The 121505-nt window shown below is 44.7% G+C and overlaps 2 protein-coding genes across 10 annotated transcripts; one reads left to right on the forward strand and one right to left on the reverse strand.

Moving 5' to 3' along the window:
- Positions 1-3079: 3079 nt before the first annotated feature.
- On the forward strand, positions 3080-23770 carry sp2 (sp2 transcription factor). Its single transcript, XM_078529465.1, has 6 exons — positions 3080-3144; positions 10220-10299; positions 11661-12975; positions 16281-16491; positions 20310-20503; positions 22105-23770. Exons 1-6 carry the CDS (start codon positions 3138-3140, stop codon positions 22206-22208), a joined length of 1911 nt encoding a protein of 636 aa, XP_078385591.1. The 5' UTR covers positions 3080-3137; the 3' UTR covers positions 22209-23770.
- A 6467-nt stretch (positions 23771-30237) lies between these two features.
- odad4 (outer dynein arm docking complex subunit 4) lies at positions 30238-120387 on the reverse strand. Of its 9 annotated transcripts, XM_078529479.1 has the most exons (22): positions 120091-120387; positions 115076-115207; positions 109151-109304; positions 107501-107562; positions 106780-106948; positions 101047-101271; positions 100530-100737; positions 99427-99513; positions 95746-95942; positions 94747-94847; positions 91942-92041; positions 88702-88752; positions 87821-87889; positions 86268-86318; positions 83898-83972; positions 81992-82069; positions 77727-77789; positions 76009-76083; positions 70141-70218; positions 66561-66620; positions 41741-41803; positions 30238-30729 (listed from the first exon to the last, which is right to left on the reverse strand). In XM_078529479.1, the coding sequence occupies exons 1-22, from the start codon at positions 120211-120213 to the stop codon at positions 30413-30415; spliced, it is 2538 nt and encodes an 845-aa protein (XP_078385605.1). In that variant the 5' UTR covers positions 120214-120387; the 3' UTR covers positions 30238-30412. The 9 variants fall into 9 exon arrangements, with proteins under 9 accessions (XP_078385605.1, XP_078385608.1, XP_078385606.1 ...); XM_078529482.1 differs by lacking the exon at positions 81992-82069; XM_078529480.1 differs by lacking the exon at positions 66561-66620.
- Positions 120388-121505: the final 1118 nt, after the last annotated feature.

The following is a 121505-nucleotide window of genomic DNA, read 5'->3' on the forward strand; positions in this document are numbered from 1 at the left end:
ATCCCAACCAGGGCTCCCACTGCTGATCACTGTCCAATGGAAAGCTCAGGTGCATGGACACGGGAGTGAGGATAGGGTCATGGTTGGCTGATGGTGGAATAGCCTGCTGCTCACATGGATATCAGGGACTTGAGTGAAGACTTTGAGTGACTTTGCAGACAGTGCAGGGGAAGCAGCAGGACTGGACCGCCGTGTGAGAAAACTGGAATAATGATGTGTTAAACTAGGAACCTTTGGCTTTGAAAAGAGAAGCTGTTATCGAGGTAAATATTAACAAGATGCAGCAGGACATCAGGGCAATGGTTACAGATGTGAAGGGATAGTTCACAACAGATATTGGCAAGTATTTCATTACACAGGGTGTGTTTAACAGCTGGACCAGATTTGCAAAGGACACTGGGCACTGATTTAACAAAGAACACTGGGTGGTGCAATGGGGAAACAAAGGACTGATATTCTGGGGGGATGAGATCAGACTGAATGGCAACTCTTTCACCTGAACTGATCTTGCAAAGTGTTGGAAGGTGACTGGTGCCTGAGGACAGGAGCAGTGCCTCAGGTGAAAGTCAGAGGTGATGGGTGGAGTGGGGCTGGGTTTGGGGTGTAGAAGTGGGAGTACAATATGAGGCAGCATAGTGACGGTGGAAAAATAATATGGCTGGTGGAAGATGGGGGTGCTCTTGAAATATTTGCAGGGAGGGGCTTGGAGAACAGGTGCAATCTTTAGATAACTTAGATTATTTTTCAGAGCCCTCAACTCCCAGTGACCCTGCTCACTCCCACACTCTCTGATTTACTGCTCTATTTCTGATCCCTTGGCTTAATGCCAAAATGCTATCACTAGTATGGACTCCTTTTGTGCTACAATTTATATAACCCTTGCTCCAGAGTCAGTTGGTTGGCAATTCGAGTCCCATTTGAAAAACAGTGGGAGTCTTCCCAGTATCTTTGCCAGAACCTCTCTTTCACCTCCCACCATCCAAAACATTTTTTAGATGCATTTCCTTGGGTTATGGGCAAGACTGCCTTTCCCTAGTTATTTCAAAGGCCATAAGACCATAAACATAAGACATAGGAGCAAAAGTAGACCATTCGGCTCATCGTGTCTGCTCTGTCATTCAATGAGATCATGGCTGATCTGGTAATCCTCAACTCCACTTTCCTGCCTTTTCACTATAACCCTTGATTCCCTTACTGATTAAAAATCTGTCTATCTCAGCCTTGAACATACTTAACGACCCAGCCTCTACAGCCCCTTGTGGTAAAGAATTCCACAGATACACTACCCACTGAGAGAAGAAATTCCTCCTCTTCTCTGTCTTAAATGGGTGACCCCTTACTCTGAGATTATGCCCTCTGGTCCTAGACTCTCCCATAAGGGGAACTAACCTCTCAGCATCTACCCGGTCAAGTCCCCTAAGAATCTTATATGTTTCAATAAGGTTGCCTTTCACTCTTCTAAGCTCCAATAAGTACAGTCCAAACCTACTCAACCTCTCCTCATAAGAAAATCTCCCCATACCTGGGATCAACCTAATGAACTTTCCCTGTACTCCTCCAAAGCCAGCATATCTTTCCTTGGATAAGGCGACCAAAACTGTTCACAGTATTCTAGGTGTGGTCTAACTAGTGCTTTGTATAGTTTTAGCAAGACTTCCCTATTTTTATACTCCATTCCCGTTGAAATAAAGGCCAACATTCCATTTGCCTTCCCTATTACCTGCTGAACTTGTATGTTAGCTTTTTTGTGATTCATGCACGAGGTACCCCAAATCCCTCTGAGCTGCAGCTTTCTGCAGGCATGGAGAGTCAACCACATATTGTGATAAGGGAGTCACATGTAGGACACACAGACTACATCATCACCTTCTCAAGGGAACCTAGCTGTGGGCTTAGATGCTGATCTTGATTGTGCTGCCCCATCCCAATAATGAATTTGAAGAAAGCACCAGGTTGGGCAGGGGTAGTCGGTTCCAGTGAATCCGTTGGATTTTAAAACTAATCCAGTGGCTTTAATGGTCTTTTTTTCAGGTACAAACTCACTACTAGATTTATTGAATTAAATTTCATATCTGGCTACTTGAATGTATGCCCTCTGCATTTTTAGTCCATTATCACATTTCAGAGACCTAAAATATCCATACTAAGGGAATGCTGCACTTTTGGTGGTTAAACCTGCTCTCTCAGGGGTTGAAAAAGATCCCAATGAACTACTTGAATGAGAGCAGGGGAGCATTTATCCTCAAAACAACAACCTAAAAAAGATTACCTGGTTATTTATATCATTGCTATTTGCAGGACCTTACATTTCCAAACTGGCTTTTACACTTATATAGCTCCAGTTCACTAATTTGCAGGTCTGTGTGTTCCTGGGTATAATTTAATTATGCTGCACAGGTAATAAAGTGGTGCTGGTTAATGCCCATTGTAAGGGAAAAGCCCCAAACTTTTATTTTAAAATTTTAAAACTTTTTCCACTCATAAAGCAGGTAGTTTGCCACAGGATATGTTTTTTTCAGTTATGCATCCTCTTTTTCCAGGCTGCAATTGGATTTGCAAAGTCGGAAACATCTTAAATTAGAAGTGTCTTTTAATTGGGTGTTCTTGCATTGTGCTCAGGGCGGGTCCTGCTTTGCAGCCACTTAAAATTCGCTTTCCCAGCCTGAACATGGCTGCCTGTTCGCCTCTTGTTATTTTGCAGCTACGCAGCCAATCCTCAGATCCGCCTGTCAATCATCCCAGGACTAACCACGTCAACGAAACATCCTGGCCAATCAGTGTCAAAGACCTTGGCAACGCCCCATTCCAATTTGGATTTCTATTGGCTGTTGGAGCCGCCTGTCACAATTCGGGCCACTCAGAAGAAGCGCCCTGCCTCTTACTGCCCGCCTTCCTTTGTCGAGACGGACACCCCCGATCTGTCAATCAATACTCGGCTCCGGAGAGCGCCTACCAATCGAGACGCGGGAAGGGGGAAAATCCACCTTCTGCGCCAAGGCGTCAGACGCTGATGCCCTGATCCGGCGTTGGATTGGTCGGACTGGATGCCAGTCAGGGGGCGGGGGGGCGGGATGGGGGAGCCGATTGGCCGTCGGCGGCGCGCTCCACTTTGACCCTCTTAAAGTGAATAAAACATCATGAGCGGTAGGTCGCTTTTTTTTTCAAAAAAATAAATAATTTGGATTTAAATTAGTATTTGGGGAATGGCGGCGCGGGGCTGCGGGCGGTGAGGGATGTCTGGGTGGAGCGGGTGCGGGCGGGCTGACAGGCGGCGGCGGCGACGGGCGGGCCGGGGTGGGGGATGGGGCTGCGCCGGGGCCGGGCCGCTCGCTCCGGGCGCTGCCGCCAGTTTTTTTTCCCTCCGACACTTAAAGGCGCACGGGGCGGGCGGGGGGGCTGGTGCAAAATATAATTAATCAAATTTATCTTAATGAAGAATATTTTATTGCAAGATTCGCATTGCAAACTCTTGCATCTGTTGCATTGCAAATAATTTTAGTAAATTGTATAATTTTTAAAAATGTTCTTATTTTTTTCTTGAGCCAACATTGTTTTGCACTGGCAATGTCATGATGTCCATTGGTTGGCAGTTGACGGTGACAGTTGGCAACAACCCCCCTGCACTGCCTCCCCCCCCCCCCCCCCCCCTTGATGGTTGTCGGACAGAGATTGGTGAATGCGGGGAGGGTGGGGAGGGATATGCGTCTCCAGAGAGGGTCTTGCAGCGTTAATGCAGCAACCTCAGGGCTCGATAGTTGCCTCTCCGCCTTGCCCCGGTCTTTGTCGTAAGGAGCTCATGCTCAGGCACCTCATGACTCTTGCGAAGGTCTGGTGTTGGAAGGCAACCATCACAGAATTGCTACAGGGCAGAAGGAGGAGGCCATTCGGCCCATCGCGTCCTATGGCTTGACTGTTGTGCACTTTATGAGTGGGCAGTTGTGTGATGTAAATAGTGTGTTTCTCGGAGCACAGGTTGGCATTGTGGACCACTAAACACACTGTCCAACATCGCACAACACTTTGGTGCCATAGAAACCATAGAAAAGTTATGGCGCAGAAAGAGACTATTCAGCCCATCGTGTCTGCGCCGGCTAAAATAATATAGCCGTGCATTCTAATCCCATCTTCCAGCCTCTGGCCCATAGTCTTGCAGGTTACAGCACTTCAGGTGCAGATGCAGTTATCTTTTAAATGAGTTGAGGGATTTCTGCCTCAACCACCAATTTAAGCAGTGAATTCCAGACAACTACCAACCTCTGGATGAAAAGGTTTTTCCTAATATCCCCTCTAATCCTTCTACCAATCACCATAAATCTGTGCCTCCTGATAACTGGCCTCTCCGCTAGGGGAAATAAGTCTTCCCTGTCTACTCTATCTAGGCTCCTCATAATTTTGTACACCTCAATCAAGTCACCTCTCAGCCTCCTCTGCTCCAAGGAAAACAACCCCAGCCTACCCAATCTTCAATTTTCAAGCCCTGGCAACATTTATGTAAATCTCCTCTCTACTCTCTCCAGAGCATTTATGTCCTTCCCATAATGTTACCAGAACTGTATGCAAAACTCCCAGCTGTGACCTAACCAATCGTTTATACAGTTCCAGCATTACATCCCTGCATTATTATATACTTTGTGCAATAAAGGAAAGCATTCCATATGCCTTCTTTACCACCTTATTTACCTATTCTGCTACCTTCAGGGACCTGTGGACATGCACTCCAAGGTCTTCCTCAACCCTCCTCAATATCGTCCTGTTTACTGAGTACTCTTTTGCTTTGTTTGCCCTCCCAAAATGCATAATCTCACACTTCTCCAGATTGAATTCCATTTGCCACTTTTCTGCCCACTCAGCCAAACCATAAATCATTCTGGAGTCCACAGTTATCCTCTTCACTATAGTGATCACAGTCCTTCAACACCAATCACCATGTACAATACTGCAAACTTAAACTGTAAACCTAAAGCTTAATACTGTAAAAGCCAGGAGGAGTATAGAAACTGCAGGGGTGAATTAGAAAAGGAAATTAGGAAAGCAAAGAGAGGATATGAAAAAATATTGGCAGGTAAAATCGAAGAAAACCCAAAGATGTTTTATCAGTACATTATGAGCAAGAAAATAACTAAGGAAAAGGTAGGGCGTATCAGAGATGTACATGGTAACTTGTGTGCACTGATGCTGGAGATGTAGACAGGGTTCTCAGTGAGTACTTTGTCTCTGTCTTCACTAAAGAGGGAGATGATGCAGACAATATAGATACAATAAACATAATGAGAGAGGAAGTACTAGAGGAACTGACATCCTTGAAGGTGAATAAATCACCAGGGCTGAATGGATTGTATCTCAGGCTGTTAAAGGAAGCCAGGGAGGAAATCGCAGATGCCCTGAGGATCATTTTCCAATCCTCACTAGATACATGTGAGGTACCAGAGGATTGGAGGTCTACGAACGTTGTACCAATATTTAAAAAGGGTGGAAGGAATAGGCCAGAAAATTACAGGCCGGTCAGTCTGACTTCGGTGGCGGACAAATTATTAGAATCAATTCTGAGAAACAGGATAAACTGTTACTTAGAAAGGCACGGATTGATCAGGGATAGTTAGCATGGTTTTGTTAGGGGAAGATCACGTCCTCCTAACTTAATAGGATTTTTTGCGGAAGTAACAAGGATGATTGATGAGGGTAGTACAGTGGATGTTGTCTGCATGGATTTTAGTAAGGTATTTTACAAGGTCCCACATGGCAGAATGGTCAGAAAAGTGAGATCCCATGGGATACAGGGGAAGGTGGTGAGTTAGATCCAAAATTGGCTCAGTGACAGGAAACAAAGGGTAATGGCCAGTTTAAGTTTTTGAGAATGGAAAGTGGTTTCCAGTGTCATTCCACAGGGCTCAATGTTTTGTTTGACAGGACTCGGTGTTGGGGCACTTGCTGTTTGTTGTATATATTAATGATTTTGACTTAAATGGAGGAGGCGTGATTGGGAAATTTGCAGATGACACAAAAATTGGCTGTGTAGTTGATAGTGTAGAGGATAGCTGCGGATCCTAGAATGATGTCAGTGGTTTGGTTGAGTGGGCAGAAAAGTGGCAAATGGAATTCAATCCAGAAAAGTTTGAGGTAATGCATTTGTGGAGGGCAAATGCTGGGTGTTAATATAGCACATCCACTGCTGGGTGCTCATACACTGTATCCAGCACTGAGTGTAATATACTCTTATTTAGTGCTGGGCATTAATATAATGTATCCAGGTGTACCTAAAAATGAGATGTCAACCTGGTGAAGCTACAACGCAGGACTGCTTGCATGTCAAACAGCAGAAACAGCATGTGATAGACAGAGCTAAGTGACCCAACAACTCACGGACCAAATCTAAGCTCTGCAGTCCTGCTACGTCCAGTCGTGAATGGCGTTGGACAATTAAACAACTAACTGGAGGAGGAGGCTTCACAAATATCCCCACCCTCAATGATGGAGGAGCCCAGCACAGCAGTGCAAAAGACAAGGCTGATGCATTTGCTACAATCTTCAGCCAGAAGTGCGAGTGGACGATCCATCTCAGCCTCCTCCTCCGAAGGTCCCCAGCATCACAGATGCCAGGCTTTAGCCAATTTGATTTACTCCACATTATATCAAGAAACGACTGAAGGCACTGGATACTGCAAAGGCTATGGGCCCTGACAATATTCTGGCAATTGTACTAAAGACTTGTGCTCCAGAACTGGCTGCACCCCTAGCCAAACTGATCTAGTACAGCTACAATGCTGGCATCTACCCAGCATTGTGGCTAATTTTAAAAATTATTCGTTCATGGGTTGTGGGCTTCGCTGGCTGGGCCAGCATTTATTGCCCATCCCTAGTTGCTCTTGAGAAGGTGGTGGTGAGCTGCCTTCTCGAACTGCTGCAGTCCAAGGTATGCCCTGTCCACAAAAAGCAGATGAATCCAACCCAGTCAGTTCCCGCCCCATCAGTCTACTCTTGATCATCAGCACAGTGATGGAAGATGTTGTTGACAGTGCTATCAAGCGGCTCCTGTATGTCAATATCCTGCTCACTGATGCTCAGCTTGAGTTCTGCCAGGGCCACTCAGCTCCTGACCTCATTACAGCCTTTGTCCAAAACAGCTGAACTCCCAAGGTGAGGTGAGAGCGACTGCCCTTGACATCAAATCAGCATTTGATTGCATGTGGCATCAAGGAGCTCGAGCAAAACTGAAGACAATGGGAATCGGGGGGAAAGCTCTCCTCTGATTGGAGCCATACCTAGCACAAAGGAAGCTGATTGTGGTTATTGGAGGTCAATCATCTCAATCCCAGGACATCATTACAGGCATTCCTCAGAGTAGTGTCCTAGTCCCAACCATCTTCAGCTATTTCATCAATGACCTTCCCTCCATCGTAAGGTCAGAAGTGGGGATGTTCGCTGATGATTGCACAATGTTCAGCACCATTTGCGACTCCTCAGATACTGAAGCAGTCCATGTCCAAATGCAGCAAGACCTGGACAATAACCACGCTTGGGCTGACAAGTGGCAAGTAACATTCATGCCACACAAGTATCAGACAATGACCCTCTCCAACAAGAGATAGTCTAACCATCACCCCTTGACATTCAATGGCATTATCATCACCGTATCCCCACTATTAACATCCTGGGAGTTACCATTGACCAGAAAATGAACTGGTCTAGCCATATAAATACTGTACAAGAGCAGGTCAGAGGTTCAGCATTCTGAGGCGAGTAACTCACCTGACTCCCCAAAGCCTGTCCACCATCTACAAGGCATGAATTAGAAGTGTGATGGCATACTCTCCACTTGCTTGTATGCACAGCTCCAAAAACACTCAAGCTTGTCACCATCCAGGACAAAATAGCTAAGTTGATTGGCACCTTATCCACCACTGACACACAGTGGCAGCAGTGTGTGCCATCTACAAGATGCAATGCAACAACTCACCAAGGCTCCTTCAACAGCAGCTTCTAAACCTGCGATCTCTACCACCTAGAAAGACTAGGGCAGCAGATGCATGGGAACACCACCATCTGCAAGTCCCCCTCCAAGCCACTCAATGAGAACTAACCCTGAAAGATATCTGGTCGCGGTAAAACCGGAGGCAAAGGGCGCACCAAGGCCAGAGCCTGCCTCCAGCTCCCTGTTGGCCACATCCACCGGCCACTGTGCAAGGGTCACTGTGCCGAGCGTGTTGGGGCCGGAGCCCCCGTCTATTTGGCCGCCATCCTCGAATACCTGACGGCTGAGATTCTTGAGCTGGGTGACAACATGGCCTGGGACGACAAGATGGCTCGCATCATCTCCTGCCACCTGCAGCTCGTCCTCTGCAACAACGAAGAGCTCAACAAGCAGCTGGGAGGGGCCACCATAGCCCAGGGTGGGGTCCTACCCACACATCCAGGCTGTGCTGCTGTCCATGCAAACCGGACACCCTAGCAAGGTTTATGCCTGAAGGGGGCGAGATCAGAAAAAGATCCAAGCCACTCACCATCCTGACTTGGAAATATACCACCATTCCGTGCTGGGTGTAATATACTCCGTCTAGCACTGGGTGTAAAGTACAGTATCCCAGCACTGGGTGTAATATACTGCGGTCATGGTGCTGGCTGTTGTAATTAACTATCTGATTTTTATGATCTGGGTATTATAATGTTGCAGCACTTTGTATGTAAATATTCTGGTCTCACCATGCTGAGGTGAACAAAAATGAAAATTCTGTTGGACCTGGAATCTGAAACAAAACCAGAAAATGCCTAAACATTCTGCAGAGAGAAAAGACAAGTTAACATATTGTCAGATCTGGGTAGTAAAGTTGGCTGCTTTTTCAATTCCCATGAAATGTGACTTATGGTTGAATGGGGTGGGGGGGTGTTGGGTTTGGGGTGGCTGTGGTCAGTGTCGAGTGTCTGTGACTCTGTGTCGAGTGTCTGTGGCTCTGTGTCGAGTTGTTCCTGTGGAAGCACTTAGGATCTGAGATGTCTACAATTATCTGAGTTGTTTGCTTGCTCACCCTTGTTGACTTCTACTTTCTGATATAAACAATTAATAACTTGTTGATTTCCTCTGGTGTTGGAAACAGGAAGTGATGATCAGGTTTATGTTTTAAGTGAAGCAGGGCTAGTGGAACTTGTTTTGTGGATCAATTCATCCTCATGTCATTCAGTCCTCATTTTCAAATCATGTTTTCTGTCCTTATTAATCAATTCCCATTATAAAGTCATGTGCCCATATTTTTAATGGGATGTGCCTATGTAAACTTGCCACACTTTGTGTCAGAGATGGTGCTGTCACCTAGCTAGATCCAGCATAGACTTTTAACTTCAGTCTTGAGTGACTCCAGAGTTCATGTGTCCACTCCCTTAACTGGTGACAATTCCAGGTATTAATCACCTGTATACTAAGGAGCTTCCAGACACCAGTCCTATATTTGCCTTTTCCTATTGTGTGCCTTTGTCCTGGAGTCATGATTTAATCTGAAATAGTATAGAAAAGAATTGCATTTCTATGAAAGAAGAGCCTTTCACATGAATTGTAGTCACTGTTGTATGCACTTTGGGACATTTTATTATGTAAAAGTTGTTCTGATGTAGGAAGCAGCCAATTTGCACAGAGCATGCTCCCACAACAGTAATGTGATAGTGATCAGATAATCTGTTTTTGTGATGTTGATTGAAGAATAAATATTGGCCAGGACACTGGGGAGGATTCCCCCACTGTCCTTTAAATAGTATCATGAAGCCTCTTACATCCATCTAAGAGGGCAGAGGGGCCCTGTCTCATACAAAAGATGGCACTTCTGATAGTGCAGCATTCCCTTTGTCCTGCATTAGAATGTCAGCCTAGATGGTGTGTTTGAGTTTTTGAAGTTGGACTTGAACCCACCACTTGTTAACTTGAGAGAAATGTGCAGGTATGTCAGATGAGAACAGGTTTGGGCTCAGTCTTCTCATTGCAGCTGAACAACTTGTGTAATCACTTTTAAAGCTCTGGCAGGTGAGGTGGTTGAGAGCAGCTGGGAACTGCTAAATCCAAACCCTACTGTGGATCTGCATCTTCAGAAGAGGAGGGCAGTAAAGTTGGGGGAGGGAGTGAAGGAATGCAAAGAGTGAGCAAACATTGAGACATGCTGATAGGTGAGCTGCTTAGGGCTCATGAAGGGGATTTCTTTCCATGTGCCCTTTATAAGTAATACTGTGTTTTCTCTTTCAGATCAGCAGGACACTATGGCTGCCACCACCACTATTAGTCCCTGTGAATATCTCCAACCAGCAGCATCAACAATGATAGAGGTAAGGGAGACATTTCTCTGGTGTATCACCTCCCATCAACCAAAAATCATAGTTCCAGGAGCCATAACACCATTTGGTAATTGGAACCAAATCATCCACATCCCACACTTTAGGGGTCACTGGACAATGATCAGAACCTGAGTCTAATTGGTTCTCCTGTTGCCTGGCAAACTGAGTCCAGTTTGAGGGACCCAAGTGTCATCTCAATAGGGGATCGGGGATTGAACTGGAGTCGTGCCTGGTTTGTTAGTTCAATTCTATGTGGGGCTGTGGATTTCCCTCCTGAGTCATCACTTACTTCGACTTAAAAGCTTCCCATATGTATTAACACATGAGCTTATGTCTGTTTCCATAGCTAGTTTCTCCTGGAACAGGTTGCCAGCCTGTTGCCAGAGGCTTTGGCTTGAAGGGCGTCACAATGCATCAAGCATGGCTGACCAGGAGACTCCCGCTCTTGCTGCCTGCCATAGGTGAATTGGAAGGACTTACAGTTGATAATCAACCTGTCTGGTCAAATTATGAGCCCACCTTCCATCACCATCAAGTCCTGGAGTGGGACTTGAACGTGGAGATTCTGGCTCAGAGCAGGGTCGCTACCCACTGCCCCACAAGATCATCATCTAAGTCATCAGAGGGTGCCCTGAAATTAAATTACATTCCTTATGTACATAGAAACATTCAGGGCAGTTTGACAAATCAGCACTAACGATGAGAGGTCTCAAATGCCATCAGCATGTACTGATGAATTGTGGAAACGATGCCAGGTGATTTCCTGATGATATGTGCAAACACTGGCTGAGCCCCCACACCCTCCAAGAACATATCTATGTCATTTGTCTAAATATTGTCAGGAACCACATTGGCAAATATTCTGAGACAAGATGTGAGGCATGGCTTAATGGGTAGCATTTTCGTCTGAGTCAGAAAAGTCAGGGGTTCAAACTCTGCTCTAGAGACTTGAGCACATAATCCACGCTGACACTTCCCAGTGCAATACTGAGGGAGTGTTGCAATATCAGTGGTGCTGTCTTGGATGAGTCAGTAAACCGAGGCACCATCTGCCCCATCAGGTGGACATAAAAGATCCCATAGCACAATTTGAAACAAGCAAAGGAGTTCTGTCCCTCCCCCATCCTAGCCAATGCTTATTCTTCAACCAAGACCACTAAAACAGATTATCTAATTTGTGTTTGTGGGAGCTTTCTGTGTACAATTTGGCTGCCATGTTTCCTGCATTACTATAGTGGCCATACTTGGCTTTAAAGTGCTTTGGCACCTCTTGAGGATGGGAAAGGCACTATGCAAGACTTTCTAATGTTTCATATTTCTTTCCCTTTTTTCTTCTCTGGATGTTGCTACAGGATTCACAGCCATCTCCTCTGGCCCTCCTGGCAGCGACATGCAGCAAGATTGGCCCTCCGGCTGTGGAATCCAGCTCCTCGCCCACCCCAGTGGCTGTACAGATGGTCACCAAGAAGCTGCCACTGTTGAAGCCGGCACCAGCACCTAATGGGCAAAATGGTGGCAATTTCAGCTTAATTGGAGCTAATGGGAAAGTTTTTCAAATCCAGGGGTCACAGGTCACCGGCCAGGCCATTAGCCCTTCCATCTCTGGACAGTTAGTACTGGCTATTCAGAACCAAGCGATGGTCAGCAAAGGCTCACGGCAGAACATTCAGTATCAGGTGATCCCCCAAGTACAGACCCTGGGGGGACAGACCCTTCAGATTGCCAACGTCCAGCAAAACATGGCGGGTCAGATTCAAATCATTCCAGGGACCAACCAGGCCTTCGTCACCACTGCGGTAGCTTCCAATGCACAGAAGATCTCCCCTCAGACGATGCACATGAAGCCCGCTGTGTCACTCCCTGTCCAAGTACAGAAGATCGGGGGCACAACTGTACAAGCCCATGGCAACATCATCAAACTGGCAAGCGGTGGAAACATGGCATTGTCTGTGCCCGTTAGTAATTTGGTTGGTGCTGGCGATGGAACCGCCATTCAGTTGACTGGCGATGCCATATGTGGAGGAGGTGGCTCGACGAAGCTCAGCAAGAGGTCGAGAAGGAAATCGGCGAATCCAGCAGCGGTGACAGAAACAGTGACGCTTGTGGAGGCTTCATCGGGAAATGTCATTCAGCCGGGAACCAACGTGCTCTTGGTGCAGAGCCCTGGTTCCAACGTTATGCAGCAAGTGCAGGTGGTGCAGCAGAAACAGGAGCAGGAGGTGCAGACCATCCCCCAGCAGGCCATCCGCGTGGTGCAGGCAGCCTCCATGAGCGGCCACAACCTTCCCACCGTCCCCCAGAAATCCCCACAGAACCTGCAGGTCCAGACCAGCGAGCACAACTCCACACCGGTCATCATCAGAACCCAATCTGTCTCCTCCTCGGGACAGGTGAATTGGCACGCCTTGCAGGTGAAGAACTCCTCGGCACTTCAGCAAGGCTGTAGCCCCTCTGGCAGCTTTCCCCGGATTGCCCCAGCCGCAAGCGGGAAGAGATCCTCTGCCAGCTCTTTGATCCGGAAGGGGACTGCCCTGCCGAGGATTGCGCCAGCAGGGGGTGCCATTAACCTGAACACTGCACAGTTCACCACTGGCCAGGCAATTCAGACCATCAGCATCAACGGCTTACAGGTGCCAGGAGTTCCAGTAACTGTCACCAATGCTGCAGGTGAGAGGCAGTTTACCCAAGAAGTTTCGTAGCACCAGATTTAACACACCGAGTTCTTGTGATCTGGATTGTACTGACTGGAAGGGCAGTGGAGACAGATTCAAAAGTGACTTTCAAAAGGGAATTGGATAAATATTTGAAGGGGAAAAATTCACAGGGCTGTGGGGAAAGAACAGGGGAGTGTGGGACTAATTGGATAGCTCTTTCAAAGAGCTGGCACAGGAATGATGGGCTGAATGCCCTCCTTTGCCATGTCTATGATTCTTGGGCTATGTGCAAGCGTAAATAATTTATTGCAACAAGTGAAATAATTGAGAGAAACAGAGCGGCCATTGAGCCCTTTGAACCTGTTCCATCATTCCGTTAGATTGTGGCTGATCATAGAATGACACACAGCACAGCGAGGCCATTCAGCCCATCATGCCTTTGCTGGCCCTTTGAAAGAGCTATCCAATTAGTTCCACTGCCCTGCTCTTTCCCCTTAGCCCTGTAAATTTTTTCCCCTTCCAAGTATTTATCCAATTCTATTTTGGAAGTTACAATTGTGTCTCTTCCATCGCCCTTTCAGGCAGCACATTCCAGATAATAAACACTCACGGCCTAAAACAATTTCATCCTGTCCTCCGGTTCTTTTGCCAGTTATCTTAAACCTGTGTTCTCTGTTAACCAACCCACCTACCATTGGAAACAGTTTCTTTTCTTAATTCTAATATTTTATTTGATAGCGTAGGTCAGGAGAAACTTTACCTCAACTCCTATTTCCTCTGTTTGCTCATTATTCCTTGATACCTGTACCCAACAATAATCTATCAATGCAATACTTTGGCTGCACTGAGGGTTAAACGGTGCAGTGGTTTAATTGCTATCTTTGACATATGTCTGTTCTCACATGTTGGCAGTAAGGGTTAAAGTGTTATCTTTTGCCAGTGAGCTGGAGGACTCTGGGTTCAAGTTCCACTCTAGAGGCTCGAGTATAAAAATTCAGGCTGACACTTCTGTGCAGTACTGAGGGAACTCTACATGCTTGGAGGAGCAGTACTGAGGGAGTGCTGCACTGTCGGAGGGGTAGTACTGAGGGAGAGCTACGCTGTTGGAGGAGCAGTACTGAGGGAGCGTTGCAGTCAGGATACGAAGGGAGTAATTAATTGGAAGAGTTTAAGGGCAGGGCTGTGAAATGAATGTGGAATTTTGGTTTATTGCTTCATATTTGCATAGTTCCCCCTCCCCTTCCCCTCCAAACAATGAGTTCCTGATCCTAAGCCCCAGATATTCTAGGTCAATAACCAGAGGCCGTAGAGTATAGACATAAAATCATTGGCAGGAGATTTAGAGGGGAGATGAGGAAAAATGTTTTTTGACGGGATCTGGAACAGATAGCCTGAAAAGCTGATGGCATACGTAATTTTAAAAGAGCTTTGGACAGATGCCTGAGGATGAGGAAGTTACAGGATTACAGACAAAAAAACAGGGATGTGGGACTAACTGCTCTTTGAAAGAACCAGCACAGGCACTATAGGCCAATTGGCCTTCCGAGCTGTAAGTTTCTATAATTCTATGAAGGTTCCCAGTGGAGGAGTGATGCTTTTCCAGTGAGAGCGGAGAGCTGATTGGCAGGCATTTGATCTGTCCCAGTCTCATGCACTTGCTGGGACATGGTGTTGGAGCTTGTTGAGGGATGCCGCAGAGTTCAGGGAGGCTGAAGATGCGATTAGAAAATAAAGGGGAAGGGTAACCAAATCCAGCTCAGACGAGATAATGAGAGAGAAATGAACATGAACAGGCCATTCAGCCCAAATGGCTGAATCCTGAAAGATCCAAGTGCAGCTTCATCACAGCATCTTAGACAATTCCACCATTTCCACCTTGCCACCTAATCTAGAAGTTCATTCCGTATGCCAGTCACTCTTTGTGAAGAAGAGACAGGCCCTAAATTTGCCTATTACAAAGTTTCCTTTATCTTTTATTATATTTCTGGACTTCTAATTTTCAGCACTAAAGACCACTCACATTAAAGAGCCATCTTCATCTTCATTCGTGAGTAGGCTGTAAGGTTCAAGAATATTGAAGAGCAAGGGGTCAAGGAGTGCGGCGGGGGGTGGGGGTGGGATGTGGAGGGATGGGGGTGTGGGGGTGGGTTGTGGGGAGGTGGGGGGGAGTGGGGGAGAGAATATTGGAGAAGTGGGTTGGAGTGAGGGTTTTGTAGGGATTTGAAGACAAGCAGTTGACCTGACAGGTGACAGATTCAGTGGAAGTCAGTGAGGTGAATGTGCTGAAAGGCAATAGGAATCCTGTAAATTTGAAATTGAAGATTATGGGATTCAATTCCTGTTTGATGAAAAAACTGTATTTTTGAATAGCATGTCCATTGGTGCATTGCTTTGTAGAGGGATATCAAGGCCATGGAGCAGGGGAAGAAGAGCATCATTAAGACAATACCAGGGATAAGAGGCTTTAGTTTGACAGAGTGACAGAAGAAAGAAAGAAAGGAAAAATTGCATTTATATAGCACCTTTCATGATTGTAGGATGTTTCAAAGTGTTTTACGGCCAATGAAGAACTTTTGAAATGTGGTCACTGTAGCGATGTAGGAAGTTGTGATCACTTCCATTAGAACACAAAAAGGTTGAGGAGAGCTGATAGAAGTTTCCAAATTATAAGGAATTTTGAAAAATTAAATCAGAAAAATAACTTTTATCGGTAGTGGCTGGGGAATCTAGAAAATGGAGTCACAGTCTTAGAATAAGGGGTTGACCATTCAGGACTGAGATGAGAAGAAATTTCTTCAAAGGTTTGTGAATCTTTGTAATTCTCTCTCCCAGAAACCTGTGGATGCTCAGTCTTTGAGGTTATTCAAGACAGTGGTCAATGGATTTTAGGTATTAAGGGATATGGGGTTAGTGCAGGAGAGTGGAGTTGAGGTAGAAGATAAGTTATGATCTTGTCGAATGGAGAGCAGGTTCAAAAAGCCAAATTGCCTACTCACATTTGTATTTATGTTCTCATTGAGGCAGTAAGGCAACAGTGTAAGTTTAACATCATTAAAAAAAAACTGACTCCATTTTACAAAGGGTTGCTAGGACATGCAGGACCCAATGAGAAATAGTGGTGAAAGCACTATGGCTTTTAAAAGGTAAGTAAATAATTTCTTAAAATAGAAAAATTAAATCAGTATAGGAGAGGAATGGGCAGCAGAAAAAATGTGTAGCTCTTTCAGAGAACCAGCAAAGACCTGACAGGCTGAGTCATCACTCGTGCTGTATAATTCTATGATTTGCTAATTAAAAATGTTGTTTTAAACCTGACAGGACAGCAACAGTTAAGTGTACAGGCAGGGGTCATGTCTCCAGTCTCTGCGAACAATATCACCATCACTGGACTGAGTCCAAGCCAGCTCAGCCAGCTGCACATGGAACCAGCCTTACCAGCTGATGAGATTGCGGAACAGCAGGTGCAACAGAACAAGAAGATGAAAAGGATGGCCTGCACTTGTCCAAATTGCAAGGATGGCGAGAAAAGGTGTGCCTTGCTTTTCATTCCTGTCTCTTGTTCTACCTTCGGGTGTCCCTTTTCTCCCATTCATTTATGGGATGTGAGCATCGCTGGCAAGACCAGCATTTATTGCCTGATCCCCTATTGTCCCTTGTGAAGGAGGGAATGAGCCAACTCCTTGAACACTGATGAGACGGGTTTTTATTATTTATTAATGGATTTTTAAAATTACTTTATTGGGACTTGGGTTCTACAATTCCATTTGTTTATACTTAGAATCACACGAGCATACTAATTAGAAGCAAGGACAGGCCAGTTGGCCCCATGAGCCTGCTTCGCCATTTGATAAGATCAAGGCTGATCTGATTGTGGCTTCAACTTCACTTTCCTGCCTATTCCTGATAACCTTTGACTCTCTTGTTAGTCAACAATCTATCTATGAGATCATGTAGTGGAAGGTGCTTCCACAGTGCTATTAGGATGGGAGTTCCAGGATTTTGACCCACTGACACCAAAAGGACAAATTTTCTGCCCACTTGTTATCCTGTACAGTAGATTTTTCCTGCTGAAGATCTGGAAAGAGCTCAAGACTTGAATCTGACCCGCCTGCACCCTAAAACAGCACTACATCCCAGTGCAGTTGCTTCCCTATTATTCAACCAATTGGGGTTGGCATCAGACGACGCCAGCTGGGGGTGAATTCCCACCCCCACAGCACTTCTGAGAATTCTGTAACTGGGGGAATAAAACTGAATACAAAACTACTGTTTAAACAAATAGTGGATCTCATTGGAGGGCTTGGGGCTAATGAGGAAGGCAGATATGACAATTTGTATTAAAAATTTGAATCAAAAATGTCCTTGGGTCTGAGTGCAGAGTATACCTGAAATGTAAACCTGTAATGCCTCCCTCAGGTTCAACCCATCTGCTTTGTATATTCACAGCATTTCATTGCTGATACTTAATATAGAGTGAGCAGAAACACTGATGAGACAGTTTCTATTATTTATTAATGGATTTTTAAAATTACTTTGTTGGGACTTGGGTTCTACAATTCCATTTGTTTATACTTAGAATCAAATGAGCCTATGAATTAGAAGCAAGAATAGGCCAATTGGCCCCATGAGCCTGCTCCGCCATTTGATAAGATCAAGGCTGAGCTGATTGTGGCTTCAACTTCACTTTCCTGCCTACCCCTGATAACCTTTGACTCTCTTGTTAGTCAAGAATTTATCTACCTCTGCCTTAAAAATATTCGGTGACCCTGCCTCCAGCACGCTGTGGGGAAGGGAGTTCCACAGACTCTCAACCCTCTGAGAGAAAACAGTTCTCCTCATCTCTGTCTTAAATGGGAGACCCTTTAGTTTTAAACCATGTCCCCTAGTTCTAGTCTTTCCCACAAGGGTAAACATCATTTCAGCATCCACCCTGTCAAGTCCCCTCAGGATCTTAACATGTTTCAATAAGATCGCCTCTCCTCCTTCTAAACTTCAGTGGATACAGGCCCAACCTGTCCAACCTTTCCTCCTAAGATAAACCCCATCCCAGTAATCAGTCAAGTGAACCTTCTCTGAACTGCTTCTAATCTAATTATGTCCTTCCTTAAATAAGGAGACCAAAACTGTGCACAGTACTCTAGATATGGTCTCAGCGACTGTAGCAAAACATCCCTACTTCTAAATTCCATTCCCTTTGCAATAAATGACAACATTCAATTAGCTTTCCTAATTAGTTGCTGTACCTGCATACTAATGTTTTGTGATTCATGTACACCTGGTCCTAGGCACAACCATCTTCAGTTGCTTCATCAATGACCTTCCATCCATCTTAAGGTCAGAAGTGGGGATGTTCGCTGATGATTTCACAATGTTCAGCACCATTCGCGACTCCTCAGACACTAAAACAGTCTGTGCCCATATGCAGCAAGACCTGGACAACAATCAGGCTTGGGCTGATAAGTGACAAGTAACATTTGCACCACACAAATAACCACCTCGAACAAGGGAGAATCCAAACATCTCCCCTGACATTCAATTACACTACCATCGATGAGTCTCCCACTATCAACATTCAACATCGACCAGAAACTGAACTGGACCAGCTGTAAAAATACTGTGGCTACAAGAGCAGGTTAGAGGCTGGGAATCCTACAGAAAGTATTTCACCACCTGACTCTCCTAAGCCTGTCTACCATCTGCAAGGCACAGGTCAGGAGCACGATGGAATACCCTCCACTTGCCTGGATGAGTGCAGCTCCAACAACACTCAAGAAGCTTGGCACCATCCAGAACAAAGCAGCCCGTTTGAATGGCACCCCATCCACCACCTTCAACATTCACTTCCTCCACCACCGACGTACAGTGGCAGTAGTGTGTACCATCTACAAAATGCACTGCAGCAACTCACTGAAGCTCCTTCAACAGCACCTTCCAAACCTGTGACCTCTGCCACCTCAGAGGACAAGGGCAGCAGATGCATGGGAACACCACCACCTGTAAGATCCCCTCCAAGCCACACACCATCCTGACTTGGAACTAAATCACCGTTCCTTCACTGTTGCTAGGTCAAAATCCTGGAACTCCCTTCCTAACAGCACTGTGGGTGTACCTACACCATAAGGACTGCAGTGGTTCCAGAATGTGGCTTGCTATCACCTTCTCAAGGGCAATTAGAGATGGACAGTAAATGTTGGTCTAGCCAGCAATGTCCACATCCTGTGAAAGAATTTAAAAAAACACCCAGATTCCTCTGTACTTCAGAGTTCTGGAGTCTCTCTCTGTTTAAATTTAAATCATGGAATGATACAGTGCAGAAGGAGGCCATTTGGCCTATTGTGCTCTGCTGCTTCTTTGAGAGAACTATCCAAATAAGTCCATTGCCCCTGTTTTTTTACCTATAGCCCCACAAATCATTTTTCCTTCAAGGATGTATCCAATTCCTTTTTGAAAGTTGTTAACTGAAACTGCTTCCACCACCTTTTCAGGTGGGTCATTCCAGATCACAATAACTTGCTGTGTAAAACAATATTTCCTCACTTCACCTCTGGTTATTTTGCCAATCACCTTAAATCAGTGTTCTCTGGTTACCTATCATTCTGCCACTCGAAATAGTACACAAGAATACAACCGCTTATTCACAAAATCTAAACTGTTCGTGATTTTGAACAACTCTTATCAAATTGCCATTTAACCTTCTCTGTTCTAGGGAGAACAAGCCCACCTTCTCCAGCTTCTCTACATAACTGAGGTCCCCCATCCTTGATGCTAGCTAATAAATCTCTTCTGCACCCTATTGAAGGCCTTGACATCCTGCTTAAAGTGTGGTATCCAGAATTTTCAGTTGAGATCCAGCCAATGTTTTATAAAAATTTAACATAACATAACGATTTGGTGTAACTTGCCTGCTTGGCTTCTTAGATCCTGTTTTATTGGACAGAATTATGGAGTTTCTTTCTCCAGTGATTCTGTCCTTTTTTTATCTGTGAAATTTACGTTTCTGGCAAAAATGAGGCTGGAGTGGTTTACTTGATTGACTGGCCAACTCTGCAATTGTTGCTAACCTCATTAAACCATCTGGAATTAACATGAAACAAAAACAGAAAATGCTGGAAAAACTCAGCAGGTCTGACAGCATCTGTGGAGGGAGAAACAGAGTTAACGTTTCAGGTCCATATGAGCTGCCCTGAAGAAGGGTCATATGGTCTCGAAACGTTAACTCCGTTCCACTCTCCACAGATGCTGTCAGACCTGCTGAGCTTTTCCAGCATTTTCTGTTTTTGTTTCAGATTTCCAGCGTCTGCAGCATTTTGCTTTTATGGAATTAACGTGACTTTGCCTTAAATCTAGGAGTGGAGAGGTAGGGAAGAAGAAGCACATTTGCCACATTCCAGGTTGTGAGAAGGTATTCCGGAAAACATCCTTGCTACGAGCCCACGTCCGCTTGCACACAGGGGAGCGCCCGTTTGTCTGTAGTTGGGTCTACTGTGGGAAGAGGTTCACTCGCAGCGATGAGCTACAGAGGCACTCCAGAACTCACACAGGTCAGTGCTGCACAAACAGTAATTTTATTTTTAATGGACAGTAATGATCTTTAACCCAGTGTGTGTGGCACAGGAATTATGCCAAGTTCTGGCAGTATCACAGGAACTTGCAGTTTGGTTTGCCTATTAATTCCAGGTGCCTTCTGTAAAAGTTTCACATGTAGCACTTTATCAAATGTCTTCTGAAATCACATCTACTGAATAGCCCTTCTTCACTGATACTGTTGCATCCTTAAGGATTCCAGTAAATTGGTGCACCATAATGTATTGCTCCTAAAGCTTTGCCGACTAGCCCCTAGGACTTCTAAACTTGAGTATTGCTGTAAAAAGAGACATGTCTAAGCTTTTTGTCTTGCACTCATCAGGACACTCGCAAGAATACCAATATAAGGTGAAGGCAACAATTTATACTGGATGTGAAGAGAGTGCTGATTGGTTGGCAAGTGGCATCGCCATGGAGAATGCACCACTGATCGTGATTGACAGTTAACTGCCAAGCATTGTTTGAAATTTAAACCAGGCAGCTTGACCCTGATTGGCCAAGGCATTGCCCTGAGGAATGCGTCAGCTAAACAAAATAAGTGACAGCCATTTGCTGACTCATTCCTCAGGGCAATTCCTTGACCATCAAGGTTTAAATTTCAAACAATGCTTGGCAGTTAATTGTCAGTCACCATCAGTGGTGCATTCTCCATGGTAACGCCACTTGCCAACCAATCAGCACTCTCTTCACATACAGTATAAAAAATAGTTATTTTCCCCTTTATATTGGTAATCTTGCGAGTGTACTGATGAGTGGAAGGTGAAAAGCTTAGACATCTCTTTTTCAGCAATAGTCAAGTTCTGTACTACCAAACGACCACTTCTAAACTTGTTAATGCATTGATTTTCATGTCTTTACTAAATTTGAGAAAAGGCAGATTAAAGTAAAATGTGTATTTCACAATTTCATGCTCAGATCAAGCTTTTCAAGAAACTTAGAAATGATAGGACATTCAACCGGACGGTGACAGCGTCTCACAAATTAGAACGTGCCAAAGCACCTTACAGCCAACAGAGTACTTTTGATGAGTAGCCACTGCTTTAATGTTGGAAACATGGCAGCCAATTTGTACACAGCAAGATCCCACAAAGAGCAATGCGATAATGATCAAATAATGCTTTTAAGTGATGTTTGTTGAGAGGATAAATGTTGACCAGGATGCTGGGAAGAACTCCCCTGCTCTTCTTTGCAGTAGTGCCATGGCATATTTTAATTTCACGTGAGAGGACAAATGGGGTGTCATTTTAACGTTTCATTTGAAAGACAACATCTCAACAATGCAGTACTCCCTCAGTCTGTGGCAGCCTTCTGTCTCTAAGACAATGGTTTGCACCACGGTGGTCAACTCTGGCTCAGGATCCCCACTCTGGCATGGCAGTCTCTGCTGCATTTGCTGCAGAGGAAGACGGTGGGCTGAGAAGTAACTCCATCGGTACTGCACTTGGAAATGTTAGCCTAGATTATGTATTCAAATCTCTGATGTGGGGCTTTGCAGGAGTAACCTGTAATGTTTATCATTTATGTAAAATTAAACCTCTGCGCTAATTATGTGTTGCAGGTGACAAACGCTTCGAGTGTGGACAGTGCCACAAGCGTTTCATGAGGAGTGACCACCTGACCAAACACTACAAAACACACTTGAACACAAAGAACTTGGTGTAATGACTGCGGGGCACTGGGGAGACAATGATCTCCATGGCAACACAAGTCGAACATTTTAATTTTCTTCTTTGTTTTTGCATTTTTAAAGAAAAGAAATTAACAAAAAATGTTTTCCCAGAGGGAGGGAGGGAGGGGTCATGTTTGGTCTATACTCCCCCCTCCTCCTCCCTATGCTACAAATGCATTTGGACATGTCATTACTGTGGTAACCCGTATTACCAGCGAGACTGCACAGCATGAAGAGCGCAGTGGATTGGGGATGGGTTGGAGGCTACTGGAACAGAGAGAGAGGAACACAGAGAAGCAATTAAGCAAACCTAGTCCCAACCTGGGATATTCTGTCCATTCCTCCCTGTGTAACACAGGTGTAGCTTTGCTGATGTCTTGTTTTCTAATGATATGTTGCCTTAGATTTTGTCACATATGATAATGAGAGCATTGTACTGTGATTGCGTGGAAGCTTTTCAATTAGTCAGTTTGCTATTACTTTTATTTTAAAAAACAATATGTTTTTATTTTCCTAGTGCGATTCTGACACAGGATCATGAGGTGATTTATGTCCAAGTGAACGTCATCGTTGGACACAAGTAGAAGGAAAAAGAAAATAATTCTTTTTTTAAAAAAAGTATTGATTTTTTAAAAATGAAATCCTGGGATTGTAGTATCCTGCAATGTTTAATAGATCAATAAGCATAGTGTTTACTGTTGCTTCAAAGAAATATTGGTTGTATTTTTGAGCTTTGATTGGAAGGAAATCTGACTTTATTTTAGTATATAATTTTCGGATGATATAAGATGACTGATAATAAATTTCTTAATTGGAAGTAAATGCGGTTGGGGAAGGGGAATACAATCAATGCCCACTTTATCCTATAGAACAGCCAGGGACTCCATTTCTGCCCATTACAGTGAATAGGTTGAAAATCCCGGCTGATGTGTCCTATTCCTGTTTTTCCCATTCTCTCAGTATCATGGGTCAAAACAAAACGAGAAGATTTCCTGTGTCGTGAGTTTCCCGCAAGAAACCCTCAGGAAATCTTTCCCAGTTTATATGCAGTAGATCAAAAGAATTAAATACTAAATAGAATGGCTCCATATTCCTAAATTTGGAAGAGTGGGTTATTTTTTCTCAGTTTTCTCCCCTTTGCTCTTTGAAGGTGGTGAATCTTGTGAGGGCAATGGTTCCATGGTTTCCAGCAGTTCCTTTGGTGCATCATCCAAATGCCCATTCTTTATATTTGAGGGAGCAACACAACCAAGGCAAATACTGTGCATGCCCAGCATTCACGTACTCAAGTTTATCTTCCATTCATAACGTTTAGGACTATGAGGCAGTTCAGTTCCTTTTTTTTTTAAGGGTCAGTCCTCATCCTGGTGAGTGGCTGCCAGCCAGTTAAACCACTTTGTGATGCCATGCGGAAGTGATGTCAGAGCACTTTCTGCAACATCACAAGGAAGTTTCTACTGTGGGAAGTGCACTATTTCCTGGCTGTGATGTCATTTCTTGTGTGTTTGTTTTTTTAAAAAAGAACTGAAATAAAATGAATTGTTTTGTGCTTTGGTTTATGTGGAAGGAGACACATGAAGTCATTTGTTTCTGTAAAGGTTTCTCAAATGTAAAGCCATTTACCCAGTGAGGTGACCTGAACTTGGGTGATATGAATTCAGTTCTGTGTTATATCTATTCCAAACTTCTTTCTCAGCTTATGGTGAGGTATTGTGTTTTATCTTTCCACTATGTAGTTTTAGTCGTCTTAACTAAGGAAGGATATAGTTGCCTTGGAGGGAGTGTAACAAAGGTTTGATTAGGTTGATTCTTGGGATGAGGGGATATAAGGAGCAATTGAGTAGACTAAGTTTATATTCCCTGGCATTTAGAGGAATGAGAGGTGATCGTATTGAAAACGTAAAATTCTTAAGGAGTTTGACAGGGTAAATGTCGGGAGGATGTTTCCCCTGGCTGGGGAATTTAGAACTACGAGTCACCGTTTCAGGATAAGGGCCATTTAGGGCTGAGATGAGAAGAAATTTCTTCACTCAAAGGGTTGTGAATCTTTGTACTTCTGTATCCCAGAGGACTTTAGATGCTCAGTCTTACATCGAGTATATTCAAGACAAAGATTTTTGGATACTCAGAGAATCAAGTGATATGGGGATAGTGCAGGAAAATGGAATTGAGATAGAAGGTCAGCCATGAATCCGGCCAGCGAATCAGGGAACCAGCTCAAAGGGTCAAATAGCCTACTCCTGCTCCTATTCTTACATTTCCAGATTACCTTATAGAATCATAGTATAATGCAGCACAGAAGGAAGCAATTCATCCCATCATGTCTGTGTCTGCTATTTGAAAGAGCTATCCAATTTATCCTTCCCTGCTCTTTCCCCATAGCTCTGCAAAATTTTCCGTTGCAAGTATTCATCCAATCTTCTCTTGAAAGTTACTATTGAATCTTCTTCCACCATCCTTTCAGGCAGCACATTCTGGATCCTAACAACTCACCATGTGACGGAATATTTCCTCATGTTGCCTCTAGGTTCTTTTGCCAATCACCTGTGTCCTCTGGTTACTGACCCTCATGCCAGTAGAAACAGCTAACAGCTTATTTAACACCTCTATCAAATCTCCTCTTAACCATCTCTGCTCTAATAAGAACAGTTTCTCTAGTCTAGAAGAAGTTTCTAGTCTAGAAGAAGTTTCTCTAGAAGAAGTTTCTCTAGTCTCTCCATATAACTGAAATCCCTCATTCTAATAAATCTCCTCTACCCTCTCCGAGACCCTTAAGTCTGCTTGCACACTGCATTTAAGTAGAACATTCAGCTCACATTGGGAGCAAAATAAGCATTTCTAATTCCCCACCCCCACAAAGCAATTAAAGTTGATTGTCTAAACCCATTCTGTTTGAGCATGGGGTGGGGTAGGGAGAGGGGAAGAGTTGTGGAACCTGTTCCTCCGCTAATTTATCCAGTCACTATCGGATGTTTCAGTCTGTGCTGAAGGCTGTCTTTCAGATATTAGTAAGTCCAGAACTTTAAAAAATCTGAATTCTATATATTCTTTTGAATTAACCTTCTTTAACAGTATGGATATATTCCACAGATATAAACAATTAGTTTTTTTTATTCATTAATGGGATATGGGCGTCATGGCTAGACAGCATTTATTGCCCATCCCTAATTGCCCTTGCTCAGAGGGCATTTAAGAGTCAACCATATTTGTTGTGGGTCTGGAGTCACATGTAGGCCAGACCAGGTGAGGATGGCAGACTTCCTTCCCTAAAGGGCATTGGTGAACCAGATGACAATGTGGGCATTAACTCTGCAAAGTGTGCTCCCCCAATAGGTATGGTGTGCTAATGAACCCAATCCTCTCCCCAGCCAAGTTTGTTCCCTGGTCTGTGACATAGTTTGGGTCAACTGTTGAGACACTCAAATTGGCCACAGTCGGAGTGGGAGATAATAGGGTGGGGCGGTGGGGTCAAAAGAAAATGGGCCAGGGTTACTGTTTCTGATCGCTGCCTGCTTCAACTGAGCAGAATTGGACTCAACTGTGACACTTTCTTCGATTTCCTAGCACTCAGTGACTGGGTCACATGTGGCAAGTCACTGAGTGAACAAAGTACCAATGACCTACATCTTTTGGAGGGGAAAGGAGAAAAATTTGGGGTTGGGAGGGTAGGAGGTTAACTTCACACAGCAAGGGTGTAACTGATATAGAAGCAAAATACTGCGGATGCTGGAAATCTGAAATAAAAACAAAATGCTGGAAAAACTCAGCAGGTCTGGCAGCATGTGTGGAGAGAGAACCAGAGTTAATGTTTCGAGTCCATATGGCTAAAGTAGAAATGTGATGTGATGGATTTTAAACTGTTTAAGAGTGGGTGGAACAGGTGGAACAAGATAGGTCAGGGACAGGTGAAGAGAGATTGACAGAGATGTCATGGACACAAGACAGAGGGACAATTAATGATAGTGGTAAAGAGTAAAGAAGGTGCTGATAGTGGCATAAAGGTAAAATAACAGAAGGTGTTCATAGCAGAACAGTGGTGTAAGGATGTAACTGAATTGTCCAGTTCAGTATATAAGGTCTCATGGTAACTTACAGATTTGTGAAGATGCTTTACTCTCCCAAAAGCAATTTTTAATAATGAGGAGTGGTGTAAATTATTTGTTTGGAAAAACACTGAATTTTGATCAGATGAGCTATATAATTGGGCCGTAGGTTTCCTTACAACCCATTCTGGAAAATGAGTGATAGTTGTTTTCGGATTTACTGAATTACCATCACCAGACTGTTCAATGTGCCGGTTTAAATTAAGTTCAGAGCTTCCCTGATCCTTGCTCTCAAATTACTGCACTCCCCCCACCCTTTTCTGATAAGACAAGCAGAGCCTCCACTCAAGGGGGGGTTTGTGTGCGATATCCACTTCTGCCTGGCAGCCTGTGCAGTGACGTGCAAGGCTGAGGGTCAATGGGGATGATAGGTGCAATGGGTACTGGTCTGTCCGGTACGCTCGCTGCTGCAACTCCTGTATCGCTGTTTGTTTTTTAAAAGTGCTGTCTTAGCAACTAGCCTTCGTATGATGAATACTGCTTGGATTTATGAGGTGTTGTAAATGTTCTTTGGTATATTATATAAAAAAATAAAGAATGGCAGCCCAGGCTGACAATGGCTTTTAATCTACTGATCTTTGGAGGTAGAGGAGTGTTGGTCTCCTTCTGCCCAACTCCATCCTCTGTTGCCACAAAGCATTGTCCCAGGAGCCAGCCGGCTCCTGAGTCTGAGCAAGGTTAGGTAGAATTTACAGTATAGAAACAGGCCATTTGGCCCATCTGCTCCATGTTTACATTCCACACAAGCCTCCTCCCACTTACCCCAACTCATCCTAGCAGCCAATCTTTATATTAATTTCTCCCTTGTGTGTTTTTTCCAGCTTGCCCCTAAATGTTGCTGTAATTACAGTGAAGGCATTGATACAATCATTGTGTGGTGGGAATGGAGCTGGCTGGAGGCAGCATCAATTGACTGTGTGCACCTCCTGGCTGGAATCCAAAACTGACCCAGTGAGATTCCTTGTTTAGTTCTGCCTCTGGTGACATGGTTGCTGCAAAAATATTCTTTATGTTGCATAGAGGTGACACTGCAGTTTTTTAATTCATTCATGGGATGTGGGTATCGCTGGCTAGGCCCAGCATTTATTGCCCATCCCTAATTGCCCTTGAGAAGGTGGTGGTGAGCCGCCATCTTGAACCGCTGCAGTTCATGTGCTGTAGGTACACCCACAGTGCTGTTAGGAAAGGAGTTCCAGGATTTTGACCAGTTCGCCATGACCTTATCGGAGCCACATTGCAATCTTGCACGTCGATTACCTTGTACTGAACCACTCACACCAGCCAGTGTTATTCTGAGTCTCACTCACACCAGTCAGTGTGGAACAGCGAAGGACCTCGGCTGGTTGTTTTCACCTGTCCTGGAAGTGAGATCCATTGTTGTGTCCCCTTCACTATACCATCTGAGATCCCACTAACTCAACACTTAGAAGAGATTGAAGCTGCAAGCTTGTGCTATGTGTATCCTACTGTTACATTGAGAAATTCCATTGCATTATGTATGTAGGACAACATCCTTTGATGTTGAAGACAATGTTGGAATCTGATAAGATAATGTTGATTAATGTCTTACATTACTGATTGTTACAGCAATGAGGAATCAGGATAGAGACTTGAAACCAGAATCTTCAAGTTTATCACCTGGTATTGTGAATTTGTTGAAATTTTTAATTTAAATGTAGTTTTCTCTAAATTTTTCTACACTAAATATTTTTGATAAGAACATGTAATATACATGTACATGTGTGTGTACAGATACAACTCTAATATGCGCACATGTGTATACTTACAGTGTACAGGCACACCATATAAACGTAGTATACACTAACACAGACACACCCACATACACACAAATTTTATATATGCAATAAAATAAAAGCAAAATACTGTGGATTCTGGAAATCTGAAATGAAAACAGAAAATGTCCAAAAAAACTCATTAGGTCTGGCAGTATTTGTGGAGAGAGAAACAGAATTAACGTTTCGAGTCCAAATGACTCTTCTTCAGAACTGAAGAGAGGTAGAAATGTGATTGTGGTTTTATGCTGTTGAAAAAAAGCAGTGGAGAGGCGGAGCAAAATAAAAGATCAGGGACAGGTTGGGAGCCAGGAGAGATTAAATGACATGTCATGGAATGTGAAGCAAAGGGAGTGGTAATTGTAGCATTAAAGACAAAAGCTTTGGTCCAGAGTAGGTGTTAATTACAGAATAAAGGTCAGCACTGAAAGCAAAATAGCAGTATGTGTTAAAAGCAGAAAAGGGTCAGTGATGTTTGAAAGCAAAACACGAGAACAAGATCCAGACTGGCACTTAGGTGGATGAAAAAAATCAAAATGGAGGACAGAGTTCATAGCCTGAAGTTGCTGAACTCAATGTTGAGCCCAGAAGGCTGTAAAGTGTCTAATCGGAAGAAGAGTTGTTCCTTCAGTTTGCATTGGGCTACACTGGAACATTGTAGCAGACCAAGAACAGAAATGTGAACATGAGAGCAAGATGGTGAATTGAAATGACAAGCAGCAGGAAGGTCATAGACTGAGCGAAGGTGTTGCGCAAAGTGGTCACCCAGTCTGCATTTAATCTCCCCAGTGTAGAGGAGACCACATTGAGCAGCGAGTACAGTAGATTAAATTGAACAAAGTGCAAGTAAATCGCTGCTTCACCTGGAAGGAGTGTTTGGGGCCTTGGATGGTGAAGAGGGAGGAGGTAAATGGGCAGGTGTTACACCTGCAATTGCATGGGAAGGTACTGTGGGAAGGTGATGACGGTGATAGAGGAGTGGACCAGGGTGTCACAGAGGGAGTGATCCCTTCGGAATGCTGACAGTGGAGCGGAGGGGAAGATGTGTTCGGTGGTGGCATTATGCTAGAGTTGATGGAAGTATACATGCTATCTGTTTGTTTTTCAGTTGCTGCATACAAGGAAGTTTTGAGGGAGGGTGAGTTTTTTGTAACAGATATTGAAGACTGAGAAAGTTGGATAAGGAGATAAAACCACTTCATCTTAGTTGCTGTGACTCAGTGACACAAGAACATTGACAATGCTGCATTTATTGCCCACTCCTCATTTCCCTTAGGGGTGGTAATGAATAACTTTCAGAAATGAAGAGTTTGCTAGATCAATTAAAGAAGCATTAAGACTTGATCATGTGTCATGTGTAGAGTTCTGATGAAAAGTTGTTGACCTGGGGCTTAACTATGTTTCTTTCTACACAGTTGCTGCCAGACCTGCTGAGTATTCCCAGCATTTCCTGTTTTTATTTTAGATTTTGCTATTGTTGTAGAGTTTTGTGCCTGTTTACTGATTTTTAATGATTGTATACTTGGACTTTCAAATCTCCGCTTTTCTATAGTTCTTGTTTTTCTAACACAAATCCCTTTTAGGGTTAAGTACCCACTTTTCAAAATAATTACATTCCTTTTATTATTTTCTGCTTATCAAGATATGAATGCCTAAATTTTCCACTTGTCACCATGGGTTTAAAACTAGCAGGGCAGATGAGCCATTCTTGTTTTTCTAACACAAATCCCTTTTAGGGTTAAGTACCCACTTTTCAAAATAATTACATTCCTTTTATTATTTTCTGCTTATCAAGATATGAATGCCTAAATTTTCCACTTGTCACCATGGGTTTAAAACTAGCAGGGCAGATGAGCCATCCATTAAACAAACTGTCTGATGTTCATTTCCATTGATTTGTACTGCGGGTATTAAGAGATGTGGAGCCAAGGCAGGTAGCTGGAGTTCGGAAACAGATCAGCCATGAATTTGTTGAATGGCAGGATAGGTTTGAGAGGCTGAATGGCTTCCTCCTGTTCCTAGCCTTCAGAGTTTTCAAAAAGGAAGAATCAGGTGACACAAAAACAGTTGAGCTCTGGTCTGACTAGAGTATACTGGGAGTGGGATTAAATACAGCAAACAAAGGATTATTTATAATTTGTATTTATAAATTGTCCTCGTGTTTACAAGGGCAGGACTTAAAAATTAACAGCAATATCACTTATTAATAAAAACAAAGAAGTTAGTTACACTGAGATCTGATTCTAGACTTTATCACATCAACAAAAATGAGCTGAGAAGGAGAGTTATTCCTGACATATTTCACTCATTCTTTGGCGCTGCAACTTCTTCCGTTGTTTCTCCTTTTTCTGTTTCAGTGTCTTCTGTTGCCTCTCCTTTTTCCATCACCTCTTCCTCTGTCTCTCCTTTTTCCGTTTCAATGTTATCCGCTGTCTCTCCATTTTCCGTCACTTCTTCCTCTGTCTCTCTTTTTTCTGTCACCTCTTCCGCTGTTTCTCCTTTTTCTGTTTCAATGTCATCCGCTGTCTCTCCTTTTTCAATCACTTCTGCTGTTGTCTCTCCTTTTTCCGTCATAACTTCCGTTATGGATTCTGTGTCACCACTTTGAGTCTTTGTCTCTACGGAGAAAAGTTTGAGATATAAAAGCTGCAATATGAAAATTTTAGGAGCAGGAAGGGGCTTATTTCTTAGTTGTCTTTTTCATTACTATATTCCCTCTCTTTTTCTTGGTCAGCGCACTGACCACTGTTTCATTTAACAAATATCCTTTCTTTCTTGATCCCTCTCTCCCATGTTAACAGTTTTACACTTGCCAACATTGAACTATATCCGCCACCAACCTGCCCTGCTATCTAAAAGTCACATATGCACAAATATACCTACTATTACCATTAATTCATTGAAAAACTCACATTCACCAATCAAACATTAACTTCTGACAGATTTTTACTGGTTGAATGGTTAGGGGATACATAAGTTTTATATCTTGTCACAACACACTAGGAAATGTTTGTGTGTGAAACGTCATCCTTCACTAGACTTAATTATGTGGAATAATAATGTTTCAACTTAGAGTGTAATTTATGCAGAAATAAATCATATGTAATGTACATGTTGCCATTTTAAAGATCTTAGTACTCAAGTCTCACTTTGTTAAAGTCCATGGTCTATTCTGTTGAAAGTTTCAGTCATGTAATTGCTTAATTGCACTGACCAATTATTACTTAACTGACAACTATAACTATAGCAAAAACCTAGAGTTCTGTTGCTCAACAATGCAGGACGGAACAGTGACCAGAGATTAAGGCCCATTTGAAGGAAAGTGCTTAACTGCAGACCTTACTTACTACCACTGATGACTAATTAAATAATTTAAATTCACTAAAGGAAAAGGAAAACTCAGGGACGGTCTTTTTGGAATGGAAACAATTTTCTCTCCAATTGGAAAAAATTCACCTCTTTTACTTTTGAACATCAAAATCGATTATACCTCCCGCCCCGCCCAGAATTCTGCCATTTCTGGTCTCCAGTTGCACCTTAAAACAAACTCTTCATTTATAAACATCAACAAATTCAGGAGCATTCAAACTGAAATACCAGTACCTGCTGTGTCCTGGGCTGGAAATCCCTTTGGGATTTATTGCACAGTTGCTTTCTTGTAGATCCCAACTGACCATCATGGATTCAAGCCTCCTTTTGCGCTAGTTGCATGGGGGCTGAAAAGGCAGCTGAATTCTGGCCTGGCTGAATCTCCCAATAATTCTTAGTGCAGTTCATCTCTTCTCCCGCACACCCATAAGAAAAATATTGCAAAGTTTTGCAAGGAAGTTTTGAAGGTTGTCCCATTAATGCTTATTGTCCGTTAAGATATGTATAATGTTATGTATGTGTAAATTTAAGATATGTATAATGTTATGTATGTGTAAATTTAATGCACGAGTTCCTGGACATTACAAACAAGGACAACTCAAGAAGTAACCTCATTGGTTGTGAAATGCATTGGGTTGCCCTGAGGATGTGAAAGGTGCCATATCAATGTAAGTTCTTTCTATTTATTCAGTGCCTTAACAACATCTCAGCAATGTCCAAAAGCACTGACAATGAATAATGTTTTGTAATTACTGTTATGCGCATAAATATGGAAGCCATTTTCTGCATAGCAAGATCCCACAAACAACAGTGCATGACTAGTTAAACTGTGCCTGGTGGTGTTGGTTAATAGAGGAAAGCTGGTCAGGAAACTGAAGGAACTCCCTTTTTTTCCTTCCAATAATGCCATGGGATCTTTACCAAGTGTGGCTGAGCAGGTAAACAGGGCCTTGTTTTAACATCTTATGTTAAATGAAAAATGGGACGTCAAAGAAAAGATTTTTCTTTACCAAACTCATTATGAACAAGTGATGCTCAATAAGTAAATTTTTCTCCAATGTTATTTGCAGATAAAACACACGCCTTAAAATACTGGATGAAGGAATTTACAGGAATATTTTAGCACAGATTTTGCAGTCAGCAGCAAAGGGACGGCACTCACCCCTGACCTTGAAGAAAGCTGTCGACAAAGATTTAATGTGCACTGCGGCATTGATTTCCCTGTTATGATGTTACTATCATTCTGGTGCCATCTATAGTGGAGTTATCAAACAGGCTTAGCAGCCAATCAGATTGAAGAATCATTACAGACAGCAAACCAGGAAGCAAGAAACAGTGATTATCATTCACTTTTTCATCATTTCATCATAAGCTTGTTATTGTCAAAGAAATAGACAAGTTGCAAAAAAATGTTTTGGATTGGGGCAGAGTGGATTTTAGTAAAATAAGGCAGGATTTGGCCAAGGTAGACTGGGAACAGCTACTTGTGGGGACATCTACAGAAGAGCAGTGGAGGGGGGGGGGGGGGGTGTTCAAAAAGGAAATGGGGAGGGTACAGGCTCAACATGTTCCCTCTCGGGTGATAGGAAGGAGTAACAAGCCCAGAGAACCATGGATGACCAGAGATATTCAGGATACGATGAGAAGGAAAAGGGAGGCTTTTTAGCAGGTACACGGGGAGCAAATCAGCAGAGGCATTAGTAGAGTACAGAAAGTGCAGGGTGGAGCTTAAGAAAGCAATTTGGATAACCAAGGAAAGAATAGGGCCCATTAGGGACCAAGGAGGCACTCTGTGTGGAGCCAGAGGACATCAATAGAGTGTTGAACGAATACTTCACATCCGTCTTCACCCAAGAGAATGAGGATGAAGGTATCGAACTCGGGGAGAGAGACTGCGAGGCTCTTGAGCAAATCGATATAGGGAGTGATAAGGTATTGAAGGTGTTGGCAGGCTTAAAATTGGACAAATCTCCAGGTCCAGATGATTTGTGTCCCAGATTGCTGAGGGAGGCAAGGGAGGAGATTGCATGGGCTCTGACCCAAATTTTTAATTCCTCTCTGGCCACGGGGGAGGTGCCAGAGGACTTGAGAACAGCTAACGTGGTTCTACTATTTAAGAAGGGTTGTAGAGATAAGCCAGGGAACTAGAGACCAGTGAGTCTCACGTCAGTGGTAGAGAAACTATTGGAGAAAATTCTGAAGAAGAGTATCTATCTCCACTTGGAGAGGCAAGGTTTGATCAGGGATAGTCAGCATGGCTTTGTCAGAGGGAGGTCATGCCTAACAAATTTGATTGAATTTTTTGAGGAGATGACCAAGTGTGGAGATGAGGGTAGTGCAGTTGATGTAGTTTATATGGATTTCAGCAAAGCCTTTGACAAGGTCCCACATGGGAGACTTATAAAGAAGGCAAATGCACATGGGATACAGGGTAATTTGATAAGGTGGATTCAAAATTGGCATAGTTGTAGGAGACAGAGGGTGATGACAGAAGGCTGCTTTAGTGACTGGAAGCCAGTGTCCAGTGGCGTACCACAGGGATCTGTGCTGGGTCCCCTATTATTTGTAATTTATATAAATGACATAGATGACTATGTGGGGGGTAGGATTAGTAAGTTTGCGGCTGACACAAAGATTGGCCGGGTGGTTAACAGTGAGGTTGAGTGTCTTGGGCTACAGGAAGATATAGATGGGATGGTCAAAAGGGCAGATAAGTGGCAGATGGAATTTAACCCTGAGAAGTGTGAGGTGATACACTTTGGAAGGAATAATTTGACAAGGAAGTATTCAATGAATAGCATGACACTAGGAAGTTCTGAGGAACAAAGGGACCGTGTGTGTCCATAGATCTCTGAAGGCGGAGGGGTGGTGAAAAAGGCATATGGGACACGTCTTTATCAATCGAGGCATAGATTACAAAAGTAGGGAGGTAATGTTGGAGTTGTATAGAACCTTGGTGAGGCCACAGCTCGAGTACTGTGTGCAGTTCTGGTCACCACATTGTAGGAAAGATGTGATTGCACTGTAGGGGGTGCAGAGGAGATACACCAGGATGTTGCCTGGGATGAAACATTTAAGTTATGAAGAGAGGTTGGATAGACTTGGTTTGTTTTCGTTGGAGCAGAGAAGACTGAGGGGTGACCTGATTGAGGTGTACAAGATTATGAGGGGCATGGACAGGGTGGATAGGGAGCATCTGTTCCCCTTAGTTGAAGGGTCAGTCACGAGGGGACACAAGTTCAAGGTGAGGGGCAGGAGGTTTAGAGGGGATGTGAGGAAAAACTTTTTTACCCAGAGGGTGGTGATGGTGTGGAATGTGCTGCCTTGGAGTGTGGTGGAGGCGGGTTGCCTGACATCCTTTAAAAAGTACCTGGATGAGCACTTGGCACGTCATAACATTCAAGGCAATGGGTCAAGTGCTGGTAAATGGGATTAGGTAGGTCAGGTGTTTCTCACGTGTCGGTGCAGACTCTATGGGCCGAAGGGCCTCTTCTGCACTGTGAGATTCTGTGATTTTATGGAGAGTAAAATAAAGATGTCCATTTTTTTTTGGGCATATGTGGACACCAGAAATTGCTGAGATTTTTTATGCAGTAATATTGGCGAATGAGGATAGTTTGCAAATTCTAAGCCAATAATGAATTAAGATCACTTTGGGCCATTTCATCCCATTGGATGAAGTATATTAAATGAAAAAGACTGGTCTTTCTGTAGCGCCTTTCAGGACCGCAAGTTGGCCCAAAATGCTTTATTGTCAATTAAGTACTTTTGAAGTGTAGTTTTTGTTGCAATGTGGAAAATACAGCAGCCAATTTGCAAGATCCCAGCAAGATTCCACAAATAGTAAAGTGATAATGTTAGATAACCTGTTTCAAGTGATTTAGTTTGAGGAGGAAGCCTTGTGGCCCAGGCGGTAACACCCCTGCCTCTGAGTCAGAATGCACCAGGTTTGAGTCCCAGACCAGGGGCTGGATTTTACGGCCCCCGCTGCTGGGATGGTTTCAGCACTGGGTGGGGGCATGTAAAATATGCTGGGTGGCAAGCCCACCAACTTCTTCCCCACCCCAGAGCTGTCCTTGATAACATGGTAGGTGGGCAGGCGCTGAAATCGGTTGCCTGTCTGGCATTTTTAAATAAATAATTGAAGGTTAATTGAGCTACTCAACACGCCGATTGACCCAGATAATATGCTGCCCACACCGTAAGACGGTTGTCGTGGGCAGGTGGTGGGGAGGAGTGGGCAAGCTGTTTTTTAGACATGAGTGTTTAAAGGTGGGAAGAAAGTCGGGGGGGTTGTTGGGGTCCACCCTTTGGGGGAGGTGCCCTGTGCATATCTGGCAGTTCCCCCCCCCCACCCCCTAAAATTTTACCTCCCTTTGTTCCCTCCTGCCTGGTGTCCAAGAACAGCCGCCTCACCCCCACCATGCTTGTCCCCCTCTGTCGGCTTCCTGGTCTCTCCCAGCACAAAAGACCCAATTTACCTTGCTCCGGCGTCCATCTTCTCTTCATCTTGGGCCTGCTTGCAGTCCCAACAGCACCCACTACTGAGCTCTGGCACTGCCAGGACTGCTGCAAATTGGCTGGCAGCTCTCAAGGGCAACTCTTCCTCTCACTGAGGTGCAATAATCCCACTATTAGCTTGTTTAGTCCACCACTGTCCAGCCCCAGGACTTGTTGGCTAGGGAAGAACCCATCCACTGGCGCAGGGAAACCAGCGTGTACTTGTAACTGTCCCCAGCCTGGATATATGGAGATTGTTAGTGGCAGTAAGGATATCTGGCTGTAAAACTACCCGCTAAATCCAAATATGACGGTTGAAATGAACAGAAACGGAGAAGGGTGATGAAGCAGCATTGTGGCGACCCTATGTAGCATAGGAAAAAGCAGAGAGAGGGAGTGAAGTTGATTGAGGGGTAAATATTGAGCCAGGGAAAGTTCCCCTTCTCTTTCAGTAGGCCATGGGATCTTTTGCTTTCACCTGAGAGAATAGGCCTTGTTTTAACATCCTATCAGAAAGACAACACCTCTGACAGTGCAACACTCTGTCAGAACTGCACTGTGAGTGTCAGCCTAAATGATGGATTTAAGTCTCTGGAGAACTCACAATCTTCTAAGCCAGAGGTGAGAATGCTAGCCATAGCTGCTACAATGTGACTTCCCTCACTTCTCTAGTGCATTTGATCCTGATTGTGATTGGAGAAAGAACTCTGCATAATTCCATTTTTGTTGCTTTAAAATCACATCCATCAAATGTAAACATTAATCCAAGATTCAGGAGAGCCAGGAACTTGGTTCTTTCACCACTGAGACCTGGATCTTAACCCACCCTGGATTAATGGGATGCAGATCTTTCTCTGCTGACTGTCCAGAATCTGTGTGTGCCACCATCCCAATTACACTGCTGGGGCTGGCTCCTTCACATACATTTAATTTATATTTTAGAGGAGAAGGACTAAAATTACAACCATCTTGAAACCTGTGCTGAATTTTATATGGAGGCAGTGGTCAGCCTCCCAGCATAAAATCAGGTTGGGGGGAGCCCACCTCCACTAGGCCAACTCACCCTGTGGCATTTAACAGTCATTGGGCCATTAATTGGCTCAAGGTGGGACTTCCGCTACCAGAAATTGTGGCCACTGCTGAGACTACAGGTAAGCCCCAACAAAGAGATGGCATGGACGTAGACTTAAAGACCTCCCTACAGAGCAGCCAGTCTGGCGATCTGGGCATTTGGCCCTGGCAACCACTGCCCAATTTTACATGTCTCCCCATCTGCCAGCCTGTCCTGGAAGGTGTAAACGTCCAGCCCTGGGGTCTGCTGGGAGCTCAATGTAGCACTAATGGCACCACGGTACATACTGTCCCAATCCACTTAGTTTTCAAACAGCAGGGTCCATGTAGGTAATCTCTCTGAGCAGGGAACAGAATATCAGTGGGACAGTTATAACTGGGAGCGCTCTCAAGCGTCTCTGAACCGATTATGGTCATTGGTGGAATACTCAAAAGAGTACTTCACCACCTGACTTGTTGAAGAGACTTAAAGCTGGAGCCAAGGAGACTGAATAAATGGGTGGGAAGAACTGATAAATATAAGAAGGTAGGTGTGGCAAAGATAAGGGGCATAATAACATGGGGGGGCATGAATGGCACACCTCCTGGAAACAGCCAGCATACAGTTGGCATGCTAGATGCCGACCTGGGCTGCAGGGCAGATTAATGAGGGGTGAGTGAGCCCGCCCTCTGGAGTTGCTGGCCAATCCAATTGGCTGGCAACTCCATCAGTCCTGGCAGCGCCAGGAAGGTTTCAGTGGCCACTGCCAGGACTGCAGAAGAAGAAGACAAAGGCCCATTGAACCCCGGAGCAGGTAAGTCCGGGGTCTTTTGACTGGGAGGGTTTGGGTAGGTTAGGGAGAGGAGTGGAGGGAAGGGGTTGGGTTTAAGGGGGTGAGCAGGAAGGAAGGGGGCTTCGACCTTAGAGGAGACGCTCTGCGATCGGCAAAGGGCAGCCCCCAAAGAACAACACCCTCACTTCCCTATCTTTAAACGTTGAAGTGAAAAAGATCGGACTGCCCAGCTGCCCACGCCAAATGTTTTATGGCATTGGCATCATATTTTGAGGGTCAATGAGCTTGATAACAAGTCTAATGGAGCCTTGACTGTTCATTTAAATATAGCGGATGGCTGACGATTTCAACGCCAGCCCACCCCCTGTATTATATGGGAGAGCTCGGGGGTGGATGGGAAGGTAGTGAGGTGGGCGCCTGCCCTATTTTATGTGCACCCCACCGCAGCAAACAACTCGTCAGGGGCACTTAAATTCAGCCCAAGGTGAGTCTTACTGTTAATCGAGCACAACAGCGCCTGTGCTGTTTTGTAAAATGAACAACGCAACAAAAATTTTCTCCTTATTTTTTTTTCAATCAGTCACAAAATAAGTAACAGGAGGAAATCTGCAGGCAGAGCAAGAGAAGCACTTTTAATGAGGATTTGAGGACAGGACAAAATCGGAATTAAGAGGAGGCAATGTTCTAGCGAAAAGGGTAAATAGGGTGGTCAACAGGACTTTAAACTAGAAAGTGGGGGGCGAGGGAAGGGAAACAAAGCAGCAGGTTAGCATTTGGGAGGTGGGGGGTGGATTCAACTTCATGGAAAATAATGAAAAAACTGAAAAGAAAGGAGAGCCCAGGAGAGGCTATTAAAGTCCCCAGAACACAAAATAGGACAGAGTGTTTGGAAAGGGCTAGGAATCTAACTTCAAGCACAACAGATAAAGGGACGACAATGAGAAAGGGGATGGGAAATACAGGACTGAAGGTGTTGTATCTGAATGCACGCAGTATACGAAATAAGGTAAATGAGCTTGCGGCGCAGATTGAAATTGGCAGGTATGATGTGGTGGGCATCACGGAGACATGGCTGCAAGGGGATCAGGACTGGGAGCTAAATATCCAAGGATATACATCCTATCAAAAAGATAGGCAGGTTGGCAGAGGGGGTGGGGTTGCTTTGTTAGTAAGAAATGAAATTAAACCGATAGCAAGAAATGATGTAGGGTCAGATGATGTAGAATCTGTGTGGGTAGAGTTGAGGAACCGCAAAGGTAAAAAAACCATAATGGGAGATATGTACAGGCCTCCGAACAGTAGTCAGGATGTGGGGCACAAGATACACCAGGAGATAGAAAAGGCGTGTAAGAAAGGCAAGGTTACAGTGATCATGGGGGGATTTCAATATGCAGGTAGACTGGGAAAATCAGGTTGGTAGTGGATCCCAAGAAAAGGAATTTGTAGAATGTCTACGAGATGGCTTTTTGGAGCAGCTTGTGGTGGAGCCCACTAGGGAACAGGCAATTCTAGATTTAGTGATGTGTAATGAGGCAGATTTGGTAAGGGAGCTTAAGGTGAAGGAACCCTTAGGAAGAAGTGAACATAATATGATAGAATTTACCCTGCAATTTGAGAGGAAAAAGCTGGAATCAGATGTAACGGTATTACAGTTGAATAAAGGCAACTACAGAGGCATGAGGGAGGAACTGGCCAGAATTGACTGGGAGATGAGCCTAGCAGGAAAGACAGTGGAACAGCAATGGCAGGAGTTTCTGGGAGTAATTTGGGAGACACAGCAAAAATTCATCCCTAGGAAGAAAAAGCATACTAAAGGGAGGACGAGGCAACCATGGCTGACAAGGGAAGTCAGGGACAGCATAAAAGCTAAAGAGAAAGCATACAATGTGGCGAAGAGCAGTGGGAAACCAGGGGATTGGGAAGCCTACAAAGTCCAACAGAGGACAACTAAAAAAGAAATAAGGAGGGAGAAGATTAAATATGAGGGTAAGCTAGCCAGTAATATAAAAGAAGATTGCAAGAGTTTTTTTAGATATATAAAAGGTAAGAGAGAGGCAAAAGTGGACATTGGGCCGCTGGAAAATGACGCTGGAGAAGTAGTAGTGGGGAACAAAGAAATGGCGGAGGAACTGAATAGGTACTTTGTGTCAGTCTTCACCGTGGAAGACACGAGTAACATCCCCAAAGTTCAAGAGAGTCGGGGGGTAGAGGTGAGTATGGTGGCCATTACCAAGGAGAAGGTGCGAGGAAAACTGAAAGGTCTGAAGGTGGATAAATCACCTGGACCAGATGGATTACACCCCAGAGTTCTGAAGGAGATAGCTGAAGAGATAGTGGAGGCGTTAGTGGTGATCTTTCAGGAATCACTGGAGTCAGGGAGGGTCCCAGAGGACTGGAAAATCGCTAATGTAACCCCCCTGTTTAAGAAGGGAGTGAGGCAAAAGACAGGAAATTACAGGCCGATTAGCCTGACCTCCGTCGTTGGTAAGATTTTAGAGTCCATTATTAAGGATGAGATTTCAGAATACTTGGAAGTGCATGATAAAAAGGGCAAAGTCAGCATGGTTTCATCAAGGGGAGGTCATGCCTGACAAATCTGTTAGAATTCTTTGAGGAGGTAATGAGTAGGTTAGACAAAGGAGAGCCAATGGATGTTATCTACTTGGACTTTCAGAAGGCCTTTGACAAGGTGCCTCACAGGAGGCTGCTCAGTAAGATAAGAGCCCATGATGTTAGAGGCAAGGTACTAGCATGGATAGAAGATTGGCTGTCTGGCAGGAGGCAGAGAGTGGGGATAAGGGGGTCCTTCTCAGGATGGTGGCCGGTGACGAGTGGAGTTCCGCAGGGGTCAGAGTTGGGACCACAACTTTTAACTTTATACATTAATGATCTAGATGAAGGAACTGAGGGCATCCTGGCTAAGTTTGCAGATGATACAAAGATAGGTGGAGAGACAGGTAGTATTGAGGAGGAGGGGAGGCTGCAGAAGGATTTGGACAGGTTAGGAGAATGGGCAAAGAAGTGGCAGATGGAATATAACGTGGGGAAGTGTGAGGTCATGCACTTTGGTAGGAAGAATAGAGGCATGGACTATTTTCTAAATGGGGAGAGAATTCAGAAATCTTGAGTGCAAAGGGACTTGGGAGTCCGAGTCCAGGATTCTCATAAGGTTAACTTGCAGGTTGATGCGGTAGTTAGGAAGGCAAATGCAATGTTGGCATTTATTTCGAGAGGACTAGAATATAAAAGCAGGGATGTGCTGCTCAGGCTTTTTAAGGCTCTGGTCAGACCACATTTAGAATATTGTGAGCAATTTTGGGCCCCATATCTCAGGAAGGATGTGCTGGCCCTGGAGAGGGTCCAGAGGAGGTTCACGAGAATGATCCCAGGAATGAAAGGCTTAACATATGAGGAACGTTTGAGGCCTTTGGGTCTATACTCGATGGAGTTTAGAAGGATGAGGGGGGATCTGATTGGAACTTACAGAATACTGAAAGGCCTGGATAGAGTGGACGTGGGGAAGATGTTTCCATTAGTAGGAGAGACTAGGACCCAAAGGCACAACCGCAGAGTGAAGGGAAGACCTTTTAGAACAGAGATGAGGAGAAACTTCTTTAGCCAGAGAGTGATGAATCTATGGAATTCATTGCCACAGAAGGCTGTGGAGGCCAGGTCATTGAGTGTATTTAAGACCGAGATAGATAGGTTCTTGATTGGTAAGGGGATCAAAGGTTACGGGGAGAAGGCAGGAGAATGGGGTTGAGAAACTTATCAGCCATGATTGAATGGCGGAGCAGACTCAATGGACCGAATGGCCTAATTTCTGCTGCTATGTCTTATGGTCTTATGATCTAAGTGTGTGAGCCGGTATAATGGGTTTAGTGCACACTGGTTACTGGCTACACTGGCAACCTACCCTCAGATATGACTCCTTCATTCTCAATATTTTCAGACAATTGCCCCTCGACCTGGTTGGAATCTATTATAGGAAGATATGGGGTTATGTAAAATATAGTCAACAGGTAGGTTCTAATCATTACTGGAGAAAATTTCCCTTCTTATAAACTGTTTTATCCAATTCAGAAATGTCTCTAAGGACTTAATATACAATTAATTACTTTAAAATACAGTGATTGCTGTTGGTTACATGGTAACCAGTTTTCACACAGCAAGATCCCAAAACAGAATAAGATGAAACAACTGTTTCTGGTGATGATTTATGGTAGAATCTCAGCTATGACACTGTGACAATCCCCCTACTCTTCCCCGAATGGTGGATGGAATCTCTAACATCAACCAGAATAGGCAGATGGGGCTTGAGTTTAATGTCAGCACTTTTGACTATGCAGCACTGTGATGGAGTGCCAGCCTAGATTGAGCTTCTCCCACTCTGCTGCCGCAACGTTGGCAGGAGTTTGGTGGAAACACCATTAATGTGCTCAATGGAGTTCCACCAAAGTTGTCGGGGAACAGGAGAGTCTTTGGGGAAATGTCCCCTCGATGTTCTTAACCATGGGGATGGGGCTTGGACCCACCCAGCCTTCTGTCTAACCAAAAGTTAAGGATTCTGCATAATTACATGTTAAGTGAAATTGTGACTGTTATTTTAGTTTAAAGAGTTCCTATCTGCTAATCCACAAATCAGACCTTGTGCCTTATTGACTAATATCTTGTTTACACCGAGTCCCGGAACCTTCATCAAATCTTGAGTGTGAGGGTGTAGATTGTACCATTTACCCTGCCACACTCTCAGGGCATCTCTCTAATAGAATTTTACAGTGAATTAAGCTGCAATGGAAAGAGCTGTCCAATTAGTACACACACCTTTGCTCTTTCCTAGTAATCTTATAGATTTCTCCTTTTCAAGTATTTATCCAACTCCCTTTGTAATGTTATTATTCACCCCACCCCCCCCAACTCTCAGACAGACCATTCCAGAACATAACAACTTGCTGCACAGAAATAGTTCCCCTCATGTTTCCCCCTGGATTTTGAGTGAATAATGTTAAATCTGTGTCCCCTGGTTCCAGATCCTCATGTTACTGGAAACAGTTTCTCCCTATCTACTCTATCAAAACTTCTTTTAATTTTGAACACCTCTATTCTAGCTTTCTTTAACTCTCTGCTTTAAGGAAAACAAACCCAGATTCTCTTCACTTAACACAAGTCCCTCATCCCTGACATTCTAGTAAATCTCTTTTGTACCCTCCCTCCTTTCTACAGTGTGCTACATAATAGTCCAGCTCAGGTTTAACTAGGGAGTTGAAAGGTTTCCCATAACTCCTTTTCTTCTCCACTCTGTGCCTCTATTTATGAAGCTCAGGATTCCATTCACTTTTTTAACAACCTTATCAACTTTTTATTTATTTTACACAGAATGTGGGCATCACTGACAAACCCAGAATTATTTTTCCCTCCTTAATTACCCTTGAGAAGGTGGTGATGCACTGCCTCCTTGAATACAAAGCTGGATGGCATGCTAGGCTGTTTCTGAGGACAGTTAAGATTCAGCCCCATTATTGTGTGTCTTGAATCACACGTAGGCCAGACTGGGTAAGGATGGCAGATTTCCTTCCGTAAATGACATTAGTGAACCAGATGATGTTTTTTAATGATGATCTTTTAGTTTCATGGTGACCGTTACTGATACCAATAACTTTGGGTTCATGTAATTAATTGAATTTAAATTCCTCAGCTGCTGTGCTGGGATTTGAGCACTTGTCTCTGGATCCTTTGTCCAGGTCTCGAGATTACTAGTCCCAGTAACACAACTAGGATACTACTGTATCCCCTGCCACCTTCAAAGATTTGTGTACATATATCTGCAGGCAAGGTGAGACAAACATTTTTAATCAGGGTTCGATGACAGGGAACAAAATAAACATGAAGAGAAAGTTAAGTTTGTGAGCTGGTATAATTGGTTTAGTGCACACTGGTTACTGGCTACACTGGCAACCTACCCTCAGATATGACTCCTTCATTCTCAATATTTTCTGTCAATTTTTCCCCGACCTGATTGAAATCTATTATGGGAAAATACAAGGTCATGTAAAATAGAGTCAACAGATAAGTTGTAATCATTACCGGAGAAAATCTTCCTTCTTATAAACTGTTTTATCCAATTCAGAAACATCTCTAAGGACTTCATATACAATGAATTACTTTAAAATACAGTGATTGCTGTTGGTTACATGGTAACCAGTTTTCACAGAGCAAGATCCCAAAATAGAATAAGATGAAACAACTGTGTCTGGTGATGATTTATGGTAGAATCTCAGCTATGACACTGTGAAAACCCCCTGCTCCCCCTTGAATGGTGGCATGGAATCTCTAACATCAACCAGAATAGGTAGATGGGGCTTGAGTTTAATGTTAGCACTTCTGACTATGCAGCACTGTGTTGGAGTGCCAGCCTAGATTGAGCTTCTCCCACTCTGCTGCCGCAATGTTGGCAGGAGTTTGGTGGTAACACCATTAATGTGCTCAATGAAGTTCCACCAAAGTTGTTGGGGAACAGGAGAGTCTTTGGGGAAATGTCCCCTCGATGTTCTTAACCATGGGGATGGGGCTTGGACCCACCCAGCCTTCTGTCTAACCAAAAGTTAAGGATTCTGCATAATTACATGTTAAGTGAAATTGTGACTGTTATTTTAGTTTAAAGAGCTCCTATCTGCTAATCTACAAATCAGACCTTGTGCCTTATTAGCTAATATCTTGTTTACACCGTGTCCCGGATCCTTCATCAAATCTTGAGTGTGGGGATGTAGATTGTACCATTTACACTGCCACACTCTCAGGGCATCTCTCTAATAGAGGTTTACAGTGAATTAAGCTGCAATGGAAAGAGCTGTCCAATTAGTACAAACTCCTTCGTTCTTTCCTAGTAATCTTATAGATTTCTCCTTTTCAAGTATTTATCCAACTCCCTTTGTAATGCAGGGATCGTTCCCTCCATCACACCCTACACCTTAACCCCCTCCCACGGCACCTTCCCATTCAACCGCAGAAGGAGCAACACCTGCCCCTTTACTACCCCCCTCCTCACCGTCCAAGGGCCTAAACACTCCTTTCAAGTGAAGCAGCATTTCACTTGCACTACCCTCAATTTAGAATACTGCATTTGCTGCTCGCAATGTGGTTTCCTCTACATTGGAGAGACCAAACGCAGACTGGGTGACTGCTTTGCGGAACACCTTCGGTCTGTCCGCAAGCATGACCCAGATCTTCCTGTTGCTTGCCATTTCAACACACCACCCTGCTCTCATGCCCACATGTCCATCCTTGGCCGGCTGCAATGTTCCAGTGAAACTCAATGCAAACTGGAGGAGCAGCACCTCATCTTCCAACTAAGCACTTTACAGCCTTCCGGACTGAATATTGAGTTCAACAACTTTAAATCATGAACTCTCTCCTCCATCCCCACCCCCTTTCCGATCCCCCTTTTCCAATAATTTATATAGATTTTCCTTTTCCCACCTATTTCCATTATTTTTAAATGTATTTCCATCCATTGTTTTATCTCTACCTTTTAGCCTATTTTGATCCCTTCCCCCCACCCCACCCCCACTAGGGCTATCTGTACCTTGTTTATCCTGCTTTCTACCCTTAATGTCACCTATTAGCACATTTCTTAGCTAATATCACCACCCCGTCAACACCTCTTTGTCCTTTTGTCTATGACATCTTTTGGCAATCGCCACCTATCACTGGCCCTCTATCCAGCTCTACCTGTCCCACCACCCCCCCCCCCTTAAACTAGCTTATATTTCACCTCTTTTCTATTTTTCCTTAGTTCTGATGAAGAGTCATTTGGACTCGAATCATTAACTGTATTCCTCTCCGTAGATGCTGTCAGACCTGCTGAGGTTTTCCAGGTATTTTTGTTTTTGTTTTGCATTTCCAGCATCTGCATTATTTTGCTTTTATCCCTTTGTAATGTTATTATTCACCGCCCCCTCTCCCCCCTACTCTCAGACAGACCATTCCAGAACATAACAACTTGCTGCACAGAAATAGTTCTCCTCATGTTTCCCCCTGGATTTTGAGTCAATGATGTTAAATCTGTGTCCCCTGGTTCCAGATCCTCATGTTACTGGAAACAGTTTCTCCCTATCTACTCTATCAAAACTTCTCTTAATTTTGAACACCTCTATTCCAGATTTCTTTAACTCTCTGCTTTAAGGATTCTCTTCACTTAACACAAGTCCCTCATCCCTGACATCATTCTAGTAAATCTCTTTTGTATCCTCTCTCCTTTCTACAGTGTGCTACATAATAGTCCAGCTCAGGTTTCCCATAACTCCTTTTCTTCTCCACTCTGTGCCTCTATTTATGAAGCTCAGGATTCCACTCACTTTTTTAACAACTTTATCAACTTTTTATCTATTTTACACAGAATGTGGGCATCACTGACAAACCCAGAATTATTTTTCCCTCCTTAATTACCCTTGAGAAGGTGGTGATGCACTGCCTCCTTGAATACAAAGCTGGATGGCATGCTAGGCTGTTTCTGAGGGCAGTTAAGATTCAGCCCCATTATTGTGTGTCTTGAATCACATGTAGGCCAGACTGGGTAAGGATGGCAGATTTCCTTCCGTAAAGGACATTAGTGAACTGGATGATTTTTTTTAATGATGATCTTTTAGTTTCATGGTGACCGTTACTGATACCAATAACTTCGGGTTCATGTAATTAATTGAATTTAAATTCCTCAGCTGCTGTGCTGAGATTTGAACTCTTGTCTCTGGATCATTTGTCCAGGTCTCGAGATTACTAGTCCCAGTAACACAACTAGGATACTGCTGTACCCCCTGCCACCTTCAAAGATTTGTGTACATATATCTGCAGGCAAGGTGAGAGAAACATTTTTAATCAGGGTTCGATGACAGGGAACAAAATAAGCATGAAGAGGAAGTTAAATGTGTGAGCTGGTATAATTGGTTTAGTGCGCACTGGTTACTGGCTACACTGGCAACCTACCCTCAGATATGACTCCTTCATTCTCAGTACTTTCAGGCAATTTTTCCTCGACCTGATTGGAATCTATTACGGGAAAATACAAGGTCAGGTAAAATAGAGTCAACATATAAGTTCTAATCATTACTGGAGGCCATTGACAGGAATAATTAAGTCAATTAAAGGCCCTGCCCATCCAACCTTAAGGTTGGTGGGCAGGCCAGGAGCTCCAGCGGGCTTCTGCAAAAAACATGAAACCTCATCCACAGGCGGGATGAGGTTTCATGTCTGTTTTAAAAAACTTTAATAAACTTTATGTGATATTTATTAACATGTCCCATCTCGTGCGACATTGTCACATGAGGGGGACATGTTAATAATTTTTTTACTTTTCTATTTCTTAAATTTATAAAACTTTCAGCGCTCTCCCTGAGACAGCACTTAGTCTCAGGGAGATGTGCACTCTTTTGTGCGCATGCGCGAAAGAGCGCACTTTGACAGTTGGGGAATCCCTCCCCACCCGCCCATCGAGGGCTAAATTCTGCCCTTAAATTTTGAACACCTCTACTCCAGCTTTACTTAGCTCTCTCTGCTTTATGGAAAACAAACCCAGATTCTCTTCACTTAACACAAGTCCCTCATCCCTGGCATCATTCTTGTAAATCTCTTTTGTACCCTCTCTCCTTTCTACAGTGCTATATAATAGACGAACTCAGGTTTAACTAAGGAGTTGAAAGGTTTCCCATAATTTCTTTCCATCTCCACTCTGTGCCTTTATATTTATAAAGCTCGGGATCCCATTCATTTTTTTAACAACCTTATCAAGAACAGCCCTCTAAATTGTGACGCAGGCCTATAGGACTGTCTCTGCATTCTAGACCCAACTACCTCTTGTGCTCTTGCCCAATATTGTCTGTGCTTTCGGTCCCCAAATGCTTCCCACTCTCCCAGTTATGTGTCTATGTTACCCCCCACCCAGTCAAGCCTTTGCCTTCCAGCCCCTTCCCTTGCCTCTGTCTTGACTCGCAACCACGCCAACCCCCCGAAGTCAAGCCTTTGACCCCAGGCCCTTCCACCACACCATCCCCAACCCCGCCTTACCGCTGGTCTGGAATGGAGATCATTGGCTCTGAACCCCCACTTAGCTCCCGCTGGTCTTGTCTGCGCAGCCTGGCATGGAGTCAGAGCAGCTGCGAGTGGAGCGCAAAGAATGGTAGGCGAACATATCGCAAAGTCACAAATGAAGTGCAGGCCGCCAGGTGCACATCACTTATACCCGGTCATCAATCACGCCAGTCTAATTAGACACTGGCGTGGCCTTTTGATCTAAAGTTGGGGCATGATTCTGGTGAGATGGCTTTTGAATGCATATTCATGACACTTCAATGCCAAATGCGGTTCCCACCATGGCGCAGCGGCCTACCCGACCCGCAGACAATGACGATCTCTTTTCATGCCAGTGGGAAACTGATTTTTGGATGAACACCATATTTTCCCATCCTGCCCACCATGACGCTCACCACTGGCAGGATTGGAAAATCCCAGCCCCAGATTCTCTTCACTTAACCCAAGTGCCTCATCCCTGGTATCATTCCAGTAAGTTTCCTTTTTACCCTCGATTCTTTCTACAATGTGCATGAATCGCAATCACATTCAATGCATGAATCACAAAAGGTTAGTATTCAGGTACAGCAAGTAATTAGCAAAGCTAATAGAATGTTATTGTTTATTGCCAAGGGAATTGAATACAAAGTAGGGAGGTTATGCTTCAATTATACAGGGCACTTGTGAGACCACATCTGGAGTATTGTGTACAGTACTGGTCACCTTATTTAAGGAAGGATGTAAATGCATTGGAAGCAGTTCAGAGAAGGTTTACCAGACTAATACGTGGAATGGGAGGGCTGTCTTATGAGGAAAGTTTGAACAGACTAGGCTTGTATCCACTGGAGTTTAGAAGAATAAGAGGCAACATGATTGGAACCTTTAAGATCCTGAGGGGTCTGGACAGGGTGGATGTGGAAAGTGTGTTTCCTCCTGTGGGGAAATCTAGAACTAGCGGTCACTGTTAAAAATAAGGAGTTGCCCTGTTAAGACAGAGATGAGGGGAAATTTTTTCTCTCAGATGGTTGTGAGTCTTTGGAACTCCCTTCCTCAAAAGGTGGTGGATGCAGAGTCTGAATATTTTTAAGGCAGAGGTAGATAGATCCTTGATAAGCAAGTGAGTGAATAGTTATCGGGGGTAGGCGGGAATGTGGGGTTGTGGTTACAATCAGATCGGCCGTGGTCTTATTGAATGGCGGAGCAGGCTCGAGGGGTGGAGTGGCCTACTCCTGCTGGTAAGTCATATGTTCATATATCCCAATGTACACAATAGACCAGCTCAGGTTTAACTATTGAGTTGACAGGTTTCCCATAACTTTGCTTCTCCACTCTGTGCCTCTATCTATAAAGCCCAGGATCCCATTCACTTTTTTAACAACCTTATCAACTTTTTATTTATTTTGCACAGAATGCGGGCATCACTGACAAGGCCAGAATTATTTTTTCCTTCTTAATTGCCCTTGAGAGGATGGTGGTCCACTGCCTCCTTGAATACAAAGCTGAATAGAGTGCTAGGCCATTTCTGAGGGCATTTAAGAGTCAACCACATTGCTGTGGGTCTTGAGTCAGATATAAGCCAGACTTGATAATGATGGCAGATTTCCTTCCTTAAAGGACATTATTGAACCAGATATTTTTTTTTTGACAATTGGGTAGTTTCATGGTGTCCATTATTGATACCAACTTTTTACTTCAGATTCATGTAATTAACTGAATTAAAATTCCTCAGCTGCTGTTCTGGGATCTGAACTCTTGTCTCTGGATCATTATTCTGGGCCTCAGGATTACTAGTCCCAGTAACACAACCAGGATATTAATGTACCCCCTGCCACCTTCAAAGATTTGAGTACATAAATCTGCAGGCAAGATGAGAGCAACACTTTTAATCGGGGTTCGATGAGAAGGAACAAAATAAGCATGAAGAGGAAGTTAAGTGTGAGCTGGTATAATGGGTTTAGTGCGCACTGGTTACTGGCTACACTGGCAACCTACCCTCAGATATGATTCCTTCATTCTCAGTACTTTCAGGCAATTTTTCCTCGACCTGATTGGAATCTATTATGGGAAAGTACGAAGTTATGTAAAATAGTCAACAGATAAGTTCTAATCATTACTGGAGAAAATCTTCCTTCTTATAATCTGTTTTATCCAGTTTGGAAACATATGGGCTTCATATACAATGAATTAATTTGAAATGCAGTGATTGTTGTTCATTACCTGGTTACCAGTTTTCACACAGTAAGATACCAGAAACAGAACAAGATGAAAGAGCTGTTTTTGGTGATGATTATGGGTGGAATCTCGGACATGACACCGCAACAAAGCCTCTGCTCTTCTCTGAATGGTGGCACAGGGTCTCTAACATCAACCAGGATAGGCTGATGGGACTCGAGTTTAATGTCAGCACTGCTGCCAATGCAGCACTGTGTTGGAATGACAGCCTAGATTTGGGGGTGAATTTTCCCAGGGCTTCTCCCACAATGTTGGCTGGAGTTTGGTGGAAACCCCATGAATGTGCTCAATGGAGTTCCACCAAGGCTATGTTGGGGAACAGGAGAAGCTTTGGGGAAATATCCCCTCTATGTTCTTAACTATGGGGATGGGGCTTGGACCCAATCAGCCTTCTGTCTAACCAAAGGTTAAGGATTCTGCATAACTATATGTAAGTGAAAATTGTGATTGTTATTTTAGTTTAAAGAGCTTTTATCTGTTAATCTACAAATCAGACCTTGTGCCTTATTAGCTAATATCTTGTTTACACCGAGTCCCGGATCCTTCATCAAATCTTGAGTGTGAGGGTGTAGATTGTACCATTTACACTGCCACACTCTCAGGGCATCTCTCTAATAGAAGTTTACAGTGAATTAAGATGCAATGGAAAGAGCTGTCCAATTAGTAGAAACTCTTTTGCCCTATCCAAGTACTCCTGCAAATTTTTCCTTTTCAAATATTTATCCAACTCCCTTTTTAATGTTATTATTCACCGCCACCCCTCAGACAGACCATTCCAGAACATAACAACTTGCTGCATAGAAATAGTTCCCCTCATATTTCCCCTGGAGTTTGAGTCAATGATGTTAAATCTGTGTCCTCTGGTTCCTGACCCTCCTGTTACTGGAAACAGTTTCTCACCATCTACTCTATCAAAACTTCTCAATTTTGAACACCTCTCCCTATTCCAGCTTTCCTTAACTCTCTCTGCTTTAAGGGAAACAAACCCAGATTCTCTTCACTCAACCCAAGTCCCTCATCCCTGGCATCATTCTGGTAGATCTCCTTGGTATCCTCTCTCCTTTGGTGCAAATAATAGTCCAGCTCAGGTTGAACTAGTGAGTTGAAAGGTTTACAATAACTTCTTTGCAATTCACTCCGTGCCTTTATATGTAAAGCCCAGGATCCTATTCACTTTTTTTAAACAACCTTATCAACTTTCGTTTTATTTATTCACAGAATGTGAGCATCACTGACAAGGCCAGAATTGTTTTTCCCTTCTTAATTGCCCTTGAGAAGGTGGAGGTGCACTGCCTCCTTGAGTCAACCCCATTGCTGTGGGTCTGGAGTCACATGTAAGCCAGACTGTTTAAGTATGGCAGATTTCCTTCCTTAAAGGGACATTATTGACCCAGAAAGTTTTTTTTATGACCATCGGGTAGTTTCATGGTGTCCATTACTGATACCAACTTTTTACTTCAGATTCATGTAATTAACTGAATTTAAATTCCTCAGCTGCTGTGCTGGGATCTGAACTCTTGTCTCTAGATCATTAGTCCGGGCCTCAGGACTACTAGTCCCAGTAACACAACCAGGATACTACTGTATCCCCTGCCACCTTCAATGATTTGAGTACATATATCTGCAGGCAAGGTGAGACAAACATTTTTAATCAGGGTTCGATGGCAGGGAACAAAATAAGCATGAAGAGGAAGTTAAGTGTGTGAGCTGGTATAATGGGTTTAGTGCACACTGGTTAATGGCTACACTGGCAACCTACCCTCAGATATGACTCCTTCATTCTCAGTACTTTCAGGCAATTTTTCCTCAACCTGATTGGAATCTATTATGGGAAAATACAAAGTTATGTAAAATATAGTCAACAGATAAGTTCTAATCATTACTGGAGAAAATTTTCCTTCTTATAATCTGTTTTATCCAATTTGGAAACATATGGGCTTTATATACAACCCCATTGCAGTGGGCCTAGAGTCAAATATAGGCTAGACTTGGTAATGATGGCAGATTTCCTTCCTTAAAGGGACATTATTGACCCAGTTAGTTTTATGACAATCGGGTAGTTTCATGGGGCGGGATTACACCGCTGGCGGCGGGGGTGGGGCCCACTCTCTGACACATAAAATGACGTGTGGTGACGTTGGGCGGAACTCCAGACATCATCCCGCCCCATTTAAATTTTCAGGCAGGCGCGGGCGTAGCAAAATCAGCTGTGTGCCCGCTGACCTGTCAATAGTCAATTGAGGCCATTGACATAGTCAATTAAGTAATTGAAGGACCTGCCCGTCTAACCTTAAGGTTGACGGGCAGGCCAGGAGCCCCGGCGGGAATTAGAAAAAGCATGAAACCTCATCCATGGGCGGGATGAGGTTTCATGTAGGTTTTAAAAAATTTTAATAAAGTTTTTGTAAAAATTATGGACATGTCCCAACTCATGTGACAGTGTCACATGAGGGGACATGTTAGGGAAATTTTATTGTGCTATTTTTAGCTTTTTTACGTTTAGAGCCGATCTCCCTGAGGCTAAGTGCAGCCTCAGGGAGATCGACTCTAAATGTAAAAAAGCTAAAAATAGCACAATGAGACGCGTGCGCTCTTTCGTGCGCATGTGCAAAGGAGCGCAATCTCGGATTTGGAATCCCCCCCCCGCCCACCCACCCACCCGCACACGGAGCGCATAGCGCTTCTGTGCAGACATCACGCTGGGCGGGCCTTAATTGGCCCACCCATGTAAAATGGCACCACGCCCCTGATCGGGAATGTCGATCTGAAGTGCGCCTGTGCACGCCCACCCTTCAACTTCGCCCCCGACGGGTGGGGAGTCCTGCCCATGGTGTCCATTACTGAGACCAACTTTTTACTTCAGATCCATGTAATTAACTGAATTTAAATTCCTCAGCAGCTGTGCTGGGATCTGAACTCTTGTCTCTGGATCCTTAGTCTGGGCCTCAGGATTATTACTCCCAGTAACACAACCAGGATACTGCTGTACCCACTGCCACCTTCAAAGATTTGAGTACATAGATCTGCAGGCAAGGTGAGACAAACATTTTTAATCAGGGTTCGATGAGAGGGAATGAAATAAGCATGAAGAGGAAGTTAAATGTGTGAGCCGGTATAATGGGTTTAGTGCGCACTGGTTACTGGCTACACTGGCAACCTACCCTCAGATATGACTCCTTCATCATCAGTACTTTCAGGCAATTTTTCCTCAACCTGATTGGAATCTCTTATGGGAAAATATGAAGTTATGTAAAATATAGTCAACAGATAAGTTCTAATCATTACTGGAAATTTTCCTTCTTAGAATCTGTTTTATCCAATTCCGAAACATATGGGCTTTACATACAACCCCATTGCAGTGGGCCTAGAGTCAAATATAGGCCAGACTTGGTAATGATGACAGAATTCCTTCCTTAAAGGGACATTATTGACCCAGTTAGTTCTTTTATGACAATCGGGTAGTTTCATGGGGCGGGATTTTACCGCCAGCAGCGGGGGTGGGGCCCACTCTCCATCGCGTAAAATGACGTGTGGTGACGTTGGGCGGAACTCCCAACATCATCCCGCCCCATTTAAATTTTCAGGCAGGCAGGGGCGCAGCAAAATCAGCTGTGTGCCCGCTGACCTGTCAATAGTCAATTGAGGCCATTGACAGAGTCAATTAAGTAATTAAAGGACCTGCCCGTCGGTTGGTGGGCAGGCCAGGAGCCCTGGCGGGAATTAGAAAAAACATGAAACCTCATCCATGGGCGGGATGAGGTTTCATGTAGGTTTTAAAAAATTTTAATAAAGTTTTTGTAAAAATTATGGACATGTCCCAACTCATGTGACAGTGTCACATGAGGGGACATGTTAGGGAAATTTTATTGTGCTATTTTTAGCTTTTTTACGTTTAGAGCCGATCTCCCTGAGACTGCACTTAGCCTCAGAGAGATGAGTGCGCTCTTTCGTGCGCATGTGCAAAGAAGCGCACTCTCGATTTTGGAATCCCCCCCACCACCTGCACAGGGAGCGCATAGCGCTTCTGTGCGGACGTCACGCTGGGTGGGCCTTAATTGGCCCGCCCATGTAAAATGGCGCCACGCCCCCGATCGGAGACGCCGATTGGAAGCGCGCCTGTGCGTGCCCACCTTTCAACTTCGCTCCCGACGGGGGGAAAGTCCTGCCCATGGTGTCCATTACTGAGACCAACTTTTTATTTCAGATTCATGTAATAACTGAATTTAAATTCCTCAGCTGCTGTGCTGGGATCTGAACTCTCGTCTCTCGATCATTATTCTGGACCTCAGGATTACTAGTCCCAGTAACACAACCAGGATACTGCTGTATCCCCTGCCACCTTCAAAGAATTGAGTACATAAATCTGCAGGCAAGGTGAGAGAAACATTTTTAATCAGCGTTCGATGAGAGGGAACAAAATAAGCATGAAGAGGAAGTTGAGTGTGTGAGCTGGTATAATGGGTTTAGTACACACTGGTTACTGGCTACACTGGCAACCTACCCTCAGATATGACTCCTTCATTCTCAGTACTTTCGGGCAATTTTTCCTCGACCTGATTGGAATCTATTATGGGAAAATATGAAGTTATGTAAAATATAGTCAACAGATAAGTTCTAATCATTACTGGAGAAAATTTTGCTTCTTATAAACTGTTTTATCCAATTTGGAAACATATGGGCTTTATATACAACCACATTGCAGTGGGCCTAGAGTCAGATATAGGTCAGACTTGGTAATGATGGCAGAATTCCTTCCTTAAAGGGCCATTATTGAACCAGTTAGTTTTTTTATGACAATCGGGTAGTTTCATGGTGTCCATTACTGAAACCAACTTTTTACCTCAGATTCATGTAATTAACTGAATTTAAATTCCTCAGCTGTTGTGCTGGGATCTGAACTCTTGTCTCTGGGTCATTAGTCCGGGCCTCGGGATTACTAGTCCCAGTAACACAACCAGGATACTGCTGTACCCACTACCACCTTCAAAGATTTGTGTACATATATCTGCAGACAAGGTGAGAGAAACATTTTTAATCAGGGTTCGATGAGAGGGAACAAAATAAGCATGAAGAGGAAGTTAAGTGTGTGAGCTGGTATAATGGGTTTAGTGCGCACTGGTTACTGGCTACACTGGCAACCTACCCTCAGATATGACTCCTTCATTCTCAGTACTTTCGGGCAATTTTTCCTCGACTTGATTGGAATCTATTATGGGAAAGTACGAAGTTATGTAAAATATAGTCAATAGATAAGTTCTAATTATTATAGAGAAATATTTCCTTCTTATAAACTGTTTTATCCAATTCAGAAACATCTATAAGGACTTCATGTACAATGAATTACTTTAAAATTCTGTGATTGTTGTTGGTTACTCAGTAACCAGTTTTCACACAACGAGATCCCAGAAGAAACAGAACAAGATGAAAGAACTGTTGCTGGTGTTGAATGGTGGATTCACAGCTATGGCACAACAACAAGCCTTCTGATCCTCTCTGAATACTGGCATGGGATCTCTATCATCAATTCAGAATAGGCTGAAGGGGCTTGACTTTAATGTCAGCACTTCTGACAATGCAGCACTGTGTTGGAATGCCAGCTTAGATTTGGGGGTGAACTTTCCCAGGACTACTCCCACTCAGCTGCCGTATCTGACAGGAGTTTGTTGGAAACCCCATTAATGCGCTCAATGGAGTTCCACCAAAGTTAATTTGGGTAACAGGAGAGGCTTTGGGGAAATGTCCCCTCTATGTTCTTAACCGTGGGGATGGGGCTTGGACCCACCCTGCCTTCTGTCTAACCAAAGGTTTAAGATTCTCCATAACTACATGTAAGTGAAATTGTGACTTTTATTTTAGTTTAAAGAGTTTCTATCTGCTAATCCACAAATCGGACCTTGTGCCTTATTGACTAATATCTTGTTTACACTGAGTCTGACTTCCTTCATCAAAACTTGAGCCTGAGGGTGTGACTGTACCATTTCCACTGCCACACTCTCAGGGCATCTCTCTAAGACAGGGTTGGGGAACCTACAGCCCATGGGCCGGGATGCAGCCCCATTGCTCAATTTCACCCGGCCCGCAGCAAGATTTCTAAAAGTACAGATCTACGACAGTAGCACCTTAAAAGTAGCAGTTATCATCATCGTTACCAATTTGCTTTGGATTAAAGTGTTAGCCCAATTACCAAAGTGATATTTAACAACATAATATTCAAATTCAGCTGCTGCATTAAAATAGCAGGTGAGTTGAACGTTTCTGTATTTTCTCGTAAAAATCAATTTCATTTAGTTTTCTTTAGTATATGTGGCCCGTGACTGATTTTGTCTGTATGTGAATGGCCTGTAATAAGAAAAAGGTCCCCCACCACTGCTCTAAGACAATTTTACAGTGAATTAAGCTGCAATGGAAAGAGCTGTCCAATTCGTACAAACTCCTTTGCTCTTTCTCAGTAATCTTATAGATTTCCCCTTTTCAAATATTTATTCAACTCCTTTTTTAATGTTATTATTCATCTCCCTCTCAGACAGACCATTCCAGATCATCATAACTTGCTGCATAGAAATAGTTCCCCTCATATTTCCCCCTGGAGTTTGAGTCAATGACGTTAAATCTGTGTCTCCTGGTTCCTGACCCTCCTGTTACTGGAAACAGTTTCTCCCTATCTACTTTATCAAAACTTCTCTTAATTTTGAACACCTCTCCCTATTCCAGCTTTCCTTAACTCTCTCTGCTTTAAGGAAATCAATCCCAGGGCATTTCCCACCAGCTGGAATGGTGAGTTTTCATGCCAGATCATCTGCTGTTCAGCTCATTAAATATGCATGAGCAGGAAGCATGTCGGATCTCGTGGCGGGGTGGGCTGGGATTCGTCTGCCCTGCCTGGACCTCATCGGATCACCGTCCCGGGCTCTATATTTAAACTGCACCCACACACATCCTTCACTGCCCACAGCCCAGGACTGGCCGGAGGGAGTGATGGCCCCTAAAGGGAAGAAGGCCAAGTGCCCCCAAGTTCAGAGACAACATGCTGATGTGACATCTGGACATGGTGGAGGCACACCAGGTCGTCCTTTACCCCAGTGATGGGAGAAGGCGGTACACCAACCTCACCACTCTGGCTTGGGAGGAGATGTCCAAAATGGTCAGTGCCAACTCAGCACAGAAGAGGTTCACCATCTTGTGCAGGAAAAGGATGAATGATTTCATCTGCACAGTCAGGGTAAGTCAACCCTCTTGTCATCTAAACTCTCACTCTCACAAGCCCATCAGGCATTCGCAGGGTTACAGTCCACAGGGATCTTACGACCAGCACAAGGGACATCATCACTGATTCTCTCACATACACTTTGATATCTTTATCTCTTCTCACATCCTGTGCAGCTGACATCCTGAGCCCTTTCACAGGTTCACTCAGCACCCACAGAAGGCAGGCATCCTTATCATCTGCCTTGGCATCCATCCTGCTCACAGTCTATCCACCTGTCTTCATGCAGAAGCTCACCCACAACAAAAGGGAGAGATCCCAGACCGAAGTGGGTTGCTTGAGCTCAGGCCCCTCACTCAGTTTGAAGAGCGTGCGGCAGAGCTGACCAGGACCTGCCTGCACCGAGCGTGAGACCAGTGTCTCCCGAGCAAGTGAGGGCCAATCACCTGCTCATCGTTCACCCAACGAAACTGTTACTATGCAGCAAATCACTAATTATCTCTTCTCGCTTTGACAGGCACCAACGGGAAATGGAAGAGGCCCACTGGCAGCCGGCCCACCAGCCCCAGTCCCCAGACCACCTTGGATGGGGATCCTGAGGACCCACTTGATGTAGAGCAATCACAGCCTCCACCAGCACAGAGATACACACCTCAGTGGGACCTAGTTCTAGAGCAGGTTCGAGATCACAATCTGGTGAGCATAGCACAGATTCTAGTCCACAACAGGTGGAGCCAGTTGTCCAAGGTCTTTGACACTTGGAAGACTGCTGGAGACCAGGATTCTGCTGAGTCCGAGTCAGATGATGAGCCTGTGGACTTAGCCCTAACACAGATGCTGGAACTGCAACGACAGACACAGGAATGTCAGACAGGGTTGTCAGATGCGGTCAACAGATTGCAACAGACTATGGAGGAGTCTGTCTGCGTTCAGTCTGAGATCATTGCACCATCATGCCAAAGCACTGAGGTCAACACTGCCAGGATGGCAACTGCCATGGAGACTTTGGTCCAGGACATGGGGCCTGATGTATGTCAGGAGTTGCACTTCATTGCTGTAAGCATTGGTGGGATTCCTCAGTGGTTAAACGAGAGTGGGATGGGCACCTCGACCTCACTCCAGATGCACCTTTTCCTCAAGGAGTCAGCCAGGGGCTCTCGGGCACCCATAGGGATAAGAACCAGCAGCTGGACACCCTGGGGCCATCCACCCAGGTGACTCTGAGCGTGCCCAGTCGAGTTCAAACCCCTTTGCCTGAGACCCCATCAGCTGCAGCTCCATAGGCTGAGGGTGCACCTGCCTCACAGCAGGAGACCCATAGCAAGTCAGGAGGCCCTCCAGGCCTTGGTCCTCCAGAGGATACCTGCCAAGGTCATCACAGACAACAGGGCATTGCAGTCAGCAGGCTGCTCCACCTCTGCTGTGGATGTCAGCGATGTACCAAGTCATAGCAGTAGAGTTGGAAAAATTAAGAAATACTAAGTTTCATGGGTGTTCACAATCTGTATCAGTTTGCACTAATATAAATAGATTTCCACTCATTCCATTTAGCATGTTGTGTAAGCCTCTTCTAACTAATGATATGCTTTGTGGTCATTCAAGTGTCACAGATTTCACCACCACCCCCCCCCCTCCCAAACCACCCCCCACCTGGCAGATCTCCCATCATGTCCCTTAGCTCTATGATATGTAGAACCATCTCATCACAGTCTCTGTCCATTCCCTGCTCAGTACCGACATGAGTGAAGTGTCAGCCTCAAAGAACTTTGTGGTTGGCCAAAGTATCTTGAGAGACCAGCATCAGAGATTCATCTGATATTGAGTCATGAGTGTAGAACCTGGAGGCTGCTTTAGTCCCCCGGTGCTTCTGCATTGTAGAGTGCTCAATGTGTATCCTTGATGATGAAATGTCAACATGCATGGAGACAGGGCAGCTTTCATTGTGCTGTATGTACTTTTCATCATCCTTGAGTGTGCTTCATCAATGAACCCAAACTGAGCTCTTATGCACTCCTGTCTGCCTTCAGTGTTATCTCATGTCCACCACCCCCAAAAATAAGTACCCACCTTCCCACTTCCATGTTTTTGAGCTTTCGACCTCACTGATCCTTGTTGGTCCTTGAGTTTCCTGCCAGATGGTTAAAAGTGTGTGACCTAGGAGTTGTGTGCAGAGGCCCCACATGGTTAACGTGGATATGGGAGGATGCAGCACTGTGCCACAAGGTCTGGCTAACACCTCCTGACACTAACCCTCTGCCAGCTCTCAGTGCTATTCCAGCCTTCAGGATAACCTGAAGCGCACCCACCACCCCAACCCCCACCCACCCCAGCAAACACAACTCCAATGACAGTGCTTTGACACAGGACTGTGGATCTGAAAGAGTTCTGCCAGGTGCTAGAAGCCTCAGGCAGGACACTCTCAAACTTTGGTTTACACAGCAGCCCTGTCTTGCAGTGATGGGGTGAGGGTTTGTTAGGGGTGGGGGCGGGTCCCATATCTGAACCTGCCAGCTGGAAGCTTTCGAGGTCTTATGGCCTTTAGGCTTCTGAATTTTGTCCCGTGGCCTCTTTCCTATTGGTTCCTCTTGATACTTGGGATTTCCCACGGCCGGGACAAAGGGTCTTTGCAAGGCAGTTGTACAATGGCCCCAATCAGAATTATACTCTCACATGAAGGTGCCATAAGAGTTAAGGTCCCAAATTCCCTAAATTGGCACCTGACTTCCTAACGTGTCTCAGCTGTGCCTTCCTCTCCATTAGGAAAATCGGAATTTAGTCGGGTGCCCTTTCAACCGGCCCACAAGTGCAGTGGTCGACTCCTCCCACAAGCCCCGAGAGCCCAGCAAACTTTTCGCACTTTCTTTTTTGATTGTGACACTGATTCAGCTTGGAAAATGGTGGCTCTGAGGTTCTACTCCCAGACCAGCTTTGACCCTCCCCTTATGACTGTGCAAATCCCTCCCATTGTGCTGCAGGAGCATCACACAATGAAGAGTGCAGGAGGACATGCTAGGAGCAGCACCAAGCATACCTAAAAATGAGGTGTCAACCTGGTGAAGCGATAACACAGGACTACTTGCGTACCAAACAGCAGAAGCAGCAAATGATAGACAGAGCTAAGCGATCCTACAACCAACAGATCAGATCTAAGCTCTGCTGTCCTGCCACACCCAGTCGTGAATGGTGGTGGACAATTAAACAACTCACTGGAGAAGGAGGCTCCACAAACATCCCCATCCTCAATGTTGGGAGAGCCCAGCACATCAGTGCAAAAGATAAGGTTGATGCATTTACTACCATCTTCAGCTAGTAGTGCCGAGTGGATGATCCATCTTGGCCTCCTCCGGAGGTCCCCAGCATCACAGATGCCAGTCTTCAGCCAATTCGATTCACTCCACGTGATATCAATAAGTGGCCGAAGGCACTGGGTACTGCAGAGGCTCTGGGCCCCTGACAATATTCTGGCAATAGTACTGAAGACTTGTGCTCCAGAACTTGCTGGGCCCCTAGCCAAGCTGTTCCAGTGCAGCTACAACACTGGCATCTACCCGGCTATGTGGAAAATTGCTCAGGTATGTCCTGTACACAAAAAGCAGGACAAATCCAACCCAGCTAATTACTGCCCTATCCGTCTACTTTTGATCATCAATAAAGTAATGGAAGGAGTCATCAACAGTGCTATCAAGCGGCTTAGCAATAACCTGCTCACTGGTGCCCAGTTTGGGTTCCGCCAGGGCCACTCAGCTCCTGACCTCATTACAGCCTAGGTTCAAACATGGGCAAAAGAGCTGAACTCCCGAGGTGAGGTGAGAGTGACTGCCCTTGACATCAAGGCCGCATTTGACTGAATGTGGCATCAAGGAGCCCGAGTAAAACTGGAATCAATGGGAATCAGGGGGAAAACTCTCCGCTGGTTGGAGTCATACCTAGCACAAAGGAAGATGGTTGTGGCTATTGGAGGTCAGTCATCTCAACTCCAGGACATCACTGCAGGAGTTCCTCAGGGTAGTGTCCTTGGCCCAACCATCTTCAGCTGCTTTATCAATGACCTTCCTTCCATAAGGCCAGAAGTGGGGATGTTCACTGATGATTGTACAATGTTCGTCACCATTCACAACTTCTCAGGTACTGAAGCAGTCCACGTCCAAATGCAGCAAGACCTGGACAATATCTGAGCTGACAAGTGGCAAGTAACATTCATGCCACACAAGTGCCAGGCAATGATCATCCAACAAGAGAGAATCTAAGCATTGCCCCTTGACATTCAATGACATTACCATCACTGAATCCCCCACTATCAACATCCTTGGTGTTACCATTGACTAGAAACTGAACTGGACTAGCCATATAAATACTGTGGCTACAAGAGCAGGTCAGAGGCTAGGAATGCTGCGACGAGTAATTCACCTCCTGACTCCCCAAAGCATGTCCACCACCTACAAGGCACAAGTCAGGAGTGTGATGGAATGCTCCCCACTTGCCTGGATGAGTGCAGCTCCCACAACACTCAAGAAGCTTGACACTGTCCAGGACAAAGCAGCCCGCTTGATTGGCACCATGTCCACAAACATTCACTCTTTACACCACCGATGCACAGTAGCAGCAGTGTGTACCATCTACAAGATGCCTTGCAGAAATTCACCAAGGCTCCTTAGACAGCACCTTCCAAACCCATGACCACTACCATCTAGAAGGACTAGGGCAGCAGATAGGTGGGAACACCTCCACCTGGAAGTTCCCCTCCAAGTCACTCATCATCCTGACTTGGAAATATATTGCCGTTCCTTCACTGTCGCTGGTCAAAATCCTGGAACTCCCTTCCTAACATCACTTATATCCAGTCATCAATCACGCCAGTCTAATTAGACACTGGCGTGGCCTTTTGATCCAAATTGGGGCATGATTCTGGCGAGCTGGCTTTTGAATGCGTATTCGTGACACTTCAATGCCAAATGCGGTTCCCACCATGGCGCAGCTGCCTACCCGACCCGCAGACAATGACGATCTCTTTTCATGCCAGTGGGAAACTGATTTTTGGATGAACACCATATTTTCCCATCCTGCCCACCATGATGCTCGCCACTGGCAGGATTGGAAAATCCCAGCCCCAGATTTCCTTCACTTAACCCAAGTGCCTCATCCCTGGTATCATTCCAGTAAGTTTCCTTTTTACCCTCTATTCTTTCTACAATGTGCATGAATCACAATTACATTCAATGCATGAATCACAAAAGGTTAGTATTCAGGTACAGCAAGTAATTAGCAAAGCTAATAGAATGTTATTGTTTATTGTGAGGGGAATTGAATACAAAGTAGGGAGGTTATGCTTCAGTTATTCAGGGCATTGATGAGACCACATCTGCAGTATTGTGTACAGTACTGGTCACCTTATTTAAGGAAGGATGTAAATGAATTGGAAGCAATTCAGAGAAGGTTTACTAGACTAATAATTGGAATGGGTGGGTTGTCTTATGAGGAAAGGTTGGAATGACTAGGCATGTATCTGCTGGAGTTTAGAAGAGTAAGAGGCAACTTGATTGAAACCTTTAAGATCCTGAGGGTGTCTGAGGGTGTCTGAACAAGGTGGATGTGGAAAGTGTGTTTCCTCCTGTGGGGAAATCTAGAACTAGGGGTCACTGTTTAAAAAATAATGACCAGGATTTTCACCTTGTCGGGCGAGTGCAGCGGGCAGACCCGGGAGTGGTTGCGAAGTCGACTGCTGCCCGCGTTCGGGCCCTGACACCAATTTCACACAGGCTGGCCAATTAATGGCCATCCAGCATGAAAGGCGTGCTGCAGCACTGCCGGGGTGGGGACAGGAGGAGGGCGGGGGCAGAACTGCCTCAGGGAGCTGAAGATTTAAAAAATCAGAAATAAAAAACTTCAGCAATGTTAAAAACATATCCCCTCACGTGACTCTTGTCACATGAGCAGGGACATATAAATTAAATTTAAACATTTTAATTTAATTTTTAGTTGCTCATGCCACCGGTGGATGAGGTTTCCTAAAAAATCCAGGTCGCAATGTTGAGTTGAGGCTACAATCAGATCGGCCGTGGTCTTATTGAATGGCGGAGCAGGCTCGAGAGGTGGAGTGGCCGACTCCTGCTGGTAATTCGTATGTTCATATATCCCAATGTACACAATAGACCAGCTCAGGTTTAACTATTGAATTGAAAGGTTTCCCATAACTTCTTTGCCTCACCACTCTGTGCCTCTATCTATAAAGCCCAGGATCCCATTCACTTTTTTAACAACCTTATCAACTTTATATTTATTCACAGAATGTGGGCATCACTAACAAGGTCAGAATTAATTTCACCTTCTTAATTGCCCTTGAGAAGGCAGTGATGCAGATGCACTGCCTCCTTCAATACAAAGCTGAATGGACCGCTAGGCAATTTCTGAGGGCAGTCAAGAGTCAACCACATTGCTGTGGGCACTGGCAACCTACCCTCAGATATGACTCCTTCATTCTCAGTACTTTCAGGCAATTTATCCTTGACCTGATTGGAAAAATACGAAGTTATGTAAAATATAGTCAACAGATAAGTTCTAATCATTGCTGGAGAAAATTTTCCTTCTTAGAATCTGTTTTATCCAATTTGGAAACATATGGGCTTTATATACAACCCCATTGCAGTGGGCCTAGAGTCAAATATAGGTCAGACTTGGTAATGATGGCAGAATTCCTTCCTTAAAGGGACATTATTGACCCAGATAGTTTTTTTATGACAATCGGGTAGTTTCATGGTGTCCATTACTGATACTTTTTACTTCAGATTTATGTAATTAACTGAATTTAAATTCCTCAGCTGCTGTGCTGGGATCTGAACTCTTGTCTCTGGATCATTAGTCTGGGCCTCGGGATTACTAGTCCCAGTAACACAACCAGGATACTAATGTACCCCCTGCCACCTTCAAAGATTTGAGTACATAAATCTGCAGGCAAGGTGAGAGAAGCATTTTTAATCAGGGTTCGATGACAGAGAACAAAATAAGCATGAAGAGGAGGCTAAGTGTGTGAGCTGGTATAATGGGTTTAGTGCGCACTGGTTACTGGCTACACTGGCAACCTACCCTCAGATATGACTCCTTCATTCTCAATATTTTCAGGCAATTTTTCCTCGACCTGATTGGAATCTATTATGGGAAAATACGAGGTTATGTAAAATATAGTCAACAGATAAGTTCTAATCATTACTGGAGAAAATTTTCCCTCCTTAAAATGTTTTATCCAATTTGGAAACATATGTGCTTCATATATGATGAATTAATTTGAAACGCAGTGATTGTTGTTGGTTACCTGATTACCAGTTTTCACACAATAAGATACCAGAAACAGAACTAGATGAAAGAGCTGTTTTTGGTAATGATTATGGGTGGAATCTCGGACATGACACCGCAACAAAGCCTCTGCTCTTCTCTGAATGGTGGCACAGGGTCTCTAACATCAACCAGGATAGGCTGATGGGACTCAAGTTTAATGTCAGCACTGCTGCCAATGCAGCACTGTGTTGGAATGACAGCCTAGATTTGGGGGTGAATTTTCCCAGGGCTTCTCCCACAATGTTGGCTGGAGTTTGGTGGAAACCCCATGAATGTGCTCAATGGAGTTCCACCAAGGCTATGTTGGGGAACAGGAGAAGCTTTGGGGGAAATATCCCCTCTATGTTCTTAACCATGGGGATGGGGCTTGGACCCAATCAGCCTTCTGTCTAGCCAAAGGTTAAGGATTCTGCATAATTACATGTAAGTGAAATTGTGATTGTTATTTTAGTTTAAAGAGCTTCTATCTGTTAATCTACAAATCAGACCATGTGCCTTATTAGCTAATATCTTGTTTACACCGAGTCCCGGATCCTTCATCAAATCTTGAGTGTGAGGGTGTAGATTGTACCATTTACACTGCCACACTCTCAGGGCATCTCTCTAAGACAGGTTTACAGTGAATTAAGCTGCAATGGAAAGAGCTGTCCAATTAGTACAAAATCCTTTGCTCTTTCCCAGTAATCTTATAGATTTCTCCTTTTCAAGTATTTATCCAACTCCCTTTGTAATGTTATTATTCACCTCCCCCCTCTCGGACAGACCATTCCAGAACATAACTTGCTGCACAGAGATAGTTCCCCTCCTGTTTTCCCCTGGATTTTGAGTCAATGATGTTAAATCTGTGTTCCCTGGTTCCAGATCCTCCTGTTACTGGAAACAGTTTCTCCCTATCTACTCTATCAAAAACTTCTCTTAATTTTGAACACTCCTATTCCAGCTTTCTTTAACTCTCTGTTTTAAGGAAAACAAACCCAGATTCACTTCATTTAACCCAAGTTCCTCATCCCTGGCATCATTCTAGTAAATCTCCTTTGTACCCTGTCTCCTTTCTACAGTGTGCTACATAATAGTCCAGCTCAGGTTTAACTAATGAGTTGAAAGGTTTACCATAACTTCTTTGCTTCTCTATTTTGTGCCTCGATTTATAAAGCTCAGGATCCCATTCACTTTTTGAACAACCTGATCACCTTTTTATTATTTATTCACAGAATGTGGGCCAGTGATTGGCAAGGCTAGAATTATTTTTCCCTCCTTAATTGCCATTGAGAAAGTGATGTTGAGCTGCCTCGTGAATACAAAGTTGAATGGAGCGCTTGGCCGATTCTGAGGGCAGTTAAGATTCCACCCCATTACTGTGGGTTTAGAGTCACGTGTAGGCCAGACTGGGTAAGGATGGCAGATTTCCTTCCATAAAGGACATTAGTGAACCAGTTGGGTTTTTTACGATAATCTGGTAGTTTCATAGTGTCCATTACTGATACCAACATTTTATTTCAGATTCACATAATTAACTGAATTTAAATTCCTCAGCTGCTGTATCTGTGTTCCTGCAATCCCATAAGTTGTACCATTTGGTTTATATTGCCTCTCCTCATTTTACCTTCTATAATGCATTACCTCGCAAATATGTGTTCTTTAGTTTCACAGCAATGTATGTAGCCCATGTGGTGTTGTAACCAGGAGAATTGAAAAATGAACGCACCTCATCACGCATTTCCCAGCCTCTATTGAGAGCTTGTGATTGTACAGGATAAATTACAAAGTAGGAAGCCTAAGGGGAACTGTCTAATGAGGGACTGGGAATGCATTTCAAATTAGAGGTTCATGGGCCAGGCATCTATATAAGGAAGAGCAGTCAAAGATGTGCCCTGATGATGATGGTACTCAGTCATGGCTATACTGAACCTACCTGAAGAATGGGTATGAACGCTGAGTTCCTGTTTTAACTCTTCATCAAACTCTTTGGAGTCTAGTGCATGGAAACAGCAAGTTAAACAAATTCTGCTCAGTCGCACGAGCTTCACCGTGATGGTTTATGAAAAATCTAATTAACCTCAAATACTAAACATCAGAGAGTCTGGGTAACTCGATGAGAATGCATTCTTACTCTTGCTCTTGTTGAAAGTCATTGCAGGTGCTGATTCACTACGAGACGCTGTGTAGTGTGAGCTATGAACTTGCTTGTACTGAGTTCCAGAGGGTGAACTTTAACCCCAAGGACGGATAAATCAGGGCCAGGTGGGAATAAAGAAATTTAAAATCCCCAAACCCACTCCCAAACCATCCACTTCTGGTTTTAATGGAGGCAGACAGGATGTGTGGGATACGCGGAGCGGAGGACCCACTCTTGGGGCGAGATTTCGGTGAAATCACGTCGATTCCGGAGGCCTTTAAAAATGGCAGGCAGGACTTGGAAGTGGAAGTCCCGCCCCCATTTCCAGCAGATCCTATTTTTGCTGGCGGGGGAAGCGGGAAGGGCATAAATCACAAACAGGTAACCCTGAACTCAACAGGGCCATCTGAATTTTGTGTTGAGTTAGGACAGACCTCATTTTCACTGTTGGGAGAGTCTCAACCTGTCCTGTGGGTGTCACGAATTTATGGAGGAGGCATAAAAGCTTTTTAAGGATGGATAAGATTTGTTTAAGTCTCATAATCTGAAGTTATTTAAATCTCAAGCCCTTTGAAAATGAAAAGGATCCTGCTGCCAGAGTAAACAAAAACACTGGCTGTGGGAGTATACTGATTAATAGGCCAAATAGATAGCTTAGTTAAAACCATGACCTTCTGTTCCTGTGGTTTCAATAGACTTCATTGTTGACATTTCCCAAGGGCTGTTATTACAGCTGAGACCATTATGAATACTAGATTGAGGCATGGGGCTGAGTTTACATTTTGTTTGACAGTTTTAAGAGGCTATTAAAGGTTAGATGTCTTTGATGTGCTTACTGATTAGAAGTTTGTTTGTTTTTATAACAGATTGACTGCTTGAGGGAATTTAAAATCTTTGGAAGGGTTTCATGAATGAGAATTTTTTTTTCTCTGTATCAAGCGTGTATGAGTCTCAGATTGTTAGAAGTTTGATTTTTTTTTTCCCATTTCCACATGGCTCCTGGGGTCTGACCATAGTGGACACAAGATGAGGTGACTATAGAGGTGGCGTGGGGGTATGAGGGGGAATTGGGGTGCGTGGGGATGTATGAGGGGGCATGAGGATTTGGTAGGGGAGGTGAGAGCTAGAGGGCCGAGCAGTCTTTATAAAACTGAGCCGAAGTCTCAGAGAACCAAGGCAGGCCTTTTAACAAGCCTCCTGGGCACTTGCCCACTTCTGTGGCTGCCTATGAACTGCCTCTGGAGTCAGCAGACCTGATTTGATCACGCCATTGTCAATTTCTCCCTCAACTCCCCAGCGAAAATTGTATACATAGGAGTCCTTTCCATGGAGACTGGTCTGACCAGGAAATTTCCTGACTCGAGATTCCCACCTCCATGACGAAAATCTGGCCCTCAGTCCACTTTAACTGAATTATTATTTTTAATGAACGGAAGCCAGGATTCCTGGGCCTCAGGAACCCGAGCAGCTAAAAGGAGGCATTAAAGATCTTCTCTTTGAGGTAAATGCCTTTATTGCACTGCCTGTGGGCCAGGAGGAGCAGGAGTGTTTCCCTTGGGCCCAACAAGCTAAGCCCTGCACAATCAGATCCCTGTGATTGGCTGAACCTCCACAATGTTCAATTCGCCTCCCCAAACCCACAGAATGTCTGACTTCACTCCCCCCACCATGTCCAACACTCATCCCCCTCATCCGCCTCTACCCCAGGGCAATGTCAGACCTACCTGGCATCTGTTCCCTGGCTGTTTTCCAATCCAACAGACAAAGAGCCTGTCAAACAGCTGACTGACAGATGGGAAACCTGTTCAAAAACTTTACAAGATGTCCTGCCGCTAAATTTGGTGGGTCATTTGGGAAATTTCCAAGGCCAGGGTTTTATGCCCCTCCCGTCTGGCGGGATATTACAGTCTCGCCGAACTAAATGGAGATTTAAGTGGCTCGCTGTGGCAGGGCTGTAAAATCATGGCCCAAGTTCCACAGCCAACAAATCCTTGGGCCTGGTTTTAACTCTGTACAAGTGGATGGCCCTTAAGTGGCTATCAGGACCCTCCCCTACCCTCTCCCCCTAGAATTCTCCCCTGCTCGTGAGTAAATATTGGAGCCCCAGTCTCTGTAGCTGATTTACAGATGCAGTTATCCTAATGACCCGTGATGATAACAACAATAAAGTCACAAATCATTACCATCCCCTCTTCACTCCCGGACCATCCATTCATTGCACATGATGTTGGCTGCACTAACAATCTACCGCTAGATTGTGATTTGGGCTTATGCTCATCTTGCTACTGATCATCACCCGATTTGGTATCAAATGATGCAGTTTGCAGAAATGTTACTTGATCACGCTGGCTACACATTTCATTTGTTTATAAAAGACTCACCACCCTAATGGAAGATCCTGGGTGACATAAAGAATACCTTGAGCATTATTTTTACTGCTTTTCTTGATATTTAACGATTAATATTGTATTTCTTTCTCGCCTCCTCTGAACACATTGGGCCACGGGAGTTTATGTGTTAGTATAGACAGTGAGCAGGATATTCGACCACAGCAGCATCCCAACTGAGCCAAAACCTGTTCTCACTTGCTGGCAAGGAAGCACAGGAGCCTTGGCTGACTCCCTCGCCCTGCTCCAAGGCCTGTTGACACTCTCTGAGTTTGCATCCAGTGAGGTACTGATTGACCTCCAGCATCCTGAGGATGGTGTTGAGGCGGAGGGGGTGGGTGGCGGGGGGGGGGGAGACGACACTGGAGGAATCTTCTCTCCAAAAGGATGCACTGTGTACACTCCTGGCCACTGGCAGAGGATGGTGCCCCTCAAAAGGCAGGAGATGGTGGCTATGAAGCTGTCTGATGACCTGATCCCGAGGAGAATCTGCAGCAATTTCATTTCCGCACCTCACCCCCACCATGACACCTTCGATGTTGTGACACTGTTTGTGCAAGATCTGAACTGATCTGTGATCAGAAGTAAAAGGAAACGAACTGTTAAATTGGCATTTCTTTCCTCTAAATGTTTTGCAAACTGGTGTGGAGGGGAGTGCATGGTAGACTGTGGGGAGCCCTGATGACAGAAGAAGGGTGAAAATCAAACCTCAGGGACAGGGAGCTAAATAAGAAATAGCAGATAAGGATGTGACATTTCGTAGCCCCAGTTTACAGAAAGAGGCCATTCCACTCAGCAAATTAGGGTCGATTCTTTGGTAAAGGAAACCAAAACTTATTCCTGTGCCCTGCTCTCTCTCTCTCTCTTCACAGGCCTGGAACTACCCCTGCTTCAACTATTTATCTGATTTTCAATTAAAATATGCAGCAGTCTTTGTCTTAACCATCCTCAAACTCTAACAATGCTTTGCGTAAAGAAATTTCCCCTACCCATACGATTGAGGGAGCTCTCCTGGGTCACTTGTAGTTTGTGAATCGCAGCTTCTGTTTCGGAGTGTGTAGTGCGTGCTGTAAGAAAGTGGCAGGTTACTTGGATTCTTCATTTCATTCTTCATCACTCAAGGTAATGAAATGAAAATGGCGTTCTACCTTTTACCTTTGAGTAAGGTGCTGGTATATGCTAATACACTGATGAGATGTGGCTAATCCCTCACTTAATTAAAAGACAGCCTTAGTTCAATGGGAACACTCATTTTTCACTCTCACTTCTAAGTCAGAAGGTTCTGGGTTCAAGCCCCATTCCAGAGATTTGCGCACAAAGCCTAGATCGACACTCCAAGTGCGGTAATGAGGGAACGCGGCCCTGTCAGAGGGGCGGTACTGAGGGAGCGCGGCCCTGCCGGAGGGGCGGTACTGAGGGAACGCAGCCCTGTCAGAGGGGCGGTACTGAGGGAACGCGGCCCTGTCAGAGGGGCGGTACTGAGGGAACGCGGCCCTGTCAGAGGGGCGGTACTGAGGGAGCGCGGCCCTGTCGGAGGGGCGGTACTGAGGGAGCGCGGCCCTGCCGGAGGGGCGGTACTGAGGGAGCGCGGCCCTGCCGGAGGGGCGGTACTGAGGGAGCGCGGCCCTGCCGGAGGGGCGGTACTGAGGGAGCGCGGCCCTGCCGGAGGGGCGGTACTGAGGGAGCGCGGCCCTGCCGGAGGGGCGGTACTGAGGGAGCGCGGCCCTGCCGGAGGGGCGGTACTGAGGGAGCGCGGCCCTGCCGGAGGGGCGGTACTGAGGGAGCGCGGCCCTGTCGGAGGGGCGGTACTGAGGGAGCGCGGCCCTGCCGGAGGGGCGGTACTGAGGGAGCGCGGCCCTGTCGGAGGGGCGGTACTGAGGGAGCGCGGCCCTGTCGGAGGGGCGGTACTGAGGGAGCGCGGCCCTGTCGGAGGGTCGGTACTGAGGGAGCGCGGCCCTGTCGGAGGGTCGGTACTGAGGGAGCGCGGCCCTGTCGGAGGGTCGGTACTGAGGGAGCGCGGCCCTGTCGGAGGGTCGGTACTGAGGGAGCGCGGCCCTGTCGGAGGGTCGGTACTGAGGGAGCGCGGCCCTGTCGGAGGGTCGGTACTGAGGGAGCGCGGCCCTGTCGGAGGGTCGGTACTGAGGGAGCGCGGCCCTGTCGGAGGGGCGGTACTGAGGGAGCGCGGCCCTGTTAGAGGTTCTGTCTTTCTGATGAGATGTTAAATTGAAGCACGGTCTACTCTCTCAGATGGATGGAAAAGATTACTATTTCAAAAGAGAGTAAAGGAGTTCTCCCCAGTTTCCTGGTACATTTATTCCTCAACTAAGAACATAAGAAATGGGAGCAGGAGTAAACAATGTGGCCTGTCGAACCTGTTCTGCCATTCAATACAATTATGGCTGATCTTTGATTTCAACTCAACTTTTCCGCCCCTACTCCCTGATTCCCTGAGGGACCAAAATTCTATCTCAGCTTTAAATATATTCAATGATGGAGCGTCCATAATCTTCTGGGGTAGAGAATTCCAAAGATTTGAGTGCAGAAATTTCTCCCCATCTCAGTCCTAAATGACTGCCCCTTTATTCTGAGAATGTGTCCCCTCCCATCCCAGGGGGAACAACTTCATAGTGTTTACCCTTTCAAGCATCTTCAGAATCTTCTATGTTTCAATGAGATCACCTCTCATTCTTCTAAACTCCAGAGAATATAGACCCAATTTACTCAGCATCTCATCATAGGACAACCTTCTCAGCCCAGGGACCAATTTAGTGAACCTTCGCTGTACCGCTTCCAATGCAAGTATATGCTTCCTTAGATATAGAGGCCAAAACTGCACAAAGTATTCCAGATGTGGTCTCACTAGAGCCCTGTATAACTGTAGCAAGACTTCCTTATCCTTGTACTCCAAGCCCCTTGCAATAAAGGCCAACCTGCCATTTGCCTTCCTAATTGCTTGTAGAACTGATTGCTGAAGTAGATTATCTGATCATTATCTCGCTGCTGGCCAGTAAACAGTCCCTCGCCACATCTCTCAGAAATTTCACCAGCACTTCACATGAATTACTTTTGAAGTGCAGTTACTGCTGTTCCCTGAGCAACATTTTCCCCTCTCAGATTTGAGAATAGCAAGATCCTGCAAACAGCAAAAAGTCAATAAGAAATGAAAACTTGTGGATGAGTGTGATAACAAGGAACAACAGGAAGACTATTTCAAACCAGAACTTGGAGAGAAAACAAAAAAAATGCAGAGAAGAATGTGATGACGGATAGTGCAGTACATGCTGGCTGGACTCTGAACCTACCATGTTCAGTCCAGTTTACATCCACACGACTATTATTGGGCGTGTAAGGAATAGAGCGATCGGAAGGTAATGGGGGGCCTACTGGATAAATACAGCAGGTTACACACAATTTGTTCTGCTGTATTTAATCTGTTCTAATTTTCTCACCTCCTCTCCTGAAGGAGGCTGACTCTTGTTGCGGTGCAAGTCCAAGGTGTTGAGCACCTTCTCATACCCTCCCATCACTCCTCCAAGTGTCTCGCAGGACATTACGAGATTGTACCAGCTGCTACTTTGGGGAAGAGATCTTTGCAATTAAACTTCTGTAACCAGAACCTCAGAAGGAGCCAAGACTGAGCAATATGCCTTGTTCAGCATGAGGTCTTGCTGGGCATTTTTTCCCTAGTGATGATGATGATGATGATGGATTCTCCCATCACTTCAACAGTGCTTATTGACCTGACCAAAGCTTTTGACACAGGGGAGGTCTGCAGAAGGTTCTGTACAAATATAGCTGCCTGAAAAGATGATCAGTGTCATTCACTCGTTTCAGGATGGCATGACGGCCAGCATGATGCAAAGTGGTGCATTATCAGATGCCTTTCCTGTCATCAATGGCACCGAGCAAGACTTTGTATTGGTTCCAGCTCTGTTTGCCATATAGTTCTTGGCCATGCTCCAGTATACACTCAAAGATCTTGACACAGGAATACACATTCAATTCAGGACAGATGACAACCTCTTCAAATTGCAAAGACCTGCACAAAGGTTAGTGAACAGCTACTGAGTGAATTCTTGTTTGCGGTTGACCGTGCTCTCACAGCACACATTTCACAGGATTCAGCTGCTTGTTGGTCGCTTTTCCCTAGACTCAGAACACTTTGTCCTGACAATAAGTCTGAAGAAGATGGAGATCTTGTATCAACCCGCTTCTGGCCACATACTCCAAGATCCCATGGTTACTATCAACAACACACCCCTGTCTTGAGAGTATCCTCTTCAATAACACTATGCTGGATGACAACATTTTCCCCAGCAACCCAGAACAATATCACAAGAACACAAGAATTAGAAGCAGGAGTAGGCCACTTGGGCCCTCGAGCCTGCTCCTCCATTTGATAAGATCATAGCTGATCTGATTGTGGCCTCAACTACACTTTCCCGCCCATTCCTCCATTACCCTTGACTCCCTATCTATCTAACTCAGCCTTGAATATATTCAATGACCCAGCCTCCACTGCTTTTTGGGGAAGAGAACTCTGCAGATTATCGACCCGCAGAGAGAAAAAAATTCTCCTTATCTCAATCTTAAATAGGAGACCCCTAATTTTTAAACTGTGCCCCTAGTTCTAGATTCCCCTCTACAAAGGGAAACATCCTCTCAGCATCCATCTTGTCAAGTCCCCTCAGGATTTTATAAGATCACCTCTCATTGTTCTAAACTCTTATGGGTACAGGCCCAACCTGCTCAACCTTTCCTCATAAGATAACCCCTTCATCCCATGAATCAGTCGAATGAACCTTTTCTGAATTGCAAGTATAACTTTTCTTAAGTAAGGAGACCAAAACTGTACATAATGTGGCATTGTGTGCTGATCTTCATTTGAGCCTCCCACGATCTCCAAGTTGTCTTTTTCTATTGCTCAGCCTAGTTCACTCTCCTTCCTGAAATTGGAGACATATTTCTAAAATGAAAATACAGCAGACACTGAAATTGCAAAGATCTGACCCAGTCAAACAAAGTGTGCATCAAAGTGAGGCACAAGAGAATGGAAAGAGAGAGGAAACTCCACTCTCCAGGTCCAGAGAGAAAATACTGAGAAATGATTACTGTTTGAAGAGAAAAGTCAGGTTAATGTTCTAGGTGGGAGTTCTCCTGAAAGATCCTACCTGACTATTAACCTGCCTTTTCTGTTTCAGATGTCAATACATTTCCACTAATTTCTGCTTTTCCTTTCATCACAATATACAGATCATATTACAGTCTTAGAATAAATAGATAGGAACCATCAAGGAAGAGAAAGGGTCGCTGAATCCATTAAAGTGCATTTTTCCACTATCTTAAAGAACAAAGAAAAGTACAGCACAGGAACAGGCCCTTTGGCCCTCCAAGCCTGCGCTAATCATATTGCCCGTCAACTAAAACATTTTGCACTTCCGGGGTCCGTATCCCTCTATTCCCATCCTATTCATGTATTTGTCAAGCTGCCTCTTAAACACCACTATCGTACCTGCTTCCACCACCTCCTCTGGCAGCAAATTCCAGACACTCACTACCCTCTGTGTAAAAAAAACTTGCCCCGCACATCTCCTTTATAGTTTTCTCCTCTCACCTTAAATCTATGTCCCCTAGTAATTGACTCTTCCACCCTGGGAAAAAGCTTCTGACTATCTACTCTGTCCAGGCCACTCATAATTTTGTAAACTTTAATTAATTCTCAGATAAAACCCAATCCCTTTATTAAACTATTTCATTGAAGCGCATCCCTCATTAATCTAAATACGTCACCAAACTCTTTCCTTTAAGCTTATTGCCTTTGTAGCTGCCATCAGTATTATTCTTCACCCGTGAACCTGAGGACCCAGATTGGAGAAAGTTAGTGCTTCACCTGATACCGCATTCACCTGCAATCCAGGTGTGTGCACGTGTCCAGCTACAGCTTGCCGTGTAGCAATCAGGTGCAAGATCCTTTCTTAATGATGGACAGTGGGTGTTTAAGGTTACAATAAAGTGGACAAGACTGTGAGCCATGCCGGAGAACAGTCCTCAATCTATTAAAACTGTGTTATTTAATTGTTTCCACCTTTGCCTTAGCTCATCTGCTGCTGCAACCCTCAACCATGTCTCTATATCTTCCAGATTCAACTTTTCCAGTGCTGGCTGTCCCACCTTGCACCCTTCATAAACGTGAGCTCATCTAAACTCTCCTGCCCACGTCCTAACTCACACCAAGTCCTGTTCACCCATCATGCCCTGTCCTACATTGTTTCCCATTCCTTGTGCATTCATTGTGAAATTTTCATCTTTGTTTTCAAATCCCTCCATGGCTATCCCTGTAATCTCCCCCAGCTCCAACCCTCTGAGATTGCTGCACTTCTCCAATTCTGGCTCTTGAACATCCCCGATTTTTATCGCTCCACCGTTACTGATGTGACTTCAGCTTTCTGGGTCCTAAACCCCTTAATTCCCTCCCTAAACTTCTACCTCTCTCTCCTTTAAGATGCTTTTCAAAACCTACGTCTTTGGCAAAGCTTTTGGTCACCTGTCTAATATCTCTGTGTGGATGTGTGTCAAATTTTGTTTGATAATGCTTCTTCATAGCACCATGGTACATCTTGCACGTTAAAGGTGCTATATAAATACAAGTGGTTGCTGTTGCCCATAACCACTATTGAAGACAAAGTTAAAAGACTGTTTAATTGGTGGGGAGGCTGAAGGACATTTGATGATATCTCCAGGAACACAAGTAACCTTAGCAAGGAAAATTAAAGAATAAAATTAGAGCAGATGAGGATTCAATACGGTCTAACTGTGGTCCGGTGGTAGCTGCACGTAATGGCAACTAGAGCACTTACCCCGCAAAGAGGAATCAGAAACGTGGCTACTTGGAAACCCACACACAGAATCAGTCGAGGTTGAGCATTGCGAATCTAAATAGAAAATTACACAACATCCTACTGAACTGCACAAACTACTTTCCACCTTTTATACATCTACAATCATCGATCAGGCTCTGAAATTCTGATTCAGTGTAAATGGGATTGGGATGGGATCTAGCAACACAGATTCTGCATCATTGGTGCCCTTAGGAGAAACTCTAGGTGGGGAAGGATGATGGTAGCTGATGGGAGGGGTAGGGTGGAAAGGAAGGTTTGAATCCCCTGCCTGCCACTAAGTTAATGGGATGTATTTAGAGTGGGGTGGGGGCTGGGGCAGGGCGAGTTTATTGACCATACACTCTGGGATAACTTTAGAGAAACTCGCTCGCTGATTACTGTTGTTGTGGCAGTGTGGTCCTGGAGAGGCTCCAAACCTATCCAGATGCTTGATCATCAGGGGAGGATAACTGGGGGTTAATTAATTATAAAAATGCTGCACTATCTCCACTGGATGTTTCAGGTTTAAAATGCACCTCTTGCTGACTCTCCTCTTCATTGGGACAGCATGACGATGCTCTGACTTTGTGGCTGGTGAGTGGGGACTCTTCTGACACAGACTCTGATCTCTGTAGTTTGGGACAGGGTTTGGACCTCCTCACACTTTGCCCCATTTTCACTAGATTGCACAGGGCATTGATCAGAATTTCAGAGCCAGACCTTAAAATTTCTAGGTAACTAAGTGTGTAACTAATATTCTCAGTTGCTAGCATTTGCTAATATACTGGGATCCTGGACAGTGTCGGCTCAAACCTTATACCGAATGCCTGTGCTTTTACCAGCCCTAGAGTTGTGAATGCAGGTTGAAATGAAATCATCCTGTTTACAACATAAAATGGAAAGCAGCACAGTCATTGCACAATATGCAGCAGTGACAGTCATCATGCAACATGAAACTTGAGTGACAGGATCATTCATCATGAAAAAGGTGAGTATTCCTTTGGTAATAAGGAATTCAGCTTCTAAAATAGAACAACTAAAACCTTCCTTTTGAGACCTTGCCTAACATATTTGTATATCTATGTTTGGTTGTTATGGGGGTTGTTTGGAGATTGGGTGTGTGTGTGGATGTTTGCTCCTCCCATATTCCAGCTGTTATCATTCCCCTCCATTTTCCTAACACAAAAAAGGACCCTCTCACTTAAATATCCTCCCTGAAAACATCCAAACTAATTCTCTTAAAAATCCCAGTTTTGCCACAGCTGCCAGTTAAAGCAGTTATAACACAACATAACAAAGTGAGACTTCAGGCGGGCAGTGGTTTAGCTACTAGCTTCCACTTACAGAAATTGGGCATAGATCCAGACCACCCCAATCTGGGCTGGTGTCCGGACAATCCACATTCCTAGAAGGGCCACAGGAGATCAGTTTCTGTCCTGTAAATGTTCCACAACTTCAGAGACTCTCAGTCTGACAATTGCCCCTGGAATTTCCAGTTTCATACCAGTTTATAGAAACCATGAACCCATAGCACATAACTGGACTGCAAATGACACCAAGAGGCACAGCCATATCAACCAGGTTTCAGGAAGTAATCCAAGTGGAGATGAAGGGCTGGAAAGCAAATGAGAAGGTGCAGGCAAAGATTTAATTCCATACATATCCCATACACTATGCGGGCTACACCAGAAACCTACCATCATTTTCAGAAAGATCTTCAGTTTTTTCAGGCTTGCTGCCCTCATCAGCCACTGTAGGGCCTATTGTGGTTTAAAATTAGAGATTTTAAAATTCTATCTAAACAACTTTTACTTCATCTAATCAACCCTATCATCAAGAATCAGGATTATGAGGGAGGACTTTGAAAATCTGACAATCCCATTGTTTATAATGCTCCTGTCTGCAAATCCTCTAATCACATCCTGAACTGTGCTTGCAAATCCCTTGTGTGTACTGAATTTCTCTTCCTTCATCAACACCCAGTCTTTGAGCCCCAAGTGATGTGCCCTATTTATAGTTACAGTTTTCAGGAGGTAGCTCTATGTTCCACACAAGTCTTTTCTCCCTCTACTTCACCTCACCCTATCAACATATCTTTCTAATCCTTTCTCCGTTATATACTGGTGTCTGCATAAATTCATCTATACTATTGATTTCTACCACTCTTGTGTAGCGATTTCCACATTCCCGCCATTCCCGCCATTCCCTGAGTAAAAAACATAAGAACAGGAGGAGGTTACTTAGCCCCTTGAGCCTGCTCCACCATTCAATGAGATCATGGCTGATCTACAACCTAAGTCCATACTTTGCCCCATATCTCTCAATACCTTTGGCTACCAAAATCTATCACTTTCTGCTTATAGGAGAGTCTAGGACTAGGGGGGCATAGTCTATTTTAAAATTAACAATTAATCTGGCGTCGATTGTCATTTGCACAAGAGAATTCCAAACATTTACCACCGTTGTTGTAGAAGTGTTTCCAAATTTCACTCCTGAAAGGTCGGGCACTAATTTTTAGGCTATGCCCCCTAGTCCTCGACTCTCCTACCAGCAGAAATAATAGTTTCTCCCTATCTACCCTAAGAAATTTCTCCTGAATGCCTCATTGGATTTATTAACCACTATCAAATCATGACTCCCTCACAAGTGGAAACATCTTCTTTACATTTTATTCTATTAGAAATTAACACTAGTGTTTTGTTTCCACTTGTTAGGCCTTTTTAACCTGCAATGTTTTTATCTTTTATGAATCTGTCCTCCTAGATCCCTTTAACTCTCTTCCCTATTTAGTTTTAGTTTCCGAGGAATAGTTAGCTACATTATTCATCCTATCAAAATGTACCATCTCACACTTAGTTATATTCAAATTCATTTGGCATTTATACAAATATTCTGCAAATTTGTTAATATCACCTAGTGTTTTGTTACAGTATTCCACAATTTGGTGTCATCTTCAAATTTTGGTAAACTTTCGATTGCTAAGTCTAAATTATTTTATCCTCTATCTGTCTCTAATTTATAAATTTTCTCCTTCCTCTCTATCTTAAATGTTTTGATATTCTTTGAATCTTTCTTCTAATATCATGTATATTATTCAATATTCCTGCCATTTCAGTGTCATTATCTTGTTTATCTTGTGTCCTTAATTGGCCCTATCCCTATCTCAATGTTATTTTATTATTTATGTGTATACGGAATACTTTATAATTTCTTTTTATGTTCTTTAATAATTTCATTCCATAATTCCTTTTTGGCTTCCTAATTATTTTTTGACATCTTTCCGAATCTCTTTGAATTCCCTTTAGTCATCCTCTCCTTTATTGTCCATGTATTTAATGTATACCTCTTTCTTTATTTTCAAGTTTACTCTTATTTCTTTATCCATCCATGATGTCTCATTATTGTCTAGTTTGTTCTTATCCATGGCAGAATATATTCCCCCTGAATACTCTTAATTACTTTTTAAAATATTTCACTGCTGTTTTATCCCTTTGTTATTACTTTTCCCAGTTTATTTTCCTTACTTCCATCCTCATCCTCTCATTATTAGCTTTTTTCCAATCTATTACTTTAGTCCTTATCTTATGTATGTCCCTCTCAATAATTTTCTTTATCTTATCACATTGTGATCACTATTGTCATGTTGCTCCCCTATGTTTACTTTAATGACAAAGGATTTGCTGGTGTCATTTAAACTCTCCTGTATTCAGCTGTACCATAGACTTTTCCTTTTGCTCTTTTTTCTACCCTCTTCCTTTCACTTGCTTAAAGCGTATTACCAATGTTTTCAGTCCTGATGAAAGGTCATTGATCTGAAATGTCAGCTCTGCTTCCCTCTTCATAGATGCTGTCCGACCTGCTGAGTCTTTTCAGCATTTTCTGTTTTTAATTTGGCTTTTCAGCATTCACGGTATTTTGCTTTTGTGTCAGGAGCTAATGAACCCAGCACACTCTTCATGTCCTGAGCCTCATTCCCTTTTGTACCCATTTCCCTATTTGGGACACTCTTGGTGCCTGAGGTGCAGTACAGACCTCATGGCTCCCTGCCTAAATTTCTAACAATGAGTGAATAAGAAGGAATGAAAACTCGTAAATGACTCAAGGACCCGAAACACCAGGAAGCACATTACAAAACCACACATGGACAGAAAACAAAATGACTAAGAGCAGACAGGAATCTCACATAGTAATTGTGTTTCAACACCCATTACAAGTTCATTGTAGTTTTCACCCAGAGGGTGGTGAGAATCTAGAACTCACTGTCTGAAAGGGAGGTAGAGACAGAAACCCTAATCACATTTAGAAAGCACTTGGAAATGCATTTTCAGTGCCGTAACCTACAAGGCTACAAACCTACAGCTGGAAAATAGGATGGCTACCTGTTGGCTGGCACTGACACGATGGGCTGAATGGCATTTTGTTTTGTAAGTTTCTATGATTCTATGCTGGCTGTAATCTAAACCTACCCTGCTCAGCCCCTTCTCCATCTCGAAGTTTAGCACCAAATGGCTGAGAAACTTCTTGATCAGTAGGCTCTTGGGAGCCTATTGTATAAATACAGCAGGTTACACAAAACCTATTCAACAATTTGAGCTATATTTAAATCTTTCTGCTAACTTTCTCGCTTCCTCTTTGAGGTACAGTTCAAGAGCACCTTCTGGTTATCCCCCCTTCAACCTTCACCCTTACTGCCACACATGGCAAATACATTGTTCCTGTTGGATAGTTAGAATGTATTTCACTATTGAATTCATTTAACACTTTAAACAGATCCATCTTCTAAACTCATGGGAATACAAGCCAGGTTTATGCAAGCTTTCCTCAGAATTTAGACTCTAAAGCCTGATGTCATTTTGGTGAATCAGCATTAGACCTGCACCATGGTCAGTATATCCTTGCTGCCCAAAACTGAACACAGTACCTCAGCTGTGGGTGGAATTTAATCCAGGTAATGGGGATCTTGCCTGCCAGCTGCAGAGCCAGTGACAGACCCACGTTCCCTCCTTCAGGGAAGACCTGCTGTATTAAGGGGCCAGTCAGGCACTTAAGCGACCAGCAGCAGGCCTTCCCTGGGAATCCTGTCCCCGAGAGCGGCTGGCGAGCAGTGGTAGCTGCGGGCAATGCACCCACCAGTGGCCCAGCATCAGCAAGGGACCCAGGCCACAGGCAAGGGCAGGATGGGGGAGTCAAGGAAAGGGGGGAAGGGGCGGTCGGAGGAAAGGGCAGGGGAGTGGCTCTCAACAGGCCCTCCCGTTTCCTTCCGTGTCCCTTGATCAGCCACTGAGTGCCTGTGAATGAGGGTCACCCCCTTGAGTTTGCTGTTCAAGCTTCCCATGTGGCAACTGCTCCAATTGCCACTGGTTGAGTACCAGCAGCAGTGGAATGAAGTCCTTAAGTCGACATTAATTGCCCATTGACAAAGCGTGCTGAGCAGTTGCAGCACCTGCTCAGGCATTTCACCCATAGTCTAAGGCAGATGCCTCATTGAGACACAACTCAGGGGCTATTGAGCCCAGCATGCACTCTGCATCCTGACCCCAAGCCCTTTTGCACCCTTTGCTATAATTGGGGCACTCTTGGTATCTCGGGCATCTTGCCAGCTTCTAGGCTTCCTGCCCAATTCTCCAAGGAGCAAGAACCCAATGTGCTTCACTCCCTCAGTCACCTGGCATTGAGTTATCATTCTCTGAAGTAGCACAAAGAAGACTGGCATTTAAACATCAGCTCATCACATCTCAGAAACAATTCCAGCACTTTTGAAATGTAGGCACTGCTAATGCAAACATGGCTCTCCTGTCACACAATGAAAACTTGTGGATGAGTTTGATAACAAGGAAAAACAGGAAGATTATTTCATCGACAGCAACTTGGATAGAAAACAAAATGAGAAACAGCAGATGCGAATCTAATGTCATCATTGTGTTCTGGCAGTCAGTTCACATTGGTAATCCTCTGGACCTACCCTGCTCAATTCTCTTTCCATATGGACGAAGTGCCCTGGACGATCGAGGAACTTTTTGATCAGGAGATATCTGGGATTCTATTGCATAAATACAGCAGGTCACAGAAAATCTATTCAACTATAACAGCTATACTTGATCTTTTTTTCTAAGTTTTTCACTCCTTCACCTAAGGAACCTTACTCTTGCTCAGGTAGGCTTCCAAGCTACCTTCCCGCAATCCGCCCTGGCTCCTTCACATGTGGGTGCAGACAGTAAATGTCAGTTGGCATTTTGATGGTGGAGAAGGTATTGGTGCCATAGGTGGATTGTATAGAAAGTCAAGTTTGTGGAGACAGAAAGGAGGGATCAACATTTCTGGTTGATGTTCCTTCCATCTGTGATGGTAACTCTACCATCCTCTGTTCACAGACACTGTCTGATCCACTGAGTGTTTACCAGCAATTTCTTGTATCACACATTTTCCACATATGCAGCATTCTATTTTTGGAAATACATTCCCCCGATTATTGAATGAAGAGGAAGCAAACAGATCCTCCCTTGATATACTCACTTGCACAGATTCTCCCTCAGTATATATGCATGCAAGCACCCTCCCTTGATAAAATTACAGATCCTTCTTTTTGTAACCCCACATACAGTTCCTTCCTCACTGTATCACACACTCAGCTCCATTGTATTAATCTGCCAAGAAAGAGTTCTCCTGCTTTCCCCATGTCTGTGCCCATCAGTTGGCACCACCCTTAAAGACATGTTGCTCTGTAATAATGCAGAATAGTTGATATGCACAGATTGCAACAGGCAAACCTGGAGGGTGAACACAATGCACCCTTTTTATGTCAATATTTTTCAGACAGCAGAAAGAGCAGTCTGTAATACAAGAGGGTAATTAAATGAAAAGGATGGCAAGGAGCGAGCTGTATAATTTAACGGTGCCAACCTGCCAGCGCTTCACTCATGGGGCAATAATTCACCTGTGAGAATCAGTTATGGAAAATGTGACTTCTTCATCTGATGCCCCATTCACCTGATATCCAGGTGCATCTGTGTGTCTGTTGAGCTACAGCTCACTTTAGAGTAACCAGCAGCATGATTCCTTTCTCTCACTCCACCAGCCCAACAACTGCCCTTTGTGAAATTAGGGACTGCCAGGTAAAATCTCTAGATGTTAATCATTAATCTTCTGGACACTGCTGTGAGCAATCCAGGAGAAAGGTCACAGAGAGGGCATTTTTAAAAATTGTTCTTGAGCATCTTTTTCATTTTTCAATGAAAAGGTATTGGTGACGAGGATTAAAGACTGTCTGGCGAGGTAGTTTGAGGACCTTTGATCATTCCTCTGGGAATGTGTGGCCAGGGCTGACGACATCTCATTACATCAGAACTCAGGAACAGACAAAATCAAGAAGAGCAGATGAGGGTGTGTCCCAGTATAACTATGATCCGACAGTGAATACACACACTGCGCCAACTAGAGAACCTGGTATAACTGCGATCCAGCGGTGAATACACACACTGCGCCAACTAGAGAACCTGATATAACTGCGATCCAGCGGTGAATACACACACTGCGCCAACTAGAGAACCTGATATAACTGCGATCCAGCGGTGAATACACACACTGCGCCAACTAGAGAACCTGGTATAACTGCGATCCAGCGGTGAATACACACACTGCGCCAACTAGAGAACCTGGTATAACTGCGATCCAGCGGTGAATACACACACTGCGCCAACTAGAGAACCTGATATAACTGCGATCCAGCGGTGAATACACACACTGCGCCAACTAGAGAACGTGGTATAACTGCGATCCAGCGGTGAATAAACACACTGCGCCAACTAGAGAACCTGGTATAACTGTGATCCGGCAGTGAATACACACGCTACGCCAACTAGAGAACCTACCCCGCGGAGACAAATCAGAAATGGGACCACTTTCAGACGAATAGAGCCCACAGACAGAATCTGACGAGCTGTAATCTGTTGTTTCAAAATAAGAGATTACACAAACAACTAGTTAATTGTGTTAACTACATTCCATCTGTTTACCAATCTCTAAATAACCTCATAAAGGATGCTATGAAGTTCTGATTGAAGCAAAGCTATAAGTGGGGCTGGGTTGGCCAAAGCATATTCCACTCTGCGTGGGGGTTCCCTTAATGTGGTGGGCATGTTGTGGGGGAAGGGAAATACAAGGGAGTTCAATCTACCAGCAGCCCAACTGCACCACTACATCAATGTGTGTCTGGGTGGGCACTTTGGGGATTCTGAATATTACACCCTGGGCACATTTTAGGGAAACTTGCCCACTGAATGCTGTACCAAGGGGGGGCTGCAAAACTCTTCCAGCTTCTCAGAACTGATCCTGGAGGAGAACTCCGGGGATCAATTTATTCTAAAAATGTTGCACTGAGAGCTGAAGATTCTGGGTAACTAAACATGAATAACATTCTAAAGCTGATATCCATGATGGGAATGTGGGCAAAACTGGCTCAAACCTCACTTACACCGAGTGCCTATACCTTAACCAAGTCCTGAGTGCAGATTGAATGGAGCCATCTCGTTTACCATGTGACATGAACCAGCAATGCAGCTATTAATTAACCCTTGGGCACAGATTTAATACCCACCCTGATAAACTGCTGAACAATTGGGTGCCCAGTGAGCCCAGGTGCCTGTTTGCAGAGGGTGGGACATTATTTTTATTCTTTCACGGGATATGGGTGTCGCTGTCAAGGACAGTGTTTATTGCCCATGCAATCCAAATGTTCCCCCAATTGGTATGAAGATGTCTTGGTTGTCAGTGCACAGCAGGTTATCTACTGGTCCCTGTTGTGGAGACTCAAGCTATATAACCATTGTCCCTCTTTAATGGAGAGAGAAATGCCCATGGTCCTTCATGGACTATAGCCAATTACCTGGTGGCCAAAGCACAGCAGGTTTTCCACTGGTCTTCCCATTGTGGGACTGGGACACTCAGAGTTAGGGAGAAGTGGAGAAAGACCTTTTGCAATGTTGGTACCAAAACAGAACAAAACCCAAAACCTTACCCAATATAGTGGTGGAAACTATGTTTGGTTGTTAAGGGTTACTAGAGTATTTGATTGTGAAGGGAATACGTGTATATACTCCTCCCTTATACCAGCTGCTACCATTTCATTTAATATTCCTAATACAAAGGATTCTTTCCCTCCACCAAGAATACTGAGTTATTCTGCTCCATCAACAATTCTGCTACAACTGCCAGCTAAAACATGTTGCCCCAGTTACAACACAGTGTAGCAAGATGGGACTTCAGGGGAAATGGGTTAACTATTGGCTTCCACTTATAGAAGCTGGATATAATTCCAGCCCAGACCAATGAAAGTCTGTTATTCATCAGCTGTGCGCCCAAGGACAATATCTGTCTTGGAGCACCACTGGGTATTTTTAAAAGGACAGTGTAGAGGGAGCTTTACTCTGTATCTATTCCTTTGCTGAAACTTTCCTGGGAGTATTTGATGGGGACAGTGTAGAGGGAGATTTACTCTGTATCTAACCCCATGCTGTACCTGCCCTGGGAGTGTTTAATGGGGACAGTGTAGAAGGAGATTTACCCTGTATCTAACCCCGTGTTGTACCTGTCCTGGGAGTGTTTAATAGGGACAGTGTAGAGGGAGATTTACTCTGTATCTAACCCCGTGCTGTACCTGTCCTGGAAGTGTTTGATGGGGACAGTGTAGAGGGACCTTTACTCTGTATCTAACCCAATGCTGTACCTGCCCTGGGAGTGTTTGATGCGGACAGTGTGGGGGGAGCTTTACTCTGTATCTAACCCCGTGCTGTACCTGTCCTGGGAGTGTTTGATAGGGACAGTGTAGAGGGAGCTTTACTCTGTATCTAACCCCGTGCTGTACCTGCCCTGGGCGTGTTTGATGGGGACAGAGTAGAAGGAGCTTTACTCTGTATCTAACCCCGTGTTATACCTGTCCTGGAAGTGTTGAACATGTGATGGAAAGTCTGCCATTCCCCAATGACATCCCTAACCTTGATGAACACAATCAGAATTCCAATAAAGAATCTATTTTTATATCCTTTCAGATATTTTGTAGAAAACTATTGAGGGTTTGTGTTTTAATGGGTAAATAATAGATGTGGAAACCCATGGAGAATCCTCTACTGAGGAATTGGGATTTCAAATCAGAACTTAGAAAGAGCAGATGATTCTGTGATTCAGTATAACTGCACCATGGTGTGGTGATGACAGGGCGCAGTGCTGGCTACACGAGAACCTACCCTCGGAGCAGGATTCCTCTGCCTCTAATGCCTCACCAACCTGTTCGGAGTCTAGTGCAGGAAAACAATAGGTTAAATAATTCTGTTCAGTCATGTGAGCTTTAGCTCAATAGTTTATGAAAATTCTAAATTAGTCAGTGGCTCTACTTAGATGCAACATTCTGAATAATGCTTTTGCTTGAGATGCTGGTACTTTCTAATCTATTGATTGGATTCTGTGCAGGGCTGGCTCATTACTTGTGCTTTAATCAGGAGTACCGGGGGTTTGCAGTGGGAGGGGGTGGGGGGGTGGGGGTGAAATTGTCTTCAGCAGTTACATGAATTGACAGTCTGTTTTACACTGCACTGCATTGCCTTTCCCATCCTGGCCTATTCTACACTTGTGAGATTTCACCCCACTCCCCCCCACCCCCAGTCAGTCTATGAGTGCAGATAGAGTGTGGCCATTCCACTTACTTTGTTGGCTCTTGAACAGCTCCTGGCCTGGTTCAACCCAGTGTAGACAGATAGGAAGCTGAAGCACCAAGTCAACCAATGTATTAAAACATGGCCACTGGACAGTGTAACGTTGGGATTGCTACAGTAGAAAAAATAGCCAGGCAGGTCATAATCTGACTGAAAAACCATGACAGCCCCCAAGCTGGAAAGGTAAAGGTTACTTGTGTGAATAACAATTGAGAGAGTGAGTAGGAGTGGGTGGGATGCTGTCCTGTAGCTCAACAGGCCAAGTTGACCAAGATATTAGAGGAGTGCCAACATTGGCTTTGGGGAGCCAAAGGGCAGGGAGAAGGAGTGAGACAGGAGTAAAGAAGCAGGATAAATTGATCTGGCTGCAGTATGTAGTGAGTCTCATTTCATTTAAACTTATCAACCATGCTTGAACATAGTTGTCAAAGAACTTTTTGAAAAATATACTTCCTGAAGTAGTTTAGTTTAGTCTGGTTAGTTTATATCCAAACACCTCCACTCTATGTAACAACTCCTACCTTTTACCAATGCCTCCAACTACAGCTACATAAACAAACCCCAAACTCCCAGAGTTCCTCATGGTACCATGTATCCATTTCTACTTTTGCCGAGCCATTAATTTAAAGTTAGTTGAGCCAATATTAGACATTGTGACACAGAATGAAACGTAAAAGGGGAAACTACAGAATCAACAAAGGATTCGGCATTGGTTCCCTGCAGCTGTTCCTGAATAGCGGAAATCAAGGTTTTGGGATGCAATGGTGTAAATTACAGGGAAGGGAGGAGAGGGAAATTAAACAAATTAGAAGCAACTGATGAGGACATGACACAGTTTAACTACAGGCAGAGTGGGCTGCACAATGTCCTGGCTGGAGGGGGCTTCACAATGTCCTGGCTGGAGGGGGCTGCACAATGTCCTGGCTGGAGGGGGCTGCACAATGTCCTGGCTGGAGGGGGCTGCACAATGTCCTGGCTGGAGGGGGCTGCACAATGTCCTGGCTGGAGGGGGCTGCACAATGTCCTGGCTGGAGGGGGCTGCACAATGTTCTGCTGGACAGGGACTGATCAATGTCCTGGCTACCTACCCTTAGAACGGAGGGTGGATTCACTGATATCTTCAGGTTTCTGAGAAGGAATATCCTCAGGCATGAAAGCTGCAGTAGGAAGATAGCAGGTTACAGAAATTCCATTCATTCGTGCAAGTTATACTTCATTCCCTTCAGGATTCCTTTGCCCTGAGAGCAGCCAGCATTATTGCAGGCTGCAGCCTGGGAAACCAGATCGAGAGATCTGGCGCAACAATAAAAGTAACTGAACTGAATATGGAGCCAGGAAAAAGCAAAAGCTCTATTCCTAACTCCACATTAACCACTTTCCCAATCGCCACTTCACCTGACCGCTGCATTCCCTTCACCCCAACAATCCTGACTGGATCAGGTTATTCTGTCATCTTCACCATCTGTCTGTTAAGCCATACAGGCTCTATTACAGTGCGGTGAAAGGCTCCCACCACAGCTCAGGGACTTGGTCCGATAGGTCGTTGAACCAATCAGACCAGGATGTTGCTGGGTTTATGCCTATTCTGTGCTGAGCTGATGGATCTCAGCTAGGCTGGCGATGGGATCTCACAATTGTTTTTAGTAACTTTGGACATAGGAGGGATAAACTCACCAGAGTTTCTCCTCCTGCTCACTATCCAGTGAAGTGTACCTAGCTGTACATTGGGCGATGACAGCATTAGGCTGATATTCCGCACTGAGAGGCACTTCCATCAACAATCACTTTTAAGGCTGATGTGTGTGTAATGGTTCCACTGGATGAGGTAATGGAATAACAACAGCCCATGTGAACCACGCTTCAGCAGAAAGTCCATTAGAACTCAGGGCAGAGATGTAAATGAGCAGATGTGGATGTGACCGGGCATTTGTTGCTAACAGTACACAAGCTAGCTATACTAGGAACCTACCGGTACGTTTCTGTTTCTCAGTCTTGACGTGGCCAACAACCATCGGGCCAACTACAGTGGTAAAATTGAGAGGTTAAAAAAATGCTAATCAATCCTTACTGAAACTTAATGTAGAATTTACAGCACAGAAACAAGCCGTTCAGTCCAACTGGTCTGTGCCTGTGTTTATGCTCCACACCAGCCCTGCTCTACTTCATCGCACCCTATCAGCATTTCCTTCTATACCTTTCCCCCCCATCTACTCATCCAAATTCCCTTTAAAAGCATCCATCTCAATCACTTCACCTGGTAGCAAGTTTCACCTTCTCACTGCTCACTGGACAAAAAGTATATCTACAAGGCACAGGTCAGGAATGCTCTCCACTTGCCTGATGAGTGCAGCTCTAACAACACTGAAGAAACTCAAAACCATCCAAGACAAAGCAGCATCCCATCCACCACCTTAAACATTTATTCCACCACCAGCGCACAGTGGCTACAGTGTGTACCATCTACAAGATGCACTGCAGCAACTCACCAAGGCTCTTTCCAAACCCACAACCTCTACCACCTAGAAAAACAAGTGCAGCAGTCGCATAGGAACACCACAAACTGCAAGCTTCTCTCCATGTCATTCGCCATCCTGCATTGGAACTACTTTGCACCTTCACTGTCGCTGTGTCAAAATCCTGAAACTCCCTTCCTAACAGCACGGTGGGAGTACCTACACACATGGACTGCAGTGGTTCAAGAAGGCCACTTACCACCATCTTCTCAAAGACAATTAGTGATGGGAAATAAATGCTAGCCTGGCCAGCAATGTCCACATACCATGTGTATAATTGTAAAAGATGTTTCCCCTGAAGTTGTTATTGGATTTACTATCTAACATTTATGGATCTAGTTTTGGTCTCTCCCAGGATCCGCCCTATTAAACCCCTTCATAATTTTAAAGACCTCTATTAGGTTACCCCTCAGCCTTCCCCTTCCTAGGAAAAGGAGCTCCAGCCTGTTCTGCCTTCCTGAAAGTTATAACTTCTCAGTCTAGTATTATCCTTTGACATTGTTTTCGCATCTTCTCCAGTGCCTCTATATCCTTTAAATTAGAAAATAAGAAACAGGAGCAAGAGTAGGTCACATGGTCCCTTGGGCCTATTCCAATATTTAGTAAGATCATTGCTGATCTTTGACTTCAACTCCACTTTCCCACACTATCCCCATGTTCCTTGATTCCCTAAGAGTCTAAAAATCCATCCAAAATCCATTGATTTCAGTTTTGAATATACTTAACAACTGAGCAGCCACAGCTCCCTGCAGCCGACAATTCTGAAAATTCACAAGCCTCTGAGGAGAGAAACCTTTCCTCATCTCTGTCTCCTTATCCTGAGGCTGATTTCTGTAATATGGAGGCAAGAACTGTGCACAGTTAGTGTTGACGAAACAAGGTTCTATGTAAGTTTAACATAACTTCTCTGCCTTTCATATATAAAAACAAAAAATACTGGAAAAACTCAGCAGATCTGGCAGCATCTGGGGAGAGAGAAACAGAGTTTCTCTCCCCCCAGATGCTGCCAAGCCTGCTGAGTTTTTACAGCATTTTCTGTTTTTATTTCAGATTTCCAGCATCTGCAGCATTTTGCTTTTATCTTCTTTGCTTTTCAACTCTGTTCCTCTAGAAATGAACCCCAGCACCTTGTTTGCATTTTTTGTGGCCTTGTTAATTGTGCAATTTTTATTTCATGTATTCAGCCTCATTATTAAAAAGCAAGGTTCTGAGGAAGGACATTGAAATAAAAACCTGAATCTTCTTTTTGTTTACGACACTGGTGTCTGCAAATCCTAGAATTTGATCCTGCCTGAACTGCGACCGCAAATTCCTTGTTCTTATTAAATTCCAGGCCCTTAATCAACATTCAGGTTCTTGGGTGCGCAAAGAGTGGATGTGCGCTGTTTGCAGTTACAATTTTCAGGAGGTAGCTCTGTGGTCGGAATGTATTTTAAAGGAAAAGGAGCAGAGGTGAATTGCATTAGAAAGTCACGTAAACCACATGGGCTGTAGGGTCTCGATGGAGAGTTGTTGCACAATGTGGTAAAACAGAAGGTGTGATGGTTTGACCTCGCCCGCATCACTCTGGGGAAACCTTGAGTAGATGATGGAGAGACCCGTAATAATCGGGTAAGGTCACTTGATGTCCAGCTGATCAAACCTGGTCTGTAATGAGTCATTTCTCCCTTTGCTCCCTCATCCACCAAGACCATAGAGCTGAAATTTAGGCCACGATCCAGAATAATCCGAAAATTGTGAGCAGTTCACACCCAAATTTTCAATTTTCCAATGGGTGAAGATGCCTGTTAGCAGCATTGATTCAGTAAAAATAGCCCAAAAATTAGTGCAATGAAAGACAAATAGAAGATGTGTTAATGAGGAACACTGAGTGATTAAAAATATCAAACTCCTATGATCATCATTGAAGATATACAATGCCAAGTTTGGTGACATCTGAATCTGTCTCTGGTAATCCTCAATTGTTATATCAACAGGTTTAGTTCCATTATGTCTTACATCATACCTACTCTCTACCAAGAAGAACCCAATTTTAACACACATCTGTTACCATTATCTTCACAATTGTCAATAAAAGCATCATGTGTCATTAAAATACCACACAGCGGAGCTGCAGTTCTGATGTCAGATTAAAGCACCATTGATGGAGACAGTGTAGGGGTAGCTTTACTCTATCTAACCCAATAGAATGCTTGACGTTGAAACACGCAAAATATTTTGCTCTTCATTCCTCAGCTTGATGAGCGCAAAATACAAGTTCATGAAGTAAAATATTAGTGAGCTGTTAACTGAAATATCAGTGTTTTTATCTCTGTAATTAATTCTCAGGTAAACAAGGATTTAGGAAATACCAATGAAATTAATGGGGGTGGAAACCTGTGGGGGACTATTTAATTGAGATGGAAGAGAAATAAATGAATTTGAAAGAACATAATAATTTTGTTATCTTCAATGTCCTAAATTGCTTCTCTACAATTACTATTAGCAAAGTGCAATTACTGTTACATGGCATGCAACTATGGTAATAAACAATTTCAATTGCTATCTCAAAACAGAGGACAAAATGAGAAAGAGAACAGACTTGGTATAACTGCCTCCTCTCAGTGGTGACAGGTACTGCATGCTAAATGAAGCTCCATAAGATGTGTGGTGTGTGTTTTCCAGTGTGCGCGACCAGGCTGAGCCTGGTGTCTTACGTTTCAGCCTGTGAGCTTTCTGTTTCTCTTGCAGCTCCTTAATCTCCTCTTGTTTCGCCTTCTCAGCCAGTTCTATCTGAGTTTTGCTGTCTTTCAGAGCCTGCAGTAAATCAATGCAGTGTTAATAAGACTTCTAGTATACAAATAAAAATGTGCCACAGCTCCTCGTATAGTTACATTAGAGGACACTGGCTAGAGATGCAGGAGCAAGTCCCAGGTTCTATCTCTAGTTTTGTTCTAGTTGGTTGACCACAAGCAGGGAAGTTTTTTCAGTGGTACAACTGGCCAGAGTGCCAGATGGCTGAGGCAAAGAGAGAGTATAAGAAGGGACTGGCAACTGATATAAAAGCTAATCCAAAAGTCTACTATAGGCATATAAATAGTAATAGGGTAACAAAAGGAGAGATGGGCCGATTAATAACCAAAAAGGGAATCTTTTCATGGAAGCAGAGTGCATGGCTGAGGTACTGAATAAGTACTTTACATCTGTCTTTACCAAGGAAAAAGATACTGCCCAAGTCATAGTGAAAGAAGAGGCAGTTGAGACTCTGGATGGGCTAAAAATGGATTAAAATGGAGGTATTAGAAAGGCTGGCTATACTTAAATTTGGACCAGACAAGATGTACCCACGGATACTGAAGGAACTGAGGGAGGAAACTGGGGAGGCACTGGCCATAATCTTCCCATCCTCCTTAGATAGGGGGTGGTGCCAGAGGACAGGAGAATGGTAAATGTTACACCTTGTTCAAAAAAAGGTGTAATGATAAACCCAGCAACTACAGGCCAGTCAGTTTAACATTGGAGGTGGGAAAGCTTTTTAGAAAAGGTAACCTGGGACAAAATTAACTGTCACTTGGGCAAATGTGGATTAATTAAGGAAAGTCAAAGACAAATTGTGTTTAACTAACTTGATTGTGTTTTTTGATAAAGGGTTGATGAGGATAATGCAATTGATGTGGTGTACATGGACTTCCAAAAAGTGTTTGATTAAGTGCCACAAAATAAGCTTGTCAGCAAAGTTAGAGCTCATGTATTAAAAGGGACAGTGACAGCATGAATATGAAGTTGGATGAGTAGTGGTGAACAGTTGTTTTTTGGTCTGTAGGAAAGTACACAATGGGGTTCCTCAGGAGCCAGTGCTGGGACCACTGCTTTTCCTGATCTATATTAATGATCTGGACTCGGATGTACAGGGCATAAATTCTAAAATTCTCAGATAATACAAAACTTGGATACATTGTGATCTGTGAGGAGGATAGTTATAGACGTCAAGCGGAACTAGGCAGGTTGGTGGAATGGACAAACATGGTTGATGAGATTTAACGCAGAGAAGTGTGAGGTGGTAGATTTTGGTAGGAAGAATGAAGAAAGTCAATATAAAATAAGGATACAAATCTAAAGGGGGTGCAGGAACGGAGAGAGCTGGAGGTATATGTGCACAAATCGTTGGCAGGGTAGTTTGAGAAAGTGATTAAAAAGGAATTTGGAATCCTGAGATTTATAAGTAAAAGCATAGATTACAAAAATAAAGAAGTTATGGATGAACTTTTACAAAATACTGGTTTAGCCACAATGGAATTGTGTGTCCAGTTTTGGTCACTGCACTTCAGACAAGATGTGAAGGCATTAGAGAGAATGCAGAAAGATTTATGAAAATAGCTATAGGAATGATTAACATATAAGTTACTTGGATAGATTGGAAAAGCTGGTCTGTTCTCCTTAGAGAAGAGAAGGTTGAGAGGAGATTTGATAAAGGCTTTCAAAGTCCTGAGGGATCTAGAGAGAGTAGATAGAGAGCTACTGTTTCCACGGCAGAAGGGTCAAGAACCAAAGGACACTGATATAAAGTGAATGGCAAAGGAGGCAACAATGACATGAGGGAAAACTTTTTTTATGCAGCGAGTGGTTAGGGTCTGGAATGCACTGCCTGAGAGTATAAGTATTGGCAGATTCAGTAGTGGCTTCAAAAGGGAATTGGATAAGCTCTGAGAAAAGATTTGCAGGGCTAGAGAGAAAGATAGTGAACAGGATAAGAACATAAGAAATAGAAGTAGAAGTGGACCATGCGGCCCCTCAAGGTCATGGCTGATCTTATATCCCAAATCCACCTTTCTGCACTATCCCCATATTTGTTTAATTTCTGCCATTACTTTATTTCCCATTATAATTTCTCCAGTCTCCCTTTGCCTGTAAGGGACCATCATTTAATTTTGCTAATCCCTTTTTTACATACCCAAAGAAACTTGTAAAATCTTTTTTATATCTCTTCCTAATATACTCTCATATTCTTTATCTCTATCAATTTCTTGGTCATCTTTAGTTGAATTCTAAAATACTCCCAATCCTCAGGCTTACTACTCTTTTTGGCAAGATTATATGGTTTTTCCTTTAATCTTACACTATTTTAAACTTCTCTTTTTAGCCACATTTGGACCACTTTTCTCATAGGATTTTTATTCTTTAAGGGGATGTATACTAGTTTAGTCCAGTGGGGTGTACAGTGGATACGAAGGGGGAGAGATTAAGTCAGTGCATTACCATGCCTGGATCATGTCTGGGAACATGGAGGCGGAATGGAACTGTGATGTAGTTTAAAGCTAGCAACACTTAAAAAGTTTCTATGAAACATGAAGGATGATGAATCCTACCCAGGATTATCTGGTGTCTGCCACTTTATACAGGAAGAGACCCTGGGTCCTTCCTGTTAGCGCTAAATCATCAGGGACCCATCAGCTTTCTTATTGTTGGAACCGCAGGAAAGTTGCAACAATACAATACCACAACAATAAAGCAAGATTACTCACATTTGAGATTGCCTCCTGTGCTGGCTCATCATTCAACATTCTGGCTTTGCTCAATGCCTGTTCAAAGAATGTAACTGCAGTCTGAAGTTTGTTTTGCTTAACTGGAGGAATAAAAAAGTGAAGGTTAAAGGTTGCAAAAGATGATGTGAGTTTTCTTTTTATTATTTTCTTTTTCCCACGTTGTGGTCCTGGGATGAAGCTCGTGTCCTCCCTGTTTCACTGTGAGTCAGAGCTACATCACCCAGTGCAACACTGCAGCTAAGCTCCTCGACATCTTGCAAGCCATTTTCCTCCATTATTCCCTTTTCCCTGTATGAAAGCTCCTGGTTTCAGCTCTCCCGGTATTGCACAGCCGAAAGCAGGAACCTACCAGGGCCTGATATTAATTCTATGTGTGGGATTTGAGTGGGTTATAAGGGAGGCTGTTCAAAGGGACACTGACTCCAACCAGCCATCACATTCAGTCATTCCAAGTAGTTTTTATTATACTCAACACAAATCTAAACAGTGAGCCAAAATGCGACCAAATGTACAAGTTAATCTTTGATCTGAATGTGAACAATTAACTCTTTAATGTTAAATTTCACACCAGAATCACTGTGGACTTCATCATACACTATTTGTTCCTCTAACAGATAAATAAAGCTCTGCCAGATCATTATAGGGTACCACAGGTAGTGACTGCCTCACATACATGTTCATTCTTCATGTGTGAACTTAGATGGTTCCGGTTAGCAGGGTATTCAAACCAGAAATCTAGGACCAAGCTCTCGCTGAGTATACTGCTCAGTATCAGCTTCTAAATTTGGGATTTGTGAATTCAGCACTCCAAATTTGTTTGGAGATGAAATTATTGCAATGGTGTGGCTCAGTTTTTTTCGAATCTTTGGAAAATGGCGATAAATGAAATTGGTAGCTGAAATTGGTCCAACGAGATGAATTTGGGAGGATTTGGAAGGAGTTTGATCTTGGGAAAGACCGCAGAATATTCCCTCTTACGTTCAGCTTGTGCCACAAGGACATTGGCATTCATTTTCCACTCTTCATCTCCTGTCTTTTGTGCCGATGCCAAGGCTTTTAAACCATAATCCCGAGCCTCTACATTGTTGCCGAGCTCCAGGTGACAGCGCCCAATTTCGTGGAAGAGCCAAGTACGCTCGAGGTGGGATTTAGTTAAAGGTTCCTTCTCTGACCAACTGTCAAAATCCAAAAAAAAGATGGAGTTTCCCAAAAGCAGGAATTCTTAAAAGCAACAATAAGAAAATTAAAACTTGATAAAATGAGCAAGAGCATGGCTCAGTTGGCAATAGTGCCTCCTGGTATGTCATAGAGTCATACAGACACTAACCAGCATGGCACTGACTCTGCTGTGGTAACCAGGCAGATACCATGGAACTTAGCTGCACAGCCATTCTCTGCTTCATTCCCCAAGGAAATACCTTGACCAAGCAGTGTCAACCTGCCTTGCTTGAATTGAAACATCTTGGCAGTTAACTGTCAGTAATCAATTGCATTCTCCATGGCAATGCCTCTACCAATCATAGTCCACTTGCCAACCAATCAGTACTCTCTTCTCATGCAGTATAAATTATTGTTTCCTTTACATTTGGTATTCTTGCAAATTGACCTGATGAGTGCAAGATGAAAAACTTTGACGTGTCTTTTTTCAGCAATACTCAAGTTCTGCACTACCAAACGACTATTTGTATTGTGTTTGTGTAGTTAAATTGATTAACCCATTGTGCCATAGTGGTAGTGTAAGGTTTTATGCAGTACTTAAACATATTGACTAGAAAATCTCAGGTCTGTGATCTATTAGCTGATCTCTGGTTGCTAGACAAGGTGCAATAATTAGCCTCAGCACCTTAGGCTAAGAAGAGGCAAAATCAGCCAGGATTAAACCATCCAACGACTCTGACAGAAAGCTTGTGTCTGTGAGGAACGTCAGATGAGGCACGGTAAGACTTAGTTGTGATGATTGATTAACCTGCAAACACACACCATTTAGTTTGACTAGTAGGGACAGTAGTAGGGAAAATATTAAATTTATTATAAACAATGTGATAACTGGACATTTGGAAAAGTGGGCAGAGTCAACATGGATTAATGAAAGGGAAATCACGTCTGACAAACTTGTTGCCGAGTTTTTTGACGATATTACTTGGAGCATTGATAAAGGAGAACCAGTGGATGTGGTGTATTTGGATTTTCATAAGGCTTTTGATAAGGTCCCACACAGGAGGTTAGTAAATAAAATTAGAGTGCACAGGATTGGGGGAAATATACTGGTATGGATTGAGAATTGGTTAAAAGGCAGAAAGCAGAGCATACGAATGAACAGATCATTCTCAGGGTGTTACTGCTGGGGTACCACAAGGATCAGTGCTAAGTCTACAGTTGTTCACAATCTATATAAATAATTTGTATGTGGGGATCAATTGTAATATTTTCAAATTTGCTGATGACACCAAACTGGTGGGAACGTAAGTTGTGAGGAGGATGCAAGGAGGCTTCAAGGGGACTTGGACAGGCTAAGTGAATGGGCAAGAACATGGCAGATGGAATATAATGTGAATAAATGTGAAATTATTCACTTTTGTAGAAAAAACAGAAAGGCAGATTATTTCTTAAATGGTGAGAGGTTGGGAAGTGCGGGTATCAAAAGGGACCTGGGTGCCCTTATTCACAAGTCGCTAAAAATTGGCATGTAGGCGCAACAAGCAATTAGGAAGGCAACTGGTATATTGGTCTTAATTGAAGGAGATTTGAGTACAAGAGTAAAGATATCTTGCTCCAATTGTATAATGCCTTGGTGAGATTGCATCTGGAGTATTGCGTACAGTTTTGGTCTCCTTATCTAAGGAGAGGGAGTGCAACAGAGGTTCACCAGATTAATCCCTGGGATGGTGGGATTGTTTTATGGGGAGAGATTGGGGAACTGGGTCTGTATTCTCTAGAGTTTCGAAGAATGAGGGGTGACCTCATTGAAACTTACAAAATTCTTACAGGGTGTGACAGGGTGGAAGTAGATAAGATGTTTCCCCTGGCTGGTGAGTCTAAAACCAGGGGACATAATCTCAGGATAAGGAGTAGGCCATTTAAGACTGAGATGAGGATCTTCACTCACAGGGTGGTGAATCTTTGGAATTCTCTACCCCAGAGGGCTGTGGAAGCTCAGTCATTGAGTATGTTCAAGACAAAAATTGATAGATTTCAGGAGACTAATGACATCGGGATCTGGAGATAGTGCGCGAAAGTGGTGTTGTGGTAGATGATCAGCCATGATCTAATTGAATGGTAGAGCAGGCTCGACGGGCTGAATGGCCCACTCCTGTTCCTATATTCCTCTGTTCCTAGGCTCAAGACAGAGAGAGAAAACTTGCGCCAGTTGGAGGATCGCTCCAGTGTCCCTTGACTGAGATCAGCTAACTAGGATAGACCAAAGGGTGAAGTTGGGACCTTGAGAATGGCTGTCGTCTATTTTGTTTAGTTGAAAAAGGAACAATGTGTGTACATGTTCTTTCTGTCTGCAAAGGACAGGGCTCTGTGAATGTAGCTTCTTGCACATGTAAGTGAGCCATACTGTGAGTCTGACTGATAATCTTAAATCGGTTGTCAGTGTAATTCTTAGCACACTCAAGATTGTTGAGCAAATGTTATCCAATTGCAGAACCACATCTCATGCTGGTCACTATGTTTGAGTTTTGCAAGCACGGGTTGGTTGGGTACGGTCAGTACTTTGCCTCTTGCGAACAGCCGAAGGGACGTGCTGTTTGATATGATCCTCCAGTCTTTGGGATGTACAGCCTACATACCTAGCATCACACTGGCACTGAAACTCATATACCACATTACTCTTTCGTGTGATAGGTAAAATGTCTCTATAGCTTGATGGCAGCATCCTGTTAGTGGCAAATACCAGTCATGTTGCTGCTGCATTGTAGCAGCGTGAAACAGCTAACTTCACCTGTTGCTCAAATTTTTGAGACAACTTACCCTTCCAGGGTACTCTGAGGTAAACTGGGCACTTTTTGGGACCAAAAGTGGCAGCCTTAGACCCATTCATGAGCTTGTACAATATACAGCAAGCAGTGATCTGATCAGGGTAGCCATTATCATGCAGAATGGTTTTGATGGGCCCTATTTCAGTATCAAGCATGCACAATAACCAAATGGTTCGGGCCCTATTTATGAGGTTGCCGATAAGGCTGATCTTATGCAGTATAAATTGTTGGTCCCTTTACATTTGGTATTCTTGCAAATTGTCCTGATGAGTGCAAGACAAAAAGCTTCAACAACATGTGCCTTTTTTCAGCAATAAACACAATTGCAAGAATCCAGTTCAGTTATTAAGCAAGGCCCTTTTGAGAAAATTGGAATCTCACAATTATAGGAATTTAGGAACATTCAGCCCCTATAGCCTGTTCCCTCATTCAATTAGATCATACCTGAACTAAATCTTACAGCGATGGTTTCTACTCTTCCACCTTCACCAGGATCAAACCTGTAATTAGGAAGTGTTGTACCAGGATTTTACTTTAACCTAGTGCAATATCCTGTTACTATACAAGTACCTTCAGAAATTGAAACAGGATGCACTGGCCTAGGGGGGAAAGTGCTTTATTCGTGGAGTTTCAGGTTAACCCCTGTCAACACCTCAGCTCCATGCATCATACTTACGCCTCCACAGCCTTTGCGAATTCGCCAATCCTTGCATACACCCTGCCAATGTTGTCCAGGGCTCTTGATTTTGCCTCTAAGTTGTCACTGTTCACAGTTTTTAAAAAAAAGTGATGAAAAATTATTCCTTTTTGATACCATTTTAAACTGTGCAGTATTAATAACAGCATTTATATAGTGTCTTTAACACAGTAAAACCTCTCAATGTACTTAATCGGTACATATTCAGACAAAATTTGACACTGAGTCACATGAGGAGATAATAGGAGAGGTGACCAGAAGTTTGGAAAAGCGGTAAGTCTTAAAAAGGAATTCCAGAGCTTGGAGCCCATGCAGCTGAAGGGATGGCCGCCAATGGTGGATATTAGGATGCTCAAGAGGCCAAAATTAGAGGAGTGCAGAGATCTTAGAGGGTTGTAGAGATAGGGAGGGGTAAGGCCATGGAGGGATCTGAAAACAAGCATGAACATTGCAGAAATGTTCTGCTTTTTTCCCTCTAAAAGAAGCCTTTTTTTCTGCTCTTATCTGCGGAAGGGTTTAGGCTCCATGGGCATCAGTTCCCCTCTGCCGCCTCCATCAGCTGGTCAATATTTTTGTGTGAGTCTAGACAGTGAGACCCACCTGACCTTTCCACTGATTACTTCTGAGCAGGGTTCACTATACGGTAATCAAGAGTAGTGGATTATACCCCACACCCACCATCCCTCAGTAAAGGTCCAACAGTAGCTGCCTAATCGCCATTCTGTCTAAGGAATTCACTAGCCCATGTGAGGGGCATTATCTCTATGCTGTGGGACACTGGAATTGTATTGTTACAGTGAGGACTGGTCCCACCCCCAGTGCTGGCTGGCATTTCAAAGTTGGTGTTAATTGTATATTAATTGGTGTTTCGTTGTATTCGGGTGGTGGGCTCACTTGTGCTCCTATACATAGACTGAAACTAGTTAGCTGGGTTAGGTGCTGCATGTTTGTAATGTGTGTCTGTAAATAAATCTTATAAGTGTATACAGACTACGCTCCAGTTCTATTCTTCACCACCTGGTTATCTGGATTGTAATAGTTGAGGAGCGTCCACATAGAAATAATTGATGGATTGTACTCACTACTTCTTTGCAATTTGCAGATCTTTATGATGACTTGCCAGAGCATCCTCAAATTCGCCTAGCTCAACCTGAGCGAGTCCGATGGTGTTATACAGATTCCCAAGGAATTCCGCCTTGTTGGGAACCTCTCTTTGTGACCATTCCTTCACGATTTGCATCAGCTCCATGGCCTTATTCTTACACTCCTCAGCATAGCCATCAGCCAACACTGAGCAAACAAGAAACAAGAACGAGAGTGAGTGAAAGCCAAGACACATCACTCTTTCACGCTAACCCCGGGCTGTATGTGTCCTGGGAGTGTTTGATGGGGACAGTGTAGAGGGAGCTTTACTCTGTACCTAACCCCGTGCTGTACTTGCCCTGGGAGTGATTAATGGGGGGTGAGATTATAAATGACACTAGTGCCTGTAGTGGGAGTTTCATTCTAATGAAAATTCATACTAGAAACAGCGCAATAGTTAGCTGGATATAACCCAATCTGTTTGATGATTGTTACTACTGTATCTGTTTCACATACACATGTCGATTTCCTCCATGTGTTCGAGGATGAAAGTAGTTTGTTCTGACTCTATTTGTTTTCTCTGGCTTTTCCAGCTTTGTGCCTTTATTCTCTGCTCTCGCTCTCGGGCAAAGATAGGTTTCTGCTGCCTCCAGAACTCAGTTCGTGTGTCAAGGAATGCAATTCCGCTCATTATCAGATCCTGGATGGTTCCTCCACTCTCCGTGCTCGTCTTCATCAGTTCTGTTTCCAGTGAGGGAAAGATGAATGTGAAATGCTCTGTAAACCTCGCAACATGGAAAAATGCATCAACGATTCTTACAGTGAACGTCCCAAACCCCACTCCCAAACTCCCTCTATTTCTTTCCAGAATGTTCTGACTGTCACTGGGGTAAAGGCTGTAGCGCCAATTGCCGTACAGTCCCTTCACCAGACTATCAATAGGTTGATCGACCATGACGGGCATCACTGTTAACACAAATACAGTTCTCACTCGACTTCTTTTTATTCATTCAAGGAATGTGGGCTTCGCTGGTTAGGCCAGCATTTATTGCCCATTCCTAATTGTCCCTGAGTAGTTGGTGGTGAGCAGCCTTCTTGAACTGCTTCAGTCCATGTGGTGTAGGTACACCCACAGTGTTGTTAGAGAAGGAGTTTCAGGATTTTGACCCAGCGATAGTGAAGGAACAGCGATATATTTCCAAGTCAGGATGGTGAGTGGCTTGGAGGGGAACTTCTAGGTGGTGGTGTTCCCATCTATCTGCTGGCCTTGTCCTGCTAGATGGTAGTGGTCATGGATTTGGAAGGTACTGTCTGAGGAGTCTTGATGAGTTCCTGCAGTGCATCTTGTAGATGGTACGCACTGCTGCTACTGTGCATTGGTGGTGGAGGGAGGGAATGTTTGTGGATGTCGTGCCAATCAAGTGGGCTGCTTTGTCCTGGATGGTGTCAAGCTTCTGTAGTGTTGTTGGAGCTGCACTCATCCAGACAAGTGGGGAGTATTCCATCACACTCCTGACCTGTGCTTTGTTGATTGTCGACAGACTTTGGGGAGTAAGGAGGCAAGTTACTCACAGGATTCCTAGCCTCCGACTTGCTCTTGTAGCCACAATATTTCTCTGGCTAGTCCAGGTTAATTTCTGGTCAATAGTAACCCCCAGGATGTTGATAGTGGGGGATTCAGTGATGGTAATGTCATTGAACATCAAGGGGCAATGGTTGAATTCTCTCTTGTTGGAGATGGTCATTTCCTGGCACTTGTGTGGTGTGAATGTTACTTGCCACATGTCAGCCCAAGCCATTGTCCAGGTCTTGCTGCATTTGGACATGGAATGCTTCAGTATCTGAGGAGTCGCGAATGGTGCTGAACATTGTGCAATCATCAGCGAACATCCTCACTTCTGACCTTATGATGGAAGGAAGGTCATTGATGAAGCAGCTGAAGATGGTTGGGCCTAGGACACTACCCTGAGGAACTCCTTCAGTGATGTCCTGGAACTGAGATGACTGATCTCTGACAACCATAAGCATCTTCCTTTGTCCTAGGTATGACTCAGACCAGCAGAGAGTTTTTCCCCTAATACCCAGTGACTCGAATTTTGCTAAGGCTCCCTGATGCCACACTTGGTCAAATGTGGCCTTAGTGTCTAGGGCAGTCACTCTCACCTTATCTCGGGAGTTCAGCTCTTTTGTCTATGTTTGAACCAAGGCTGTAATGAGGTCAGGAGCTGAGTGGCCCTGGCGTAACCCAAACTGAGCGTCAGCAAGCAGGTTATTGCTAAGCAAGTGCCACTTGATAGCACTGTTGATGACCCCTTCCATTACTTTACTGATGATCAAGAGTAGGCTGATGGGGCGGTAATTGGCCGGGTTGGATTTGACCTGCTTTTTGTGTACAGGACATACCTGGGCAATTTTCCACATAGCCAGATAGATGCCAGTGTTGTAGCTGGACTGGAACAGCTTGGCTAGGGGGTGCAGCAAGTTCTGGAGCACAAGTCTTCAGTATTATTGCCTGTCCAGCATCCAGTGCCTTCAGCCATTTCTTGATGTCATGTGGAATGAATCGAATTGGCTGAAGACTGGCATTTGTGATGCTGGGGACCTCTGGAGGAGGATATGATGAATCATCTACTCTGGCTGAATATTGTTGCAAATGCTTCAGCCTTATCTTATGCGCTGATGTGCTGGGCTCCCCTATCATTGAGGATGAGGATATTTGTGGAGCTTCCTTCTCCAGTGAGTTGTTTAAATGTCCACCACCATTCATAACTGGATGTGGCAGGACTGCAGGGCTTAGTTCTGATCCATTGGTTATGGAATTGCTTAGCTCTGTCTATCACTTGCGGCTTATGTTGTTTGGCACGCAAGTAGTTCTTTGTTGTAGCTTCACCAGGTTGACACCTCATTTTTAGGTATGCCTAGTGCTGTTCCTCACATGCTCTCCTGCACTCTTCATTGAACCAGTGTTGATTCCCTGGCTTGGTGGTAATGGTAGAGTGAGAGATATGCCAGGCCATGACTGGGGTTGAGTACAATTCTGCTGCTGCTGGTGGCCCATAGAACTTAATGTTTGTCCAGTCTTGAGTTGCTAGATCTGTTCAAAATCTGTCCCATTTAGAATGGAAGTAGTGCCAAACAACACGATGGAGGATGTTCTCATTGTGAAGATGGGACTTCATCTACACAAGGATTGTGTGGTGGTCACTCCTACCAATACTGTCATGGGCAGATGCATCTGCAGCAGGCAGGTTGGTGAGGATGAGGTCAAGTATGTTTTTCCCTCTTGTTGGTTCCCTCACCACCTGCTGCAGGCCCAGTCTAGCAGCTATGTCCTTTAGGACTCGGCCAGCTCGGTCAGTAGTGGTGCTACCGAGTCATTCTTGGTGATGGACGTTGAAGCTCCCCCACCCAGAGTACATTCTGCGCCCTTGCCACCCTCAGTGCTTCCTCCAGGTGGTGTTCAACATGGAGGAGCACTGATTCATCAGTTGAGGGAGGACGGTGCATGGTAATCATCAGGAGGCTTCCTTGCCCATGTTTGACCTGATGCCATGGAGACTTCATGGCATCCAGAGTCAATGTTGAGGATTCCCAGGGCAACTCCCCCCTGACTGTATACCACTGTGCAGTCACCTCTGCTGGGTCTGTCTTGCCGGTGGGACAGGACATACCCAGGGATGATGATGGTGGTGTCTGGGACATGATCTGTAAGATATGATTCCGTGAGGATGACTATGTCAGGTTGTTACTTGACTAGTCTGTGAGACAGCTCTCCCAATTTTGGCACTAGCCCCCAGATGTTAGTAAGGAGGACTTTGCAGGGTCGACAGGGCTGAGATTGCCATTGTCGTTTCCGGTGCCTAGGTCGATGCCGGGTGGTCTGTCCGGTTTCATTCCTTTTTTGTGACTTTATAGCGGTTTGTTACAACTGAGTGGTTTGCTAAGCCATTTCAGAGGGCATTTAAGAGTCAACCACATTGCTGTGGGTCTGGAGTCACATGTAGGCCAGACCAGTTATGGTCAGCAGATTTCCTCTCTGAAAGGACGTTAGTGAGCCACATGGGTTTTTACGGCACCATCCCAACACCTGCCATGGTGGGATTCAAACCCGGATCCCCCGAGCATTACCCTGAGCGCTGGATTACTAATCCAGTGACAATACCACTACACCAGCGCCTCTCCCCCCACCCCCACCCCCCGAACCCCTCCCCCGTTTCCAGCTTGAATCAATGCATAGAGATCAAAAGTTCAACTGATTTCCTTCACCAGCCCCCCAACTCTGCATCAACCCCAACCCCCCCCGTACCCCAACCCCCGTACCCCAACCCCCCCAGAACCCCACCCCCCACATCCCACACCCCCGTACCCCCCCACCCCCCACCCACCCCTTCCCCCCACCCCCCCCCCCCGTGCTGTAACTTTTCTATGGTTCTATGGATTGGAAGCCTGGGCAGCACTGGCAGAGCAAGAGGGGATTAGACTGCCCACACTCAGCTCTCCATCATCCCCTCTCCAAAAGCAGATAGACTGGGGGGGTGGGGGGGTGGGTGAACTGGTGGTTATGAATGGTCGTGGAGTACGGGGGTGCGGTTAAGGGGCTTCTTTAATTATTTTCCCAGTTTGTGTGGGGAAATATCTGACATCCTGTCACAGCCTCCCCAGGGTGACACAGCTACTGGAAACTTTAACACTGTAGTTTAGAGGAACCCATGAGCTGTCTAGCCAGCTCCCCGCAGAGCCCCTTAACTCTCAGCTCAAAAGTTTCCAATTGAAAATTTACTGGAATGAAAAATAATTTGTCGATTTGGAGGGCGCTGAGCTCCCTCTGCTGGAACAGTAACTGAACCATAGAACTGCAGAACAGTTACAGCACAGAGAGAGGCCGTTCAGCACATGCTCTGTTGCAAAATAGCACGGTTTGATCTTTTACATGCACCTTTTAACCTCGATTTAATTTCACACCCGCAACTCTGATAGTCGAGCCCACCTGTTGTGAAGCAGTTAAGAGAGGCGGCGAATAGTTTGGGGGAAAGTTCGGTTTTCGCTGCTGGAGAGAGAGAGAGAGTGGCGAGGGAGGGGATGTAGAGAGAGTTTCAAAGTGTGGGACCAAGAAGAGTCACCCAGCAAAAGGGAGGGATGAGGGAGGGGATGGGAGGCTGGTGGAGGGTGCAGAGGTAGGTTGGGAGTGAGGATAATCAATGCAGGGATCCAATGGCCATTCAGTAAGGACGAGATGAAGGGGGGAGAGACATTGGTAGGGGAAGGGGCTGTGCCGGAGATTGTGGACTGGAAGCTTTGCTGCAAATCATTCTAAGCTCAGATTTTATCCCGGGCTGTGTAAATGAATGGATTTAAGTCTCAGAAGTCGGGAGCACAACAACTGACCTCAGTTTTTTTAAAAAAAGAATCAGCCTGGGCTCCTGGTCCTGGTCACCATCCAGTGATTTCAGCTGGAAAACATGTGCGATTAAATGTCCGGTCAGGACAAAACTGGGCCGAGTTCTGCTGCCCTCCACACATTGTGAGCTGTTCGAGCTCAATTGCTCTTCAGACATTCAGTATCTCAGCCCACACTTGATGAATGACCCTCTCTGGGTCAACACTGGAGGGTGAGCTGCTGCTGGGAATCAGCACCACATACAGGGCGAGGAAAGGGAGACAATTAAAGAACAGGCAGCGAATTCAAACTGGAATTTTGCTCTCGGGACAAGGGAAGGGTCAGCTCAAACGGCCACTCCTGATAGTTATCCAGTGCCTCCTACCCCCACCACTGGAAAATGTGGAAGTCGAAGGTGAGGACAGGCTGGGGGGGCAGCTGGTTCTCCAGTCGAACCTTCAGTCTGGGCTCAGAAAGGGCAAATGGAACAAAGCGGGCGTTTGGAAAGGGAAAGAGAACATTGCAAACATAACCGTGGGGTCTGAATTCTGCCTTGCACAGGGAGTGAAAACCAGGAGATACCGAATCTGCACTTTAGTGGTGAAGAAACCAGGGTTTGGTGTAAATGCTGGGCACCCTGTCCACGTGCTGATCCTTCCACCGAAGAGGAGTTTCTGTCTTTTGAAGGGTTTCTGTTTGAATGGGGTTCAGGTGGTGAAACAGAATGATGGAGCTCTCTCTCTCTCTCTCTCTCCCCCACCTTTAAAACAGGCTGTTTCAGTGTTCTCACACTGCTTGGGCAGTCACAGGCATGAGTCTACTGAGCTGACAACCACACCGACAATTCACTTATACTGATAGTGGCTCCTTACCCTTGTCCAGGAGCAGTTTTTCCAGGTATTCCTTGTCTCCATACAATTCGCCCAGCAGCACTCGCACCGTTTTGTTGGTTTTCGGCTCGTCCTGCTCCGGTTTCATACTCTGCCGCTTCAGGTGTAATTTCTGCCGTCGCAGTTGGGATTTGGTCTTTGGCACCACTTTCTTCATGAGAGATAGAAAGTTTGATCAGCTCATTCTCACTGTCCTGGAGCGACAACAGAAACTAAAGAAGACACGAGTTCAGATCCCAGCACCTGCTTGAATTAGGGAATTCAATTCAGTGAATTACCTAAATCTGGAGTGAAAAGTTTGGATCCGGAATAAAACTATCGGATTGTCCTAAAAGTTCACCTGGTCCACTAATGTCCCAAATCCACAGGAATGCGGTTGACTGGTAACCGCCTCAAGAAATGGCCGAGCCAGACACTCATTTGCGTCAAAACTGCCACCAAAATCTATAAGCCACATGGACCGCATCGGTTCAAGGAGGCAGCTCATCATCACTTCATTCTTAAGGGCAACTAGGAAGCGCAATAAATGTTGGCCTGACTCTCACACCCAATAAATAAACAGGTTTCACCGTATCCCTCAGCCTCAAACCATGGCACCCACACCCCACCCACCCCCACCCCCGCCTCACCATCCACGGAAGGTTCATAAACCCTGTGAATTCCAGAACCAATCGAGGCGTTTGCCCCCGTTAAAACAGCTCACCTCCTCTCGTCTGTAAAAGAAGGACAGGTCCCCTTTCGTTTCCAGCTTCACTGAGGAAGGGCCTGTGTGATAATCAAATGAATCATTAAATGGGTGAGTGTTGGTGTTGGGAGTTGACAGCAGCTGTGGAGAAATGGACAGAGCTCTGAGCAAATCCCATTCCGTTTATTCAATTTTACTTATTTCCTGCTTCCCCCCACCCCCCCCCCACCACCCCCTGTTGAATGAAGTACAGGTCAATCAATTCGGAGTTTTTTTGTGTTACTTTGTTTTACTCCAGTGTATTGTACCTTGGTCCCAGTGTGAACGTTTTAAGAATGCACAGTCTGCTGCTCAGTCAGCCAGAACCTGATTCGGTCCCCAAACTGTAAACACCTTATTCCTGCCAATTATCTCCCCCCCTCTACAAAGCAGCAGGAGCTCTCTCCATTGCCCCTCACAGCCTCCATCTCACCACATCCCTCCTTGCTTTCAAAAACCAGTTAAAGCACCGGCTACAAGAGCAAAATACAGCAGTTGCTGGAATCCTGATATAAAAAAAAACAGAAAATGCTGAAACTCAGCAAGTTTCGGCAGCGTCTGTGAGAGGGTGACAGGGAGCGGTGGAAGCTGGGCAAAAAGCGGGGAGCCGCCTGAGGACAGCTCCCCATGTCGGCCTGCCGCCTAGAGGTGGCCTGGAGGCGGCCCAGGGTGTGGATCGGATGCCGGGGAGCTATTTGCATCATTAAAGCTCCTACTGGGGCCATTAAGTGGGGCTGCCAATATTTTAATATTTTGCTCGTGGTGGGGGTGTTGTCCTGTGTGGGGAGGCTTCCAGCTTCATGGGGGTGACCTCCACACGGCTTGGGAGGCATTGGTGACTGAAACTCCTCAAAGAGGGTGCCGCAGGCATGAAGGGCAGCCCTCAAAGCCCCAACAATCCCCTGAAGAGGTTTTCCCTCCAGTCGGTCAGGCCTTTTGCCCTTGGCCATCCTGAATTTACGATTTCTAACTACCTGTCCGAGGGCGCTCCCAATTCGAGGCACCCTCGAGGTCACCAACCTGCCTCGGCAGCACCTACCTCCGCCAGTGACACTGCTGAGGCTTCTGAATGGACTGGCAGCATCAGGAGTCTGCTCGCCTTCCTTAATTAGAGGGTGGACCCAGAGGCAACTAATTAGGAGGTAAAGCTACCAAACTGGTCCCGCTGTCAGTAGGTTTGGGCTCAGGCTCCCAATTGGTCCCAGGGTTCCCAAAGCTGAATGTAAAATTCAGCCCAATGTTTCAGGTCTGTGGCCTTTCATTAGAAGTGGCGTGATCGTATTGAAAGGTGGAGCAGGCTCAAGGAGTATGGTCTACCCCTGCTCCTATTTCTTATGTTATTCTGAATCCTGTTACTCTCTCCACAGATGCTGCCAGACCTGCTCTGTATTTCCAACATTTTTTGTTTCTGGTATAAAAATCCTTCTCTTCACCCAGGCCTCCGCCCACCCACAACATTGTCTATATTCCCTCCCTTTTCCCCCCACCTCGTTCGCGATCCACACTGTAGGTCTGAAGTCAGCAGCTCCAGGTGAGGCACAGTCCTGACACCAGAATCAGGCAGAAAAAGAGAGAGAGAGAGAGGGAGTGGAGGATCAGAGGCAATCCCGTCCACTAGCACACACTTACTTCCGACAGAGTTGTCAATAGCTTCCCGAGCCTTCTGAATTCCCAGACGGAAATTGTGGTCATCTGGACGGAGATTATGTCCTCGATGATAGAACATTAAAGCGAGTTCAAACTCACCCTTAGCATACAGGGTTTCAGCCTTTCGATAAAGACCCTAACAAGGCAACAAAATATTAAAAGACCCTTTATTGTTTTTAAAATGTGCACATTAATTTTAATAAACATCGGACTGCTTCGTAGGACCCTTATAATCTGGGGAACCTTTAATTATTAAATGATTACTAGCTTTAAATTTACATTGCCGGTATCCAGCACAATGCACCGATATTATGCACCTCTGGGGCAATTCCAGGCCTGCGGAGGCGATAGGATTGTGGTATTGTCGCTGAACTAGTAATCCTGAGACCCAAGCTCGGGTTCGAGTCCCGCCACGGTAGGTGGTAGAACTTGAATCTGGAATTAAAAGTATAAACATGAAACCATTGTTGTAAAAAAAAAAATCTGGTTCACTGATGCCCTTTAGGGAAGGAAATCTGACATACTTACTTGGTCTGGCCTACATGTAACTCCAGAACCCACAGCAATGTGGTTGACTCTGAAATAGCCTCTGAAGCAAGACACTCAGTTCTGTAACCAGACAGACCACCTGGCATCAACCTAGGCACCGGAAATGACAACGGCACACCCACCAACAGGATAGGCCCAGCAGAGATGGCGACGCAGTGGTATACAGTCAGGAGGGAGTTGCCCTGGGAGCCCTCAACATCGACTCTGGGCCCCATGAAGTCTTATGGCATCAGGTCAAACATGGGCAAGGAAACATCCTGCTGATTACCACATACTGCCCTCCCTCAGCTGATGAATCAGTGCTCCTCCATGTTGAACACCACTTGGAGGAAACACTGAGGGTGGCAAGGGTACAGAATATACTCTGAGTGGGGGACTTCAATATCCATCAGAGTGGCTCGGTAGCACCACTACTGACTGAACTGGCTGAGTCCTAAAGGACATAGCTGCTAGACTGGATCTGCGACAGGTGGTGAGGGAACCAACAAGAGGGAAAAATATACTTGGCCTCATCCTCACCAACCTGCTTGCTGCAAATGCATTGGTATCCATGACAGTATCGATAGGAGTGACCACCGCACAGTCATTGTGGAGACGAAATCCCATCTTCACATTGAAGATCCCCTCTATTGTGTTGTGTGGCACTACCACCATGCTAAATGGAGTAGATTTCAAACAGATCTAGCAACTCAAGACTGGGCATCGATGAGGTGCTGTGGGCCAATAGCAGCAGCAGAATTGTACACGAACACAACCTGTAACCTCCCGGCCCAGCATATTCCCCACTTGACCATTACCATCAAGCCAGGAGATCAATTCTGGTTCAATGAAGAGTGTAGGAGGGCATGCCTGGAGCAGCACCAGGCACATCTAAAAATGGGACGTCAACCTGGTGAAACAATAACACAGGACTACTTGCATGCCAAACAGCATGAGCAGCAAGTGATACACAGAGCTAAGTGATCCCACAACCAACGGATCAGATCTAAACTCTGCAGTCCTGCCACATGCAATCATGAATGGTGGTGGACAATTAAATAACTCACTGGAGGAGGAGGCTCCACTAATAGCCCCATCCTCAAGATGGAGGAGCCCAGCACATCAGTGCAAAAGATAAGGCTGAAGCATTTGGTACAATCTTCAGCCAGAAGTGCCGAGTGGATGATGCATCTCGGCCTCCTCCGGAGGTCCCCAGCATCACAGATGCCAGTCTTCAGCCAATTCAATTCACTCCATGTGACCTCAAGAAACGGCTGAAGGCACTGGATACTACAAATGCTATAGGCTCTGACAATATTCCGGCAATAGTATTGAAGACTTGTGCTCCAAAACTTGCCAAACTGTTCCCAGTACAGTTACAACATTGGCATACACCCAGCTATGTGGAAATTTGCCCAGGCATGTCCTGTGCACAAAAGCAGGATAAATCCAACCTGGCCAATTACTGCCCATTAGTCTACACTTGATCATCAGTAAAGTAATGGAAGGGTTCATCAACAGTGCTATCAAGCGGCACTTACTTAGCAATAACCTGCTCACTGATGCCCAATTTGGGTTCTGCCAGGGCCACTCAGCTTCTGACCTCATTATAGCCTTGTAATGTAAACATGTAGAAACATGTCCTTGTAAAAATGGACAAAAGAGCTGAACTCCCGAGGTGAGGTGAGTGACTGTCCTTGACATCAAGGCTGCATGTGGGAGGTGATGGTGGAGTGATATTGTCACTAGATTAATAATCCAGAGACACCTGGGTCCAAATCCTGCCATGGCAGGAGGTGGAATTTGAGTTCAATAAAAATCTGGAAATAAAAGTCTAATGATGACCACGAACAATTGTCAGTTCTGGTTCACTAATGTCCTTCCTTCCTTTAAGGAAGGATATCTGTCATCCTTACCTGGCCTGGCCTCCATGTGACTCCAAACCCACAGCAATGTGATGTAGTTGACTCTTAACTGCCCTCTGAGAGCAATTAGGGATAGGCAATAAATGCTGGCTTAGCCATGAATAAATAAAAAAAAATTTGAATGAGGGAGGCATCAAGGAGCCCTAGTAAAACTGGAGTCAGTGGGAATCAGGCGAAATCTCTCCACTGGTTGGAGTCATACCTAGCACAAAGGAATATGGTTGTGGTTGTTGGAGGTCAGTCATCTCAGCTCCAGGACATGGAGACATGGTGTACAGCACAGAAAAAGGCCCTTCGGTCCGTTGAGACTGCACTAAGCAAGTACCTAACTATTCTAATCCCATTTTCCAGCACTAGACCCATAGTGTTATGAGGGTTTCTGCCTCTACCACGCTTTCAGGCAGTGAGTTCCAGATTCCCACCACCCTCTGGGTGAAAAAAATTCTTCCTCACATCCCCTCTAAACCTCCTGCCCCTTACCTTAAATCTATGCCCCCTGGTTATTGATCCTGCCACCAAGGGGAAAAGTTCCTTCCTGTCTACTCTATCTATGCCCCTCATAATTTTATACACCTCAATCATGTCCCCCCTCAATCTCCTCTGCTCCAGGGAAAATAACCCCAGTCTATCCAATCTCTCCTCATAACTAAAACTCTCCAGCCCAGGCAACATCCTGGTAAATCTCCTCTGCACTCTCTCTAGTGCAATCACATCCTTCCTAGAATGTGGATTCCAGAACTGCACGCAATACTCTAGCTGTGGCCTAACCAGCATTTTATACAGTTCCAGCATAAGCTCCCTGCTCTTATATTCTATGTCTCGGCTAATAAAGGAAAGTATTCCATATGCCTTCTTAATCATCTTATCTACCTGTCCCGCTACCTTAAGGGACCAGTGGACATGCACACCAAGGTCCCTCTGATCGTCATCACTGCAGGAGTTCCTCAGGGTAGTGTCCTAGAGCCAACCATCTTCAGCTGCTTCATCAATGACCTTCCTTCCATCATAACGTCAGAAGTGGGGATGTGCAATCATCAGTGTTCAGCACCATTTGTGACTCCTCAGATATTGAAGCAGTCCATGTCCAAATGCAGCAAAATCTGGACAATATCCAGGCTAACAAGGGGCAAGTAACATTCGCACCACACAAATGTCAGGAAATGACCATCTCCAACAAGAGAGAATCTAACCATCACCCCTAGATGTTCAATGGCATTACCATCACTGAATCCCCCACTATCAACATCCTGGGGTTACCATTAACCAGAAAGTTAACTGGACTAGCCATATAAATACTGTGGATACAAGAGCAGGCCAGAGGTTAGGAATTCTGCGAAAAGTAACTCACCTCCTGGTTCCCCAAAGCCTACCCACTATCACCAAGGTATAAGTGAGGAGGGTGATGGAATACTCCCCACTTGCCTGGATGAGTGCAGCTCCCACAACACCCAAATAGCTTGACAACATCCAGGACAAAGCAGCCCACATGATTGGCACCACATCCACAAACATTCACTCCCTCCAACACCCACACACAGGAGCAGCAGTGCACTGCAGGAATTCACTAAGGCTCCTTAGACAGCACCTTCCAAACCCATGACCACTACCATCTAGAAGGACAAAGGAGGCAGACACATGGGAACATCACCACCTCGAAGTTCCCCTCCAAGCCAGTCACCATCCTGACTTGGAAATATATCACCGTTCCTTCACTGTTGCTGGGTCAAAATCCTGGAACTCCCTTCCTAACAGTGCTGTGTGTGTACCTACACCACATGGACTGCAGTGGTTCAAGAAGGCAGCTCACCACCACCTTCTCAAGGGCAACTAGGGATGGGCAATAAATGCTGACCCAACCAGCGAAGCCCACATCCCGTGAATGAATAATACAACCCCCCAACTTCACCAAAGAGATGTCAACTTTAAGTGCACCCTCACTTAGCCCGAGCTTATCCATACAAATACCTGAGCCATCCCTGTTATATTACCTGGTCTGAGCTGTGTTAGGTGGTTTGAGTTGGGACAGCAGTACTGATGGCTCATGGCCTTGGTGGGGAAATCAACCAGGGTTCCTGCTTCCAAATTCTCTCCATTGCTGAAAATTGCAAGTATTTGGGCACCGGACAAGGATCAGTTGGAATTTGATTGTGATGCCCCTCAAAGTCAAATAGTATTAGCATTCATCTAAGCCAATTGAGAAAAACAGTCACTTGGGGTGTTATTGATCCATGGTTTTGGAACCTAATTGCCACTGAGTTCCTGGTAGGAAGAGTTTTGATTGAGGTGTTCAAAATCAGGAGGGGTCTGGACAGAGTAGATATGGAGAAACTGTTCCCATTGGTGGAAGATGGAGAACCAGAAGACACAGATTTAAGGTTAATGGAAAAGCATGAAAGGCGACATGGGGAAAAATGTTTAATGCAGTGAGAGGTTAGGATCTGGAATGCATTGTCTAAGGGTGTGATGAAGGGAGATTCAATTCTGGCTTTCAAAAGGGAATTGGATAAGCACCTGAACAGAAAAAAATGACAGGGCTATGGGGAAAATGTGGGGGGGGTGGGGGGGACTAGTTTCGTTGCTCTTGCAGAGAGCTGGAATGGGCTTGAAGTGTTGAATGGTCTCCTTCTCATAGAAACATAGAAACTAGGAGCAGGAGTAGGCCATTTGGCCCTTTGAGCCTGCTCTGCCATTCATTATGATCATGGTTGATCATCCAACTCAATAGCCTGCTCCCGCTTTCTCCTCATATCCATTGATCACTTTCACCCCAAGAGCTATATCTAACTCCCTCTTGAAAACATACAATGTTTTGGCCTCAACTACTTTCTGTGGTAGTGAATTCCACAGGCTCACCACTCTCTGGGTGAAGAAATTTCTCCTCATCTCAGTCCTAAATGGTCTACCCTGTATCCTCAGGCTGTGACCCCTGGTTCTGGACTCCCCCACCATTGGGAATATCCTTCCTGCATCTACCCTGTCTAGTCCTGTTAGAATTTGATAGGTTTCTATGAGATCCCCCCTCATTCTTCTGAACTCCAGCGAATATAATCCCAACCGACTCAATCTCTCATCATGTGTCAGACCCGCCATCCCAGGAATCAGTCTGGTTAACATTTGCTGCACTCCCTCTATAGCAAGAACATCCTTCCTCAGATCAGGAGACCAAAACTGCACACGATATTCCAGGTGTGCTCTCACCAAGGCCCCGTATAACTGCAGCAAGACATCCCTGCTCCTGTACTGGAATCCTCTGGCTATGAAGGCCAACAAACCATTTGTCTTCTTTACCGCCTGCTGCACCTGCAATGCTTACCTTCAGCGACTCTGCTGGTTCTCTATTGTAAATATTCTATAATTCCATACACACAAAAAATGGCCATTCAGGTATAGCGCCAAAGGAAGAGAAACATCAAAGGGAATAAATCGACTAAATGAATTGTTATACTAACGTTACCTTGTAGAATTCTTTATTGCCCAATTGGGATGCCTCTGCATCTTTCAGAGCAAGTGTGGTGTTTCCAACTGCCAGGAAGCATCGTGAACGGGCAACCAGACAGTTTCTGTTCTTTGGTTCTTGTTGAAGGGCCTGCAATAAAAATTGCGACAAACCTCAACATCCAGCATATTTTAAAATTATTTATTTTGCATTCATTAAGGTGAGAGTTAACCCTGAATGAAATGCTTTCCATGTTTATTGCATAGAATCAAAACACTCCCAGGGCAGTGAGATACAGAGTAAAGCTCCCTCCACACTGTCCCCATCAAACACTCTCAAGACAGTTGCAGCACAGGGTTAGATACAGAGTAAAGCTCCCTCTGCATTGTCCCCATCTAACACTCCGAGGACAGTTACAGCACGGGGTTAGATACAGAGTAAAGCTCCCTCTACATTGTCCCCATCTAACACTCCGAGGACAGTTACAGCTCGGGGTTAGATATAGAGTAAAGCTCCCTCCACACTGTCCCCATCAAACACTCGCAGGGCAGGTACAGCACGGGGTTAGATACAGAGTAAAGCTCAGGTAAAAGTAAATACTGCAGATGCTGGAAATCTAAAATAAAACCTGAAAATGCTGGAAAAACTCAGCAGGTCTGGAGGCATCTGTGGAAAATGAAACAGAGTCAACTCTTCGAGTCCGTATGTATCTTCTTCAGACAAAGTCATACGGTTTCGAAACGTTAACTGAAATACCTGGAAAAACTCAGCAGGTCTGGCAGCATCGGCGGAGAAGAGCAAAGTTGACGTTTCGAGTCCTCATGACCCTTCAACAGAACTAAGTAAAAATAGGGAAGGGGGTGAAATATAAGCTGGTTTAAGGGGGGATTGGTGGGGGGTGGGGGGGTGGGGGGGGGGGGGGTGGAGGTTGTTGGGACAAGCAAGCAATGATAGGAGGAGATAACCAAAAGATGTCACAGACAAAAGAACAAAGAGGTGTTGAAGGTGGTGATATTATCGAAAAGAATGTGCTAATTAAGAATGGAGAGCAGGACAAGCAAGGTAGCTCTAGTGGGGGTAGGGTGAAATAAACCATGGGTGGAATACATTTAAAAATAATGGAAATAGGTGGGAAAAGAAAAATCTATATAAATTATTGGAAAAAACAAGAAGGAGGGGAAAGAAACGGAAAGGGGGTGGGGATGGGGGGAGGTGGTTCAAAATCTAAAATTGTTGAACTCAATATTCAGTCCGGAAGGCTGTAAAGTGCCTAGTTGAAAGATGAGGTGCTGTTCCTCCAGTTTGCATTGAGCTTCACTGGAACAATGCAGCAAGCCAAGGACAGACATGTGGGCAAGAGAGCAGGGTGGAGTGTTAAAATGGCAAGCGACAGGGAGGTCTGGGTAATGTTTGCGGACAGACCGAAGGTGTTATGCAAAGCGATCAACCAGTCTGCGTTTGGTCTCTCAAATGTAGAGGAAACCACATTGGGAGCAATGAATGCAGTAGACTAAGTTGGGGGAAATGCAAGTGAAATGCTGCTTCACTTGAAAGGAGTGTTTGGGCCCTTGGACGGTGAGGAGAGAGGAAGTGAAGGGGCAGGTGTTGCATATTCTGCGTTTGCATGGGGAGGTGCCGTAGGAGGAGGTTGAGGGGTCGGGGGTGATGGAGGAGTGGACCAGGGTGTCACGGAGGGAACGATCCCTACGGAATGCCGCCGGGGGGGGGTGAAGGGAAGATGTGTTTGGTGGTGGCATCATGCTGGAGTTGACGGAAATGGCAGAGGATGATCCTTTGAATTCGGAGGCTGGTGGGGTGATAAGTGAGGACAAGGGCGACCCTATCATGTTTCTGGGAGGGAGGAGAAGGTGTGAGGGAAGATGCACGGGAGATGGGCCGGACACGGTTGAGGGCCCTGTCAACTATCGTGGGTGGAAAACCTCGGTTAAGGAAGAAGGAGGACATGTCAGAGGAATTGTTTTTGAAGGTAGCACCATCAGAACAGATGCGACGGAGGCGAAGGAACTGAGAGAATGGGATGGAGTCCTTACAGGAAGCGGGGTGTGAGGAGCTGTAGTCGAGGTAGCTGTGGGAGTCGGTAGGCTTGTAATGGATATTGGTGGACAGTCTATCACCAGAAATTGAGACAGAGAGGTCAAGGAAGGGAAGGGAAGTTTCAGAGATGGACCAGGTGAAAATGATGGAGGGGTGGAGATTGGAAGCAAAATTAATAAACTTTTCCAGGTCCCGATGAAAGCATGAAGCAGCACCGAAGTAATCATCGATGTACCGGAGAAAGAGTTGTGGGAGGGGGCCGGAGTAGGACTGGAACAAGGAATGTTCCACATACCCCATAAAGAGACAGGCATAGCTGGGGCCCATGAGGGTACCCATAGCCACACCTTTTATTTGGAGGAAGTGAGAGGAGTTAAAGGAGAAATTGTTCAGTGTGGGCACAAGTTCAGCCAGACGGAGGAGAGTATTGGTGGATGGGATTGTTCGAGCCTCTGTTCGAAGAAGAAGCTGAGAGCCCTCAGACCATCCCGGTGGGGGATGGAGGTGTAGAGGGATTAGACATCCATGGTGAAGAGGAGGCGGTTGGGGCCAGGGAACTGGAAATTTTTGATGTGACGTAAGGTGTCAGAGGAATCACGGATGTAGGTGGGAAGGGACTGGACAAGGGGAGAGAGAAGGGAGTCAAGATAGCGAGAAATGAGTTCCATGGGGCAGGAACAGGCTGATACGATCGGTCTGCCGGGACAGTCCTGTTTGTGGATTTTGGGTAGGAGGTAGATGCGGGCCGTCTGAGGTTGGGTGACTATCAGGTTGGAAGCTGTGGAAGGAAGATCTCCAGAGGAGATGAGGTCAGTAACTGTCCTGGAAACAATGGCTTGATGCTCAGTGGTGGGGTCATGGTCCAGGGAGAGGTAGGAGGAAGTGTCTGCAAGTTGACGCTCAGCCTCCATGAAGTAGAGGTCAGTGCGCCAGACAACAACAGCACCACCCTTGTCAGTGGGTTTGATGACAATGTTAGGGTTGGACCTGAGAGAACGGAGTGCAGTAAGTTCAGAGAGAGACAGGTTAGAATGGGTGAGAGGAGCAGAGAAATTGAGACGACTAATGTCACGCCGACAGTTCTCAATGAAAGATCAAGAGAAGGTAAGAATCCAGAGGGAGGGGTCCAGGTGGAGGGAGAATATTAGAGGTGGGTAAAAGGATCCATTGAACGGGGAGAGGACTCCTGCCCAAAGAAGTGAGCATAGAGACGAAGACGGCGGAAGAAGAGTTCAGCATCGTGCCGAGCCCGAAATTCATTGAGATGAGGGCGTAAGGGTATGAAACTAAGTCCTTTGCTGAGCACTGAACATTCAGCGTTGGAGAGGGGAAGGTCAAGGGGTATAGTGAATACATGGCCGGGGCTGGGATTGGAAGATGGGGTGGGGACAGAGGGACAGGTAGGGGTGGAGGGTCCTGGATGGGTGTCGGTGTAGATGAGTTGTTGGAGCTTGTGTTCCTTAGCACTTGAGAGAAAGAGAAAAAGTTTCTTGTTGAGGCGTCGGATGAGACGAAGAACAAAATGAAACTGGGGGCACATGCAGCTTTGAAAAAGGGTGCAGTGGTGCTGCTGGAGGGAGAGGTCGAGTGTGTTCATATGGCGCCGCATGGCACTGAGTGTGGATCTCAGAATGCAACGGGAATAGCAGTCCGAGAAATGTTTTATGTCCCGGAGATACCTGTAATCCTGGGTGGGTTCGAAATATGAGGGATGGAATTTCAGTTGAAATCCACGTGGGGTAAGCCAGAGACGTAGACAGTCACTGAGAAAGGAAATATGGTTGTGAAAGTGGGTTTTAGTAAACACCTTGTCAAACACCAGGAGAGAAATGGAAAGCAATGAAGGTGAACAAGGCAAAAGAGCGATTCGAAAATCCTGACGGAGAGTAGAACAAAACTTCTTCAAGGTAGGCATTTCTTGAAGAGAAGTGGCAGTCAATTAAACAGAGATAAAAACAAAAAACTGTGGATGCTGGAAATCCAAAACAAAAACAGAAACAAAACAAATTTTAGATCTTGAACTCCCTCCTCCATCCCCACCCCCTTTCCGTTTCTTACCCCTCCTTCTTGTTTTTTCCAATAATTTATATAGATTTTTCTTTTCCCACCTATTTCCATTATTTTTAAATGTATTCCACCCATGGTTTATTTCACCCTACCCCCACTAGAGCTGTACCTTGCTTGTCCTGCTCTCCACTCTTAATTAGCACATTCTTTTCGATAATATCACCACCTTCAACACCTCTTTGTTCTTTTGTCTGTGACATCTTTTGGTTATCTCCTCCTATCACTGCTTGCTTGTCCCAACAACACCCCCCCCTCTCCCCCCCCCCCCCCCCCCAAACCAGCTTATATTTCACCCCCTTCCCTATTTTTACTTAGTTCTGTTGAAGGGTCATGAGGACTTGAAACGTCAACTTTGCTCTTCTCCACCGATGCTGCCAGACCTGCTGAGTTTTTCCAGCATTTTCTGGCTTTATTACAGAGTAAAGCTCCCTCTACACTATCCCAATCAAACACTCCCAGGACAGGTCAGTCTCTTCCAAATGGACTTCGGGGGAAGACGAAAATATCCTATCAAGCTGAGCAGGATTTAATGGACAGTGCAGCCTCATATCCATTTCTGAAGCAGTCGTCATTGCCAGCTCCGTGAACAACTCCAGGTGACTGTTGTGACCTGTGGAGCAGCACAAGACGTCCTGCAGTGAGAACTCTGATTCGAATTGGAAAACGACTCATGGGAACTTGCACCTCACTGAAGCTCACCACCCCCCACCCCGTCCCAATTCCCCAGAGAAACAAAGAAGAGTCCAGATTGGAAATAACCAGTCACAATCCCCTCGTGTCACATTACCTGCCTCCCTTCAATTCTGTGAAAATAGTGTCGGGTTCTTTGAGTTACAACATCACTCGCTTGCACGAGTTTAACTGGTTATTAGCTGTGCCCCTCTGGCCAGTAATCTTTTTATTTAACTTACGTGTGAATAACTGTTGATAGCCTTTTCATACTCGCCCAGCATATACAGCCGATCTCCCTCTGATTTGTAAGTGAGGTACGAGCAGATTGGGCCCGACAAAATTTCTTCTTCATCGTCAGCCATATCTCTCTGGCTCTGTCTCTGTCTCTGACTCTCTGCCTCTCTTCCTCTGCCTCCCTGCCTCTGTCTCTCTTTCTGTCTGTGTCTGTCTCTCAGTCTCTCCCCGACACGTTGTCTCCCCGTCTCTGTTTCTCTTCCTCTCTCGCTGCTGTTGGAATGTATTCAGTGCCTGGGCTTCTCGCGGTTACAATCTGTTTGGAATGTAACCAGCCTGTCTCTTAGCAACCCCCTAACAACCGGACGCGGGGCCACTTCGATACAGGGAGCATCTATTCCATAATGCATTAAATTTCTCCCCAGTGTAACAAGTGAATCGGGAACCTGACCCTACAACAACTCTGCTACTTTTGATTTATGATGGAGTTAAATTCTCCATTAAAGAGTTTATAATTTGGCACTCTGCAAACTTTATTTCATACCTAATGCAAAGGACTGCTTCCATAGGCAAATCCCTGTTTTCTACTAACTACATCTGGTTTTAAGCACAAACTAATCTATTTGGTAACATGCTCTGGGAAAACGATATACACACTCATCTCAAAACCTCTCGAAGGCATATATAACAGGCTACAAACTATAAATTGGACTTATGAAGAAATAAAGTAAATTAAGCAAAAGTCAAATAACAGTGGGTCGATAAATCATAATATTTCACTTAAGTTTCAGAAAGTGGCACAAAACAATAAAACAGTTTAAAGTCTTATTCAGTGTTCTGATTCCTCGATGCTACTTTTTTTTTATAACAGTGCAGTGAACTGGATGAGTTGGGTGAAAGTTCCTGTCCGTATTTCTCTGTCATCTGAGCTCTGAGCATGAAGATATCAATCAAGATCAACACCCGATACCCAGGCTGAAATGTCTGCTGCAACGGAAATTCCAAACCATAGACCCATTCTCTTCTCTCGGTTTATCTTTAAATTATTAAGCGATGGCATCTTTCTGAACCTCTGGTCCTCTATTCTGAACTAGTTAGTTGCTAGATCCAAATGTTGTAGCAGCGTAATATAAACGAAATCATAGAATTTTAAAGAGGGTGGAGGAAGAGAGACCTGGAAATGTGCAGCTTTGAAGGTGGAAGTATAAGTTGAATACGCTGTTGAAGAAGCTTTTTGGATCTTTGGCTTTATAAATAGAAGCATAGAGTAAAATGCAATATGGTTACGCTAATCATTTATAAATCATTTGTTTTACCCCAGTTGGAGTATCGTGGCCAGTTCCATGCACCGCACTTTAGGGAGGATGTCAAGGCCTTGGGGAGGGTGCAGAGTTACTAGCATAGTACCAAGGATGAAATA

This window comes from Cetorhinus maximus, chromosome 25, assembly GCF_964194155.1.
Source record: "Cetorhinus maximus chromosome 25, sCetMax3.hap1.1, whole genome shotgun sequence".
NCBI classification, from domain to species: domain Eukaryota; kingdom Metazoa; phylum Chordata; class Chondrichthyes; order Lamniformes; family Cetorhinidae; genus Cetorhinus; species Cetorhinus maximus.

Bases quoted from the DNA above. Each gene is read 5' to 3' on its own strand.
- odad4 (XM_078529479.1), bottom strand. From the start codon at position 120,213: ATGGCTGACGATGAAGAAGAAATTTTGTCGGGCCCAATCTGCTCGTAC. The intron at 94,848-95,745 runs GTAAGAGGGAAT...TTATTCCTCCAG, and splicing joins CCTTGTGGCACAAGCTGAAC to TTAAGCAAAACAAACTTCAG. The intron at 70,219-76,008 runs GTAAGTGCTCTA...ACTTTCTTACAG, and splicing joins TTCTGATTCCTCTTTGCGGG to CACGCACTACACACTCCGAA.
- sp2 (XM_078529465.1), top strand. The intron at 10,300-11,660 runs GTAAGGGAGACA...ATGTTGCTACAG, and splicing joins CAGCATCAACAATGATAGAG to GATTCACAGCCATCTCCTCT. The intron at 20,504-22,104 runs GTCAGTGCTGCA...TATGTGTTGCAG, and splicing joins GCACTCCAGAACTCACACAG to GTGACAAACGCTTCGAGTGT.